This window comes from Camelus dromedarius, chromosome 4, assembly GCF_036321535.1.
Source record: "Camelus dromedarius isolate mCamDro1 chromosome 4, mCamDro1.pat, whole genome shotgun sequence".
Taxonomy (NCBI): Eukaryota; Metazoa; Chordata; class Mammalia; order Artiodactyla; family Camelidae; genus Camelus; species Camelus dromedarius.
The window spans coordinates 40,258,143-40,402,321 of NC_087439.1; the positions used below are offsets into that span (position 1 = coordinate 40,258,143).

A 144,179-nucleotide genomic window follows, 5' to 3' on the forward strand; every position below is an offset into this window, starting at 1 on the left:
CAGTTTTGGAGGCCAGAAGTCCAAAATCAAAACACTTGGCATTTCTTGGCTTGAGACTTTGTAACTCAAGTCTTTGCCTTTGTTTTCACATGGTCTTTTTCTATCTGTGTCTTCTCCTTTTCTGTTTTATAAATTATTGGATTTAGAACTCACCCCAATCTCATCTTGAGATCCTTATCTTAATTACATCTGCAAAGACCCTTATGCCAAATAAATTCACATTCTGAGGTTCAGAGTGAACTTGTTTTTTGTAGGCCACAATTAAACTCACTACAAAAGGTATAATTTTCCTGTTGTGTTTACTACTGTATCCCCAGCACCTGGTCCAGAGCCTAAAGTATAGTAAGTGCCCAGTAAATATTTGTTAAATGAATGCACTGACGGCCTACAACCTGCCAGACATTGGATTTCTAAAAACAATGCTGTGTATGTAGCTGACTATGCACAAATAATAGAGACATGAATGAGTAAGAGGGTCACTTGGGATCATTGTTGATTTGTTTTATCTTTACATGCAATCATCCTGTTACTCCTTCCCTGCTTGGCAATATATCCTTTTGGAAGAAGCACTCTTACCAAAAAAAAAATGGCATTTTTATGCCCAAGACAACTATTCTTTGCTCAAGAGTATATGAATGTATGAAAGAAATAGGTAAATGAAATTATCTGTATAAATTCTAATATCAAGGTTTAGTGACAAAATTTGTCATTAAGATAACCATAAGATATTATACTTAACTTAAACAGCATATTAATTCATGTATCTTATGAGATGTGCTAAAACATAATGATTTGAATTTGTAAAATCAAATATCAGAAATAAAGAGTTTAAACTTATCACCAATAATTTATCCTTTCCCCCATAAATATTTGCTAACAATGCCAAAGATCCTAGTTTGTCTATTTTAAATTCACATCAAAAAAAGCAGTCCTCAGATTGCTTGTGTCCTCTGTGATCTCTAAAATTAGGAAAACTATCCAGATCTTTCACAAACTTCTTTTTCGTTATGTTACATTCATTTACTATTTAAAAAATTTTTTATTGAGTTATCGTCAGTGTACAATGTTCTGTCAATATTCGTTTACTACTTACTTAATTAGACAATAAATTTTGAGTCTGAAAATATGATTTGGACAAAAATACACTCATAGTTTCAGAACAAAATTTCACTAGGAAAAAAAGTAGTAGGAAATACTTTATAGCATTTGAAGCCTGCTGCCTGATGTTCTTTATCTGCTTTTTAATTTATTTTATGCCTTGCACATGCAATTAAATACTACTTTCCTTAATGTTTATATGCATTATAAGTATTATAAAATAGATATGTGAAAAATATATTATATATCTTTTGTTCCTTTTCTTTATATCACCAGCAACCACTCCCACTCACATAATCACATTAGAAGGGAAGAGCCTTGACTATCTCATTTTTAGATGAGAATCTTAGATCAAGAAAAGTTAACTCTTTTGCCAGTGACAGCACATGTTCACACACACACACACACACACACACACACACAGGTCAAGTTACTGATTTAATAATGGAAAAGATGCATCTTTATCTAGAAGTAAAATTATGTAATAAATATCTGTCTAGTTCTATAGTGGAAAACATCACATATGAAATAGCTTCTTCATATACCAACATTATAGTATTCAAAAAGAAAACTGACTGAAAAGGGTATGCCAAAAAAAAAGTGAAAAGAAGATGAACTTTATTATGGACTGACTGATTGGTGAGGAGGGTCACAGGCCTGATGTTTAGCAAAGTCTTTTAGTTCCAAGAATGGCATCCAGATGCTTTCTTAGGTATGGGTGTCATTATTTTTAGCAAAAGAAACCTTTTCACCCTTAGTCACGTCAAAGCACAAAGAATTCCATAAATCAGTGCCAGACTTATTTTTATTCCTAAATACCTAACCACATAGATTTTTATGTCATGTAAATTTTATTGCCTTGTTTTCAATAAGGATTTAGAAGATGAAAATAGACTTTTAAAATAAATGTATTTTTTAACACTCTGCTTTTCTCTACATCCCCAAATTTCTTTTAGTTTGGGCAATGAAATTGGACTAGTCAGTTTAATTTTTATTGCTAGTCAGTTTCACCTCTTAGATTCCAGAGAACAAAACCAAGCTACTTTTCTACTGAAAACACTGTAAGAAATTTAAAAAATCAGACTCTAAGCAAGCACATACAAAGAAACATTTTTTATTTACTATAAGCTTTATAAATTGAAAAAAAGACTACTCTTACCTTAATACTGAAAGCATGCCCCTTTTGTCATTGAGAAATACAGAAATATTTGAAATTCCCCAGTAATCTTGATCTCACAAATGGAAACATTTTGTTGCATTGGTTCATAAGCACACGGAGGTCTGTCTGCTTTTGGTTCTGTGTAATTAGAATATACAGAATTGACCTCAAATGTGCTGTATTGTAGTTACAAAGTCAGAACAAATGTGCAAAAGGTTGGATACAATTTAGACCATAATATTCTAGAATTGAACAGAGGAAGAATGAATAAGCCAAGTTAAATCCCTTGTGTCTATACAACAGATCCACACACCAAACATTTAGGACTTGGCAGTTATTTTACTGTGACCAATATAGAAGGTCTGGCTATGTAAATCAGATTCTAAACTTCACACTAATGCTAATTGTCTACTCTGTTCCCAGATCAAATTAGCTGGATGGCATCCAGATTTGCATTTGACTATGTCCTGTCTATTCACATAAACCCACTGTTCAGATTAAATTGACTGGCAATGAATAAGTTGGTCAACAGAACTGACTGAACTGACCAGACCCTTGAGATACATTAGTAGGAGAATTTAAAGAATGAACACACAAGCATGTTAAGAGAAAAAACTCTGAGCTTTCTAAATAGCTCATGTTTCAATTTATCAATTACTTCCAAGTTCTTCATTATATGTACAAATCATAGCTTTTTGTATAAGGCTTTAGATTTATAGAACGCAGCCTAAAATTCTGTTTAGAAACAGATGAGGGAGTGATAAAGAAAGGAAAAATAGAAAGGGAAATGTTTAGTTTAAAAATATTTCTGACCTATTAAATACTTTAATATCTCATATTGCAGTAAATTCTACCAATGTTTGAGACTGTTCTCCAAGTCAAGTTTCTTAAGCAAAGTCCTCTTTTACTAAAGGTTTGAGAGCTTGGCTCTGGAATTGGGAGGACAGTGAAATAAAAATGTTTTCTGGTGATATTTCAGAAGATGATATGAGAAAAATACAGGAACTGATATTAAGACTGAAAATTATTACCTCCTCCAACCAAGCACCACATGGTAGAATATTTATTTTTCTAGGATAGCCATGTTCCTTAGAAAACTCTCATTTCGTTATCCAAAGTAAGAGTCTGTTTTATATATCAGTGTTTCATTCTTGTCCTTACATGTCAAGTGTATATGGCTTCTATTGCTGAGTGTGCCACCATCGCAGTACTTTCTGACTGCCTGTCATAACTGTGAGAATGTCAACTGTGAGGAAGCCACATTGTGGCTACTGATCTCTTGCCTAATACAGATGAGCTATACACTGGCTGGAGGGCATCTTAAGAAAATTTTCAATATTAGGTGTTTGTAAACTGAGTGATATAAAGAAAAAGCAAATGAAGTGGATTTTTAATTTTGACTTTCACACTTCAAACTTAAATATACTAGGCCAGTCATCTTTAGATAACTATATGGAAGTAGACATAGAAAGGATTTCAAAAGGGAAAATAGTTGAAAAGTAAATCAATGTGAAATTGCAAACACAGGGGAAGAGTGTATTGCAGAAAAATCAGAGCGGCCATAGGAAGCCATGTAGACACCACACAAAGAGGAATTATGAAAGATATAGTGTCAGAAGCCAGACTAAGACTAAAGTACAAATTTAAACACCATTAACTCAACTGGAACCCTATCCTCTTTCTGACTTTTCCTTCTCACTTACTGTCTGTTTTGAAGAATTTCTTCTGGGAGCTGAGCTGAGCCTCTATTATTATCCATAATAAATATGGTTATGGCACTAGTTCCAGGGTCTAGTGATAATATCTAAGGGGTACAAAATAGGAAAATGTCACAAATTCTTGAAGCTGTCATTCTAGCTAGGATGGTTTTCCTCAAGTCCTGCCTAAGATGTATCAAAAAATAATTTCATTGGTAGAAAGCATAAAACTGCATCTGTGTTGGTTATGTTATTGGAGAATAGATTCTTGCCTCGTGCAGGAAAGAATTCAAGAGCAAGGCATAGTAAAGTGAAAGCAAATCTATTTAGAGAGATACACACTTCAGAGAGTGGGATCTATCTTACTCAGAAGGGAAAACTGCTTAGGAGATACACACTCCTTAGGCAGAATGTGGGCCATCTCAGAAAAGTGAGAGGGAGATAAGACAAGAGGTGCGGAGTTGTTAGGTTTTATGGGCCAGGTAATTTCACATGCTGATGAGTAGGAGGATTATTCCAACTAGTTTGGGGAAAGGGCAGGGATTTCCAGGAATCAAGCCCCCACCCACTTTTTGGCCTTTTGTGGTCAGCCTAGGAACTGTCATGGTGCCTGTGGGTGTACCATGAAGCTCAAGGTCTACTGGAAGTCAGTCTTCCATCATCTTGGTTCTAACCAGTTTGTCCTGTCCTCAGTTGCTGTGTCATTGCTTCAGTGGTTGTGCCCTGCCCCCTTTCCTCCTGTTTCAGTTAGACCAGTTGATCTGTACAAGATATTACGGGTTCAGAGTCATTTAAACAATATAAACATTAAGGTAGAATCACTTCAGCTGGAGGAGGAAAAGCCAGAAAAATGAATATTAAAAAATTTAGCACTTGATTGGGGGCAATCTAATTGTTCTGTATTCTTTTTGCTCTGTTATTAAGATGGTTTTGAAACTAAAATCTGCTGGTTTGATATGATTATGAAATCAATTAATATTCATTGTATAACCTAACAATGAAAATAGAGAAAACTGTCAAAGAAAAAAACTAAAAAATTAATATCTAAATCTAAAACTTTAATATCTAGAGAAAAACACTGTTGGCAGATTTTTGTTTAGCCTTCTCTCAAATGTAATGTATTTACATAGGTTAAAAATTATTCAGCAAGTTATATATCATGATTTTTCACTTAATATTCAATGAACATTTTCCCATATCTTTAAATATACTTGTAAAATATGATTTTTAAATTACCATATATATTTACTTCTGTGAACATAAGTTATTTAGCCAGACTATTATTGATGGAAGTTTTAGTTGTTCCATTATTTCTTTTTTGCAATTATAGATAACACTCTTCTTTAAAAGTATTTCTGTTCATGTCAGAGAGTTCAAAGTGTATATAATTTTTAATACCTTTAGAAAGTTACTAAAAATCTTCCAGAACCTTGTACCAGTTTATGTCTATTCTAGATTGGTATATGAGTATTTATTTCTTTACCCTCATTGGAAACAATGAATAACAGCATAAGAAAAAAAAAAGTTTTATTCATTTGGTAGGGAAATATGGCACTGTATATGTATTTTTAATTTGCATTTCTCTAACTAGCAGAGTAGTTTGAATATTTTAAAAATGTAGTTATTGATCATTTTCATTTTCATTTTGCCAGTTAATATTTCTGCAGAGAATTTAGCTAAGCTACTTCATGGTGTTGCTGCCCCACCATCCATTTTGTTTGTCCAAGTGGCCTGCAGGGTACTAAAACTGACACTAGTTCCTCATGCAAGCATGTGCCCTGGATAGCTGCCTGCAGATTCACAAGTAAGTTCCTGATATGACTTTCCCAACAGTCTTTGTGAGCAACAGTCTCCCCTGCCTCCCAGGGCCTTCCCCTTGTGTACCCCTTAGATAATACCCCTGTGGGGCTTATCAAAACTCAGTCTTTTTGTTTGAATTGACCAATCTGTCCTTAGCCCAAGAACCATAGAGCACTCCACCTGTAGACCCTAATCAAGGCATATATTCCAAATTCTCTCTCTCTCTCTGGTTGGGCCACTCAAGGTGTTTCCTCCAAGAACTGTGAGTAATAAACTATTTTTTAAACTCAGTTTCTCTTGTGGTCTGTTGTTAAATTACAACTCACCATCTGGCAACCTGTGCTCTACTTAACAAGTATTAATTTAACAAGTAATAATAATTTCTTTGCCCATTTTTCTAATGGGATTTCTGCTTTTTTCTTTGGTTATCTGTCTGAAATGTTTGTCATATGATTGAAAATATATTTTCCTTTTTTTTTTTTTTTGTTTCTTTTACTTCTGTTTATGCCACTTTTTGATGTTTGCAAGTTTGTGTGTCTATGTGTTAATGTAGTCAAAGCTATCGATTTTTTGCTTTATTTCTTCCTCTTTTATACTTAGCTCTTTTTAAATCAATTCATCAAAAGATAAATAACCATTTATATTTTACTTTCAAACCCAGTGGTTTATTTTTTGTTGTTGTTTAAGCCTACTATCCATCATGAATATATTTTGATGTGTGGTGGAAAGTACAGATCTAACTTTAATCCCAACATTTTTTTCCCAAATAATTAACCTGTTCTCCCAGTATAATTTACTGAATAATCAGCTTTTTCCCTTGAGATCTTCAATGTCACTTCTTATTGTGTATTATAATACTAATTACATATATATTTTAAAAAATTATCTCAGATATATCTTCTTATTCTACTACTATATTGCCTTGATTATTATTGTGCCATATGTTTGCATATCTAAGAATGAAAGTTCTTTCCTTTTATTATTTTTGTAAAATTTCAAAGTTAGTTTTATCTGTTTGAATTTCCAATTATACTTTAGAATCACTCTGTCAGGTTAAAAAGTATTGAGTTTTATTGAATATCTAAATCAATATATCCACATTGGGCCCATTGTAATAACAAGGGGTCCTTGTAAGGGAAAGAGGGAGGTGGGAGAGTTAGAGACAGAGAAAGAGATGATGGAAACAGAGGATAGAGAGAAGAGAGATCTGATGATGCTACACTGCTGGCTTTGAAGATAGAGGAAGGGGCCACAAGCCAAGGCAAGAAAGTGGCCTCTAGAAACTGAAAAAAGCAAGGAAATGGATTCTCCCCTAGAGCCTTCAGAAGGAAAGCAGCCCTTGGTTTGAACCTAGACCCACCTTGGACTTCTGACATTCAATTTGAGAGAATCCATTTATGTTGCTTTCAGCCATAAAATTTGTTGTAATCACTTACAGCAGCAGTAAAAAAAAAACCAATACAGAGATAACTGACATCATTATAATACTAAACTTTTCTTTCAGGAACATAATATACCACTGCTTTGATTCATATCTCCTTCCACATCTCTCATCAAGTGTTTGTTTTTCACATGAATATTCTATACTTTGTGTGAAGTTTATCCTAATAATTTAGATTCTGTGAATGTTATTATTAATGGAATGTCTTGTCTTATCATTATATTTTACTTAATTTATGGTAAATAAGAAAACCATCACTAGTTTTGTTAGTCTAATTTATTTTCCCCTATTCTGATTTCTGCCTTTTAAAAAAAATTCTGTTTTTATTTGTATTAATTCCTGTTTTCTTTAAGTTTGTTTCAGGTTTATGTTGTGTTTATTATTTAGTAGAATACCCAATTAATTTTCTTTTTTTCTCACTTAACATTGAAAATAGTTGGTGTTAAGATTTGCTTCTGATTACTTTTGTGTTGTCTTGTGTTTTGATTTATAGTATTCTTTTAAGTATTTTCTAGTAAGAGTTTTAATTGACACTGACTGAAGATTTATTTACATGAGATTTTTTTCTTAATGTTATTTAAAATTTATTTTGCTTTTATTTTTTGTTGTGTGTAAAAAGGGACATGATTTTATATTTTTGAAAATGATAGAGGATTTTATTTTTACCTATGAACTAACATTTCATCCATTTTTATACTATTCTGTGAACCCTTGGGTAGAAGGTAATATTTTTAATTTGATCAATGTCAATTAAATATACCATATTAAGAATATAGTACAGTATCTCTGGTTTCTCTTTGTCTGTTATATATTTGCCTTCTTATTTTACTTTCAAACTTTGTAAGTCATTTTGTATATTATAAACAGATTATAGCTAGATTTGTTTTTAACCCAACTGACTCATTTTTAAAGACAATGAGATCCAAATTAAAGCAGTAGCAGATGAATTTGACTAGGTGCATTTGAGAGAGGGTTTAGGAGGTAGAATTAACATGACCTGATGCCTTTGGTTGCAGCAGGTAGAGGGCCAGCTTGTGCAGAAGAATGGGAACATCACTATTTGGAGCAGGTAAACAGAGATGGTGTAGGGATTTTTAGTGGATCTGTTTGAGGTGCCTGTATAATATGCAGGTTGAGCATATCAAATAGGTATTGGATGAAAAGATTTGGAGTATAGGCATGTGATAAAAGCTAGAGTTTTTCTGACAGAAAAGCAGGGTTTTTTCTTTTAATTGAGAGTGGAATAAACATGCTTGCCATTGGAGGTGTACAAGAGATAGATTGAAGATAAAAGTCAGAGAGGGATACATTATTGGAGGATAATCCTGGATTATGAGAGGGTTAGTGAGTCTAAAGCAGAGGTAGAGCATTTGTCTTACAAAGGAGAAAGTATTTGGGGGCAGTGAAGGGAAAGATTAGCAGGAAAGTAAATAAGTTGTCTGGCTGGGAGAGCAGAAGAGGAAAAAGAGAGGTTGTTTATTCCTATTTGTCCAAGTCCTTTAAATTATGGTGGGAATCTTGCTGCTCACATACTGTCAAAGAAAGACTCATACACTACCTGATAAGTGAGGAATTTGAGGTATGCACTGGTGGTTTTCTCTCTTCAGCCTGGTGTTTCCTGCTATCAGAGGTGAGATTTCTGTGCCTAATTTCCTGGTTTTGAGTGTGATGTGGGGAGGTCTCTGTGGCACTTCTGTTTTATGAAAGCAGAGGAAGTGAAGTCAGCTGGTGGGGAAATTTGTTAAAGTAGTGATAATTTGAAATTTAAAAAAAGAGAGAGAGAGAGAGAAGGAGAGCCAGTTTGGAGAGAGGACAGGATTTTGTAAGCATTCTTGAGAGTCCAGCTGAGGCCAAGATGACTTGGAGAGCAAAAATTGTAATATTATCTCCAGAAGTACTCAGAGACCTGGGAACAAGCACATGCATCGGACCAGTGACTCAGATCACTGTAGATCAAAGGACAAGGGGATCAGAGACTTAAGGGTGTTGGAAGAGTTATGTATTTTATGTACTCTGTAAAGGAATAGACATACAGAAATGTGCTCAAGTACTAATGGTATGGCTCAATGAATTCTCATAAGATGAGCATAACTATGTATCCATCACCTGGTTCATAAAATAGAAAATCACCTACATAACAGGAGTTCCTCCTCTCACATACACCCAGAGGACTGTCTTCTCCAGAAACAGTTGCTGTTCTGATATCTACCACCATAAAAGATTAGTGTGTATCTGACATCATTTTTATATTAGGTTGTGGAATTCATTTTTGTTGTTGTATGTGGCAATAGTCCACACCTGCTTATTGCTGTATATTATATTAATATACCTAACACCTTGCCTATACTTTTTGGCATTTACAGATAGTGCCCCTATGAACATCATTGTGTTGCATATGCATACATTTAGGTGGAGTATACATATATCTAGGACTAGAATTGCTGAGTCATAGAATAAACATATGTTCATTGTTAATGGATACTGCCAGTTTTCTAAAGACCACAAGAGTAGCAGTGTATGAGAGCTCCCATGGCTTTACATCCTCAACAAGAAGAATTTTAGATATTCTGGTATGTGTGTAGTGGTATTTCATTGTGATTGTGTTTCTCATATTGACCGTATTGTTCAATTGTGTTGTACCTGTTCAACTTTTGCTCTTTTCCATGGCTTTTCCATCTTTTATTTTTTAACTGATTTTAAGGTGTTCCATATATAGTTTGGACATTAGTCTTTTGTAAGTTATGTTTTTCTGTTGATAGCTTTTCTCAGTCCATGGCTTGCTTTTCCCATGTTCTTAATGATCTTTTAATGAACATAAATTTTTAATGTCATCCAATTTATATTTTTCTTTCTTGTTAGGGCTTTTGGTTCTTGTTAAGAAATTCTTGCTTATTCCAAGGCTATGAAGATATTTCCTCTGCTTGTTCTAGAGGTTTCATCCTTTTATCTTCCCCATTTAGATCTATAATTCATCTTGACTCTATTTTGAATTATAGTGTGAGGTAGGGATTAATATGCATATTTTTCCTTTGACCCAGTACCATTTATTGAAAAGACTACCCTTTCCCTATTGTACTGCAGTGTAATCCTTATTATGATTGAAGTGACTGTATAAGTGTGGGTCTGTTTCTAATTCTATATTATGTTTCTCTGCTATATTACCTATCTGAACATCATTATGATTATTTTAATTTTAGTAAGTCTTGAAAGTCCTCCAGTTTTGCTTTTCTTTTGAAAATCATCTTGTCTTTTCTTGGCCCTGTGCATTTCTGTATACTGTTAGAAACAGTTTGTCAAAATGCCAACCCAAGAAAAAAATAACAACTAGAATTTTTACTGGGCTTTTGTTGAATATATCAATCAATCTGGGGAGAGTACACATATTTATAGTATGGAGCTTTCTAATTCATGATTATGGAATAGCTTCCATTATTTATCATTTCAATAATGTATTATAGGTATTATATAGTGATATTGAACATTTTAAAGAGTTTTTTTGGTATTTAGTATTTGAGATATTATTTTGAACTTTATCCTTTAAAAAACTATCATGCTCTAATTGTTTGTTGTGGTATACAGAAACACAATTATTTTTTAATATTGACCTTGTATACAGAGACCTTGCTAAATTTCTTACTAATTCTGATGGTTTCTTCCTGGATTCATTTGGATTTTATAGGGTATAAAATCATGTTATCTAAAAATAATGGAAAATTTGTCTTTTCTTTTCCAAAGTTAGTGAATTTTATTTATATGTAATTTTTAATTTTAATGGTTAGCACCACCAGTAGAATATTGTATAGAAGGGATGATAGTGGTATTGTTGTCTTAATTTAAATCTCAGGGTGAAAACTTTCTATATTTTGTTATTTAATATAAGTTTGTTGAAAGGTACTTTATCAGAACAAGGAAGTTACCTTTTTTGATTAGTTTGCTAAGGATTAAAATAGTGTGACTTTTATGCAAAGTGTATTCTACTTCTCTTGAGAAGATTGTATGATTTTTCATCTTTATTCTGCTATTGTAGTGAATTACAGATTGAATTTAAATATTATACTAACCTTACATTTCTAGAATCATGACACTTTGTTGTATTATCCCTTCAATATATTGCAGCATTAAGTTGCTGATATTTTAAGATTTTTCATCTATGTTCATCAGAGACATTTTTCTATAGTTTTCTTTCCTTGTCTTTGTCAAGTATTTATATAAGATTTTATTCAACTCATAAAAAGTTGGAACTTTTGCCCCTTTTATATGAATTCTGGAAGAGTTTGGGTGAGACTGGTATTTTTAAATTTTGGTCCTAGAGATAGATTTCTTTTTTTAGGGAGATTTAAAATTATAGACTCTATTTCTTACTGTGTTGGTTATGTTAGATTATTTTTCCCCTAAGATTTACTATCCTTTTTGTTAATGGTATAAAGTCCATAAAACATAATTTTTATCTTTTTAGTATTTACAGGATTTATAGTGATACATTTTCATTCCTACCATTAGCAATAATTCTGGAACAGTCCAGTTAGAGACTGCCTAATTTTTATTAGTTTTTTTAAAAAACTAAAGAACACTCTTGTATTTTTGAGTGTTTATTTTTTTATTCCATTAATTTGCTGGTTAAAAAAAAGACCAAAACTCTAAACTTCCAAAGATGGGTAGTTTGATTCTGTCTCAGTCTTTTGTTTTATATGCATTTAAGACTGTATATTTTTCTTTAAGCATTGTTTTTGTTACATTCCACAATTTTTGATAGATACTATTTTCATTATCATTTGGGTCTAAATATTTTCCAGTTACCCTTGTATTTTTAATTGGGGGTTGGGGGAGGGGATAGCTCAGTGGTAGAGTGCATGCTTAGCATGCATGAGGTCCTGGGTTCAATCCCCAGTCCCTCCATTAAAAAAAAAAAAATGAACCTAATTACCTCCCCCCACAAAAAACAAACAAAAATTAAATGTTTTTTTGGGCCCATGATTTATTTCCAGATGATGTATATGTATGTTTCTTGTATTTCTTCTTTGTCTTGATGCCTAACTTAATTCTGCTGTTGGCATCTTATGAATGCATACAGTTTTTAAAAACATTTGAAGCGTGCTTTGTGAACTAATATCTCAACAAATATGGCCATTTGGTAAAAATGTGTATTATCTATTGTTGTCTGCAGTGGTCTATATATGAAACTAATGACAACTTTTTATACTGTTTTGTTGAGATCATTCATCTTTTCTGATTTTTGTTCTGCTGTACCTAGTTGTTAAAAACAGAGAGAGTCCCTCCACTGTAATTATAGATTTGTCTGTTTTTCTTTTTAGTTACATATTTTGAACCCACAACACTGTTGCAGTCAAACTTAGAATTTTTGTATCTTCTGATGGATTGTTATTTGATTTTACTCCTGTATAGCAATGTGTCTTGCCAGTTTTGTTGCTATTAGTATAATGACATCAGCTTTATTTTGGGTAGTATTTGCATGGTGTTTCTTTTCTATCCTTTTTCTTTCAAAATTTCTCTGTCATGTATTATTTAAGATTTTTTTGGTAAGAGGCATATATATATTTTAGTTTTTTAAAAACAAGTCTGACAATCTTAGTCACTTAATTTGAGGTATTTTAATGTTTTACATTCAATATAAGTACTAATATATTTTTGAGATAATGATGGATTTGATCTGCTAATTTTTTAGTACGTTTGTGTCTATGTTCATGAATGATATTAGTTTACAGTTTTCTTTTATAATAATGCCTTTCTCAGGATTATGTTGGCCTCATAAAGTGCATGGGAAGTACTTCTTTCTCTTCTATATACTAGAAGATTTTGTATAGACAACGTTATTTGTTTCTAAAATGTTTGGTAGAATTTTCTAGTGATGTTATTAAGGCTTAGAATTTCCTTTCTTGGAAGGATTTAACTACCATAAATTTTATTAATTAACGTATGCATTTTCAGATTATCTGTTTCTTTTTGTGTAAACTTTGGTAGTTTGTTATCTTTTGAGAAATTGATTCATTTCCTCTACCTGTTTGAATTTATAGGCATACATTTTTTATAATATTCTTTTATTATCCTGCTAATATCTGAAGGGTCTTTGAAGATGCTTTCTCTTTCATTGCTGATATTAGTACATGTGTCTACTTTTTTGGACATTTTTGCTAGAGGTTTACCAATTAAAAAAGTTGTTTTCTTTTGATTTTCTTGATTTTGCTGTGTTATCTTTTTGTTGTCATTTTACTTGATTTCTGCTTATATATTTATTCTTTTTCTCTGCTTGCCTTGGGTTTAATTTGTTTCTCTTTGTCTAGTTTCTTAAGGTGAAAGCTTAGAAAATTGATTTGAGATGTTTCTTTTTTCCTAATGTATGCATTTATTGATATAAAATTTCTTCTAAGCTCCATTTTAGCTGCACCCCACAATTTTGATATATTGTGTTTCATTCATTTAATTCAAATTATTTTTTAATTTTCTCTTTGAGTTCCTCTTTGACCTATGGGTTATTTAGAAATGTGTTGTTTTCAAAATATTTAGGTATTTTTCCAGATATCTTTTGATTATTAATTTCTAGTTTAATTCCCTTAGAGTGAAAAAGAATTTGTATGGTTTAATTACTTAAAAATTGTTAGGATGTTTTATGGCCCAGAAAATAGTCCAGCTTGTAAATGTTCCAGTTGTGCTTGAAAAGATTGTATACTTTGATATTTTCAGGTGGAGTATCCTATAAATATCAATTGATCAAGTTAGTTGATGGTATGGTTTAGGTCTTGTGAATCCTTATTGATTTTATGTGTACTGGTTTAAGTGACTACTTAAAGAGAAATGTTGAAGCCTCCAATTATAAACATACATTGTTTATTTCTGCTTATTTCTTCTCATTTTTGTTCCATATATTTTGGAGTTGCTTAGAAAGGTGCATGCACAATTAGTATTAATAAGATTCTTGGTGAATTGAACATTTTATCATTATGTGCTTTTCTTCTTACCTTTAATAATATCCCTTGATCAAAAAACTGTGACTTTGTTACTATTGAACAGTGGTAAAAGTTCTAAATCTCTATTCTGCCTCCTCTGACACCACCTAAGCCAGGGTGTCAACAAACACTAACAAGGAGATGACACAGATGTTAGATCTTAAAGCAGTCATGATAAAATTTTTTCAGTGTGTAATTATGAATGCACTAGAAATAACTAAAAAATATAATGTCTTAGCAGATAAGTAGAAGAGTGTAAAGAAGACCCAAACAGAAATTTTTTGAGCTAAAAATATACAAGTTTTAAAATTTAAAAAAACTTAATGGGTAGGCTCTACATTAGAATGGAGAGAGGAAGAGAAAGAATCAGTCAACTTGAAGATAGAAAAATCAAAATTATCTGAACAACAAAGAGAAAATAGACTGAAAAATTAAACAGGGTCTTGGTAACCTGTGGGACTATAATTAATTATCTATTTTTGTCATCAGAGTCTCAGGAGGAGAAGAGAAAGAAGGTGGCACTGTAAAAAGTACTCAAGGAAATAATGTCAGAAAATCCCCCCAAATTTGGCCAAAAAAACCCAAACCCAAACCCAAACCCAAAACCAAAACAACCATCAACCAACAGATTCAAGCTGCTAAATGAAACCCAGATAGGATGAACCCAAAGTAATCCACATTAAAATAGGTCATAGCCAAATTTCTGAAAACTAAAACCCAGAGGAAAATATTTAAAGCAGCCAGAGAGTAATAATACATTACCTATAAGGGAAGAATAATTTGTATAACAGTAGATTTCTCATCAGAAACCATGGCAGCCATAAGGAATTGGCATAGCATTTTTCAGGCAGTAAAATGAAAGAACTGTCAAACTAGAATTCTGCATCCGTCAAAACTATCCTTCAGTAATAAAAGGGAAATCACAACATTCTCAGGTGAAAGAAAACTAAAAGATTTGTCACTAGCAGACCTACCCCCCCCCCCAAAAAAGTAGTTAAAGAAAGTTATCTAAAAAGAAGGGAATTGATGAAAGAAGGAATCTTACAATAACAGTAAGGAAGAAAGAACAAGATAAAAACAAAAATATGGATAAATACAATAGACTTCCCTTTTCTTCCTGAGTCTTCTAAGTGTGTTTGATGATTGTTGAAAAAAATTAATACTGTCTAGTGTGTTTTTCAATGTATGTAGAGAAAATATTTAAGATAATTATAAATGAAGATAGGTAAAGAGATATATAAAGGGAGATAGGTTTCTAAACTTTAACTGTAAATTGTGGATACAAGAACACTTTGATATGTAATGCATGTATAATGTAATACCTAAAGGGGTAAAAAGATATACAAAGAGATATACTGAAAAACATTCTAGATAAATCAAAATGGGATTCTAAAAATGTTCAAGTATAGAAAGGCAGGAATAATAAAACAGGTGAAAAGGAGAGAGAACAAGCAGAAGACAAAAACTAAGTGGCACAATTAAACCTCTACATAGCAGTGATTCATTAATAGTAAATAAAAGAGTGGATAAAACATGACACAACTGTATGCTATCTATAATAAACTCACTTCATATGTATGTGTGTATATTTATTTACATATATGTATAGTAAAAGGATGAGCAAAAATGTGCAAACTTTAAAAGAAAGCAGTAAGGGCTATGTTAATAAATGATAAAGTAGACTTCAGAATGAAGAAAATTATCAGGGTTAGAGAGGAACACTGAATAGTGTTAAAAATGTTGATCTGGTGAGAAACATAATAATCCTAAATGTGTAAATCCGAATTTCTAGCACTTAATAATCGCAGCTTCACAAAGCAGGAAACAAACTGATAGAACATAAAGGAGAAATATATAAATCCATAATTATGTCTGAAAACTTTAATGCCCCTCTTTCAACAATTGATATTGATATCAAAAATGTTTCAGAAGAATCTAATAAATTCTTTTGACCTCTTTTCCTTTCACATAAAATTCAAGGGATAGATGAAAATTTAAAATTATAGCATAGGGTACTAATCAGATGAATGCAGGTTGTGGTTATTGATACATTTATTAATTAGGTTATTAAATATCCTTGATTGAGTATCCTCAAAAAGATTTTTAGAAGTGAGTGAACATTTTTTGACAAAAAAAAAAAAAAAAAAGCCTAAAGGGACATAACAACCAAATGCCTAATACAAAGCATGAACACTGATTAGTTTCTCTAGTTCAACAAAACCAACTATATTGTTTGGGAAAATTGCATAAATTTTAAAATAGGCTTGATTTTAGATTATAGAATCATTTTTAATTTTCATAGATATGAAAATGATGCTGTGACTATGTAGAATATATTTGTTTTTAGGAGATGTATGCTGATACACTTAGGGATAAAGTATCATTACATCTACAAAATTTTGAAAAAGTTTAGCAAAAAGTAAATGATAAAGAAAATGTCAGTTGTTGAATTTGGTGGTGAATATATGGGTTGTTACTGAATTATTTATTTCTTTTTTTATATGTTAAAATATCTTTCAGGTTTTTCTTATAATATTTAAATGTTGGGTTATGCTATAGTAGTATCAATTTTCTCTAAATAAGAGGTTCCATGTTCACTGGAAGAGTTTTGGAGGAGTTTGTTTAAATGTCTTAAATTAAGTACTATGAATCATTCATTGCACTATTTGCCAGTTCCTTCACCAAAGTTTCTATTTTAAGGATCCACTGCATTTCTCTGCTCAAAGTGTATTTCTTATTTGTGGAGTGACATGGGGAAAATAAACTTTCTATATGTTCATCACTGCTCTATTATTCTCTACAAATATTTAGGAAATCAGAATGCTACTAGTCTGTTGATATAACCAAAGCTTCCAGTTATTATTCATGCCTCACAAAATATTTTTGTGAAATATTCTTAGTGAAACTCTTCATGCTGCTCAGTCATATTACCTCTGGCCCCTTCTGCCTCCTTTGCCAAATTCTTCTGTATCCCAGTTCCAAGTAATCATAATGATAGCTCTGCACTCAGTCTCTTACCTTCTGAATAATAGCAGCACCCAGCACTTACACTGTATTTGGTTTTCCATTTTCAAAGTGCTTTGCAATCAGTGACTTGCTGAGCTCCCTTACCCGTGAAATTTTTTTCTTGATGACAGAAGGAACAAAATCTTGGCATCTGGCTATACCCACTATTGCCACCATGGAGCAGGCAGAAAATCAGTGCTGTGGACGGAGGGAGAGGTTAGGAGTGAGGAGATCTGTGTCCTGTTTTTGACTCTGCACTTGACTTATGCACATGCTGGCTTAAGGCAGTAATTGCTCACTGTAAATTTTACCACCTGTAGGAGAAGGAGGATAGAATCCACACTGCAAAGATGAGAAGCTCATCTGTCACAAATAGGTGCCTTGAATTTGTAGTGGGACTCTGGTACTTGATAATATTGTTAACAGAGGGATATATGGAGACTATTCTTTCTTAATGTGATATTTCCTATTAAAAGATTAATTTTCTGAAATTATATGTTGAGTAAAAACAGCCTCAGTACATTAATTTCCTATATTCTTCCCCTCCTTAAAAGTCAGTAAGTCCAAAAAAAAAAAATATATATATATATATATATATAAAACACAAGGTTAAACCCAGGTAGTGACATTCAGTAAACTATGTACTCTTTTTATGTCACAGTCACTGAGATGACTTTTAATAATTATTAAAGAATAAGTAATAAGAATTTCTAGTGACATACATCATAAGACATAGTGATCAAACTGACGGTCTCCCTTCATCTGATTTTGCATATTTTTTCTGTTTTTGTGCAAATGACAGGTTAAATTATAAGATGTCTATTAATACAGAAGAAATGAAGATAATGCAGGAAGACAATTGATAATGGCAGTAATAGTGACAATAATTCAGAAAAAGACAAATATGTTTATCTGGATACCCGTTTTGATGTGCAGATTAATACCTATTTCCTTTTTATGACAGATGTTATTAGAGATAGAACATTTAGAGTTTCTCTTTCATGCAGGAAAATATCTCATGCAGATATTTTGGCTGGACGTGTTCTGTTATAGAAAGGTAGATGACAAATATTAAGCATGATGATGTTTACTTGATTTCTCATAAAAATGAAAGTGATACTTTTCTAAAGTAGGTGAAAAAAGTAAAAATCTGGATTTAAGGAATTCTAAAGAGAGAATGTGCGATGAATTTTGGAACAGGGGAAGAAATCATTCAATGATTTCATGTTGATCAGAAAACACAATTATAAAAGAAAACACAATTATATAAACCCATAGAAAGTAGCTTCTGCTGCTTTTCTTTCCCCATTCTTCAGGGAGAAGCTATTTCTGTCAGAACAAGGGGCACTGAATATACATGTCCCACTCACATTGAAGTCCCATCTGGGAGAGTCATTTAAGGGGGACTTCCAAGGTCAATTAGTAAAATTATTAGTTTCCCAGAGTGGAATCTTCCATATCCCTGTCTTGCCATATATATTTCTGCTCTGAGGTGGTAGCCATTGGGAAATGGAATATTCCAATAAAACCTGAAAAATTAGGAAAGAGAACCAAATGTTTTCATTTATCTAAGTATTTGATACATTTATAACCATGGCCCATCAACTAGTGGCTAATTTTTCAGTTTCTCATTTCCAACAGCAAGAAGATTGAATGGGTGTTTAGGCCAGATAAGGAAAAGATGAGATTAGCTCCTTCATGTATTTACTTTCATGATTTTGTGATTATTCATAAGACACTGATTTCACGGTGAAATCAGTGGAGAGAATTATTATCATTATTTTTTACCCACTTTATTCTCTTAAACATTTGAGCCCAATAAAGAGTGCTAACCATCTTTCTCCTTGATTGCAAAAATGACAGGTTTGTTTCTCATATCCCTTATAACATTGGTAAAAATTAGCAAATTGTACCTAACGTTACAATTTGGGGAAATGAAGTAGACCACTGACTTACTGGTACTCATGATTCAGTGGGGGAAGTAGAATTTGGGTCGAGGCCTCTGACTTTGCCTACCACTCTGCTAATTTTCTTGGGAAAGTATATACCCCAGAAAAAGACTATATAGTTGTACGCATTTGCTAATTAGTGTTTTCATCAGAATGCTTTGATTTTATTGGATGTGATAGAGAAAACTCTACTAGTGATGAAAACAAATGCAATGCAATGTAAGAAAACTTTGGTACAATAATGCTTTCCTCTCCAGTTTTCTTGATTTTTCTCATGAATGTTTAGATGTTTCTTTAAGCAGAAAATTCAAGTGTCAAGACAAAATAAATCTATATATCTTTATTAAGTATAAATGGTTGGTATGGAAGCTCTCTCACAAAATAATTTCACAAGTGTCAGTTTTATACTGCTGGAACTTGTTTTGGAAGCAAAAAATGTTCTTTCTTCAAAACACATTAGGTACATTCAAACTCCTCAGGTCCTTTCTGTATACTTTGGCATCTCCTAGATCTGGCAAGGGTTCCAGATGGGCTTCAACTGGACTTCTGCGGACCATGGGCAAGAATCAGTGCACCATCTTAGCCATCACACTGAACTTGAACAGTTCAAGTTCATAAACAAAGTGCATCAAGGGCCTGGCTTGAGAAATTGTCAAACATTTTAAGCATAAGGAGTTCACTCTTGCCCTGAAATTAGTTGTTTATTCTTCTGAACACTAAAGAAGCAACATTTAATGTATAGTAAAAACCCAGCATTCTTCCCAGAGTTGGGGAAGGGTATATATAAACTCAGGGCCTATTGTAGCCAGGATCTGGGAGAGGCAGAATATGCTAATGGCTGAGGAAATAAAACCTGATGATTCATAATTACATATCATTTCCAGACTGTCTTTATTCAAGCTGGTTAAAACACTGTTAATGGATGCAGATCCATTAAATGGGCCATACAAGGAACCAGGGTTAGTTAAAACTATGTTTTAACACAACAGGTCTGTACTCGTTATTGCATCCATGATAAAGTTAGAAAAAAAGTATCAATCTCATTTCCTCCAGCAGATGTTTATGTGTTCCCAAAAAGTACAAGCTTTTCAATCAAGAACTGGAATATCTTGGTTTGATGAAGTTTTTCTAAATAACACTTCCCAATAGATAGTTGATAAATGGGAACTCATAAGAAAATTTACTGTAAAGTAAAATGAATAATATATACCATTTAGTCCTACTGAATTTATTATAGAGTTTTTATACATGGGTCTCGCTAAGTACATGTCTGTATCAGAATGGTAGCATTGTAGGTGATTCTTTTCTTTTTTTTTTTTTTCCCCCTACACTCTATAGTTTAGATTATTGGGTCAAAGAGGCCTGAATTGAATCCCAGCTCTGCCTTCTACTAACTGTATGATTTGCATAAAAGTCAACCTTTGTTAGAATTAGTTTCCTCATTTTTAAAATGTTAAATAATTATAATAGCTACCTCACAAAGTGGTTGTGAAAATTAATACAATGATGTAAAGCACCCAGGGTATACAAGTCATTTAATGTATATTACTTATCATTACTATAGCTTTTATCTGTCTTTTTTATAACTGTGTGCTCATTTTGTAAAATAGAAACCTCCATAAGATTTATTCACTTAAAAAAACTCTTATGAACATTTATTTTTACTTTTTCCTGTTTTCTTAATTGAAAACACCAATCTTAGTCATTTTTGTAATGTGTGATCAATTACTCATTACTCACTGATGAATACTCAATTCTTTATGTCTTTATTTTGATGCTCTTCTAGTTAGAATTTATATTTTTCTTATTCTGTACATATCTACTAATATTTAAAGATTTTAACCTATATTAAATTGAAATATATTCTTTTAAGTTTATGTATAGATGTAAATATGTGTATATATGTATATGTAAATATCTCAAATCTTTACTAATTAAGACTATGAAAAAAGCCTTAATATAGTTAAAGAAAATGAAGAATTATCCTATAATTCAAATACGATTTAGGAATTATTTCCATTTAATCAGCTCCCCAGGTGTACACACAAAACTTTCCCACAAAACAATCTCCTGCCATATTTGTTTAAATGAGATCACCATTTGGCTGAAGCTTACTGCACAGGAAAAGCCCATTTCATAGTCTATTCACACTTGACTTTATGGCACTTCACCAAGGAAGGGCAAAACAGTTTAGACATTCACAATAGGAACCAACTTGAACCTTATTTAACTCCCAAACCTTCTAAATTTCTTTAAGGCTCAGATAATTCCCACAAAGTCTTGCCTCACTTCCTTCCTACGCTCACCATCTGCCCTCTGGGAAATCAAACCACCTACTTACTTGAAGAAACAAACACTACTTATTTGTTTCTATATAACTTTGAGTTTCGTACATTTTAGGGAAACTTAAAGAGAGGGATAAGATTTTGTTTTAAAAATAGTGACTACCAACAATACCTAAATGAGATAAATTAGTATATATATTTAATATTCATTTTCTTTTCATGTTCTAAACTTTGAATGCCAATAGACAAAAAAAAAAAGCATGAAGCATAATGACCCAGTTATAAGGTTGATTTTCATGCATGATTGGAAAATTGTATTTTATTTATTACTAGGAAAAGAGTATATATTTACTCGTATAATTAACAAAAACCGTATTAACTAAAGTCATTAACAAAAGCTAAATGGCAACATAAGTTTTGTCTAAAGTACTCAGTCACAAAGAGAATGCTAAATAGATACTTTCTAAATAATAATGCTTAAATTATACCTTGTACATATTTGTAGGTACTTTTGTTTTATGCCCATATCTGCACCATTCTATGCTTATTGCTAAATAAAGCAAATTCGTACAGAAGTAGGGTATATTTAAATGTAAATGCTAAAGAGTTTTGAAGACAATATGGAAATGGTGAAATAAGTGATCATATAATATCCAGAATACTTAGGCTAAAAATGGAAGGATCAGTAGTAAGTACTCCACCCTGATCTAAACCCCCATGCTTGCTCTCTAATCAGAAATGAAACTGATTAACTCTACAGATTACTACAATTTACTGAATTATAGGCTTAACGTGGGTGAATTTTACGGTATGTAAATTATGCCTCAATAAGGCTCTTTTTGAAAAAAAAAAAAAAAAAGAAATGAAGCTGATTAATAACAGGACAAACCCCAATAGGGTAACTATTTGTAAAGGGAATTCACAGCTGTATAAATGCAGGGCTTAACCTGAAGCACCACAACATCAACCACTGACAGGGTGATGTTGTCTGCACAAGGATTGGTCTAGCCACAAAAAATATATTCTTGCTTTGGAAATCTTTTTGTCTCATGTGGTGTATTCCCAAAAGTTTTTGTCTATTTGGACCAATGGGTAAAGTCAGTGTCTTAGAGGCCAGACATAATCACAGGGAAAAAAGAAGTCTACAAGTATAAAATTGATAGAATTAATAAAGGAAAATGATGTAAACAGAAAATCTTGTTTTTCTTCATTAATATCTATAACCTAAAAAATAAATTTGTTTGTTAAATCAAGATCAAAACAAACCACATTTGATATATATATCTCAAGTTTGTTTTAATCTAGAATAGTTCCTTTCCTCTGTTTTTTTCTTTCCATGTTTATATCTTATTGTATTTACGTTCTGTATTTGGCTGACTGTGTCCCTGTGATGCAATTTAACATGCTTTTTTATCTTTTGACTTACTCTAAACTGGTAGTTATATCTATAGGATCAGTCTGACTCAGGTTGAAGTTCCTTTACCATCAGCTTTAACTTGATGAAATTCTTTTGACAGAAATACAGGCCAATGATAAGCAGACTTCAGCTAATGGTTTCATTTGTTGCTGATGGGAGGACTGGGAATTAACTTCAGACCATCTCCACTCAAATCAATGACAGTATCCAAAACACTAAGACTGAATAGTAGCAGTGATGCCTGTGTGTATCTTCACACATTTCAATGTCTGAGAGTGGGTTGACATTTCCTCTTGAGTATTGTATGGGCAGTGGAGCATGGGATTTTTGACCCTGGGATTAATATGGAGAAAATGGGGAGGAAAAGAAGAAGAATGAGTTAAGTATAAGCTTTTGGGTATTATTTGGGCCAGATATTGAGTCTAGTTCACTTTTGAATAGTTTGGACTTTTAAAAAGAGATAGTAGGAAGCTCTTTGCTCTCACTAGTGTCTTACTAGTTTCCCAAACTAGCTCAGTACTTAGCTTTGCTGATGCTGTTGTCAGAGGAAGAGAATCAGCTAATCATCTTTTTATTCTCTTTGCCTTTTAAGCTTCCTCCTGACCCCTTTTACCAACCCTGGACCATAAATGGATCAACTCAATTTAAGGTGAAGACAAAGAACTACTAAACCAGAGCCAGGCAGACTGAGACAGTGGACACTCCAAATGGCTTATGGGTAAGCTCATACCATATTCTTCTCTTCCGCCATCTGTTTCTCTCTACGTTTATGAATAGTAATGATATATTATGGCAAAAGAAGTTCTGGAAAAAGTATAAACAAATCATCATGTGTTTTACAATGTCTACCTAATCTATATTGGGTAATTTTCTCAAATATCAGTAAGCTTAGCAAATCTTTGTATTGTTCTACTTTTAAATGCATCTTTAATTGAACTTTCTTTGCTTTATATGTTCCTGAATTGAAGAAAATCTGTGTTTTTAAAAAGAGTTTGAGTATCTCATTTAAATTTGACATTGTTTTTTGGAGACAGTTCTTTGTTCTTTAAAACAAGGCTATTTGGATAAAATTGCTGGTAAAACCTTAACCATAAATGGAGTAATATTTTATATAAATAGCCATTTCAGTTAGGCTCTAACTTCCTTGTTTGGTTCTGGTGAAGAAGAAATTATATTTTAAAATTACCTTTAAACCTAAAATCTTTCACACTGACTTGGAGACTGTAAATTGCACTAATAACATTCTGTTGACCACTTTATTAAAGAAAACCCTCACATTGCCAAATCATGTATTGTGTGTTTGAAAGTGTTAAGTGGAGTTGGTGACTTGGGCCAATTCCATGGGTTACTTAAGTTGAGTGTTGAGTATATTGAAATTTGTATAACTGCTAAGTGTTATGTTGCTAGAGCTGTGATGTGGTCTGACCACCAAGTATAAATACCACCTTACAATCCGGGGTGCAAATATTGTGGAAAAGGAAGCTTATTTATAGTGGATTTTTACCCATTCCTTTTTTAATTGTTTGTAATGTGGACTTGGTTCTTAAAACTTTTACCTTATACTTATATAGTATCTCCATTTAGTGTACTAATTGTCATTATCATAAATTATCATTATTGTGTTTATTATTTCCACTCTGCGTATTTTTACGAAGTAATGATGACACAGTTGCACTTTCTGTATTTACTCCCAGGTACTTCAAAATGCATATTTGTCATTTACCACTCATTTTGGGGACTCTGTCTTTTATCAGTTGACTTAGACTGTATCTTACTTAGCATTTTCTCAGGATTGGATTGTGGTAAGGTCTTGTGACACAAACACTTCCGAGTGTGTGCTGTCTAATATTGTTGCTTTATTTTTCATGTACCTGCTCACTAGTTAGAACATTATTTGGTTGTTCTATTTTAATTAGTAGTCTGACATTAAAATAACTTTTATTTGAAGTAATATTAATTTTATAGGTTTTAATAAGTTTATATATTCTATTTGTAACTTACACAGAGAAACTTTGCAGTCAGATTTACTTGTCTTGATTTCTTAAAATTGTAATATATAAGGAAATATTTTAATAACACATATATTATTGAAATACATGATATATATAAAACTTTTACCAACCAGTATACTTATCATAATTAAAATTAAGATATTCTTGTCATCAAATTTAAGGTTACAAATGGGTCAAAGAAACATGATAAGTTTAATAAGACATATAAATGGATATATTCTGGAATTAGATGAGAAAGCAGATATTTTAACATCAATTATTCAGCACAGCAGCCCAAGTATGTTTTGTGGGTAAAATAGCATAAAAGTAAAGCGACACGACTGAAAAACAATTTTGCTGAATGATTTTGAAAGAAAATATTTACAGATATTGCGTGTTAATTTTAAGCCATCAAACCATTTTTGTTTTGAATAACATCTTAGGCGGATCACCAGTACTTAAAAGAAATAAAATTTTAAATGGCTTGTTTTGAAATGGGGTGGATAGTTCAGAGGTACAGAAGCTTAAAAGCCACTCTGCTTTCTGGGCTCCAAGGAGTAGACTTGAAAAAACACCTAATAGAGGAGTGGCCAAATGGTGGAGTAGGAAGACCCTGAGGTCACCTCTTCCGACGGGCACACCAAAATTACAACTATTTACAGAGCCACTGTTGATGAGAATGACCTGAAGACTAGCAGAAAAGATCTTCTATAACTAAAGATATAAAGAAGGAACCACAACAAGATGGGTAGGAGGAATGGAGACGTGGTATAGTCAAGACCCATATCCCTAGGTTGGAGATACACAAATGGGAGGATAATTATAATTGCAGAAGTCCTCTCCAAGGAGCAAGGGTTCCAAGCCCCGCATTGGGCTCTCTAACCCAGGGGTCCTGTGCTGGGAAGACAAGCTCCCAGAACATTTGGCTTTGAAGGTCAGTGGGGCTTACTTTTGGGAGAGCCAGAGGCCTGAGGAAGATAAAAGCTCCACTCTCAAAGGATGCACTCAAACTCTCACATGCTCTGGGAACCAAGGCAGAAGCAGTAATTTAAAATGAGTGTGGGTCAGACCCACTTGTTGATCTTGGAGAGCTTCCCAGAGAGGCAGGAGACAATTAGAACTCACCCTGGGGACACAGACACTGGTAGCAGCCATTTGGGGGAGTTTATCCTACCACAAGGACACTGGTACTGGCAAGTACGATTTTGGATCCTCTCTCTAGCTTATTAGTGATGAAACGGCCCCGTCCATCAACCAGTTGGTACCAGTCCTGGGATACCCCAGGCCAAGCAGCTAGCTGAGCAGATATGTAGCCTCACCTACAAGCAGGTCAGCTCCTGTAGAACCCTCTGAGTCTCCAACCATCTGAGGGCCTGGCCTCACCTACCAGAGGGCCCAGGATGTGGCATCACCCATCAATGGGCAATCATTAGCACTGGGAGTCCCTGAGCCCCACAGCCATTGACCCCTGGGCCTGGCTCTGCCTAACAATGGGGCAGCACTAGCCCTGGGATCCCTGGGCCTCAGCCCTACCCATTAGTGGACCAACACCAGCTCTGTGACCCCAGGGGCCCTGTAGCCAGAGACCCAGGACCCAGTTCTGCCCACCAGTGGACTGGCACCTGGCCTTACCCACTAGCGGGCAGGCATCAGCCCTGGGACCCTGTGGGCCCAAGCCCACCCACCAGGAGGTGGACACCAGCCCTGGAGCCACTTTAGCCCTGAAGCCAGCAATGTCAACATGCAGCCCAACCACCAGCAGTCCGCACCACTCTGGGAGGCCCTGGGCTCCAGCACCATCCATTCAGCAGGCTGACACCTTGGACCCCTCATCCAGTGGGCCTGGAATCTGGCCACACCAACAAGCATGCCAACACCAGGTCTGGACACCCCTGATCCCACAGCCAGCCATGTCAGGAACTGGCCCCACTCACCAACAGGCCAACGCCAAGCTCAGAAATCCTGGCCCTGCAGCCAACCATCCCAGGACCCAGCCCCACTCACCAGTGGGCCAGCTCCAGAACCCACTGGGGCTCCACAGCCAGCTACCTAGTGACTCAGCCCTGCCCACAAGCAGGCTGGCATCAGGACTGGGGCTCCCCTGGCTGGGCAGCTTGCTGTGCTAGGACCCAGTCCTACCAGCATGTAGCCAGCAGCCTGTGCACAAGGCTGGGCCTGGCAACCAACTAGACTGGGGGTAGCCACACCTACCAGTGTGCCCACAGTAGTCAATCACCCACAGCAAAAAGGCCCACACAACCCAAATGCGCACACCCTTAGAGCATATAGATCTGTTGACCAGAGGAGAGTGCAGTGCTTAGCCCCATAAGAAATCTTCAACATAAGTCCACTTCACCAAGATCAGGAAAGATATTCAACCTACCAAATACATAGAAATAAAAACAACAAATTAGGCAAAATGAGGCAACAGAGAAATAGATTCCAAACAAAGGAACAAGATAAAATCCCAGAAGAAAACCTGTGTGAAATGGAGATCAGCAGTCTGCCTGATAAGGAGTTCAAGGCAATGGTCATAAAGATGCTCAATGAACTCAGGAGAAGAATGGATGAACACAGTGAAAAATTTAACAAAGAAAAAATATAAAGAAGAACCAAACAGAGTTGAAGAGTACAATAACTGAAATAAAAAATATACTTAAGGAAAAAATTTAAATCCCATAAAATCACATAAGAAAGAATACAATACCTAGAAATAAATCTAAATAAGGAAGTGAAAGACCTATACTCAAAAAATCATAAGACATTGATGAAAGAAGTTGAAGACAACACAAACAGATGGAAGATATACCATGTTCATGGATTGGAAAAATTGTTAAGATGACCATACTGCACAAAACAATCCACAGATTCAGTGCAATCCCTATTAAACCACCAATGGCATTTTTTACAGAACTATAACACGTAATTCTAAAATTTGTGTGGAAACACAAAAGACCCTGAGTAGCCAAAACAATCTTAAGAAAGAAGAACAAAGCTGGAGGTATCATATGCCCTGATTTCAAACTATACTACAAAGCTACAATAATCAAAACAGGATGGTACTGGCACAGAAACAGACACACAGATCAATGGAACAGAATAGAGAGCCTAGAAGTAAACCCATACATCTATGGTCAATTAATCTACAACAAAGGAGGCAAGAATATACAATGGAGAGAAAGCAGTCTCTTCAACAAATGGTGTTGGGAAAACTAGACAACTACATGTAAAACAATGAAAGTAGAACACTACCTCACATCATATACAATATAAAGTTTCATACAGAAATAAAATTTTATATTTTTAATGTTAAAATCCTAAAGAATTAGAATTCTATAAGACATACTTTTATGCTAAAATAGCAAATCTTTGATGTAATTGAACAATTAGATTCAACAGTTGCTTCTACAATGTCCCAAAAGGTGATTCAAATTATGATTTTATAATTTGTAATGGGAAACTGAGTATCACTCTGTAAAAGCTTCTTCATATTTGAGCAATTCTAATGTTAGAAAGATTTTTATGATGAGGATTAATTATTTCAATGAGATATGAGAAAGAGCCAACTGTAGTATATTTCCATATAAAAATTATTTTTTTCACTCATCAAATGCTCCCCTGTGCTGCTTTGAATCTTAATTTCATGAATATTCACAGGGAGCCTTTTATGAGATATATGCAACCATTGTAATTGTGGAAAGGACTCTCCAACAACTACAAACTTGAAGACAATTAAAGACAGTTATCTGAACCAGCGTCATATATTATTTACCCTTGCCTGGGAAATATGTTTTGCATTTGAGGTTTCAGATCTGAAATTGGTTTGGAGATTGTTTGGTTTGGAATGACTTTCTGGTGATTGTACTGAACTTGGAACCATGTGACAGCATGCAGGTGGTATGAGGTCTACATGAATATCTGTTGTAAATTACCTGTGCTTTTTGTGCATTTAAGACCTATGATATAATATTGAAAAATTTACCTGAGGTTGGCTGCTTATTTTTAGACACATGAAGTCTGTGTACTTCTATTTCAGTAATAATTTCTAAAACCACTTTGAAATGCATTTATTTCATTTGTTTGCCATTAATTATAGCATTGAACTAAAATTAACATGTCTATTAAGTGCTAGGCACTGTTCTTGGAACTGGGGATGTGGGAGTGAGTAAAACTAAAATCCTTCACTGTCCCCTCATCCCTTGCCCCATTTTTTCAGAGCTTACCTTCCTGCTGGGGACAGATAATAAATAACATAACATAATTTAATATAAGGCTCTTGTCAGTGAAGATATCTCAGGGAGGGTGACATTCAAACTGAGACTTGAATGACATAAAAGAATTGTTACAGGTAAGAGGGAGTGGTGAGTGCCAGGATTCAAAGTTCTTCTGTGTTGTTGGAATAGTTTATAAGAATGCATTTGTAATTACTTGCATAGCAATAGCAGAAAAATCTGTGCATCTTATTGAAAACCTATACATTATAATGTCTAGACATCATTATGGAAGAATAGTGAAACTAGAAGTAATTAAAATGAAACAAAATATGTTTTTCCTTTCTTCAATTAGTAATAGAGTTTAATTTCATTAATTTTAATCACTAGCTAAATAGAGCTTAAGATTAACAGTATGTTACATGCAATATCTGGATTTTAAAAACAAATATCTAGTGTATTAATATATATTGCCTACTAATACAAAAGCAAATAAAAGTAAAAACATCCCTTAGAGCATATTACCAGATGCATATCTTAAGCAATATGACCCAAATGTAGGATAATGACATTAAGAAATACGATAAATTAGTAAGGTCAAGTCAATACCTATCAAATCAGCATCTGACTATAGCCATATAAATATGTGTGTAAAAATTACTTAAGTTTATAGCACTTTAAGAACATATGATAAGCATATACATAGAATATCAACTATTGCACAGGAAGTTTTCCTTATATTTTCAAAGGACTATTTTTAAGAAAGATTCAACCTACATTTCCTTGAAATAATAGATCTTTTAGGTCATTGAGTTCACTTAGGACAGATTTTTGATTTACAATTCAGTTGCTGCCAAAATTTTCAGGCTAACACCTGTTGCATGAAGTGAAGCAAGATTACGTGTGAATGGGTATGTTGTGTGTATAATATTATCCTATTTGTGGCATGGTTAAGTGTAACTTATGAGCTATTGGCTGTGGAACCCAAACAATATTCAGGGAGAAAATCCTATAATGTACTAATATGGACAATATAAATTTTTTAAAAGGCTATGTGTCTACCTTTGTATAAAGTTATAAATAAATGAAAAGAATAAAGTGAATCACTAAAGCATTTTTTCTTGATAAATTAATACCTTTGCTGTGTACAATTCATCTGATTAAAATATGTAGAAAAATATTGATCCTCCTGGTACAACTCTGCTTGCTTTTAGAAATATAAGTACCCAAATATCCCTCTCTGCCCCCCTGCATCTGTCTTCGATATACACAGCTCCCTTTGAAATCAGTGGGATATAAGGGAGTGCAGTGGGGGATGAAAATCTGTGAATTCAGCGGCCATTTCTCAGGTGGAAGATTGGGGGAGCTGCCATCTTAATGATGCTTCTCAGTGGGAGACCCAGTTTGATGAGGCTGAATAGGCCTGAAAGAATTGACTCTGTGATGTAAAGAAACGGGGAATCAGAGAGCCTTGCTGCTTCCAGAAGGAATCTTGAAATACTGAGTGGTATAGACCCCCTTTCAAATCAAATTAATTGAATCTGTGTAATTTCCTTTTCGCCTCTTAAGAACTCCCACGTTTTTTGTAAACCATCACCCAGTATCTGTCATTTCTTAATGTTGGAACTCATTCCTTTAATTACTTGATCTTTTGAGACTGTCAGTAACTACCAATCTCTTAATTATTCTGTTTTATTATATTTAAAAATCCAATGTCTAGGTGCCTACATACGTCTCCTACTGAATTCAATGGTCCTTTAAGCTGTGTCTGGTGATTTTTTTCATCTTAGTAATTAGGTATCATAATCAGGGTAGCACTTATGTGGGGGGTTTTCTTTAAGCTTGACTGAGGGTTTTCTTTTAAGAAAACCAAGGAATAAATACAAACTTTTAAATTATAAGAGATGTAAATTTATCAGAATGGTTTTCTTATTTTTTTCTGGATATTGCTTGAAATCCTACATGGTCTGAACATTACCTGTTACCCCACAGTGTCAAAAGAACTACATTCTCTATTCTTAACATCTTCTTAACCATTGGTACCTTATATTGTTGTGATACCTGTGTTATATACATAATATCTGTTACTTGAGAGCACACACTAAGAAATAGCAGTTAACAAAAAAGCCCCCTATTAACACCAGATCCATTGCATAAATGTTAGACCTATACATTTTGGGCAAAGAAATCGAAGCAACCTCTTTACGTAGGTATGCTGGAGCAAGGAGTAGGTGCTCAACACTGTGAAGTGAATTAAGAAATGAATTGGTCATCTGGTGGAATCCTATTGGTATTGTGTGAGACAGTACCAAAAAGTAGGGCAGGAAGACTTTGGGACGCGTTTAATACTCTTGCCTAAAACCAGCTTTCTCCTTCTTGATGGGACCTTACTCAAATACCAGCAGCCAATTGTAATGCTTATCATAATCATAACATTAAAGATTTTCAAAGCAGACATTTCCCTCAGCTGTCCTTAGGAGCCTATTTTAAGTGATTAAAATTCAATGCTGTCAAGAAGTTCTTACATTATGTCAACTTAAATTTGTCTTGCAAGTTAAACCATTTCCTGCTGTAGCCCTGAGGAACAGCTGGTCCCCATCTTCTTTACGATCATCCTCCTTAGGTTTGAATATAACAATAAAACCAATGCTCTTTTTTTCTTTTTTAGGTGAGGTCATCACAACTTATTCATGTATTTTTTCATAGATTCTTATTTTTTCTAATGATACAATTTATTTTCACGGCCACCAAGCTTTGTGATATCCCTGGGAGATTAGTAATGGCAGCCACTGTTACTTTCCATTACAGACAGTAACTTGCCAAAATGATTTCAAATTATGGCTGCCTATCTTTTAATACACTGCCAATGACATAATGTTCCCTAAACAACACAAATATAATTGACATCTGTAATTAACACTAGGTCACACTTTTCTCTCCCACATTAAAAATGTCATCTTTGAAACATTATTTCACTGGTTATGTTTGTGCCAATACAGATATATCCCAGATATATTAGCAGTGAACCATGCAGCAGGGAAAGCTTAAATCTCCAAATGCCCTTCACACACCGACTATTTTTAAAATCCTTTGAAACATGATGTGAATCACTGCCTATAATATAAAGGTTTATTTTATTTATTTTTTTTTACAGGACATAGTAGGTCTGTGTCTTCACCATGCAAATCATGTGAATGAAAGGTGAATGGTTGGGCCAGTTATCAGCATATGTTAAAACCGATGCCCCTGTCCTCAATTTTTCTATGATTCGTTGATGGTTTGTAGTTAGAATCTTTGTAGAGTTAGGTGGCTTATTGAATGAGTCTGGTGCATTTGACCAGTGTAATTAAGTAATTGAGATAATATAGGGCCTCAGGCTTCAATTTTTTTTTCAATTATACATTTCTTCAATTAGACATTTAGCTTTCAAAACCTGTAAACTTTCTTGATAATTATCCAAAATATTCTCTCAGCTTTGCCTAGGGAGCTTGAGTAAATTTATCATATTTATTAGAGTCAAGATTCCCTCAAACCAGAAGGAAGCAAATATATTTATCATGTTGCTGGGGATCCTCTGTTTAGGCCAGATAAAGTCAGTTCTCAATCTGTTTACCAGGGTTCATTTGCTAAATTTATCATTATATCCCAAATTAGTGCTACACCAATATTATTGCTGAATAAGCAGGCAGTTTACCAAAGTTTAGTTTTAGTAGACTAAAATCCTGTATTTGTTTTAACAAAAAGTGTGTAGTTGTATTTATGCAGAAGAGAAGCCTGGATGAACACCCACAATATAATTAAAATGATTATCATCTCTGAGTGTTGGGATCATGAGTTATTTTTATTTCCTTCTTTTTGTTTGCATACTTTTCTAATTTTTCTACAGTGAATATTTATTACTTATGTAGTTTAAAAAAACCCTAATTTAAAACATTTTAAAGACTAAATCAGCTAAAAATATATATATTTAAACCTAGAACAATGATTCAAATGGTGGGTTAAAAATTCTAGGGTATTTGATTTAGAGACTATACATATGAAATAGGCAAGGACCTTGTTCCAAGCATTGCTCTTCAAAGTCTAGCACGATGTGAGTACTCAAATACATTATTCTAAAACAAGTATTACATATGTTAGCTAGAGAAATTGAGTGAAGTTGTGAATCATTCTTTCCACCCCACCCACGCCCCAAGCAAAATACATCCTACTTTACATCATTGTAGTTGGATAATGGACACTAAGAATTGCCAACTAAGGGAAAAGAGCAAAAGGGAGATTTCAAGCCCCATGAGAATATTCTGGGGCATTAGTTTCTCCAAATAAACACTGAGTTATGTCAGGAATGTTATGCAGCCATAATGCTGTCCATCCTGTATTCCTGGCTTTGCAGCTGGAAGCGCCAGTTCAATGTTCTGAAGTATCACAGTTGTGAGAAATTTCCTTCTCAAAACAACTTAATTGGAGTTACTTCTAGATTTTCTTTGGGTAAAGAAATATGAAGGAACTACATTAATACAGAGCATTGCAAGCACTAAGAATACACTTAAGTTCATGATGTACTACATAGACTGTTCCACTGAAAGTAAAGAATCTAATCACAATTTTGGTTTTTTGGTTTTTTTGTCATTCCTTGTTAAGCTGAAACTTTGATCACTTTGCTCTGTGGTTTTTATCTAGTAAAGAGAGATTTGGGAAGAGTGTTAAGAAATGTTTTTAACACAGACAAGAGTAAGATGATCAGAATGCTAAATATGATTCTTATTTATTCTTTCATTCCTATGAGGATAGTTTAATGTAGTGGCCAAGAGCATACACTGTGAAGACAAACCACTTGGCTTCATATTCCAGCTCTAACATTGGCCAGATGTGTGAGCATGAAGTTATTTCACCTCTCCAGTCCTCAATTTATTCATCCATGAAAATGAATCATAGTAGCCAGTAATAACTATACATGTACATGTAATCATTAAATAAGATAATATATGTGAAGATCTTAGCACAATGACTAACCTGTAGAAGGTGCTCTAAATGTTAGTTATAATTAATCCAGTAGGTATTTATGAAGCATCTACTATGTGCTGGGAAGTATATTAAAACACAGAAAAACAATTATGAGCATTAAAGGATGGTGTCTATACTCACAGAGCTTTTAATCTCATAAGGGACAGGAAGAAACAAGCAATTACAAACCACTGAGAGCAAGGTGCCTCAGGGTGCTGTGAAGGTACATAGGAAGGACACATACACCAGTCTGAGAAAGCTTTATGCAGGTAGTGGTGTCTACATTGAGACCAGATTAGAATGAATAGGGGTTAACTAGGTGAAGAAAAGAAAGAGACATAGTCTAGGTAGAGGAACTAGCAAGCAAAAGTTCTCTTTTCAGTCAGGATCTCTTGTGTGGGTAACCCAACTCAGAGTGACTAACAATAAAAGGAGTTTATTAGCGCATGTAACTAAAAAGTCCAGCGGGTAGTGAGGGTTTCAGGTGAACTTTATCAGGGTTCTGATTTGATTTCCTTCTAATTTACTGGCTCTGCTTCCCTCAGCTTTGATTTTGTCATGATTCTCGATTTCCTCATGATAGTAAAATGACTATGTCACTCTAGGCCTCACATCAAAATAGAAAAGAAAGCTTTTTTCCCTTCTGATTATCAAACAAAAAACTGGGGATTCATGACGGTTGATCAGCTTAGGTCATGTGCTTATCCCTGAACCAATAACTGGGACATGGGGGATGGGGTCACATTGAATGGTTTGGCCATTCAGAATTAGTTCCTCAGGAGCTAAGATCAATAGCACCCGGAAATCGAGCTGCTACTCAGTAGAGGGAATGAAGAATAGATACTGGGGAGGAAAGCAATAGTGCCCACTAGAGGCTAAGGGATGAGAAAGAGAATGTCATGTTCAAGGAGTGGAAATAAGTTCAGTAAGTAAGTACAGCGCAGCATCCGAGGAGGCTGGAAACGGAATGGCAAGTTTGGAATTAGAGAACTAAGCAAGTACCAGATCACACAGGACTTTTAAAAGTGTCTTAAGGAATTTAGACTTTTTCCTGAGATAGTGAGAAAATAAATTTTTTAGCAGGAAAGTAAACAGTCATGCTTGCAAAATCTAGTATGGAGAATGAATGAAAGAAAATTGGGACTGGAAATTGGGGACAATAAATACAGGAGACTATTAATTCAGCTATCAAATTATGATGACTGAATGGGTGATGGGGACTTACAAAAGTGAGTGCAAAGACTTATTTCAGGAGTAGAATTAGGAAGAGTTCGTAATTAATTGGTTTGGTGGGATTGAGGGAGAGTTAAGGATAATGCCCATTTTGTTGGCTCAGGCAATTGGACATTCACTTAGACTGGAATATCAGAAGGAATAAAAGGTTTGGAAGTTAATGCAGTCCCTATGGAAGATCTAAATAGAAATATCAATACAGATGTAGAACACAAGAATGCTAAGAGGTCTTGAGATACTGTGAACACCATGGGGATGATGAGATAATCCAGGGAGCACATAGGGAAAGAAGACAAAAAGCCCAAGATGGAAACTGAGGTATATGAGGCTGAGAAAGAGAGTCCTCGTAGGTGACTGAGAAAAGATGGCTGAAGAGAGGAAAGAAAAAACCCAGTGAATCAACAAAAGAGTATTTCAAAATGGGGACTGGTTAATTGTCTCATGCAAGAGAGATGAGAGTGGCTGCAGAGTAGTGGTGGAAGTGGAAGCCAGATTGCAGTGGATTGAAGTAAGTGGAGATGTGGATACAGAGAGCTCTTAATTTGGCCAGTAGAGAGTAACTGACAAGCAGTTGAGGGATCTGTTATTATTAATATCCTTTAAAATAAAAGGATCTTGAACATTTAAAGTGTCATTAGGAGGACTCGTATATGAGGATTTCTGTAACTTTTTTTAGCACTTACAGTATCAGGCATTATACTCGGTATTTTATATACATTAACATTTTCTAATCCTCATAACAACCCTATGGGGCAAGTGCTATTATTATTCACATTTTACAGATGAAGAAAGTAAGGCACAGAGGTTAAGTATCTTGTCCAAGATCACCAGCTAGTAAGCTGTGGAGCTAGAATGAATTTGACAATAGCCTGGCCCTGAAATCTGTACTCTTGATTAAGAGCACAGGGCAGCGTTGCCATCCTGGGCCAGGTTGCCCTTACTTCACTCTAATGGGTCAAATAAACAGTAGCAGTAAAATATATAGCAGAGAAAGGACATGCATTCCTGATGAAACAAAAGGGGATGAGGTTCATCTGCAAGTGACAGAAAACCCAGGATAATTTTTGGCCCAAGATAAAAGTTTATTTTTCTGTCATTCAAAAATCTAGGTAAGTAGTATGGCACTGATATGATATTTTGTGAGGAACCTGATTTCTTTCCATATTGTTTAATCATTGTGCAGGGCTAACACCCTCAGAGTGGAACTCGATCCCTGTGCTAGCTGGTGTGTAGTCACCAGCCACATGTACTACTGAGCACCTGAAATGTGGCTAGTCCAAACTGAGGTGTGCTGCAACTAAAAAATACATACTAGACAAAATGTAAAATACCTTATTAATAATTTTTGTAGTAAATTACATATTGAAGTTATGATAATTTAGACATTGGATGAAATGAGATATTTTATTAAGAATAATTTTACTTGTTTATTTTTTTAACATGGCTAGTAAAAAATTTAAAATTACCTTTATAGCTTGCATTTATGGCTTGCATTATATTTCTGTTGGGCATTGCTGCTCTAGACTTTACATCTATGTTCCATACAGCAGTATAAAAGGGAAGGGAGAAGTTTACATCCACTTCTTTTGAGTGTGCTCCCCAGAAGTTACATATATTTTTGCTTGCATTCCATGGCCACATTTAATTGAAGTTATAGATGAAAATTGTAACCTTGATTCTAGATTGTCACAAGCCCAGATACAATTTTTCAATCATGTTGCCTTACAAGAAAGGTGAAATGGGTATTGGGGGACAGCTAGCAGACTCTAACACAACTCCAAAGCACAGATAGCAGAGTTAATATTTGTCTTAGGTGACAGGAGACACATTGCCTCCAGTTAAGCAGAATAATAAGATGGATAGTATTCCAACTATTTTTGCAAGTTTGTTGTTAAGAAGTTGGGAGAGTTTTTATCTGGTGGAAGAGTTTTTAACTTATTTTTCTGCTCAGAGGAAATGATGTCATTTGTTGCAAATGTGAATCAGATTGCATCATATTTAAAAGAGTCATGGAGCTAGAAAATGATGTTTTGAGAGTCAGGTTGAGATTGGATGCTATGAATTTATATTGAAACCAATCTGCATGGTTGTGCAGTTTTCACTAGCAGTGTCCAACAGCCCTGGTGTACATAAGAGAAAAGGTAGATATTAATGTTATTCAAAACTGAAGTTTTATTGGGAAAATGCCATGGAAGACAAATGGGATGAGGAAGTTGAAGATGTTAATGTGAGAGCAGTTGGAAGGGAAGGACAATGGAGTCTAAGCTGGAGAGGAAAATATGTAATTATGGCTGCTGGTAGATCGGGATGAAGGACAGGGATGGAGAGAATGGAAGAATAGGTGCAGTCACTGAGTGAGAGGATGGAAAGAGGAGGACATTGTGGATGATGTTTAATTTCAGTTTTCCAGAGATAGAGTAGGTCTTGGTGATGGCAATTGCAGTGGACCATGAGAATGACTCACTGAATTAGAGTAGAAGAGAAGATCATTTGAGATGAAGAAGCCAAGAAACTGAGGAAGGAGTTAGGGATTTAGTGGGGGAATGTGGTTCTTCACATCTCAACCTATTCTAGTTTAAATAACTGTAAAATGAGAGGTTCTTCTCAGATCATTGTTGGGAGGTGGTTCTCCGTGAGTCTATCTTGTTTCTGCAGATTTTGCCAAGACACCAACAATTTTTGCTGTGGATTATCATTTCAAGGATGTTTGTAGAGCAGAGTCTTGCAAGACAGAGATAGTGTCTCCATCTGGAGTAAAGAGCAGGTATGCTTACTCTTCATTATAAAAGGTTAGGATACCCAAGTTCAGGGTGCCTCTTCTGTAACACAACACACACCAAATGCAGGTGTTATTTGGTCCTCTTCACATTGCTCTTGGGAATTAGTGTTTGGGGAACAGCACAAATGCTAATAATTTTGCTAGTATTATTGCTGTGAGCTATAAATTCCTTTGTCTCTGACCCAGGAGTTTTGTGTCTTTTACCAGCATTCATGAAACTGTGGCAGGTTAATTTCTTAGCTTGTGTATGTGGCTTAAAAAATCTCAGACCTTCTTGATTCCTGTCAATTGTTTCTAAATTTTACTGGGCTATAACACATTCCATGAGCCTTCATTTTCTATTAGGGTGTTTTTAAATTTTATTTTTGTTGCTTCATTTCCTTTATTATCCTGCTATCCCGAAAACTAGGGCCACATTTTCTTATTTCTATTTGTTTTTTTCCCTCAGTTTGATAATATCCTCTTTGATACTTGTAGATCCTTTGTTTTGTGAATTATTTAAAAAATAGAATATTCCATTGTTTATTGTCCCCCCCCCCCATGATTGATCGATTGTTCTGGGTTATTTTTTCCCAGGTATATTTGATATGAAAACACTTGCTAAATATTTAAGTACGTTGGCAGTTTCAAAGCTTCACCACAATCAGGTGCAAGCTTTTGCATCCTATATACTAACTATAGCAGGTAGATAAAATCAATTGGATGTGTAAATTCTTTAAATAACAGCAAATGGAGCAAATTGAATTTCAAAGTGGGGAAAAAAAGGTGAACCTGAGAAGCAGTGGTAAGAAGGTCATCAGCAGAATTAGCAAAAAAGTCTGGCAAAGTTACAGTTAGGCAGCCAGTAATACTCTATTGATCAGACTTTCTCAATCAATGAGGCTGTGCCTAGATTATTGATGCAAAGGTATTAAGCAAAATTTTATTTCATCTAACTTGTTGGCTCAGATGTCAACTGAAAGTCATTTCCCCAGTCAATCAAATATACAATAAATCTGAGCAGATTTAGCTCTTAAACATTCTTGTGTCCACTCTGCTTTCCAATCATACAATTACCTTTGAGAGGGTTACAATTAAATTAATATATAAAGTAACACATGGGGGCAAGCATTGCATTTCTAAAAAGAAAACAGAAAAGCATATTTGTAGGGTAAAAAGATAGATGTGGAATATTATTTTTCTCCATTGAAAACAGTATAACTGAAACTATTTGAAATGACGTGTTCAATTCCTGTTTAGCTCACACTGTTGGTATCTCAATTCCCAGCATCCATCTGTGCATTTTATAACACCTACTGTGATATCTGATACATTGAAAAGTTGGAGATAAAGACAAATTGTTGACAAGAATAGCAGACTGAAAATGTGCTGATAAGACAAATTTTCTTTTTCTTCTTTTTCTTTCTTTTTTGGGTGGGCTGGGTGGGGCAGACATTTGGTAGAGTACTAATTAATACGTTCTGGAAAAAAAAAATACTGTCTTCCTGAGGGTGCCTGTTTGATTGGAGACAAAGCCTTCTCTTCTTTTATTTCACTCATGTCTGAGTTTACACCTCTTCACTACTTCCTTCATCATCTGGCTTCAGATAATACTGACGTCCTTATAATATTAGCTGCTTTATAATGTTAACCTTTCTACCATGCAACTCTAATTTTGTAATTTTGCATAATATTTTAGCCCCAACTCCCATGATTCTCTGGAATGGTTCTTCTTTGTCTCTTCCTTCCATCCAACATGTATCCCTTTCCTCAGAGCTAAGGAGGCATATCCATGCCCCCTGCCTGCTCCCATTCCATAGCTCAGGCCTCCACATGAATTCATCCTATGAAGACCTCTTTAAAAAAAAAAAAAAAAAACTGAAGTCCAAGAATACATGCCCCAAGCTGAAGTTGGTTTTATGTGTGTAAAATTCCAGGCTTTATCATAACTATATAAATATTATGCTAACCTCAGTATTTAATTGTCATTGAAACTGTGATTGTGGAAAGCCATCATTCCACATACAGTTTGAGGCTCAACCTGAGTTTTACTGTTTTATTTTCTAATTGTTTAATAGAGCTACCATGTATCCTCTCTTCTCAAATACATTGTAAACTTCTTCTTAAAGACAAGAAGTCAATTGTCCATTTTTATATTATCTGTAGCACTCCAAACAGGGATGGAGACAGTAATGACAGTAGTGATGCTTCTAAAAAACACTTGCTATGGCTTTGTTATCATGTAGATGAAAAACAAAGACTAAAGTTTATTTTGAAAGTAGTTAATAGCTGGTAGTTTTGGTGTCCATGTATTTGGTGTCCATATTGCCCAAACACCTAGAATGCTTCTGCATTTTGCCTAATTGACTTTGATCGCTTCTTAAACAAGTCAAGGCACCACTTAAAATGACAAAAATCCACTTTTACTGCTATTCTTCTTCTTTCCCTTTTCAAGACAAATAAACATCTAATAAAGAAAGCATTTAACTGAAGCTAAAAAACAATTCCTCTCAAAGCTTCATTAAAATAAAAACATGCTTGCATGATCAACAGGGTTGCCTTTTTCTTTCTCATTTTAAATGAGAACTGGTCAAGAATCAGAAAAGAGAAAGTAGGTGCCCTAACCAGCTACTATCAAGTGCTTTCTTCCACCAAAGATGAACTGTTTCTAAATTTGTAAAATGAACTTTCTTTGTGTAAATTCTTAATGACCCTTTCAGGAAGAAAATTTATTTTCATAAATTAAAAATAGGATGTTATACTATAAGCTGGTGCTGGTTTTATATCTTTAAAATGCCATCCCTCAACATCTAAACCTCAGGCTGTCTTCAGTCATACACTGGAATGGAAAACTGTTGCCCTTGAGTGCTGATAAGTTCCTGTTATATAATGCTTTATTTAATACTGTTCACGTTACCAAAAACAGGTGGCTTAAAACAACAGAAATTTATTCTCTCATAGTTTAGAGGCTTGAAGTCTGAAAACACAGTGCCAGCAGGGCTGTGTCCTTCAGATTCCGAGTAGAATCCTTCTTTGCCTCTTCCTGGCTTCTGGTAGTGGCTACCGATCCTTAGCATTCCTTGCCTCTCAGCTACATTGCTCCAGTCTTCACCTCTGTTGTCACAAGGCCCTCTCCCTGTTTGTCTCTGTCTTTACATGGCATTTTCCTCTTCTTATAAAGACATCTATTGTATTGTTTTAAGACATACCCTAATGACCACACTTTAAATTGATTACATCTACGAAGACCCTGTTTCCAAATAGGGTCACATTCACAGATATCTGGGATTAGGACTTTTGGGAGGACACAGTTCAACCCATAACAGGTATGTAGGTGATAAAGATTTGAATTCTAAGAACTAAGTATGCAAATGTATCATTTTAAAAATGTCTTTAAGTAAAAAAAAAAAAAATTATTGCTTAGCAATCATACAGTTTTAGCCAGAAATATAATGGGCTTTTCCATTTGTATTGCTACCACCAATACAAACTTCCTATTTTTTATCTTTTGTTTTTCATTTATTAGACTAAATTAGATTTCACGGCTCCAGGTTTCCTATTTTGAAAGTCATTTGCTTTTGAATCATCCCTTTAATAGGTCTCTTCTATACAACATACTTTTCTATACCATTCATTTAGATGTCCTATATTTTTATAGCATTCATATTTAATAGCTGCTCAGTAACTATGTCTTATAGATAACTGTAGTGCCTTATATATTAAGAATTTCAAAATATTAAAATTTTGACCTCCTGCTGATGAAACACTTAAATGATTCATTAATCTTTCACATTTCAGCCAACGCTGAAGGAATACAGTCTTTGCCTACTTACACTGACAAAGTTTTAGCAAAGGGGTAATTCCATTTGGCCTCTTCCAGTCTTGTTTTCATACTAGTTTTACTTTGTTTTTAGAAATTGACCTCCATTTTAGTGATTGAGGACAGAGTGAAAATAATCCCAGAAGATAGTTTATGATAAATAGAAATACAACTCATTAATATATATGAGAATTTATAGCTTCTCTTTCCCTGAAACTTGACTTTATGGGATAAATACTCTGTAGCAATTATAGTACCTCCAATGTAAAAAGGATTAAAATGCTTATCATACAAGTTATGTCTACATGAGCCAACAGGTTGAGTTTTTTTCCTGTTGTAATTTTCTGAGGTTATTTTTAAACTGAGTTGACTGTATATTTTAGCTCTTCGTGGTCCTGGTGAGACTGATCAATTTGAGTTTTAGTAGCAACTAAATATACATATGCTATTATTACAATGAAATGTTTCAATTTAAAAGTCTTCATAAAACTACACTGCAAATTTTGGAGTAATGTTTTTAAATTTCCACCCACTTTCTAACTTCAAATTTAATTGAAACACCATATATATATTAGCATATGTTTATGTGCAGTCTTTTTATTATACTTAATGTAAAAAGTAGATATCACCTTGAGCATACAAAGTGTGGTAAGAAAAATCCAGTTGTATCTGTTTGTGATTAACCATAACACTTCCATATGTGGCATCTCTCTTTGGATTTAAGCTGTCTACAGTAACTTGATCAGGGGTATAATTACACCCTGCTTGAATCAAGAAAGTCAAATAATGTCAAAAACAATCATTTTACTTGTAGATGTTTTGAAAATTAACAGCTGAAAAAATGCAGATAGCGTGATGTTAACATCTCACTGAATCAAGCTAATCTAGCAGAACCTGGAAAATTGAAGTGTTGCTAATTGTATGATAAAATAATGTAATAGGGAAATACAGGGAAGTTTATGCTTATATTTATATATGTATATATGCATATGTGTGTATGTATTTGTTGGCTTTTAGTGTCTAAACCATCAAGTTCCTAAATTCTGTTAAAATATTGACTGCCATTGGCACTACATCCTCTGATATACTTGATCTTTATCCACTTTTAGTTCATAACCCTCAGAATTGATAAAATAATGGCATTAATCCATGTAATACCAAACTGAAATCATAATTTCTATAAGAGATCTTAATAATCATGTTATCCAGCCATCAGATTTCAAAACTAATAATCCAAGAAATAGAGAACTCAGATAATTTACCAAAGTCATGCCACTAGTTTTTGGCAGAACCAAGAACAGAATATCTAACTCTAGGACAGAGCTCATTTTTTATGTACTTCTACAGCTTTTGAAGTCAGTCATCTCAGAAAGAGAACCAGGACGCTGGAAGGCACAGTGGTAGATTGGTCTATACCGCAGGATTAAGCTGGAGGAGAAGCCAAGTCAGGACCAAGATTGAGTTATGTAGAGCTACTACCAGAAGCCCCAGGTTAATGCAGCCAGAATGGAGTTAAGTCAAAGTCAACTGGGCTGATGTGAAACAAAGGAGTGAGGTAAGAATGGGTCATAGCATTAATAGGGCAGGTTGAAAAATAATCAAGATTATGATGCTTCTGCCTAGACTGACTGCCTTCTAATGTGAGTGCTTTACATTTCTTGAATATGTACATTGGTTAGTTTCAAGCTTCTGTCTGACATCCCTGCTATGATTTCTTCAACCAGATCTGCTACTAGTTTATAGCAGTAGCTATACTACTATAGCCTTATGGGGCGTATGTAACTGATGACCTCTGTGAAATTCCTTCAACTAAGAAGTAGGGAAACTTACAGTACAAGTACAAAATTTTTTGCACACATTGCATATCACATTTTAAGCTTACGCTGTTTCACATTTTTCCAAATTAGGTTCTATTCAACCTCTATGAAATAAATAGAGAATGATACATTTTTAATCTGTACATTTAAATAATTCTTCAACCACACATGTAGAACATTGAAATTTTATTTTCTGTCAAAACAAAGGATAAAAAGTATATCTTGCTTGGGTTATTTCCATGTAACAATCAATAACAAAAAACATTTAAATTTTAACAATTTTAATTAAACTCATTAGTTTTGTATTCTTACACATATTGAATATTGATAAAAATGTAATAATTTTGATTTTACTTATTAGCCACAAAATTACAGGCCATTTTGGCTGTATCTAGCCTCTATCTCTTTCTCTCATGGATGTTCAGGATTAGCTAAAGTTTCAGAAATAAAGTATACAGTTTTGGATACTTGACAAAAAATATCCTCCCAGCAATTCTTACCAGGTTAAATTCAGGACAGTTTATAACTGAGTGCTGTCTGAGCAGGTTGTTCATGGGCCAACCTAGGTTGTAAGTTGATTCCTCGGCTATAGAGGTCTTGCCCCATTATTTGACATTCTTGATTCAAGCAGTGTGTAATTATAGGCCTAATCAAGTTTCAATAGTCTGCCTTAATAAGAATCAGAAGCTTGAATTTCATTGTCAACCATCATTTAGTTTCATAAGGAATTGAGTGCTGAGAATGATGTGGCCTTTTTGTCCAACTCCTGTTAGGGGCGGGTCTACTGATTCTGTATCAGCTGAGGTCTCCATTGCACCCCCCACCTTTTTCTTTCTTTTTTTTTTTTTTACAGTAGTCATTTGTAAAATATAGAGGAACAAACTTTGTCTTGTTAAAAGACTGCAGAGATGAAATGATTTTGTTTGGGGGAACTATAAACATTTCCTCTTAGATACCTCCCCAGCCAAACTGGAATGCCTACATTTGCTGTTATGATCTAAATACAACTAGGGTAGAGTGATACAAGAGTTCTCTGAGTTGTTTACATACGTCTCAGTATGAATCGGTTTATCCTCCTATTTCCTGAGATAAGTTTTGATAGAGGATTTGGGAAAGAAGAAGTAGGAAGGGGAGGCCAAGGACGAGATGATTTTGCCGTCAGCCAAGTTGGGTTGCAGTCATTTTTTCAAGAAAAATTCTATGATGGGCTCTGAGTACCTAAATATGTGAGCTTTTCTGATTGGACATACTGTAAGGAAAACAATTTATCTGAGCATTTACCTCTAGGTATAAAAATATAAGCATGTCCCAAGGAAGGAAGATCTGCTGGCAGAAATCACCATTTATTGCAAATATTTACTGACCCTCTCCTGTGCACACAGCACAGTACTCGGTGTTCCAGACTTGAAGGGACTTAAGATTTGTTACTCTTTCTAAAATTGTCTGTTGTGATAACACTGCTTTTTGAAAGGTGATCATTTTTGTTTCACCTTTTCTCTTTTGACATTCTAAATGATTTCCTAGATTAGAAAACCCTACTATTCTAATTTAGATTTTTTCTTCCAAATTTAAAGTTTTTCTATAAAAATTTTTTGAAAATATTATCATTTGCAGAACAAAATATAAGAATAAAGTTTTGGGTGTACTGCTGTTTATGGTGTCAGAATCATGTTTTGCACAGTATAAACTTGTAGCAAGTGTAATGTTATAAATGAGAGATTTAGCAACTGCTCTAAACCTCTGTTCTTATTTGATAGAATTGAATAGAGCTTAAAAGGACAGAATTAGGAGCCAGACTATATGAGTTCAAATCCCAGTTCTGTCATTTATTAGTAATATGACCTTGGACAAGTTATTTAATCTTTTAGTCCCTCAGTTTTTTCATCTGTAAAATGAGAATGGTAATAACAATACATCAGTCATAGGGCTGCTTTGAGGATTAAATAAGTTAACCTTTTTAAGACACTTAGAACAGTGCCTAGCACATTGAAAACACTTACATAAATGTTTGTTAAGTAAACCTGAAGATATTGGGTTGTTCAAATTATAGTCATTATCTCTTCATACTTTTTCTATTTATAGTATGCCAACCCTGTAATGCTTAGCCTTCAAAATAATACTGAATATAACAAATGTTTGGAAACTAATGTTTAACTTGAATAATTTGAGAATTTAAAAAAAATGAGCAGTCTGCCATATTGCTATCATTAAAAAATTAGACCCCCAATTTGAGATTTGCTGTTCAGAAGTTCTTATGCCACCATGCTTAGAAATGGATGAATGTGATTCCTTCGGAGGACATATTCCACTGTCATTTTTAATATGACACCCAACTGGCACACCAGGCAGACTGTATATGAGATGCTGACCAGTTCACCTGTTTGTCTGGAGGCTTAATGATATTTTAAAAAGTGATGTATGGAATATGTGACAATTGAATTGATATTGCTGCTATTATAATTAGTGTGGTATAGCTTTTCAACAGTTTTAATGCAGTAGTGTCATAAAAGAATAAAGTCTGAAGATATTCTCCTTGCTCAATAACTTGAAAATGTTCATAGGTTCTTATTCAAATAGCTTTTTAGCTGTGTCAAAGAACTTTGTTACTCAACAGAATGATTCAGTACCTCCCCATTCTGAATGGCAACTACAGGACAAACATAAAGGCACATATTCAATGCTTTCTGAATTGAATAGGAATTGTGGATACATCTTAATTTTATTACATTTACTAACATTTAAATTTCCGCCTTATCACATCACACCCAACATTAAAGATATCTCTCACATCGTATTTCCTTCAAATTGTTTCATATGGCCACAATGAATCTCAAAAGTGTAGCTAAAACAAGTGCCCAATTAATTTTTTAGAGAATTTTGTGTAATCCAAAGGCAAAAGCACAAACTTTAGATGGGATACTTAAGATCCCAGTTTCACCATAATTGGTTGCATGTTCAATGGAGAATGACTTGACTAACTGCTTAGCTTCCATCTGTAAAATGAACGTGGTACAATCTAGTATCTTCAGGCTGCATAGTAATCAAATAGAAACAACTATGATCAATCCTATATCACATTATATGTCTTAAGGATGACCTTGGTTCTTTGAGAAGTTCTAGATCTCACATTTACATGGGGAATGGACAGGATTATTTAGATAGCATTCATAAACCTAATGACTTCCACACAAAAACTAAGGAACATCATTGATAGGGAAGAGGAATTAAAAGGGTTGAATTTATACTGTAAACCATTGTCAGACTGAACTGTCCATTAATGATAATTCCCCAAAGGGAAAAATGTTGCAATCACACGAGAAGCAGAAGAAAGGGAGATAAGGCATATAGCAGGATGTTCCTTTGGGATCAGGTTGATTCCAGTAATGTTTATCAATGCTCTGAATGATGGAAGAGAAAGCATCCTTATTAGATTTTCCAATAACCTAGTTAGGGAGGAAAAAAGAGGAAATTAATTCAAGGGGACTTTGACAAATAAGAAATGGCCTGTCAACACAAGTTCAGAAAAGGGCAAGTACAAAACAAGTATTAGGCTCAGACTATCACTAATCTGATAAAAGATGGGAATGGCCAGAATGAGTGGCCAAGAGTAGACCTGGGGCTCTTAGCAAGGTGAATAAGAGTCAGTAATGTAGTACCGCCACTGTGAAATATGTGCTTATTGAATATTAGGGCATATGCAATACTAATGACAGACATTATCTAAAGGAGGACAAATAGACCGAATCAGGAAAAATTAAAGAAGATCATATAATGGAGAGAGAGATTTTTTTGCCATCTAATATCTGTTCCCTACCGGCTTGTTCTATTTTTGTATAATCTATACCATAGAAATCAACAAATCATGCTATTAATGCCAAAGACTTTCTATACAGACTTATCTACAGGTAGAACTGATTTGAAAACACTGGTACTACCCCTGACACCACCATCACTGTAAGTGGTTATTAACCAGTATTCAAAATGGCTGGCCTTTTAACTGAAGATGACCCATGGGTTTTGTCCTCTTTCTAAATGGATGCATTCAATTGCCATAGTTGGTCAGCTCTTTACTGCAGTCTTATATTCAGACTCTGACCATACCCCAAAGAAAATCCCACTGAACAACTGCCTTCTTTGATGTATTCTTCAAACACTAAATGTGCTTTTTTAATATAGCCTAAATTTCTATCTCAGTGCATTATTGACTTAATAGCTATGAATTTAACTAAAACTCTTTGCAACTGTCTGTATTTTTAGCCATAATAGGTTTCGTATACTTAGCACTTGATGTTCTAAGGTATTACTTTTCTTTTATTTGTCCTGAACTTACTGTTAAAAAATCTAAGTTCCGGGTCTGAGATTCCACTAATTGATAAATAATCTATTCTCTTTTTTCAAATATGTATAACAAACATTTTAGCATTTATTTTTCTGGATGCCAGAAGCCTTTTTTTTCAGTTGACTCTGTCACACCCCAACTTACCTCATTTCGTTAAGCTTCTTGGAATGTGGTGACTGTTGAGTGAAATAGCTTGTTTCCTCTTGGGTTTGCTTCTATTCAGAAATTATATCAAATATGACAGGTGAAGCAATGTGATGGCACAGTGCATTTAATTCATTATAGACACGGAAACATCCCAGTTAGTAATGGGTATATCATAGGCTTGCAGTACCTGAGAAGTAAAAGATTACACAGACTCAGTGCAGTCTCTTTTTTCTATAATCCAGTACCTTTACTGTGTGATTTCATCCTTTGCTCATTTCATAAATCTATCATTTTAATTTCTTCCAAGATTTCCTTCAAGGAAGATCTCGTTTTCATTTGAACATATCTTACACCACTTTTGACTACTATTTTCCTCATTTGCATGAGTTTTTTCCTCATTATTATATCATTAATATATGAACAGAGGTACATAGCTAGTGTACCAGGAGTGGGGCCCTCACAGCTGACCTCTCAGTTGCAAAGTACTCTACTAACCCATTTTAATAAACTCCAACCATTCTTATTTGCTTTCACTTTTGCCGTTCCAGGAATGTACACATTATTTGGTCCCCTTCTGACCATGTCTGTTCTCCACATTGTCTTAAAAATCTTTAAGCAATTCCTAGGTTCACTGACCTAATGAATCCCATTTCTAGTAACTAATTGTTGTTTTTTTTTTTTTTTGGTGGGGGGAGGTAATTACTAGTAACTAATTCTAATATACCTATCTTCTTGAATAAAATGTATTAGGTAATGTTCAGCCCCTTCCCACATTTCTTTTTAAATTTCTTAACTTTAAAAAGAAGCATATATTTTAGCACATTTTCCTTTTTCAATGAATATTGCATACAATATTCTTGGGATGGATATACCATTGTTATCTTCATGCTGTAATATTTTTAGGGCACAAATCTTTTTTTTTTTTTTGTATCTATCTAGTTCTATTAAGATCAGCTTAACATTTTGTTTTTAATTTCCATTATTTTTTTCATAAAGTCTAACACTTTTCCATAGTAGAAAAATCTGGGTTATTTTTAGCAAAAAGCTTACAATGACTTCAAAACTCTTTTCCTGGGGCTAGCTGAGAGGTCAAAACCAATTTTCCTGGAAGTATTTTTGAATTAATGTTTTCCTAGGCACACTGGTCCACATTCCAAGTCATCTGCTTGTTTTGTTTCAGCTTCCTGATCTGTTTATCCATCTATTCAGACATCTTTTTGTCCTTCGTTTGACTACTTCAGGTACTCAGTAATAAAATATGGCATTCTTGTCTTCACAGAGTTTACAATCCAAGGAAAAGAGTTCATTCAAATTATGAAGCTCTTCTAATTTTTCTTCACTGGCTTGGTATTTTACTACTCAGAAAAGCTTAGAGTTAAATGCAGACTTAGAGATACAATCATGTACTATGTCACTTAGATCGTGTATTTTAAAAGTCACATAGATCCAGTCTTAGCACATAATCTTAGTTGAAAGTACTTTATCTATAAAAATTGTCATTTATCCATACATAATCTTTGTGCCTAATTTCTAAACTAGTAATTTATCCATGATAAAAATGTTCTTTCAATTCTATAGTGATTCCATTTTCTAGAATAAGAGCGTTGAGCAAGACATTTCCTTGCTTCCTTCCTTTCTCCGTTCTTCCCTCCTTCCTTCCCTCCCATTACCCTCCACTCTCTCCCCCCCGTAAACTTTTATTTATAAAGCCCACAGGTTTCAAGCACATACTTGTCACTGAATTTTAAATATGTATTTTTTAAGTGGAGAAACTTTTGAAATATCTAAATTAGTCAAGTCAATTATTTCTCATTTATAAATAATTATCTATCCATTCGCACCCCCCTCCCCCAAAAAAAACCCCAAAAACCCTCTCACAGATTTTACAGGGGTGGTTTTTCTTCACAGAAACATGTAGTTTTCCCCAAGGGATCAGTTGTCTTTAACTGATACCTGATCTTCCTTTTGTTGTAGATTACAGAACTCATTGGCATGCAACTTCCATGGGACACTGAATTCTTGCAGAAGGAGTCATACTGATTATTATTGAGTCCTCTAGCCCCTTGGCTCTGTACTTCAGGCTATATATTTGGACAAAAATGCAGAATTTTTCTCTGAGTTCTTTTGTAGCTGGTACATGGAAAATCTTTGTCCCTCTGTAATTTATATGCATTATTTGGCAGTTGGATCTAGAGCAAGATTCAGCAACCTCACGAAAGTGGCATCCCCAATTTTTTTTCTCTCTCTCTTACACACACACACACACACACACACACACACACACCCCTACAAGAACAGTGGCGAGTGTTTGTTGTGGTTTTTGGATGTTTGGGGGGAAGATGTTCCTGAATCTCAGAGTTCTGGCATATCACAAATAATACAGTCACAGATAAGTATAGATATGTGTAGGATCTGCCTTTTCTTACTCCCCAGTGCCAAGCTCCTTACTAAATTTAAGTAATATTAGTGAGGTTGTCACTTGAGCCCATATCAATAAGTTACCACTTCTTATTTAATAAGGATTGGTAGAAGTAGATTGGGAGAGAGGAGAATAAGAGGAAGAGAGGGAAAAGTTCTTAAAATGATAGATGGTAGGTGTCTTTCAAAATTTCACCACTCCAACACCAAATTTGAGAAATAATTATCCAAAATATATCAACATGAAGAAATAGTGCATCTATCTATCTATAGATGCTACTTGTCTATCTCAAAGAGCAATTTCATGGTGAGAAATTTCTTTGTCTTGGCTATGAAATGCTCCCCTAGACACATTTTAACCATTCAACAGCCAAGGATAAATGACTAAAGCAGTCCATATTTCTACATAAGATGGATTGCTGAGAAGTCTAGGGCTCCTTGGTAAGAAAGCTGAGGGTTCCAGAAACCAAGAAGGCACAGGTAGAACGGTGAGTAACTATTCTTCTCAGTCAAGAAAGCCTGATCCTAGCAGTCATGTCTGTGCAACAAAGACAACCCAGAGAATCCTTGGAGATACTAAATATAGTCCATGGAGTAGCCCATAGGAGAACCAGTACAGCCTGGGTTAAGGACCATCCCAACAGGTCCAAGGGATAATGGCACTACTTACAAAGTACAAAAACTATATATATATTTAAAATTCCATCTTATCTTTACTCCCACTAATATGACAGTCTCCAGGAGGTGGTGGAGTCCTCATCACGATGACTCTTAATTTTTGCAGTGGCTTCTGTCTTCTTAGGTTGTGGTATCCCTTTGAAGGCTTTCATATTTTTTACACATTGTTGATTTATGGACTCTCCTCAGGCCCATGCTCCCAACCCTCTTCCTCATCTTGCCTAAACTCTTTTTTTTTGTCAGATTCTTTTATGTTATATTGTTTATTTATTGTTCTCTTGTGGGCATTCCTCTTAGGACTGCCCCTCTTGATGATGCTCAGATATGTAGATTTTCATACTTGTTCTCATCATACAAAATTTTTCAATAATCTCATCTTGGGAGTCTGTGAAAGTTATTAAAATATTTTACTGTTATTCTCTTTTAATTGATTTTGTTTGTGATATTTCTTAAATACTCTAGTTTAAAAGTTTAAGGTATCAAATCTATCACTATCATCCTGGTTCTTTATGTATTACACTTAAGACAAAATCTGGAGAAATTGGGCACTTCATGCATTGCTGATGGAAATGTAAAATGTTTCAGCCACTTTGAAAAACAGTCTGACAGTTGTTCAAGTGATTAAACATAGAGTTACCATATGCCTCAACAATTCTACTCCTAGGGAAATGCAAACATGTCCACACAAAAACTTGTACATCAAAGTTTGTGGCAGAATTATTCATAGTAGCCAAAAAGTAGAAACAACACAAATGTCCATCATTGATGAAAGGATAAACAAAATGTCATATATCCATACAATGGAATATTATTTGGCAGTAAAATTATTTGACAAAAAATATTATTTGGCAATAATACGTGCTACAGCATGGATGAATCCAGAAAATATTATGTTAAGTGAAAGAAGCCAGAAAGACAAAAATAACATTGTATGATTCCATTTATATAAAATGTCCATAATAGACAAATCTAAATGGAGAGAAAGAAGATATAGTAATTTATAGGAGCTGGAGAGGAAGGGGAATAGAAATTGTTTGTCATTGAGTATTGGGGCTTCTTATGAGTGACAAATTTCCAGAATTTGATAGTAGTGATGATGGCGTAACATGTGAATATATGAAAAATCACTGACCTGCACACTTTATAAATGTCAGTTTTATGGTATGTGAATAATATCTCAATAAAGTTACAAACAATATTACAAACAATATTACAAATAATATTACAAACAACAGCAACACTGGTAGATTTAACTACTGGCACCTGAGCACAAATCAAGGCTGTCAACTCTGCACTTGTCTTCTGTGCCCCCTACTCACAGTAAGAAAACAAGTCAGTTTCACTTGCAGATGTCTTTGGTGAAGCATGAAAAATTATTACTTTTATTGACTATCAACCCTGTGTACACATATTTTTAATATTCTGTTTAATAAAATGGGAAGTATGCATAAATTGTTTCTCCTGAATAATGAGTGTGATAATTGTCTAAGAAATGTACTCTTGAAATTGAGCTACAAGCTGAACTAGCCCCTTTTTCATGGAATGTAATTTTTACTTCAAATATTGATAGACTATGGTTATCCAGATTTGGGTATTTAGTGAATATTTTCTCAAAAATTAATGAAGTGAGCCTCTCATATCAAGGAAAACAACTGACAGTATTTGTTGTCAGTGGTGAAGTTAGAGATTTCAAGTGAAAATTAGAATTTTGGGATACTTGTATCCTTCACTATAAGCTTGACTGCTTATCAAGACTTTCTTGATGAGATTGATTGGTGATAATTAATGCAGTTTTCTGATTCTACAACATGAAATGTATCATTGTAAAATTCACGTTAGTCATTGAACCAATATTTTTCAAATGACTAATGCAGGATTTTATAAAATCTTGCATCCCTAAAAGATCCATTCAAAGTACAAGAAAGATCAATGTATTTTAACATAGCAGAGCGTAAGTTATGTTTTTAGGTTCCACACTGCAACTAACCTTTAAGAAACTGCCTTTTGTTAATTCTGGTGAAGTATCAAAAAGAACATTCCGAATGATCTGGAAAGGCTATTAAAAATGCTCCTTCATTTTCCAATGATATATTTATGTGTGGCCAGATTTTACTCATATACTTCAACCAAAATGACATATTTTCAATAGATTAGATGAAGATACAGATTTGAGATTCCAACTGTTTTCTATTAAGTCAGACATTAAAGAGATTTGCAAAAATGTAAATATTGTCACTCTTCTCACTGTTTTTTTGTTTTGGAAATGAATGTGCTTCACAAAAATATGTTGCTTATGTTAACATGTATTGGATTCATTATGTCTTTTTCCAGTAAATAAATAATGGAGTTTAAAATTATGTTTTAATTTCTAATATAGTAAATCTCAATAAATATAATCCACAATAAAAAAAACTTTTTGGGGTCCTCAATAATTCTTAAGAGTCTAAAGGGATTCTAATTCCAAAACTTTGAGGACCATGCCTTAAATAATATAGAGGAGGTACCTAGAGTTAAAAAATGAAGAACACTTTAATATAATTGGTTACTTTAAACATCAAAAAAGGGCTATGTATTAGAGTTAAAAGAAACTGTATACAACAAACACTTCCCAGTGTTTATAGTATACCAGGCACTATTCTAATACTAACTCATTGAATCCTCTGCATAATTTTGTTAAGTAAATACTATTATTCTCCTCTTTTTTATGAGAGGCATGGGATGTTAAGTAGCTCAAAGCCACACAGCTGAGAAGTATCAGAGGCATATTTGAACCTAAGCAGTTCAGCTTCAGAATTTGTGCTGTCTTACTTGTAAGTGACAAGATGTTGCTCCAGAGTGCTGACCACACTGCCAGGTGCTATATAGGGCACAGCTGTTGATTTCTACGGGCCTCCTATGTATTCAAAACCATTCTAGGCATCTGTCACACTCTATCTTATTAATCTGCAAATACTTTGCAAAACTGATATTCTGCTTTTCACTTTGCAAACGAGAAAACTGAGACTTAAGAGATATTCAGTAGTAGCTATTTAAGTACCAGATGACCTAGTTGAGGGTTCGGCTCTCTGTTTAATTTCTAAAACATATATTCTTAGCATTGTCCTTTACAACTCTAAAGATAGCTATTCCCAGTATCCTACAAGAAAACAGCTTTAAAACAAACCAGATCTCAAGACACCGGTTATTTTAAATATCTCTGAATTACCAGGAAATCACTATTATTATACATAAATGAATAATTATGTGTGGGCCATGTGTAGTAAAATGAGGTCTATCTCTGTCTACCTGTCTACCTATTTCTGCGTATGTAAAAAGAAGCTTAAAAGATGTATATGTATTTTGGCAAACTTAGATTTAGGCCTTTTATAGACTGTACAGATAGATAATTAAAACTGGAAATACTAAAATGTGAATTCCCATAATATTAGTAATAAATAATATTTATTTAGTGTTAAGTTCCAAATATTAAACACTTTTTATGTATTATCTGATTTAATTCTTCCAACAACTCTATGAATAATGTGTTACTATCCTATTTTATAGATTAAGAAATAGAGGCTTAGAGAGCATCAGAAACTTACCTGAAACATGTAGCTAGAAAGTGGCAGAATTATGTATGAAACACCAGTTTGACTGAGAGCAAAATTTTCATTATTCTTTTGCAGAAAATGTGGAAAAATGGGAATCATTTTTCTTTTTCCAGTTTTAAAATTGTCTAATTCTATTTTCTGATTTCTTTAAATGCTTACTATAATTTATCAATAATATTAATATCAACTCATTCTGTGCTACTAAAATGTAGGTGAAGACAAAACCCTGAAGCTATTAGAAAGAGTTCTAAACTTATAATAAACTCTCTTTTAGAGTTACAATTTTTGGATTTTTAGTTAACTTTTTTCTCTTCTCAAAATGAGCTAATGGTAATATTAAGTTTTATAATTAATTGTTAACTTTAATTTTCTTATTAACACAGTCTTGTTTCTATAAACTAAACACTTAATGGGAAATAGTTTTTCTGTTCTTTTTTCTCTTGTTTTTCTGATTGTGCTGCATATTTGGCCTCCATTTTAGTGTTATTTTCTATTCCATAAGAATAACATTTTAAAAAATCTCAATTACCCTGGCATAGACAAAAAATAAAATAAATGCTAATTTCTATGTACTGGTTCATTTTGGTTGTACCCTCCCTAAAGATTGTGCATCAAATCATTCTAAAGTAGTCTTCATTTATTTACTAGTTTTGAATCATCACTTAAACTATTCAATTTTATTTTGTATGCAGATCTATGTGACTGTTTAAACTGAATTTTTGACCAGGCTTCATTGCCATTTCAGTATCATTTGCACATTAGACGACATTGGGCATATGGAGGCCAACCTTCATTACCAATAAATCAGAATTTCTCATTAAGAGCTAATGAGCTCTTATATTGTCCCTCTGATTATTACCCCAGTTCCATTTGAAAAAGAAAACATTTCATCTTTTTTATTCTCTTTCTCAATCCTACCTTTCAGGGCATGAGTGTTTTTAAGGAGCAGTAGTAAGATAAGCCTACCAGAGCTTCAACCTTGCTTCCTTTTGATCTCTGGTGAGAAGAAGAGGCAGTATTATATTGTCATATTGTTATATAAGAGTGTTGCCTCTTAACTGATTTTGTGATAACAGTGAATCCCTGCTCTGCCATTTATTTATTTCCCAGGTAATATTGCATATTTTATTAAGCCTACCCATGCCTTAGTTTCCTCATCTCTAAATGATAATAATACCTGCACTGTTGATTTATAATCAGGATTAAATTAGATAATAAAAGCAAAACATTCAGCCCCACATATAGCAAGTACTTAGTACATGGTGGTTATGACTGGGGCAATGAATTGCCTTCCTTGGGGTATTTGTGCCCTCATCTCTTGTAGATTTCTTCCCCACTTGCTGGATTATCTAAAGCAAGAGCTTTCTTCATGAATGGGGAAAAGAAATAAGATTTTTCTCCCAAATATGTAAAGACTTATCTCTGCCTTTGTTTTTGGGAGAAGTAGTGAGGGACAGCAATAAAATTTGAAATTTAAAGGAAGAGTAACATAATAATATTTCATGAAAGTAATAACAAATCAAAATAGCCAGACACGTAATATACTCTTTCTAACTATGGAATTAGGTTGTGGGGAAAGAAGCAACCTCATTAATTAATCAATAGATGCATTAAACAACTATATAAATCAGTGAAATAGCAATCTATAGTAATACCCTCAGAAAGATAAGAGAAAATATTGAACTTATTATGAAATAACATGTTATTTTTTACAAAAAGAATATTCAAAAAATCAACAAAAGCATTTGAAAATTATTGATAGGGAAGACATTTTAGAGACAATAAAACAGTGTTAACATACAAAAACAATAAAAAAGACAATTAATGGTCTGAAGGTAAAGCTGGTGAAGGAAAACAGTAAAAACAAGATAAGATAATTAAAGACTAATTTTTTAAATTCCAGCCTCTACCAAATGTAGAGTTCCAGAAAGAACAGACAGAGTAAATGAAAAAGAAATGTTATTTTCAAAGAAATGCTAAGAGAAAATTTCCCAGAAATGAAGAACTCGAGTTTTCTAAACATCCCTAACAATTAGGAACTTACCTAAATGGAAATTGCTGAAGCCTAAGTCAGTTATCCCTAGTCTCTTTTCTAGTTTACAAAATTTTGTTGTTAATATCACATCTTTGGTCATTTCTTCTGCTCTTGTAATAGCCTTTCATGGGTGGGAGGGAGATAATATTTGTGTCTGTTCCTTCTTATTTAACTGGAATTTTCTTATCATTAAAAATAAACTCCATGGCCTAATAGTAGAGTGCTGGATCCATAGTAAGAATTCATCATGTGCTTGCTGAATCAATTTTTGGAATAAGCCCCAACATCAGAATCAGACCAAACCACATGTAGTGTCCACTTCTTCAAAGTTACCCATTGCTCAAATTGTGAATTTGGACATATTACTTATCTCTGAGCCTTAATCTCCTCATCTGTAAATTGATGTTAATAATAAATTACTGAGACATTATTTGAATATAAATGAAACAGTATTCATAAATTACCTATCGTAGTGCCTGGAACCTGGTAGATAGCTAATAAATGTTAACTGCCTCCTCCCCTTTTTTTGGATCAGTAACACAGCATTACCATGCATTTGAATAAGACCTTGCTTGAGTTTCCACACAGTATTTAATTCAAAGTCTGTTTCTAGTTTAGCTATTTGTAAGTGCAACCTTTTTGTGGAACTCTAAAGATTTTTGTCAATATGTAAAATGTGACTTTTATTGAGAAAAATATCCATTAAATTTGTATGCCACACAAAACTGTTTAGTAATAAATTTCACCTATTAAAATTGTTTAAAATATGTAGATGTACTGTCAGTTTTGTGCTAGTTACACTGTGAAATTTTAGTGATTTTATTTCTGTTTTAAAAGATAATAAGTTATTATGAACCACTTTCTAAAGTACAGTCATTTGCTTTTGTTGGTACTCAGGGACATTCATTCAGTACACTAAAATACAAAATGGTACCAGTTAATTTTTTTCTTAATTTCTAGAGTGTGAAAATTTTTGTAATAGCACAGTATATGAAATATAGAAGCGAGATTTTATAATATATTTTGATCCTTCTAATTTGTACATAGTTCACTACCAGCATATAAGGACAGGATTAGACTTGGATCTTTTATTTATTGAAATTCAAGTTAAGGTTTAGGGTTGGGATCCAGCTGAGAGGAGTCCCAGTAGTAGATGAATGGAGGTCTCTACATTGTGCTGAGAAAAAGGAGGCACTTTTCACTTTGTTTCACATGAGTTAAATTCCTAATTTATAAAATAACACAGGAACAACCAGCAAATAACTCATTAGAACTGCTCACTTCTTTTCAATAATAACCCAGCCTACTCTACTTGTTTATATCCTTGAGAATAAGTATTTAAAACTAAGAAACACACACGCACACACACACAAACACAAATCCTTTCCTGTGAATTCTTTCTCAGTCAGAAAATAATTGAATTGCCCACAGCTTCCAATAAGTTGTTTCAGTAAATATTAAATCTAAGAGGAGTTACACAACTATTTTTTAAAATAACCATTTAGACATTTAATCATTATTAAAATAAAAACACAAAAGTTACTAATTATATCCTGGTTATTTGACTATGCATATTTCATTGTGTTCTGTATCTTGGACTGTTTCCTTTATCACAGGGAGAACTGAGACTGCAAGTCCATTCTAATATTCAGATGAACTATATAATAAGTAACAAACAGCCTGCAACTGGAAACAGGAGATTGTAGCTCTGGTAAATAGCTTTGAATAACTGTATTTAACCAATTAATTTAGCTACAATGAGTTTTTAAAAGGTTTCTCTCATAGATAAAAAATAAAATAACCATTTGTCCCTACGTTACAAAAATTTATGCTTAATAATTAATATAATCAGTTGGAATTATTCCTTTTACAAATAGATAGGGTATTCACTGAATAGAAAGGACAAGGATCATTATCTGGGCCCAGTTTTGCTAAAAAAGAAATCATTATTATTTGTATGGAAGACCTTCACTTTTACATTCTGCATGGATAGACTATGGGAAATTTCCAGAAGATAGAAATGGTCAAGTTAGGACTAACTGCAGAATTATCCTAAGGAATAAGATTAAAATGCTACTCATCCAAAATTGTCTTTCCTATTGCAACATCTAAAATGTTCACATTATAGAGTCAATCTCTTGACTAAGCAATATACTTGTTTCTCCTTATCTTTCTAAATAAAAGGATCCCTAAATATTTATAAACATACTGATGAGTATTTGTTTATCAAATCATTGGTCTCAAAAAGCAATGGTGGCAATAGTACAGTACTCAGACTATGAGGTATGAATATACAGTCATAAGGAGATATAAAATGGGAAAGGAGAGACAACAGAATAAGCATGAAGGGACACAAAAGATGAGATTGAGATGTCGTCTGTTTTATAATTTTTGCTTAGACTCGTGCCAGGAAATAACACCCTTGTGTTACTGGAAAAATGAGATTCTTGATGTGTTTCTAGTGGGCTCTGCCTTCTTCCAGTTCTGACTTCTAGGAAAAAACACATTTGTCTTGAAATGATGAATAAAGCAAGTGACCAAATTGTTAAGGAACTCAGTCATGGGAATTAGCGGACTTTCCCAATGAGCAGACCACATCAAGGGAGCAAGTCACCATTATGCAGGTTCCATAGGTCTGTTTTATATATCTTATTACAAATCTGGCTTGATGTAACAATTACAATAGTTGTGGCCACATATGCATTGTTTGTACATTATCTCATTTAATACAGCAACAAGAATTAACATGCTAGTCTCATTTAATACTCAAAGCAGCTCTCTGGGCAGGGACTATCCTTTCCCCTGATTTTAAGAAGCAAGAGAACTAAGCCTATACAAGTGATAATATTTCCCCAAGGGTACACAGCTAATAAATATACAAGTCACTATTGAAGCCCTGATGTTTCTGTTTCAAGATCCTGCACTCTCAAAAGCCTTACTCTAAGTGTACTTTTATCTTTTAAAAGAAAACTATGACAGTGCAAAATACTAATGCTGTTATCATTATTTTGAGAAGAATATTTTGATAATGAAGGCTATGACATGTTAGTATAGATTTCCAAAAGAGTATGTCGAATCTTTTCTTAAAATGCTAGAAAATTGGCTGGGTGATCAATATTAATTATAGTAGCTAACATTAATGAATATCAATTACGTTGTAGACACTCTGCAAAGCATTTTACATACAACTATATGAGGTAGATGATTTTATTTCCATTTTATCAATTAAGAAACAGACTCAGAGAAGTCAAATTCTCATTCAATAAAAGATAGATCCAGAATTTAAACCTGAATTATTTTGAAATGAAAGTAACTCCTTTCCCGTTATGCCACAGTACCACCAAAAGGCATACACTATTCAAAATCACCTGTGCAGGACATTTTTAAAGAAAACTTGAATTAATCAGAGCTTCAAATTATTCTTGGATAGGAAGACTCAATATTGTAAGAATGCCAATTCTCCCTAAATTAAGCTCTAAATTTAATGAAATTGCAATCAATATTCCAACTGGAGGGCAGAAATAGGTCAAAGAGGTGATAGCTATAGGGAAGCAGTTTTCAGCTCACTATAAGAAAGCATCTTCTATGAGTTAGAATTATCCAGAAGTGGAACAGAATGTGAAATAGTCAACTTTCTGTCACCATAAGAATTCCAATGGAGAATAAATTGACCACCTGTTGAGGGATGCTCAAACAGCATTAGAAAACAACCGTTTTCTGAGTCTGTATTCTCTACTTTCACCTTTTATCTCATTCAGTTTTCATACTCTTCTAATTTTATAGGCATGCCATATGCTTGATAGTGGGTAAGAACATAAGATTATGTCATCACATGGACCTGAGCTTGAATCTCAAGTCTGCCCCTTACCAGCTGCACAACTATGGGAAATGTCTCTAACTCCATAGATGTCCATTTCTGAGTTTGCAAAATGGGGATAGTAAGAGCCACCTCACTGTATTCTTGTAGGATTAAATACAGGAATATTGGAAGAGCATTAACATGCTGCTGACCACATGTTAAATTTTAGCACGTGGGGGTTATTATTATTATTATTGATAGGGAGAAACTGAATCTTGGATAAATTAAGTGGTGAGCAAACATTCAGTTGAACTAGGTAATCTTTAATACTCTGAATTTAAGATCCTATGAATTTGTGGGATTACAATTAACTTGTCCCATTCTTTCAGTTTTACAAAATCATGATATAAAGAAATTAGAAAAATACTATGTAAAGCCCATCTACTACCTAATTATGCATTATCAACTAATTTAATGGTGCATGTTTAAATGAATTAATTTAACATTTTAAAATCTATTTAAAGAAAGGAAACAAAAATTAGGAACTTAAAACCAGGGAACTTATCAGATGATTCACCTGTTTAAGATCTCAGCTTCCTAACAGAATGGAAAAACATATTTTTTTTTTAAATTGGAGGGAATAATTCTTAAACATCAATGTTTCTGATGAGCATTAAGGGGGTTGTTTCTTCTTTGACTCTTGGTAGAATGAATAGAAATCTCAGAAATTTCTATAAATGCTTTCCAGGAGACAAATCACTCTCTCTCTTTACTGGTAATGCTTCAGAACTAGGGCTGCCAGAAGAAAGTAGATAAATGAAGTCTGAAGGGATTGGTTTTAACCACATTATTAAACAAGTAATATTCAATATCTTATAACCAAGTTAAGATGCACTAGTGGTAGACGTTTCTAGGACCCTAATGTTTAATGAGCATTATTAAACTTTCATTTTCTATATGTTTTCTTCATTGAATCTTCATATATGTATGCTTTATTTAACATGGATTGAAACTGATATACAGTCTGATAGACTTGTAGACTTGAGTGAGAGAGGGTGATATGACCTGTCTTCATTCAATAAGAAGGAAATAAGGGAAGGATATTAGCAGCTAAATTACCCGAAGTTACAGCTGGAGGACCAGACTGTGACAATTTTCCTGGCGTGGACAATTTTCTGGGGAAAGCTAAACAAAGAACAGGCACGATGAGGACAGAGGGCAAATGTAATTGCAAGTTAAATTTTGACAAGTATGAGGAACAAACAGTGGTCAGTAGACTGTAACTAGGAATAGATAGCCGAATGAAAGATTTTCTAAATTACAGGAAATATAGCACTAATTTGCCAACAGCTAATTATTTTTTAAAAAGTTTTATTTAGGTATAATTTGTATACAATAAACTATACATACTGAAAGTGTAAAATTTTATAAGTTTTGACATGTGTAAATATACCCATGAAACCATCTCTACAATGAAGATAGGGAACGAATCTACCACCCTCAAAGATTTCCTTCTCACCCTTTGCCATCCTATCCTTCTCCTTCCCACCTCTGTTGCCCCTAAAACTGTCTAACAAACCACTGATATGATTTGTTATTATAGATTACAACTGGCCCTTGAACAACACAGGTTTGAACTGTGGAGGTCCACTTACATGAGGATTTTTTTTCAGAAAATGCATACTGTGGTACTACACAATCCACGGTTGGCTGAATCTGAGGATGGGGAACCTCAGATACAGAGGGCAGACTGTAAAGTTATCCTTGACTACACACCTAAACTCCAAGTTGTTCAAGGGTCAGTTATGGTTTGTATTTTTTAAAGTTTTACATAAACAGAATCATGCAGTGTGGATTCTTAATGGTCTGGCTTCTTTCACTCAGCATAATTATTTTAATGGGCAAACATGTTGCATGTATCACTAGTTCTTTCTTGTTTATTGCTGAACAGTTTCCATTATTTGAGTATACCACAATTTTATCTATCTGTTGATGGATGTTTTGTTTTTTTCCAGTCTGGGTCATTGAAATAAAAGCTGCGGTGAATATTTCAGTGCATGTCATTGTATGGACACATGCTTTCCTGTCTCTTGGGTCAATAACTAGAAGTGGTATGTCCAAATCTTATAGAGCAATAGGTATATATTTCTCTTATTTAAGAAACTGCTTACTTGTTTTTCAGAGTGTTGGTACCAGAAGTGTGAGTGCTTGTTGTTCCATATCCTGGACAACCCTTGACATGATCATGCTTTAAAATTTTAGACATTCTAATAGGTGTACAGTGGCATATCATTATAATTTTAATTTGTATTTCTTCAGTGATTTGTGATGTTGAGCAACTTTACATGTGTTTATTTACCATCAATATGTCTTCCTTGGTGAAATACATTTTCAAATTTTTTGCATGTTTTTAAAGTTAGATAGTTTGTCTTCATATTATTGAATTTTGAAATCTCTTTATATGTCTAGATACAAGTCCTTTATTACGTATGTGATTTGCAAATCTTTCCTCCCAGTCTGTGGTCTCTCTTAATGTTATCTCCAAAAAGCAGATTTAAAAAATTTTAATGTATTTAAAATATCAATGAATAAATTTTAAAATTAAAAAATTAAATTTTAGTAAAGTCTGATTTATCAATATTTTTGTTTTAGACTGTGCTTTTGGTATCATACCTAAGGAATTTTTGTTTAACTCTAAGGCCTCAAGATTTTTCCTGTCTGGTCTTTTTTGTCATTTTAGATTTTACATTTAGGTATAAGATCCATTTAGAGTGAATTTTTGTATATTTTGTAGGGCATGGATTGAAATTTTTTTTTTAGACATATGAATGTAAAATTTTTATAGCACAATTTTTGGACAACACATAGTCTTTTCCCACTGAATTGCTTTTGAAACATCAAAATTCAGTTGCCCATATATGTACTGATTTATTTCTGGACACTTTACTCTGTTCCATGATCAGTATCTCTCTGTCTGTGCTAATACACGTTATCATTTTGGTTAATGTAGCTTCATACATAGTCTTGAAATTAGAGAGTATAATACCAAAATTTTGTTCTTTCTAAAGTTGTTTTGGATGTAGTAGGTCCTCTGGATTTCCATTTGAATTCTAGAATCAGTTTATTAACTTCTACAGAAAACCCCCCTGAGATTTTGAATAAGATTACATTTAATCTATAGATCAATTTGAGGATAATTAATATATAAAGACTGTTACGTCTGTTAACTCAGAAACCCAGTATATCTCTTCATCCACTTAGATCTTCTTTAATTTATTCTTAGCTCTTTAATCCAGTTTTCAGAGTACAGTGTTTATTTAACACCTTTGGTCAGATTTATCACTAACTGTTTTATATTTTTGATGCTTTGGTTAATGGCATTGCTTTTTAAAATTTCAATTTCCAGTGGTTCCTTTCTAGTTTGTAGAAATGTAGTTTTGTTTTTTGATCTTATGTCTTAAGATCTCACTAAACTCAGTAGTTCTATTCATTTGTTTGTTTTTAGTTTCAGTGAATTATCTGCATAGATGATTATATTGCAAAAGTAAAGACAACTTAATTTCTTTCTTCCCAATCTGGATGCCTATACTTTATTTTTCTTGCCTGGTTTCAGTGACTAGAAACTCAAGTAAAATGTTGGAGGACATTCTTGCCTGTTCTGATCTCAAGAAAAAAGCATTTAATCTTTCTCTATTAAATATAATGTTACCTGTAGATTTTTCATAGGTAGCTTTTAACAAATAGAGAAAGTTCCCTTCTATACCTAGATTGGTGAGACATTTTATCAGAAGTGAATGTTGAATTTTGTCGGATGATTTTTCTATATATTTCTATTGATACAGAGTATATAGATCATAGAAATATGATTTCTTATTTTTTAGTTTGTTAATATTAATTACATTGATTGATTTTTTAATGTGCATTCTTGGGATAAACCCTAAATGGTCATGACGTATTACCATTTTTATACATTGTTGGATTCCATTTGCTAATTTTTAAAACTGCTCATTTTGTTTATGTTTATACATTACATAAATCATAATTTATGTTCACAAGGGATACTGATCTAGAATTTTCTTTCCTTGTAATGTGTTTGTCTAGTTTTTGTATCAGGGTAGTGTTGCCTCATAGAACGAGTTGTGAATTAAAAAAAATTTTTTTTTTTAATTTTCTGGAAGAGTTTGTGTAAAACTGGTATTATTTATTCCTTAACCTTTTAGTAGAATTCATTAACCATCTGGGTCTGGAGTTTGCTTTATAGGAAAGTTTTAACTACAATTCAGTTTCTTTAATTAATATAGGATAATTTATGCTTTTTATTTCTTCTTGAGTGAGTTTTGGAATTTATTTCTTTCAAACAATTCGTCCATTTTATCTAAATTGTTGGATAGACTATTTTATAAATGTCATTTAGGTCGTGTAGTTACAGTGTCGCTGAAGTTTTCTATGTCTTGTTTCCACTTTACTTTTACTCTATTAATTATTGAGGATGAAATGTTAACCCTCCAACTACAATTATGAATTTTTCTATTTCTCCTTGAAATTCTATTGGTATTGTTTTTGCTTTATATAGTTTAAAGGTCTGTTACTGGGTAAATAAATATTTAGAATTCCTGTGTATGCTTGATTCTTTTATCATTTTGAATTAAATTCTTTATCCCTAGTGATACTCTTGTTCTGAAATTTACTTTGTCTGACGTTAACAAAGTCATTCCAGCTTTCTATTAACTAGTGTTAGTATGGTATATATTTTTCCATCATCTTACACTTAATGTGTTGGCCTTTATGCTTAATATAGGATTCTTTAAGCAATATGTACTTCTGAATTTTTAAACCAGTTTTCTCTGAATTGGGAAATATTCTAATCGGCTGGGGGGAGCAGGTGCTAGTCCTAAACCTATAGGTACAGTTTATCTAAAAATTTAAGGTTTTTTTTAAAGCCTTAGGGAGTTTCCTTCATATGTGTGCACTGATCAGTATTCTGCTGGAAACTCAAAGGGAGACAGTGTACAGGTCTCTATGAATTCTCTCTCTTTGCAGCTCTCTCCTCTCCATTATTCTATCCTATAAACTCCAGCTGCCTTAGTCTCTCTTGTCTCTCAGCTCCACTCAACTTAGGAAGTTACTAGCCTCCACTTGAATTCTCCCTTCCTGTGCCATGGCCTGGAAATTCTCTCAAGGCAGCAAACTAGGGTAGTTTTACGACTTATCTTGCTTGTTTCCTATCTCTCACTGATCATCATCCTTGGTGAAAATTATTGTTTCATGTATTTTGACCCATTTTTTTTCCAGATGAAAGGGTGTATCTAGTTTCTGTTACCGTGTTTGTCAGAAATGCTATTTTTTAAAAAAGATTTTAAAATGATATTTTCCAGGAAAAAGACTAAGAGAGTGCCCAGTGTCCCCTGAGCATTATATCTTACATTAACTAAACTTGATATTTAATCATTCAACTTAGATGCATCAACAAACAGAGATAGGTGTAGTTAAATCGGATCTTTTGTTTATGATCTATTACTATGAATTTCTTAAATTATGTTAAGTTGAATGCAAATGTGACATAGACAAGGTGACAAGGAAGTAACTTGTATTAATTTTTAAAATGGAAGAACTGAATGGTTTGACTGAGCCACCGGTTATTTCCTTAACCGCTCATTGGTCATTTCAGTATAGTTTATGTGACCAAAAATGTAGAGCCTAGTGAAATCTGAAGAATTATCCAAAGTAGTATGGTAGTGGAACCCCAAACAGTTTTGAGCCCAAATTATTCTTTCATTTCATTTTCTGAGGAAAACATAAGGTATCATTTTTTTGTTTAGTCTTTAACTTAATAGCTAAAAATTTAGAGTATATTTTCATTGATGTCTTTATCTGCTCCTTCCTTGTCAAATCAGAGGTCATAATTACCCGTATAAAATGCCCCAGCACCCTGATAGCCAGCAACTATTCCAAGGATCTTCCTTTCTGGATTCTAGCCTTCCTCATCTTTATTCCCAGGATCTCCATGGAATGAATGCCTCTCACTCTCTGCCACTGAGGGATTATATATTCCTTGATAATCTGCTTTAAGTTTTCATTAGACCTATTCTCCAAGGTGCTGCCCCCCAGAATATGCCCCAGGGACCCTGTGACTCTCTATCTTTCCTGCCCACAGACCTGAGTCAGTGTTTCTGGGCCAACATCAAGTCCTGTAAGGATAAGGATGAATGGAACCCTGACTAAAATTAAAATATTAAACACTATCTATCTGTCACCAAGAAGTTTTATATCTTTTGTTACAAAAAGAGAAACAGAGTAGATTAAATTAATAATCACAAGCATGCTAGCATATATAGTTTCTCAAATATAATCGATTTACAGGTTTTTTTCTTAAGCAAAATAAACTACTGTCAGGGAGTCTGTTCTCATTGCAAAGTAAAACATTTCACAGTGCCTCTCTACCAGAAAACCTCTCCCAACTGCACTTGTTACTGATTCCATTTGACAAGTGGCTGCTTCTCAATAATTACTGTACAAACCATTACTTCCAAAATAAATTAAACTCTCATCACTTTATCCTGCTCTTCTACATTCATTAATAAGTATCTTGTAAAATAGGTGGCTGAACCTGCATTAGTAGGTGCAGAAGCTTATATTAAAAGATTGTGCTTTTGTATATCTTTTGTCTCTGAGAGCTGTGTTTAGTTCATCTGCAGTGGAAGTCCAGGGACTTTTATCAGGTTGAGGTGGGGTGGAGCCAAACCCTAAATTCAAAGGAGATTTCTGATTCATTTTTATTTAATAGCCTTTGAATTTAGTTGATAAAATATATATTCTCCTTATAAGGCCAATTTCAGCAGTTAAAGAATCAGTTTATGATACATACAGTGCTTTTTAGTCTCTTGATTTTCACTAAATAGAACATGTGCCCATATTTGAGAGGCGGCCTGTTCTTACGTGGAGCTTACATGGGGCTGAAATGTGGCAAAACTGAACAGGATTTTGTTTGTTTTTAAACCTGATCGTAAATCATGTTTGTGATTATTGGCATCTGTCTAATTATCTGTGAACCAACCTGAACATATCTTCAATTTCCTTTTGCTTTAAAAGGTTTTCTGATGGTTTCAAACTGAGATCAACGTTGCCCGGCAAGTATTTATTAATAATACCGGTTTCTCTGGTAATAAACTTCATTTGTCTTCCAGCTTTTTACTGATGATAAAATGTGCATTTTTTTGCTGATAATAAAAATATACATTTCTGACCACCAAACAAAATTTTCAAACCTATGTTTACATTCACAAGTAACTAGAGCGTATGTGTATGAGTGTTCTAACATTGATCTATTTATTGATTCTTGGTATGATTGATCGATTGGGACTTTCATTCAACAAACATTTACTGAATACTAGAGGAATGCTTGGTTTTGGTCTAGGTGTTCTATTAAAGATTTTATTCTGATTTCAAGGTATATATGAAGTTCAAAGTGCAGTGTCTTCAGAGCATTATTGTTGAAAATATTCCCTCTGTTTCTTCTTTCTCATTGCAATTAATTCTCAATAAGTATAATGGCAGCTCCCAATATTGACTATACATTTTATAACTAATACTAGATGTGTTTACCAAAAGTTACCTGAAGATACTGTCTTTGTTTTTAGCAATGTCCCAAATTTTCTCACCTTATTCTGTAAATAACCTTGCCTCCAGAGATTTTAGAATTACTGCCATAAGACCCCAAAGCAAACAATTATTCTCCAAGACAGTTCTGATATAAGATATAATGTCTCAAAAGATTCTCTGACAAATAGCCAAACCAATCTGACAGTGTAAAATGAAGCACTTGTAGAAAAGCCTAGATTTTTCTTTCCTTTTAAAAAGCAAAACTCCTTCTCTGCAAAAAATATTACAAGGTTAATATGTATATGTATACGTTTTTTTGATAAAACACCTGACAAAAATTATTTGTGAGCCCCCAGACAGCACTGAGTTACTTCATTTTCCTCACTTTAAACATAAAGAAAATGTTTAGAAATGTTTATATACTTATCTATGGTTACCCTATAATTATAGTATTAATTCAAGATTAATAGTTCAATTATTTTACAAGACAGATATTTCTGGACTGTTCTAATGTTTAGAAGATTTATCCTGATTTCAAACGAAAATTCTTCCTTTTGTAATGTCTTCCCATAGGTCCAAGTCCTAAGCAATGTAGAAGATTTGCCACATAATTTTCATTAAGATAGGTAAGAATAGACATTCTGTCTACATGAATTTTTTTCTTCACACTGAACAATTTCAATGCCTTCAATAGGGTCAGTGACCATTTTCCAGGCCCTCCCTCTTCCATCGTGATGGGCTCTGATGGGTGTCTTGGACTTGTCAGATCTTTCTAAAAATGAAGTACTCAGTTCTTTTGTGATAGTGTAGCTATTGCTGAATAGAGAATTACATCTTATAATTAATACAAAATATTTCCTCAACTATAATGTAGAAGTTTGCTGTTGGCTCATAGAAAATTTATAGTAAATGAAATGACCACTTATAAATAAACTCAGTTTTCTTAGCTTAATAAACTTAGTTTTCTTCTAAAATGAGGATGCTGAACAAGATAGTTTATAAGATCCTTTCCAGTTCTGAAATTCTGGGAATAAATTTGGTAGTAATCACCTTTGTTGTCTGCAGACTTCCTTAGCAGGACTTCTGTGTCTTTATCCAAATGACAATAAAAGTGTAGAACAAAATAAGCCCAAATGTGGCGAAGTGCTAAGTATTTTATAGTGAAGCCAATACATTAATAAATAATATGAGGCACAGTTGTTCAACCAATCATTGAAACACCTGTCATCTAATCCTCATGTCTCCTGAGTGCAAAGCATATTCATTTAAAGTCATAACAATGATGGTATAAGGCAAATAATATTTTCATCACTTTAAAAATTAGGAAACTGAAACTTAGTTTCTTTCTCAAATGTCACAACCTATTAAGTGTGTAAACAGAGTTATAATCTGGATCTGTTTGTTATTACCATGTAGAATTAAGATGTGTTTTGTCTATGGCTTCCATATAAAGTAACTTAAAATGAAACTCAAAATAATAAACTAAATCTTCTTTGATATGTCTTGCTCTTAAGAATTCATTCTAGCTCCTTTCTAATCCTACTAATTCAGTCTGCTCCTTCTGATTCTCTACGACACGTTATTTAAAGCACTTCTGTGGCTTTCAGCTTATTGTGCTTTACACTATAGGTATGTGTACACTTGTCTAAACATCCCTACAATAATGTACCTCCCTCAAGGGCAGAGGCTATATTTTAATCATCATGATGTCAAAAAAGATCTAACTCAGCTCTTACACAGAACAGACATTTCATAAATATTTCTTGAAATGCATTGAATTGAACTGAATAAAAATGAATTGAGTACCACATTTTGTAGCATTTAAGCCTTAAGTCTGAGTGATGAACTCACTTGTTAGAGATGTTCTTGGGAGATTAAGCAGAAATTTATCTTTTGAGCGTGCACAAAATAACAATTTTACAGTAATTATAGGACATTATTTGGAAATCACTGCAGTATATAATTCGTCTAATATACTTGCAAAAACATATGTTTATTTAACATAAATAGCTTAAGTTCTGTTTTTTGTTAATCTGTCTTTTAAGTTTCTGAGAATATTGATAAACAATGTATTAAGTCAATTTCTGAATTCTTGGAAAGATCTTTTTCCTAATCTTACTATATCTTGTAAATCGAGGACTGTTTGTCACTTTAGGATTCATTTTGGCTTAATTTAACTAACCCAGCTTAAACATTTTTATTGAACATCTCATATGCACCATGTACTGTACCAGTATATGATACCAGGGGCTGAGAATTTACTGAGAAAAAGAATAAGGTTTTCCTCCAGTCAAGCTGCTCCTACTTAAATAGATGTTATGGACTGAATGATTGTGTCCCCCTAAAATTCTTATGTTGAATTCCTAATCCCCATTGTAATGGTTTTAAGGATGTGGGACCTAGGGAGGTAAATAGATCATGAGGGTGGAACCCTCATGAATGGAATTTATGCCTCAAGAAGAGATATGGAAGCTTGCTGTTACTTTCTCTGCTCTATGCCTTGTGAGTTTAAAATAAGAAGTTGATGATCTGCAACTAGGAAAGGGCTTTCACTAGGCATCAAATTGGCAAGCACCTTGATCTTAGACTTTTCAGCTTCCAGAACTATGAGGAATCAATTCCTGTTGTTGATAGCCACCTAGGTTTATGGTATTTTGTCATAACGGCCCAAGCTAAGATAGTGTGGGAACCAGGAGCAATACCAATGGGGTAAGTGTTTATTTGCACAAAAGAAGAGCACCTTTACCACCTGGAGGTTTCAAGAAAAATCTTTCTGAAGGATGATTTCTGAGCTATCCTAAGACTTGATAGGAGTTACTCAGACCAAGGTCATGTTGGAAAAGGGAGACTTTGAGAGCAGAGGGAGCAGGAGAAGCAAACGCTTGGTAGATGAGCAGAATGATAGCTATTCAAAGCTGACAAATCATGAAATTCTTGGCAGGAAGTGCTTGGAAAAGAGACTAGAGAGGTAGGAAGTACCCAGATTCAAGGGGGGCCCCACAGGTCAGGTGGGGGTACTCTGGCAGTGTCATTGAAGTGTGTCAAGCAAAAGAATACTATGTTTAAGTTTTCAGTTTACCTGGGTTGCTCTCATTTTTAGTAAAGAGAAGGTAGGTGTCTGAATTTGGGCAACCAAAGCAATGATAGTGAGGAAGGCACAGACTGAGATAAAACAAATAGGCCTTGGTAGATAACTGGCAAAGAAGCACAGGTGTATATTGAAGAATTAAGCTTTGAGTGCGCAATAATTAGTTCACTTTTAGATCTGTTGAAGGACTGTGTCTTGGCTAGGAACACTGGCTGAGAATCTCAGAGGGTACCTGAAACCAGGAGCATTGATAGCTCACCTAGGGAGAGTGTCCAGAGTAAGATTAAAAGTGACCAAGAATAGAATGGATTTATTATCAACTGAAGAACAGTGTCCAAGATAGAAGTCCTCTAAAAAGACAGAGAAGGAAACGTCAGACCAGTAAAAGAAGATTGATCAGAACGTGGTGTTATGAAAAACAAAGTGAAAAAGTGTTTCTAGAATGATTGAATGATCAGGAATGTTAGATGTTTATTGTTGTTATTATGAAAGAATAACAATCAGAAGAGAAGACTGAGGAGGAGGAGGAGAAGGAGGGGAGGAGTTAAAGAGAAAGAGTGGGGAGAGTACAGCTCAGTGGTAGAGTGTGTGCTTAGCATGCACAAGGTCCTGGGTTCAATCCCCAGGACCGCCATTAAAAATAAATAAATAAGCCTAATTAGCCACCCCCCAACAAACAAACAAAACAAAAAAAGAGAAAGAATAAGTTGTGTTAATAAGTTTGTTTCCGTGCCAGGCAATTCTTTTAAGTGCTTTACGTGCATCAGCCCATCTAGTCTTCCCAACAACTTTATGAAGCAAATATTTTTATAGTAAAATTTCATACCACAGATTCATATATTATGTGATTGACAGTTGGTTCTCAGACCCAGGAATTCCCAGTTAACTGTTTTGGCTCAGTAGTCATTTCATAAACTTTGTAATAATATAGCCCTGAGATTTCCATGGTTGTTTTTTGGATCCCACTTATAATAGGGTAATGACAAGGTTTGCTGTATTATCTCCATTTTACAGATGAGAAGGCTATGGTTTAGAGAGATTAAATGATTTCACTTGTCACAGTCATGAGAACACCTACAAGGCATTATTTACATCAGATATCACCGTGCTGGGTAATTTGATGTGTCAACTTGACTGGGCCCCAGGGTGCCCAGATACTAGGTTGAACATTATTCTTCAGTATATGTGAAGGTGTTTCTAGCTGAGATCAACATATGAGTCAGCACCTGAGTTAAGCAGATTGTCTTCCCCAAGATGTAGGTGTTATCCATTCTGCTGAAGGTTTGACTGGAACAAAAGGACTGATGAAGGGAGAATCTACTATCTGCCTGGCTATCTTCAAGCTGGGACATTGGCCCTCTCTTGCCTTCAGACTTAGACTCAGACTATACTTAAACTGTCAGTCTCCTGCTTCACAGGCCTTTGAATTTGGGCTCAAACTATGTCATCAGTTCTGGGTCTCTAGCCTGCCAACTGTAGATTGTGGGATTTCTCAGCCTCTCTAATCGTGTATGCCAACTCCTTGTAATAAATCTCTCCACACACACACTCACAAACATACACACAAGTATATATACATATATATGGATGCATACATATATATGTGTACGTGTATACAGACATACATACATAGTTCCCATTGAATCTGTTTCCCTGAAGAACCCTGATTAATATACCCACCCACCTTCACTTACCAGCCAACTCTAAATTAGCCTACTAAAAGGCACAGTGCTTGCTATTTAAATGTAGCTTCAAAAGCCCTTCTGCACAAAATTTCTGGAGTTGTCATGGGTCACAAGGACTGTGTTAATTAGCGTATAACAGTATCATGAACTTGAGAATACTTTATATTCCTTAAATACAGAATTAATTATTCTTTAAATATCCCACTTAGTCTGATTCTGCTTCTAGTGCTGTGTATTCCCTAAATACAAAATAGGAATGTTTCTCATTTTGATTCCTCTTAGATTTTGTACTGACAAATAGAGGAACTTCACAGCATCAGCATTAGAATCTCCCAGAAACTCTGTATCAGCTCATCTTTCCTCAGAGGCAAAAAGAAAAAGTGACCTATTTGTTAAGTCTGTTTTTCATTTTCATATGTGTAGCACTAATTAACGTCAAAAAGCTCCACCTCCCTCCTTATAACCTCGGTAATAGCTGGATATTAAAATAACATAGTCCAACTATAGTCAATGAGCAGCTTCAGGATAGAAATTACATTGTTGATGCCCAAGATATTTCAACAGAGAAGATATACTGAAGTTTCTGTGAGTCATTTATGATTTCAAGTTAATAGTATAATGCTGAGTTTTTGTAAGTTAATTTACAAGCAAGCACATTGAAAGAAGATATTCATAAACCAAACTGCCCTTCATGAGATCAGATGTCATGTCTTATATTCTGTATTTCCTTTCTTGTGCCAAAAGACCTTGGCTGGACAAACTCTAAATAGAAGGGTGTTTTAGGGAGGGAGTGCTTGGCCTTTTTTCATATGATGTATATTTTTTTCACTAGGAAGTGATGAGGTAGATAAACTCACGATGGGGTTTCTACGGTATAGTCCTTCAAGAACCTGACTAATTCATTACAAATTAAGCCAAAGGAAGGAGTGTAAACAAGCAATAGTTTACAAAATGCATGTATTTGAAATTTCAACCTGGAGAAATTATGCATGCAATATACTTGGTAGTATTTCTGTTAGAAAATGGAGGAAGCATGCTTCTCAGTGTCCAAAGATGGGAAAACAGTTATAATTAGGTGTCATCACTATCAATTTAATTAGGTTTTCAAAGAGGGGGTCGGTCTACCTCACCTCTTGGAAACAGACATCAGGTCATGGCATAGAACTTGGTCATCCCTGAACCTTTGATTGTGTATCTTCCAACCAAGAAGGCAGATTTCAGCTGCCTGGGCTTTAGAAGCAACAGAAATTCCATCAGTGAGACAGAGCAGTCTGACTTTTATTTAAAATTACTTTCAGAAAAAATAAAAATAAAAAGATCTTTGTTGAAAAACCTCCTGAATGATTTCTAACACTTGGACTTTTGAATTTTTCATTTCAGAGGTAAAAAGTGAGTTTGTAAATCCAGGTCCAGAAAGTGGAAAGTATTATCTATTAATTGATGAGGGTCCCTAAAATACATGATGCTCAAACTAAGCTCTGCACAAAATGACTTCCCTAGATTTGATGAACAGAATTTCCTCTTGTGATGGAAAAAAACTAAAACTTAAAAAAAAAATGAAAGTTGATGAGTGAGCCTTAACCTTTATTGATGTGTAGTTTAGGTAAGATACCCATGTAATCTAAATATAAATAAAGAAATAGTTTATTTCAGACCAGTACTTAACAGGAATACAAATTAGAGCATTTGGGATTTTTCCTTAACATGTCAAGATTTCATTTGGCATTTAAGACAATAATTAGATGGCCTTCAATAGTATTATGAAATTTCATTTACATTTGGAGAGATTACACTTTATCTTCAAACATCAGTTTCTTATCTGTTGTTTTAGTATTGAGAACCTGCTGTTTTTCATACATTCAGACTGAAGCGTGTCATTGTCTTCATTTGATTCACTTCAGTTCAGCAAGTGTGCCTGAGTGTCAGCTGTGCTCTGGGATCTGTGCTAGAAACAAGGCTGTTGAGTCTAGTCTTTCCTCAGTTCTGCACAGTAGTGATAAACCTGTGTTCATCCATAATGGAAGTGCAACTTAAAAAAAAAAACAACTCTGGGAGCATAGGGGAAGGAACAAATGTCTCGATTTCTGTTTAAGCTGGGCTTAAAATAGTGAATAAGATTTTACCAATGCATTTCTCCATTCCTCTCACCATACGTTCCTCCTGTCCATTCTCCTTGCAATCAGATTTTATTTTCTGAGTGAATATAAGATTATTCCCTTCCCTGCTTACATTTTCGTATGGCTTCCTATTGCACTTCCACTGTCCTCTCCAAGGCATTCAGGGCCCTCCACTATCTGGCTGTGGCCTTTCCAGCCTCCTCTTACCTGGTTTTCTGCTCTACCCAATTCAAGCTGGTCTTCGTTTTCTTCACAGTCGAAGCCCAAAGAGGCCCTGGCATCTGCTGTTACCACTGCATGGAATTCCCTCCACCATATCTTTAATAGATTGTTCCTTCTCCTCATTCAGCTAGCAGCATAAATGCCACCTTCTCAGACAGGCCTTTCTGGACCTTGCTATTTAAGCCTTCTCTAAAATGCCACCTAGCTTTGTTTTCTTCCTAGCATTATCTGAAAATATTGTACTTAACCTTTTTATGGTCGGTCCTGCCACAACTACCTCTATGCCCAGGGAATGTAGTCTTCGAGACAGAAGGAGCCTCATTTGTCATGTTTGCAATGTATTCCCACTTCTAGAACAGGGCCTGGCACACCCCGGAAGCTCAGTAATCTTCGTTGAACGAATGAATCATGATCATTACCTTTCAGATTCTTTTTCCATTTTAAATAGTAGTGAAGAATCTAGTTGAGTTTTCTCTCTGTACAATTAAGAATATCGATTTATATTTCAGTTCAATTTTACCAACATAATGATCAGTTCTTAAAAGAAGGCCGAATCTAACATAATAAAAAAAGATAGGAAGTGCTCATGGTGTCTATTCCTCAGAGTCCTTGGCCAGTGCTGTTGGCCTCTCATGATGCTAAATTCACAAATGTAAGAAAAATTAAAAACAAATTACCTCCTCCTCTTTTTATGTTTTCCACAGTACCATTGTCTTTGAGTGTTCCCCAAAGGGGGTACACAGGGTCAGTTTGCATATAACTAGCAGGGTTTTAACACTATTTCAGTTTTGTTGCAATCTTCCTTTTATGGGAAGGCTAACATTCCAGTATTATTAAAAATGCAAACCAATAAGACATGAAATGGCTTGCTTATTGCTAACATTTATGCAAAACCACTTAAAATGTTAAAAAATATTAATCCCCTACCCTATGTAGCAATTAATGCTGCACAGATGATGACAATTGTTTTTTCGGCTGGAAAATCACCAGCAGTCCACATTCTCATCTTCTGCTTAATTAACACAACTATATATATCCTTCAAAGTCAGGAAACTGGTGTAATTGCTTTTGTAAATTCAACTAATTTCCAATGAAGAACAGATTGCTAAATTAAATGCAAATAATTTGAAGTTTTTAAAATATCAAGAATATAAGTATTTTTGCCCCTGTATAGTATGAGGTGACCCAAAGGTCAGGGAAAGAAAAGAAAAAGAAAGAATTCTTGGACTTGTCTTTGATTATCTGTTGAGATACTACGTACATTTTAAAGACCATTTGTCAGGCAGACATCATGTTATATAAAATAATTATGCTTTATAATCAGCCACAACATTGTTGACAACACAGATGTGTGCTGAATTGGTTTAGAATCAAAGGGTGTGTGTGTGTGTGTGTGTGTGTGTGTGTAAAATAGCCCTAAAGTTTCTGAAAAGCAGAAGAAAATAAGGATTGCAGAAACAAGGTAGAAAATGATTTTTTAAATTTTGTACTTATTTATTTTTATCTAGAGAAGATAAAAGAAAGGACAGCAGGGAAGTGGAAAAGGAGAGAGGCCAAAAAGCAGAGGTCAAAGATGAGGAGATACACACACATACAGTAGATCTGTATTTGTCAATTTTCCTACTTACTAAAATTTATTTGTAACCCCCAAATCAATATTTTAGGCACTTTCCTGATCATTCTCAAATATACACATATGAAGAGCAGTGAGGAATTTGAGTTGCTGGACAATCACTTTCCGAGAAGAGGCTAAGTAAGGTGATGTTCTGCCTCCTTGTTTCAGCTGTCACACTATAAACATGTCCTGTTTGGGGTATATTCAGTGCTGTATTTTTGAATATTTGTGCTTTTTGTTGGTGCCTAACTATTTATAATGGTCCACAGGCATAGTGCTGGAGTGCTGTGTAGTGTTCCTTAGAGCAAGAAGGCTGTGATGTGCCTCACAGAGAAAACGTGTATGAGATAAGCTTCATTTAACCATGAGTTATAAGCTGTTGGCTATGAGTTTAATGTTAATGGATCAAAAATCTATGTTAAATAAGGTATTTTTAAAGAGTAACACACATGAAACAAGGTTGTATATTAATCTGTTGACAAAAATGTTGCACAGAGGCTCACAGGAACGTAGCCCTGTATTTTCCTTAGGAGCAATGATTCAGTATTAACTAATTCAGTTTTGTAGTGGCTTTATAAACATAACTACTGTGAGTAATAAGAATCAACTGTGAGTGTGTGTGTGTATACAGATGTCTTTGCACCCAGTTGATTCTTATTCTCAGTAATTATATATGTATAGATAAAAGAGACGCAGCGTCAGAGAGAAAGAGAAAAAGAGAAGGAAAAAGTTATCTCATGTCTTGATCAAGTCTGGATTGCTTATCTGAAGGCTGAATTAAAGTGAATAAATAAGAAGTAATATGATTAGATGAAGAGGTAAATGTTTAATTCAGAGTGGAAAAAGACTCTGAATTAATCACAGATTGTACAAAAAGAGGGAACTTCAACAGTATGTCTGTTTAACTCTTATTATGCAGAAAGGGGATATGGGAATGTACGTAGTGGCCAAAAGTAAGAATCTGGAGCACAATTCAAATCTCAGCTCTCACTCTCTTCTGGGCCTAATTTTGTTATCTGTAGGATGGGAATGATATACTTCATTGACTTGTAGTAAAAATTAAATAAGAAATCAAACATTGTAGAAGAGTGTGTCATATATTAAAGCAATTAATTAATAATGTAATTATGAGTAAGGGGGCCCCCAGGCTTACATTTACTTAGAATTTTACTGGTGAAAACTGGTTCCCATGTCCTCTTTGCCCCAGCTCAGTGTTTTTTCATTGCACCATTCTGGGGCTATTGAAACACTATTTGGGCTGACTTACCTCTTAATGCTATCATGATGGTTGGCATGGAGAGGTTTGTATTCCCAAGGTATGCTTTCATAGCATAGAATAGAGTTGATGGAAAAGCACTGTAACCAGGTAGTTAAGAGAAAGGGATGACTGCCTCAGTTTTCTCCTAAAGAACATCATTTCCAAAGAAGAGAAGTAAGAAATCATGCTAAGTCTTACCCACCTCCTACCCAGTCACCTGGGTTTATAAAATGGAATGGACTTTGATTCCCACTACAAGAATAAAGCAAACTAGTACAAAAAAGGAAGAGAAATTGCCTTTTTTCTTTTTTTTAGTGGAAAAAATAGAAGGAAATAGCTGCACCCTCAAGCCTCAGTTTCTTCATACATAACTGGGAATAGTAATACCTGCTCTATCAAATAATGTTAAAATCCCTAGAATTTATTTAGAATAGAATATCCCACCGAAGCTAGAGATAGAGGTTTATCAGAAGTAAAATTAGTTAAGAGTTAAGACAACTTATTTGATCTCACTTTTCACTACTAAGGAAGCCTTGGAATGAAATAAAATTACAGTGCATCACTTTTCATATCGTATCTACACGTACCTGCATAGAAATTCTGTTCAAGATGTTACTAATAATAATAAGTGAATGTATTACTTCACATGTCAGAGGGAACAATTCAGGATACAACTACTATTTTAATATATTTAGCCAGTCCTTTTTATCAACATGAGTGACTGGTAGACAGCTGGTGAATGAAATCTACAGATTTTATAACTTTACAGTTCGGATTAGACCAGATAACATTGAAGAGTACTTCAAAGAAGGTTGCTTTTATTTTTTTCCCTCTCTCTCTCAAAGGGATTCTGGCAAAAGTTCATATTTTCATCTAGAGAAACTTGCCATTTAGAATATATATATTTCTTTTTAAACCCATTCAGTTAGCTGCCCACATTTCTATTAACAGAAATTGTTCTACACAATTCTTTCTAGAAGCCAATAACATGCCTATAATATACCTCTCCATAATAGATTCATAGAAGAAATGTGACCTATTTTACATTCTAAATCAAATAATGCTACATTTTAGCCATTTCTATTGCCTTTGACATAAATATCTTTCCATGAAAAGATTATATTTATTCCTTAGGAGTGGACTAACAAATAGTATTTTAGTCAAATAGTACTTGTTAGTGTTAATTTTAGAAGTTTTCCATCAAATAAAATAGCATTGCTATTTTTTAATTTCATACTGATACAGACTGGGCGTCTCATGAAAGGAGACAGGACTATACCTTGGTAAGTTGTCCCAGGTGTGCACTAATTATTATATATTTGAAGGTTCCATTGTAGCTAATGAACTCTGAGCCATGAAAATTCTCCTTATTGAATTTTAAAAATATTACAGATAGGTAAGGAGATGCTAAATAAATCATCTGATTTACTAAATCTAAATGTTTATTTTTATCTGTTTCTAGAGTAAGATGAAGGCATTTCTCACCATCAGAGTGTAGGGTTAATGCATGAGAAGACCACTAAACTCCCATCATTTAAACATGATAACTGCCTCATGTGTCTACATAATGTTTCAAAGCTATTTTTAAGCCGTTTAAGCTTTTCAATTTACACTAAACATCCACCAAGAGATTTTCTGTTAAATTTAGTGCAGTATTTTAAATGATCGCCACAACTCAATTTTAAATAAATTCTAGAGTAAAAGTAATTTCTAAAGACATAACTTACATAATTTTCCTCAATGCATCACTGGTTCTGAATAGTGGCTTTCAAGTTTAAATCATTAAAAGTCTTTTAGAATCCCCGGGCAGCAACGCTTTGTATAAATCTAGTGTAAATTTTAAGGAGTTAATTGATGTTAAAATGACAAAATACGTTTGGCATACTTACATGTTGCTGGTTGCCCCAGATAATTTCAGATAGCAAGTATTTCACAAAATGTTGTATAAACAACAAGTAAAGCACTGGAAAATTTTCCAGTAAGAATTAAAATCATGCTTGTCTCCTGATAAAATTTTTGATCTGCTAAGAATACTACTGGCTAGGATTTTATTATGTGAACTAGGGCATCCTTGGGACTTGGGAATTTCACCTGGAAAGAGCAGATGACAACTGGGAATGATTGGCTGACTCAATGAAGACAGAAAGCTGAGGTAGAACACAAAGGACCTATTGATGGCTTTTGTCTGTGGCAGACAGAAGCCTAAGGGAAGGGTGACTGCTCTCTCCTAGTGTCATGGATGTCACATGGTAGAAAGTTTTATGTTTGTTTCTGACATTAGGCAAACAAAACCCTTTTGAATGCTGAATTAGGCTCTTGTTTTGAGCCTGCAAGCTGCTACTCATTCCTATTGATGAGTACTGATCTGATTGCAGCCCTTTTATTTTTATGGTGTTAACTGTGTGGGGAATGTGGATAGAAGGCCTGAGACAGGACCACAGACCTTATCCGCCCAGAGTTCACATAGCTTTTGGAGTTTTCTTTTTTGCAGGGGGATGGGGAAAGAAGGGGATGTCTCAGGAGGCTTACCAATCTCTGCTTAAATGAACAATATGAGTTAGGCTTTCTGAAATCAGTTTAGCAAAAGACCCTTTTTTCTTTTCCCTCTGGAGGAGCATACAACACTATCACCACGATTCAGCTTTGCTTGTCTGGGTCTGTGCAAATTGTGAGGGAAAGACTGCTTTGAGGGAGCCCTTCCTGTTCCCTTTGGTCCCTGTGATCTGTACTCACTTGAGGTTCTGAGGTTCAAAATTCGATGAGTTGGCAGGAAAAGATAAATTCGTTTTTTAAAGGCATGGTGAGGATTGTATTCTTGGTGAGGGAGTTATAGATTGGAAAACCTGAAGCCATTTTTAAAACCCTTGATTATGGCAGACTTTTAAATATATACATTCACTTTGAATTAAAAGAATCCAGAGAAATGAGAATAATTTCTGCTCTCTGTGGCCAGACTTTGAAGTGGAGAAATGTGGAACTAAAAGCAAATAGCATAACCTGTTTTAATCAAAAGGAGTCTAGCAAGAAACAATCAATTAAAGAACAGTCTGATTCTGTGCGACATCAATGTATGAAAATCTGTTAGACGCCAGATTGTGTCTCAAGACACATATGATGAACTGAACAAAATGACCTGCTAATAGCTTTTACGGGTAATAAATGCATCATGTTATTGGTAATTCTGCAGATGGTAAATCAAGCTAATATCGAAGCTGAAACAAGCTACTTGTTAAATATAGTTCAAAATGATCTTCTCTGTTATTCGAAAACTGTATTGCACAGAAAAGAAAGATGATTACTCCTTATATTTCTAAGCATCTTAAATGGATAAACATTTCTATTCTGCCATAGAGGCATTTAAAATTTTAAATCCTTTGGAGAGAGCATGCCTGAAATAAATTTAAGCTGAGAAGCGCTATGTTTATTTAGATTATGAGCAGGAACAAAAATGTAAAACCTGTGCTGAAATTGAAGTGTGACTTTATTGCATACAATGCACATTAGATGATATTTCCAATCAGCATTTGGAACACTGACCTGGCAAATCTGAACATTTGAGCCTAATACATATTAACAAATGATGGAGGGATGGACATGCCATTCATATTATAGACGCTCTTGAATAGTTTCATTTGCCCAAAGAACTTTAGCTTCAATTTTTGTTGTTGTTGTTGTTGTTGTTGTTGTTGTTGTTGTTGTTGTTGTTGTTGTTACTAGATCTAAAGTAGATAGCAGTAGGATTCTGGGAAGGATGAGGAGGTTAGGAAAAGAGGAGCCAGGACAATGGTCTAAGGAATCAATCCTGCAAGAAAGAAAAAAAAAAATAGGAAGAAAAAAAAAGACTGTGACTGCCCATGATATACAAAGGGAAACACAGTCAAATGAAAGGAAAAGTTAACTTTGTAGATAGGCAGTTTAGATCTTTGAATCCCCAAATGGGCCCTTTTTTTGAGATGGTTATTTTTAAGCTTAAATAATTTTGTTTGCCCATCTATATGTCATGTAAGTCTTTGTATTAACTGGGGATAAGTTCAGTTCTAAGTGTGTATTTATTTTTAAAGAGAGGTAATTTCAGATGTACATATAGAAAGCCTCTAATAAGTTTTATTTTTAAATAAATCAATTTAATATGTATTTATATTTTTTCAGATATATTTGTTTTCATATATATACATACACATTCACATATATGCATATACAGACATATGTTTACATATTAAAATGTAATAAACTGAAAAGTATATTTCAATTTTAGAAAACCACAATAACTTCTTTCTTAAGCAAAAAATTATATATTTTATTTTTCTTTAAGGAGATTAAATGTGTCCAGTGAAATCATATTTCTAGTATTAAGTAGAATCAAAGATCTAGAGTCTTTTCAAATCACATGAATTTTAGTTTTAGATTTACCTATTACCTAAAGCATCTTGAGAAAAATCAATTATTGCCTTAAATTTCCAGCTTTTTAACAGTAACAAAATGTAGCTATTTATCAATTCTCTATGATATGACTTTGAGGACAGTGACAGTGACAGCAATCCTATCTTCTAGCAATAAAAAAGGGTAAAATATCACCTTGCTGGAGGAACAGATGTTTGCAATCCATTAACATCCATTAATTCACTGCAGAATCAGAAATTTGTAATAAGACTAATCCTAGGCCAAATTGTGAATCTGGGGATTATTACAATTAAAAGTCCTCCAAATTCCCCTAAGTAGTCCTTTTCACAGAGATTGCTAATGTCTTTCCTTGTTCCCTACCTCTGTCTTCCCCATTTATTCAGTTTACTCAAGCACTATAATAAAGGCATGAATGAGGTATCTCTGAATTTTCTAGGATGTTTTCAGCTTAAAGTAACAGAAAATACACCTGAAGGTGGCCTAACCAACAAGGACATTTGTTATTTTACATAACAAAATGTCCAGAGCTAGGTCGGCTCCAAGGTTCATTGGTCATCTCAACCCTAGCAACCTAGGATCTGTCTGTCTGGTGCTGTTCACCAAAATAATTTTAATGTTAAAATCATGTTATGAAATATATTTATTTACACATATTTATCTTATTATACAATAAAGTAATAATATTTCAATCAAATATGCAAGGATCTAATTCTTTCTCACTTTTCTTTGGTCTAAATGCTTCTCGCTGCCTAGAAATATTCCTAGATAGAAGATGGGAAGCAGCAGATTTAATATATGTTAATTGGTGATTCTGTGATGCTAAATAGTGATTCTACCTATTCTTGTGGTGTTGAGACAGGGTAGAAGTGATGAGGGAGTAGGTGAATGGTGAGATGGGAGGCAGCACCAAAATCTGGAGGAACTCTGACATTTCTCCATACAAAATATGTCCAGTAGATGGTGTTTTAAGGGGATAGTTCTGCAGACAACTCAACAAGAAAGAGAAAATCAGGAAGTGATGAGAATGTGAGTATGGTATGGATTTCTTATTTCTTAGTAAGATAAGGCATAAGTAAGTATTTGGAAATCTTGGTTAGAAAAATGCATTGAAAATGTCATGCAGTGTATGTTGGACTCCTCACATGAGCAACCTACTTTCCTGGATCTTGGGGCATAATTACATCCCACAGAGTATAAAATTCATGTAGAATCAGAAAGACCCCAAATAGTCAAAGCAAATTTGAGAAAGAAGAACAAGGCTATAGGCATCATTATTCCTGATTTCAAGCCATATTACAAAGCTTTGATAATCAAAACTGTATGGTATTGGCATAAAAACAGACACATAGACCAACAGAACAGAATAGAGAGCCCAGGAATAAACTCACAAATGTATGGTCAACTAATTTTCCACAAAGTCACCAAGAATATACCATGAAGTATCTCTTCAATAAATGGTGTTGGGAAAACTGGATATTCATGTGCAGAAGAATGAAACTGGACCCCTGTCTTACACCATACACAAGAATTAAGTCAAAATGGATTAAAAATTTGGACATGAGACTAGAAACCATAAAACTCCTGAGAGAAAACATAGGGGAAAAGCTCCTTGAGATTAGTCTTGACAGTGACTTTTTGGATCTGACAACAAAAGCAAAGGCAATATAAGCAAAAATAAACAAATGGTACTATATCAAAGCTTCTGTACAGCAAACGAAATCATTAACAAAATGAAAAGGCAAACTATGGAAAGGGAAAAATATTTGCAAACCACATATCCGATAAGGGGTTAATATTCCAAGTTATACAAGGAACTCATACAACTTAATAGCAACAACAAAAAAACCTCAATTTGAAAATGGGCAAAGGATTTAAATTAGGCAGTTTTCCAAAGAAGACATACAAGTGGCTGACAGAGATTTTGGCAACTTTGAAGCTAGGGAGATCCTGGCCCAGCTGCTTATATCAGATTTCATTGTCCCCCTAGCCTTTTGTCCTCTCTCCCAAGTCCCTTAATAAAATGGTTTGATCCAACAACAAACAAATGAAGGGAAAAAAACAACAAATGGGCAACTAGTACATGAGAAGGGGCTCAACATCATTAATCATCAGGGAAATGCAAATGTAAAAACTACAGTCCTAACCTCACACTTGTTAGGATGTCTGTTACCAAAATGACAAGAGATAACAAATACCAGCAAGGATATGGAGAAAAGGGAACCCTTGTGCACTGTTAATGGGAATGCAAATTAGTACAGCCATAATGGAAAAACAGAATGGAGGTTCCTCAAGAAATTAAAAATAGAACTATCATATCATCCAGCTGTCTCACTTCTGGATATACATCCATAGGAAATAAAATAATTACCTTGAAGTGCCATCTTTCTCCCATGTTCATTGCAGCATTATTGACTATAGGCAAGGTATTGAAACAACCTAAGTGCCCATTGACAGATGAATAGATAAAGAAAATGAGATATTGTATATACACACACATATATATATAATAGAATGTTACTCAGCCTTAAAAGAAGAAGGAAATCCTGCCATTTGTGACAACCTGAATGAACCTGGAGGGTATTATACTAAGTGAAATAAGCCAGACAGAGAAAGACAAATATTTCATGCTACCACTTACATGGGGAATCTAAAAAAAAAGGAATGAACAAGAAAGAGAGAGAAAGGGAGGGAGGGAGAGAAAAAGAAAAAAGAGAAACTAAAAAGACAAGAAGAAAGAGACCAACTCATAGAAACAGAGAGCAGAATAATGGTTGCCAGGGGCTGGGAGGAGTGGGAAAAATGCAGAGTAGTTGATAAAAGCTACAAACTCTCAGTTATAAGATGAATAAGGTCTGAGAGCCTATTGTATAGCATGTGATTATCACTGATAACACTGTATTGTATAATTGAAATTCCCTGAAAGAAGAATTTAAGTTTCCTTACCAAAAAAAGGATAAATATGTGAGTTGATGGATGTGTTAATTATGGTTATATGAGATTTCTTTCATAATGTACACATATATCAGATTATCACAATGCACACTTTGAATATATTGCAATTTCGTTTGTCCATTTTACCTCAGTAAAGCTGGAAAAATTGGTCCAGAGTAGATCAAACCTAGAATGTCCACTGAGCTCTCTTGACAAGCTCTGTCAAGACATACAGATATCCAACTAGTTATTCTTCTGATTGATAAGATAATAGAAATGTTTATTTTTATTTGTGTTCCTGGCAACCAACTCTTTACTTTGATATGTCAATTTATTTATATAGCTCTATCCACCTGTGAATATTCATTCCTCCAGCCAGCCACAAAAGAAAAATTATGCATGAATGCACATTCTGTGTTGAAAAATTATCTGTTAAAAACACTTCTTTCAGACACATCAAGAAAAGAAAAAATGAATGGCAAAATATTAATAAACCTGTAAGATGAATTCCTTGATAAACCATTGGAGCATGTATAAAGGTGACAGAGAACAGTAAATATGATGAGATGAACAAAGAAAGGAAAGTTTAGCATAGAGAATTTTGTTAGCAAGCTCTTCTTTTAAAACTTCTGTAAAAGCTTAATGGTCTTGGCCTGCATCAGTACCTTGGCTCTTCTTTCCTATCCCTTCCTCAGATCTATGAGCAATCTCTGCTCTTTCTTCTATTTACATTTCTAGTACTGTGGCATGGAAAGGGATCTTCTCCAAGGGCCAAAGGACTGCTGTGGTTCACAGTAGCCCTTGGTTCTGTTTCCAGCTCTTCTATTCATATTGGAGATATTATTCAATGCTGATTCAGATTTCTCTTAATAATGCAATGAAGTTAAAAAGTTTCAAATATCACAGTGCTATTGCTGTCTTTGGTAACAATGCTAATAATTGTACAAATAATGCTACTGTATTTGGTGGCATCTACTTATAGTACAGTTTGTTAAAAGTCAGAGTTCAGCATGGGATATGTCCAAGGCTTTAGTTTTTCTAGTAGGATTTCATTAATGACAAACACAAGGACCTCATTATACACTGGTATCATTTCTAAGACAAATTCATATCATGGAGTCCGAGGGCTACTATATGGGAGGCTCCATATTATTAGTAAATCATTTATCACTGGGGTAAAAGTAATTATGAGGCATCTTACTAATCCTTCCAACATTTATGAGATATTGGTTATGAGTTATTAGCAATGAATGATGAATAAATGAGCTTTTGACAAAAACATGAAAAACTTCCCAACTTTTGTCTCTTTCTTCTAACATCTTGAGGTTTTGCTGTCACTGACTGATGTGGAGGTAACCTATTTACACTGAATCAAACTTGTTGACATTTAAGTGTTAAAAAAAAAAAAAACACTATCTAAGCAGTAGAAAGAATATAGGAATGACATTCACAGATATTTCCAGCTGTCAACAAGTCAGGTTTCTTACTAACTGTGAGCCCTTGAAGTATTATGTTCTTTGGATAGAGTGAGAAATACTGTTACTTCAGGTTTTTTTTTTTTTTTTTTGGTATCTATATACTTGTCTGAACTAATTAGCAAAATATCGTAATCTTTCTACTTCTCCCATCTCTGATGTGCATGATTCTCCTTTTAAACAATAGCACAAAAGAATTTCTCATGCATTTGGAATAAAAATGGAATGGATTGATTATTCACACAAAACCAAGGACACCACCATCCCATAAGAAAGAGTTTAATTAAAGATCTATTTTTAGTAGGTGGGTAAGTAGTAGCACAGACTATAAAATATTCTCAAATATAACTATGAGAGAAAAAAAGATAATAGACCAGGAACATCCCATTCCCTTTATCTTCTGGAAAATGTAACTTCTCATGTGGACATTGAATGAAGAAACTCTCACTGATTCCTCAGTAGAACATCCACTGCCGTGAATGACCACCCTGTTACTGAGATGAATGCGACCCTCTCTATCTCCTTGTTTCTCCTTTTCTAAGACGACTGAAAGGCAGAAAAGACAAGGCGTGCAGAGGAGTTAATACCACGTCCCTCCTTCTGCTTATTAACCTTCCTGAGAAAGGGGTCCCTACTCATTTAATTAACATTAAAGGAAGGGATGCAAATACTTGCTAAAAAGAAAATTTTGTACAGTATAGCAATTAAGCATATTGAGCTAACCAGCCCAATCTCTGGTCTTAGCTACACCACTTACTAATTGTATACCCTTGGCAAATTATTTGATTTTCTTGTTGCCTCTGTTTGCTCATCTGTAAAATGAGGGTTATAAAAGCACCTACTCTGTGATTGTTGTGGGGATTAAATGAATTAATATGTAAAACACTAGAACAATATATGACACATACTGATCATGATTTTCCTTAGTACACATGCCCTTCCTTGTCCTTGTCTCACCCTTCTAATGGCTTCAGATAATTTTGGAAGGTGTCAACTTCTACATTTTTGAAGTAGTCAATGAATTGTGTGAGTAAGGTCATCCTTGAAACTTGAGAGAGATAGGGTTAGAACCAGTGATACGATAAATTGTTTTATGGAAGATTTAGCACTTTGAGGATGTATGTGACTGGAGGATTTCTGAGGATTTCTGAGTAGTGCGTGACACTCCAGTTCTCTCTTTTACTACCTACACCTATGTGCATGCTAATATGTGCATGGTACAATAAACTTCTCCAAAACTTAGCAACTCAACACAACAAACATTTTTTTAATCTTTCAGTTTCTGTGGGAATAGCTTAGCTGGGTGCTTCTGGCTCAAGCTCTCTAATGAACCCATAGTCTGTTAGCTGGGCCTGTGGTCTCATCTGAAGGCATGACCACGGAGGGATCTACTTCTTAGCTCACTTATATGGCTAGCTACAACTTCTTAAGGCCGTCCTGTGGAAAGGCCCATGTGGTAAGTATGGCTTTCTGATGACTACATTCACTTTATAGGTCATCTTGTCATCTCAGGAATGTTGTTTCTCCCTTTGTTAGATCAGACCTTTTGTTTTATTTCCACAAAGTCATGTCCACAGGGTATTCATGTACCATTGAACTTTATTGACATCTTGGAGAGATGGAGATGTGTTTACAACACAGAAAGTAGAAACATTCCAGTTGAATATTAGGCTATTTTGTTCTTCAGGCCCATTTTATGACTAAAGTTTGTCCTGTGATAATTCACACTGATTGGCACTCATGAAAATTGGCTGACTGGTCTGTCTCCATTCTTCCTCTCATCTTTCCTCCTCATCTGCTTCCCTCGAGCACCAGATTTATCTCACCATGCACAGTAACTAAACCATCTCCAGTGGCTATTTCCAGTCTGACCATTGTATAACCCAGTCCATTAATATGCTCTGTAAGATCAGATCTTCTATTTAATAAATCTCTACCCACTGGAAAACCATTATTGTTTTAAATAGCAATTATTCTCCTTTCCATTATGTTCAAATTTACTTAAGATTTTTAAATTCTTGTTAGTTTTTACCTTTGGGATTTCTGTGGTTCTAGTGTTGAGAAAGTTGGGTGTGGGCTGATTCAGATTTTAATTGTTATAGAGTTTTAATTAATCTGCCTATCCCCTGCCTATTTATAACATTGTGGAGCTGCAAAGATAAGGTTTCTTATGTTTTTATTTTTTTTTAATGTTGTCAGTTTCATGTCTCCAAAACACTTGGAATGTGAACAATTGAGTTTATTTCAGAGACATGATTTCAAAGACAAGTAGGATGAACAAGGATTAGAGAGGATGTCTTGGTATTTTTTCATATTCTCTGGGCTCATTTAATTATATTTCTGTAGGTACTCTCAGCATTTATTGTACTATTTATTTTAACCTTTGTCCTTTGCAGCTAAAGTTGTGATCTTTATGAAATTCTCTTTTAAGACATTTATTGTTTTATCAAGTTTAAAATATGTATTGTCTCTTTCAATACTGAATTGCAAACTGAAAATTTTAGTAAGAATGTTTAACTCATTTGCTCAAGATTTACAGACCTCCACCCTAAATTAAGTAAATATTTTGAAGGCAATATTTGTGTTGAGAATTTTAAATTGCTGTATTCATAGAAAAAGTTAAATAAAATATTTGAAAACAGCCCTATGCATAGGACAGAAGGGATAAACAAAACAAGTGTATTATTTACTAGTAGAAAAATTAGTATTTACATGTGAGATAGGAACAAAACAATCTACAAAAATTAAGCATAATATCATGAAGAATAATGCTATAAACTTTCAGGTTCTTAATCATGTTTTCATAACAAAACAAAGTTAGAAATCCTAGATATTTCAAATAACGTTAATCATTACACTGCTTTTTAGAGTACTTTTCCAAGCATGGGGATTAATATAAACTTTTATTTTCATCTTTTCTAATTATTACATAATTATTTGAATTCTTTTAAAATTTATAAAGTGAAATAGATTTTACAATTCTAACTTAAAAAAAATAACAGTGACCTAAATTCAACTTCCCTTGTTGCTATTGTACTTAACTCAAATACTGAAAATATTTTTAAATTCAAAAGAAAAAAGTAATAGTAAAGGGCAGGGTAATGTATTAAATTACCAGAGAGGAAAAAAATTAGGGGCCAGAATTCATGTTTACACTAACAACTTGAAATTCAGGACAAAACTGAGGGCCTGACCTCTATGCCGGATGGTGTCTTCTTCAGGAAATGTTAGCAACATTCCATTTTCAAGGTAACTTTTTCTTTTGACAGTCACTGAGCTGTACATTTAAATGGTAACCGTTTAGATGCCATCAAGGAAATGTTGAGAAAGTCTAAGTTAATAAGAGAAGAAAAGCTTGTTATTTCTACCTTTTGCTACCTTTCATTCAATTTCAGCCCAAAACATGGAGTAGGACAATGTTGTCCTACTGGTTTGGCCTAGGTCTAGTGCCCAGACCTACAGTCAGGGGACTGAATTCTGTTTCAGAAAGAAGTGGCCACCTCAAGACTTTGCTGAGATTATACCTGTGGTGAATAGGGAAGCTGACTATAAATCTAGCTCTGCCAGGCCCAGACTATTCTGTTACCTATCCTGTTTCCTAATAATAACTGTGTGTTGCTGGCTCATTTTACAGATGAGAAAATCAACATGATGAAGTCAAAACAGCTCCAAATTAACATGACAAGATAGGGGGAAAGAAAACATGATGCTAGTTCTCTCCATTCTGTGACCCTGTGTTTTGTCCATCCTACTATTCAGCCCCTTTGCAGTAGGCGACAGAGGGTTTTCACTATGCTTATTTCTTAGGAGAGTTAGTTCAAAGCCTCCTCAGGGAGAGAAGTGGGAAAGTACAAGGTACAGTAGTAAAGTCAACTGTGAATCTAGTTTCTGTATTAGTTTGATAGGGTTGCCATAACAGTACCACAAAGTGACACTTAAACGGTTCTTAAACAACAGAAATTTATTGTCTTGTAGTTCTCAAGACTGGAAGTCTGGCCTTAAGGAGATAGCAGGGTTGGTTTCTTCTGAAGGCTGTGAGGGAGAGTCTGTATTCTATGCCTCTCCCCTAGCTTCTGGTGCTTTGATGGCCGTCTTTGGCATTCCTTGGCTTCTAGATGTATCGCCCTGATCTCTGCCTTCATGTTCACAAGGTGTTGTCTCTGTGTGGGTGTTTCCTTGTGTGTGTGAATGTGTCCCCAGTTCCCTCTTTTATAAGCACACTAGCCATATTGGAGGTGGGGGGCTCCACCCTATTCCAGTATGGCCTCAGATTAATCAATTACAGAAGCAACAGCCTATTTCTAAAAAGTTACATTATGAGGTACTGAGGGGTTAGGACTTCAGCATATGACTTTGGAGGGGAAGGACACAGTTCAACCTATAACAGTTTCTCTGATGAGAAAGAAAGTAAAGGAAACATACATAGGTTTTCTACCAAGGAAGACTTTCATTAGCACTTTTATTTTAGCTAAAGAGGGAAATAGTTAAAAAACTAGTTTCAACGGGCAGTCTGGAGGAAAGTTAGAAAAATGTGGTGGGGTGATAGGAGAAAGGGGTAGTCAGTAAGTGAGTGTGATAGGATTGGAGTGCAGAAAAGAGGATGGGAGGTAGCAAAAGCATATTGATGTGGCCATGGCAGCCTTTTGAAAAGCTTTGGATCAACTTTTTGGTGATTGGTTCAGATTCAAAACACCACTGAGATTATAGAAAGTAGGTGGTATGGTCAAAGCAACAGGTGCAAGAAGTCAAATTTGGCTTCATTATTGAAGATTAATCATTGGAGGAGGTGGTAAAAAACACTAGGAAAAAGAAAAAGCCAGAGATCAAAGATTAGAATGCAGAGTCATTCTTGAATTCATCAGAAGGGTTAGCATCGTTATGAATAACATCTTTGGAGCTACTTTTGTTCAACAAACCACTTCTGAATATTTAAAATGCAATTAGTGATTTAGTTTTCCGATATACATTTCCTGGAAGCCAATTGGATCTAATCAGCTTTGCCTAAAAACATTTTCTTTAGAATTTATAACTAATGATGATCCATATAATATAAACCAAAGCCTCATTATTCATGGGGTTCTTAAATGAGCTAATATATGCAACACACTTAGAATACTGCCTGGCACATAGCAGTGATACGTAAGTGTTTATTAGTATTTAGATGACTTCTAATCCCTCAAGGACAAGGAAAACAGAACAAGGTGTAAATGGACTAGAGTAGGTTTGCTTGAGCTCCTGCCTCATTAATGAATGTATTTTCAAATGCTCCAATAGCCACCTCTAATTGTCACTGAGATAGTGTAGTGTTGAAAAAAAAACTCCAGATTTATGTAGCCTTCTAGAATTCTTTATTAATGAATTATTGAAAGTTATAAAAAACAAAAAATCTAGTAGTATAAAACATTAGTTTGAAATAAATGTTTTAGGAAATGAAAAGATAAAATATTGATAACTTTAATTGATACTGACTTTGAATTGATAATTTTTCATCTTGGTCAATTACCATCAGAAAACATATTAAGTAATTTTCTAATATCTAAGCTTAAACCAATGTATTATTATAATATAGTGTGTATTCCATACAGGTATATGTAAGTTCTTAGGGCTCTACTGAAATCCATAAGGAGGTTATAAATGAAATATTAGCCATATTTCTTGTTATTGCTGTTGATCACTTTTAGTGTTCTTTTACAGAGGTTTTACTGGAAGTTTTATACCAAGCCTCAAGTACCCATTTGTATAATTTTAGTATAATTCTGTTTTTGTGTTCTTTGTCCATCTTAGGTGCTCAATGAATATTGTTAATATTGCTATGTTTGTTTTCTATGTGGTCATAGTTCTCTATATTTTAACCATGTAATATGTATATTTTAAAGCCATCTTTAAAAGGCCGTGTACCAAGGCATCCAACATTTATAAAGTCATACCCACAGCAATTATTACTAAATCTATGTTACATTTCTCTGCTTTCCTTATGCTTGATTTTATCTGGTGGCCTCTATAAGTGTCCAAAATTAATATTGAGATCCTGCAGAAAGTTTCCACCTGGCTGTTCATTAAAATCACCTAGGATGCTTAAATTTTTTTGCAATGACTAGGGTCCACCTCAGACCAAATTAAATGAGAAGCTCTGAAAAATAGCCCTATGCATTGGCATGTTTAGCAGTTTCTTCAGTGATTCTAATATGTAACTAGGTTGAAAACCACATGAACAATATCCTGCTTTTAAAAGTAAACATGTGTAATATAAAAGACTTGAGCCTTCACATACAAGGTGATTTACTCGTGTGAGGGATGAATTTTGGCAAAAATTTTTACTTCCCATACTTTAGGCATATATGGAAACAAGGCAGTGTTCCATGGTACAATGGGGAATATAGGAAGTCATAAAACTACTGAACTTACAATCAAGTCAAATAAAAATATATCAGCTGACACAAAAGTATAAATTCTTAGGGTGATTTGCTCCTTTACTCCTACTGTTTGCTCTCTCTCACTTTCTTTCTCTCCCCACCCTCCCTCTCTATTTGACTCTGACTTTTGCTATCACAGTAAGAAAAACTGAATCTGACTTTTTGTTTTTTTTAACTAGTACTAACCAGTGTTAACATGGTTATTATGAACAGATGATAAGAAGTGTTACTTCCCTGCCACTGGAAGAAATTCAAGTGGGAACACATTAATATAATGTACAATAATGAATCACTTGTGTTTGTTCATTGAAAACTTGCATACTTTTATGCATACTTTTTGAATATATTTCTTAAAAGTTAAGTGTAAAGTACGTTTTGGTTTCTGTTTATTTATTTAGGGCTATATTTTCTTTACTTTAAATGCAAATAACTAACAGGTAAGTTCAGAAGCCTAACACAGTGGACTTTTCTTTCATTTTAACTGGCAGCTTTTAAAAAAATACCTTTTTGACTGAATAATATGTTTTTAAAAGCTTTTGGTTCAAGGCTTTAAAAAGTCATTGCCTAGGCAAAAATCAGTTTAAGTAAAAGTTGTTTTGAAAATCCTTTTAATTATCTATAAAATAGTGTGCAAATGGCTTCATGTATATATAAAATAGTTGTGGTTTGGGGATAATTTCTATAGAATATGTATATTTTAGCATTACCTAAATGCTCGTAAGACTGAGAGAATGGCAGGGACTGTATGAACTTGTAGAATGAAAAAGCAGATGGAGTTCCCTGCACATTTAAAAATTGTTTTCCTCCTTCCTTTCCTAGCATTTCTTTCTAAATTAATGTGAACTACATCAGTTTATGAGAAAACTCCATAATATTCTAATTTCCTTAATTGCATTGTGTAAACACAGAAGACTAAAGAGGACAGAAAACTAGCCACTATATACTCTTATTGCAAAAAATATATAGAAGTATGATTTCATTTTTCTTGCTTTCATAAGTTAGTACCTAAAAGTATCAACAAAACCTGTCACTAAAGTATACACCTAGAATGTTATATGGCCAAAAAGAAGATTTGTATTTACTTCAAATTCTGGATGATATTTTTAGTCAATGTATTTTTTTTTCTAGCATCTTGAAAACAAAGCTTTTCTTGGCTGCCAAAGTCCAGCTGCCTCTTAGTTCATTAATAGAAACTGTTCCTAATAGCATAAAGCTAACAGGACAATGAAGTGGAAATGCAAAAAGCCCCTTTAATTCCAGCTTAAAACCGCACCGTGCTCCCTGACTAGATAGGAAGAACTCCATTAAATATCTCTTTTAACTGCCAAGGAGTGTGTAAATTTAATCTTCCTTAGGTTTAAAGCAGCTTTACTCCAAAAAATGGGGCCTTCTACATTGATGCCTAAGAAAAGAAAACCCCAAAATTCCTCTTGTAACTCTCTCAGGATGCTTGAAATTTAATAGTAGGCAAATCATTTACTTAAAAAAACATACAAATAGGTTTAAAATGTTGCTATTTCAGAACACTAACTTTTTGCTGTAAATTAATAGATCAGATCGGATTTTGAGGGGAGGCAGCCATGCTCCCTACTTAATTTAGTAAATTGGATAAAAAAAATCTAGGGTAAAGAACTTTTAAAAGAACTGGAGGCTCTGGTACTTAAAAATTTTTTTTTAATTGAACTATAGTCAGTTTACAATGTTATGTTAATTTCTAGCGTACAACATAATACTTCAGTTATACATATATATATTCCTTTTCATATTAGTTTTCATTATAAGTTATTACAAGATTTTGGGTATACTACCCTGTGCTATCTAATTCTTTCTGAGGCTTTTTTCTTTCACGTTCTGAAAACTTGTTATTCCTGAGACCTACCCTGGTATTTCTTCCAGTTCTTTCATCAAAAGTCCCAAACACCTTCAAACATCTGGGCAAAGGTAATATTGGCTCTCTTCTTCTCTACTCTGGGACTAATATTCTTCTTCTCCCCCTCACCTAGGCCAGACTTGCAGGGGCAAGTTCAAACTTCGTTGTTCAATAAATTTTGCATTTCTGTGATTGATCTTTTCTTTCTCTATCATCCTTCTTTTTACTGCATTCAGTTTAGATTCCAAAGATAATCCTTGGGAAGAAAGGGGATTGGAGCTGGTGATAATGGGTAGAAGGAGAGATGTCCGGTGGAAAGAGTCTGAGCTTTGGAATCAAATTGTCCTGAGTTTGAATCCCTGCTCCTGAAACAGTTTAACTAGGAGACTTTGGGCAAATTACTTACCCTCTGAGTGTCCCGATTCTCTAGACAGTCAAAGGAAACTAATGATGATCTCCTTGCTTCTCCCAGAGGAGGTAAGAAGGGAGCAGTGAGAGTCAAATCCTAGGCATCTGTCTTTTTCATTTCATCTTTAATGAAACTGAGGTCCTTTCCTCTTAGTATCTCCTGTCACTTTACCTCAAAATTTACTTAAGACCCATCAGGTCTTAGCCCAGGATCCTTTCCAAGATTTTGGTTTTTACAATTTATTTTTCCTCTTGGAGGGTATACCCTAAGAATGAACTAGAAATACTGTTCTCATTAGAGGGGATTTGTGCTATAGGAAATTCCACAAAAGTGCATACATAAATTTGCTAGTTTTAACTCATGAGTAGAGAACTTAACAAGCTTTTCAAGAAGTATTGTAAAAAACTGATTGAGTATGGTCTCTGAAGATTATTTGATTAGTGAAGGTGATCTAGTTCCTTAATTACCATCTTCAATTTCTGTAACTGTGAAATGGGGATTACAGTGGTACCTAAAACAAAACTGTTGCAAGACTTAAACACTTATATGTAAAGTACTATAACAGTTCTTGGTGGACTAGCTTTTACTGTTTTTACTTTGTATAATTTGTAATAGGGTAAATTAATTTTAGTCAAGAAACAGATTTGATTGGCAGGTGAGAAATTCTATCATAAATGTACTCTGTTTAGTCAAAAATTTATTTTATCCATAGATGTGTGTCTAGGTGGACTTCTTGTTGCTTATTCACTCTACTCAGCTGTAACACTTAAATTGGAAAGAGGAACAACAGTTAACCTTTTTTTTTCAGTATTAGCAACAAACAATTGAGAAATGAATTTGAAAAATAAGATTCCATTTACATAGTGCCAAACTACATATAATACATTGGAGTAAATCTAATAAAAATGTGCAAGACCACTATAAGGAAAACTTTAAATTACTGCAGAGGGAGATTAATTAAGACCAAGTAAATGGAGATATAAACCATGTTAATGAATTAGAAGATGGAATATTATGAATGTGATAATTGAGTCAACAAATCCCCATCAAAAAAGTAAAAATTGACAAATGATTTTAAAAGTTACATGGAAATACAAATGATCCGAAATAGCCAATAATGTTTAAAAGAAGAACAAGAATGGAGGACTAAGATCACTTGATTTCAAGACTTTGAAAGCTACAATAATCAAGGTAGTTTCTTATTTGCTAACAGATGAACATGTAGATCAGTGGAACTCAGTAAGTAGTCTAAAAATAAACCTGCACATGTCTGGTCAATTGATTGTCAATGAAGTTGCCCAGGCAATTCCATAGGGAAAGAAAAGTTTTCTTTACAAATGGCTTTGGTAAACTGGATATTCATTAGAAAACAATCAACCCTTACCTTACACCATACACAAAATAATTAATTTTTTATAGGTTATAGACCCGAAAATAAAACCAACAAATCATGGAATCTTCTAGAAGAAAATGTAAGAAAAGGACTTTGTGATCTTGGGATTAGGCAAGGATTTCTTGTTTAGGGCACAAAAAAAGGAAATAAATAAATTAGATTTTATTAATGTTAATTTTTTTTTATTTCTCCACAAAGAAAACAGAAAAGGACACCAAAACTGGGAGAAAATATTTGCAACAAAAATATCAGAGAAAGGATTTGTATCCAGGATGTACAAAATACTCTTACAACTCAATAATAAGACAAATAGCCCAATAAAAATCAATGGGTAAGAAATTTGATCATAAATTTCACCAAAGAAGGTATAATTTAGTACAGAGATGCTTGTCAGGTAATGCAACTTAAAGCTGCAATCAAGTTACTATTTCAAGAATCTTGATAAATAAAGACATCACAGCAAATATGGTGAAAATGTGGCATAACTGAAATTTTGATGCATGGCTAGTGGAAATAGAAGATGGTAAAACCATATTGGAGTATAGATTGGCAGTTTTTAAAAAATATTTCTTAAAATACTACCATATAATCCAGTCATTTCACTCCTACATATTTATGTAGAGGATTTAAAACATACACTGTGCAAAAACTTGTACACAAATGTTCATACAGCTTTATATACAATAGCCAAAAACTGGAAACAACCCAAAAGTACAGAATAAGTGAATGGATCAACAGATAGTGGTATAACAGTACAAATGGATATTCTTCACTAATAAAAAGGAACAAATTACAGATGCATGCAACGCCATGGATGAACCTGAAAAACCATTATGCTGAGTGAAAGAAGTTAGACATAAAATGTGCATGCAAACTAATCTAGAGTGATAGCACATTAGTGGTTGTTTGGGAACAGAGGTATAGAGAAGGATGGATTGTAAAGCAGAAGGAAACCTTGTGATGTTATTGAAACACTCAGTGTCTTGATTGCAGTGGTAGTTTCATGGGTCAGACTTATCTAATTGAACACTTTTATTATGTGCTCTTTATTGTATATAAATTATAACTCAACAAAGTTTCTAAAAATTAAAAAGGAATTCTAAGAAGTTTAACCTTTATATATTTCAATTTTTATGACTTATTGAAACTAATGTTGTAATAGACTTGGTTAAAAATGGGACTTCCAAGGCAAAATATGAAGTGGAGTTTAGTATTTCCTATCCCTGAACATTGTGTGTTTGTGTATGGGAAGGGGGGCAAGGAGCAGGGGGTTGGGCATACGGGGGAGAGGAAGGGGGGAGAATTTTAAATATCCTGAAGGATATAAACTGAGCTTCTAGTTGTAAAATATTTTCTATTTAAGCCAAGAAAGTTCAAGAACACTGAGATAAATCCCTGCACACGAAAGGGTGGAAGAGAGTGTGGGAGAGAAAAAAGGTCCCACAGGCTCTCTTTTAAGAGAGGACAGTCTTAGAAAAAAGGATTTTTTTTAAAATTTCTAAAATTTAGCTTTTCAAGAAAGCCCTAATGTTTCCCATAAAGATTCCTTTGGCAAATATTAAAATATGTAGAAACAAAGAGACTTTTATGGACAGAGGATAAGCTTGGAAAAGCACTCTCATCAAATCTAAAAATGATAAAATCTGACCCCACCATTTCCCCATCAGGAGAGTTCTTACTCAATACCTGACTCAGTCTCTCCCACCCCAGCTCTCCAGCTGGAGAAAATAATTTCTTCCTAGGTGCAGAATTATTGCAATAGTTCATCATCAACATCAACCTTCAGGTTTCTTTACACAGACTTTCTAGTACTGGGCCAATAGTTTAGTTTACTTCACCCCACAGATTTTCTTTTTTATTTTTTTAAATTGAAGTATAGTTGATTTATAGTATTATGTTAATTTCAGGTATACAGCATAGTAATTCAGTATTTCTGCAGATTATACTCCATTATAGGTTAGTACAAGATAATGGGTATAATTTCCTATGCTATACAGTATATCCTTGTTACTTATCTATTTTTTATGTAATAGTTAAAACTCACAAGTTCTTGTTCACTGGTGTGTGTACTATTATGATCCATATTGAGTGGCTTGGAACATCTTTCCACATCCTCACTACCTATGTTATTTCTACCTGACAAGATAAAGTCAACTTCTTTTTGAAGCCTCATGTCTACCCACTTTCTTGACCCCCTTCTCCCATAGAGCATTCTGCAGTAGCTTTTGCCCATGCCCTAGTCTGTACAAATTTATTGCATACTGCTTTGAATGATCAATTGTTTTAGCTTCCTGGTTGAGAACAGGAAGCATGTCAAATGATTATGTGGATCATTCTCAGCATCTGGTCTAATATCCAACACATATATATACTCAATAAATATTCATTGATTAATATATTATAGGTTGCAGCAGAGGAAGCATGGGAGATGTATATGAATGAATTTTCAGAAATTGTAATAACAATCCTATATATTTGTAGAGAGTGGCAGTTGAGTGCATGAGTTTTGGGGTCACACAGGCATGGGTTTAGTTCAGATCACAACTCTACAGCTTACTGGGCCAAGTCACTTAAACTCTCAGTCTCAATTTCTTCATTTGTAAAACAGGAATAAATATTGTCTTTATAAGATTATTGTAAGAATCAAATGAAATGTTTATTAAAATCATTTAGCATAGAACCTGTCTAAAATTTTCAATAATTGTAACTTTGTATAGCCTTTAACGTTTCAACATGGCTTTAGAATACATTCCTTAATAAAACCAATAGGCCTCAATAATATACAGTGAATCAGTAATCTCCATTTATTAATGTAGAAATTGAGATTAGCAGGCATTGTAATTTGTCTAATGGTACATAATTTGTAAGTGGAAAAGACTGAAACTCAAATTTTCTGACTCTACTTGTCCTGAATTATTTATTAATGAAGAGGCATTGTGGTAGGAAGCAAGAGTTGATAATAAGTAATAACAAATTTCTGATTATCATTACATTTAAATTAATGAAGATGAAACAATAAATCCTTGCATTTGGCTATAACCTGGAACATGTACATTCTAATTCATTAAACTAGTTTTAGCCATAATGTAGATGTACCAAACTAAAAAAAATTAAGTTGCCAGTCAGAAATTTTTTAAAAATTATGTGACCAGTCAGAAGCAAGTGAAAGGCAAAGAAAGAAACAGTGTGGTTGACTACTCAACATCCATTTCATCCATTCTCTCTGAGATTTTAATACCATGTCATCTGTATTTGTCTGTGATTGATTCAGAAATGAGCATGTGATCCAATGATATAATGCAAACAGACGGTGGCTAGAGGGGCTTCTGGGAAATTTCCCTTTGCTCCTGGAGATGCAAAAAAGGAAATAATCTCTTCTTTTTCTGGTTGTTGTCCTGTCTAGCTGTGCCTCTTAGAATTGCTGTAACCATCTTACCACTAATAAAAGGAAGGTGATACCTTCAAAAATGAAAAAGCAGAGAGATGATAATGTCTTTGGGCATATAACTTCACTTTCTTGGAACCCCCTGGTTGTCTAATAAAGTGAAAATATTAATGTCCATACTGTTTAAGCCAATTTTAATTGGGGTTTCTGCTGCCTGTAGTTGAGAGAATCTTAATAGTATAGTGAATCTCATTAAACTTTGGGAGATGAGAATAGGAGAAGGGAGTGTTGTTTCTTTTTGGAGACTGAAAAAATATTACAAAGATAGGACCTAATAACAGCTTTTAATCCAAAAATCCAGTTATCCTTGCAGACTGTATTTTGTAGCATCTCTAAATGTGACAAGGATTTCAAACTTGCTTGTCAATGTCCTTTAAATGTGCATGACATTTTCAAGAAGAGGAAATAAAGTAATTGCCTGAGCCAATGGGCTTTTTGGAACCATCTTGAACTGATAGACCCCCTTTCACTAGGTGAAAATAAAGTATACGGGTGGAGGCAGGGAGGGGGTTTCAAAATGCTTTGAGAAAACGTCAAATGTAATCTGTCTCCTTTGATGTGATAAACCATGGGAATTCCTAGGTAGGCACTTGATTAGACGAAAATAAGACCAGAAACTTCATCAAAGCCAAATTCCCAGAGGAATTTGTGTCCTGTCAGTTGGGAAGATTGGCCACAGGGGGATTTTTTAGCGAATGGTTTGATTTTGCCTAAATCACATAATCTTTTTGTCTCAATTCTCTCTGGCCACCAAGCAAAAGTGCTAATTCCTGTCCTGGATATCTCAGAGTGATATTGTGGCAATAATAGTGACATTATATATTTTCCCAGCACTGGAAAATGACTTGCCCACAGTAAGCACCTGATAAATATTTTTAAAGTAGTGCAAAGTAGTCTGAATTTAGAGTATAGACAAAAAGTCTAAACAAAATAACTAGATCATTGATCAGCAAATCTACATGGAAAAGGTGTTTTACTTTGCCTGATGTCAATTATAGTTTCAAATACTTGGTAGACAATTCATTGGTCTGATTTCTGAAAACTACAAGAAAGTGATTGTCATAAATTCTTGATATTTTAAGGCTTACAATATAGTATATATAATTGGAAATATTTCTTACAATACAATATTCCATTTTTGTTACAATGTTCATATATAAAGTTATATTACTTTTTAAAGAAATATATAGACTTGGTTTACTCCATTGCTAGCAGGTAGAGTCCTTCAGATTAGAGGCTTTCATGAAGATGATCACTTTGTTTTATGCTGAGGCTGTAAAAGCTTATTAGACACCCAAAGTGAATGGGCAGCTTCACACTGTCTAGTATGGGATAACTTTTTTCAGGGGGGTATTTTGAGGGTGTGGAAAAGCAGAATAAACTTATTTTAAATTCAAAAAATGGCTAGGTTATTTCTTTGGGAGCATCCTCAACTCTTTCTATCAGTAATTATTTTCTTTGGGGCTTGTCATTTCCTCCATGAAGAAATCTTGCAAGCTCCCACCCATGATTCATGAGCTTGAATGTCAATGTTCTTGGAGTCAAATAACAGAAGAGAATGTGAAATTCCCCTGTTCGGGGAATAAATTTTACGTGATACTCCTGTAACATTCTCTGACCCCCAGAGTCTCTTGGACACTCTTTCTAGAGAGTAGACCAATTGTCTTTTTCTGGGGAGTGGAAGAGAACCAGGTATCCAATAAGTATTTACATAACTTTTTAAACAATTTTCTCATCTCAGTCCCCAAAGCATCCTATTTCCGGAAGTTCTGCCATTCAAGAGTTCCTTAATATTTCTGGGGTTCTCTGATAGAGATTAGCATGCTTTAGAGATTAACATGCTTTTGAGATGCTTCAATCAATACAACAGATTTATTCAACAAATATGTATTTATTTTGTGCCAGGCGGGTATTAGGCACTTGGGATATAACAGTAAATGAAACAAAATTCCCTCTTCTCAAAGAGTTTACAGAATGTAAGAAACAGTCAATAAACAAGACATACACTAACTAAATAAATTATTTAATATTTTAGGGACTGGTAAGTGCCATGAAAAAGAAATTAGAATAGGGTGAAGTGAATGGGGGTGCCAGGAGATAAAGGGCAGGTAGCAATTTGAGAAAGGGTGGCCATACTTAGTGAGAGTGTGAATTCTATTAATACTTGATGGAAGCAAAAAAGTTGTCCAAGGCAATATCTGGGGCAGCGGTGTTGCAGGCAGATAGTGCCTAAGTTCTGAAGTGAGAACCTACCTGTATGTTTAATGAACAGCAAGAAGACCCGTGTGGCTTGTGTGGAATGAAGAAAAGAATACTGTAGGAGTGAGGAGGAAGGCAGAGAGGTGACAGGGTTGGGAGCTGGTCTTATGTAGGGCCTTGTGTGCTGTTGTGCAAATACGGGCTTTTACTCTAAAGGAAATAGCATGCCAGTACAGGGTGTTCACCACAGACATGCATGATCTGATTCAAATTTTAGGAATAACTGGTGCTGTGTTGAAAATAGATTGAATGAGGAGCCAGGGTAGAAGCAGAATACTTAGTTAAAAATTACTTTATTAGTCCAGACAAGAAGTAATGGTAGGTCTCTTAGTTTCCTCGGGCTGCCTTAACAAATTACCACAACCTGAGTGGCTTAAACAACAATTTATTCTCTCACAGTCTGGAGGCCAGAAGTCCAAAATCAAAGTGTCATGTCAGCATGGGCACACTCCCTCTGAAGGCTCTAGGGAAAAATTCTTTCTTACCTCTTCCAGCTTCTGGTGTTTGCCAGCAATCCTTGGCATTCCTTTTTTTGTGGCAGCATAACTCCAATTGCTGCCTTTGTTTTTACTTACTTGTCTTCCCTCGGTGTGTATATCTCCAAATCTTTTTTTTCCTTAAAAAGACACCGGTTATTGGATTTAGGGACATCCTCATTCAGTATGACCTCTTTTTAATTTGGTACATCTACAAAGACCCTGTTTCCAAATAAGGGCACATTTATAGGTATCAGAGGTTAGAGCTTCAATGTATCTTTTGAGGAGCACAGTTTAACCCACAACAGTTGGTAGTACTAGCAAGATGGTGGGAAGTGATGAGATTCTGTGTGTATTTTGAAGACAGAGCCAGCAGAATTATCTGAGGACATGGATGTTAGATGTTAAAGAGAAAGTCTCCAAAGTTGACTGACACCGGAAGTTTTCGTCTTCCCTGGTTTGCTAATTCAGTTACCATTCATGAATCTGTTTGTTAGCTTTCTAAATTTTGTTGTTGTTTGATCCTTTTTAGTATTTTCTCTTGGGGTGAGGGTTGTAACTTTAAAAAAAAAATCACTAGTTAGGCACCAGTTAGTGGAGTTGGGAAAGGAGTTGTAGGAAACACGTATGTGTTTAGTCTGCAACGTTTATCCAGAAGTTCTCTCCAGGGGTAAATCTAAATTTTGTGGGGGCTGAAGCTTAGACATTTTTCAGGACACAGAAAATAAATAAATACTGGAAAATAAATAAATACAAAATTAGATAGATACCATAGCAATGTTGCCCTTAAACCTGGACAAGAGGGACCCTTCTCCTGGACACACAGATACACACACACAAACATATGTGTAGTTTCTTAAAGAACCCCAATTCCTTTCTCACTTGGGATCTGACATTCAGCACTAACACAGAACAACCCATAAACTCAAACACATGTGCCCTCATGACTAACACCTTTCAAGTCCCAGCAAAGTCTTTTCCATATCTCATGTTCTATGTCCTCAAAAAAAAAGTTACCATGTCTAAACACTGTGAAGATTTTGGATTTTGCTGATGTGAATATCTGAGGTAGACATTGCTTTGGAGTTCAAAGAAGATTTGAGCAGCAAAAGTACTTGGGTGAGAGAAATACCAAGTATCTTGTCAATTCCTTTCTTTGAGTAAACATGACTGCAAGAGAGTTGACCTGTTAAAGCATCATTTTCCAGTAGTGCCAAGGATTCATTCATTCATTCATTCAATCACTTATACTCCTATTTGTGTTCTAATGTATGATTGCAAAAGTACTCATAAAATCAGCATACTGTTCTCAACATTTGCACTAATGGCACCTGAGAAACATTTTCCAATATTAAACAATTCATTTGATTCTTAAATTTGTGAGCGTGTGTGTGTGTGTATAGTTCTAGTTATAAATGCTTGAAGTTAATATAGATTCTTTACATCGCTGTATGAATCTAGATATTGCCTTAAAAGATGATGAGATTGCAATATAACTAGCAGCTATTTATATGATAAAATTAAATTTTTGTAATATTTTCTGCAATAATATATCATATATAACTCCTTATAATGTTGAACATAATATTCAAAACTGAAGATTCATTTCTGAATCTAAGTATTGCTTTAAGAAGTTTACTGACAATTCCGGTTGCCACTGCCCCACCAAAGCAAAGTTTCATCAAACTGAATTTAAAAAAAAGTACTCAAAAAAGTTGATAATATGGCATCATTATCAATAAAATAAAAATTATCTAAAAGTCTTGATTATTTGCTTTTGATAAAAGTAAAAGAAATAAGGCAATAAATATCTTTGATCCATGAATTGTATACATTTTGTGTTATTATTACTCCCAAATTATCATTCCCTAAATAAAATACCCAGCTATGTACAATAATTAATTTCAATCATCTTTGAAATTTGGTCAACTTTCAGTCACCTAAAAACAATAATTTTTAAGCATTTTTTCCTAATATTATAGAGGTAGAATTGTCAAGATTGAAGAACATATTTTATTTCTAGTTGTTAGCATATTTAAAACTTAGAAAACTAGAATGTGGTGTAGGTGCACTTTTGTTGTATTCGTCCCTCAGTCCCAAGAATGTGTGGAGTGATGGACCTGTTCAAATGTAAAATTTTACTTAAAATGAGAAAAAAAATCAGGACAATTTACAAATTTAAAAAAAAAATGGTGAAATACACCATATCCACAATTCCAGAAAAATAGTCACAATTTTCTTTTTTATACTAATTTATTGACTGATACACCATATTTTTTCCTTTAGCCTTTGAATAAAATCTGTCTTTTCATATGATAAAGCCTTTTATATTTTAATAGTGACTATTAATATAATTCAGTGTTGCTTATAGCGTGACAATTCAAAAATTTTCCATAATAGTAATAGTTTAGAAATTTTTTTCATCTTCAAAAATCATAATTGGTAATGCCTTGGAAACATTAAGATTATTATCAAATTTGGGAAAACCTCTATCAAGTTTCTTTCATATGTGAATTGTTACAAATAATCCTCTGTTGTCACTGTGTCACTGCTATAGTTTGTGCCTTATAAACATGGGAGTTCTGATAAATTCTACTTTATGAGATTGCCATCAAAAGAAATTGGAGGAGCTGTATAGATGTTGTGTTTAGAGCTGAATATGGTACATCATTAAGTCTGGTCCTGACAGGAGATAACTTTTATATTTACTGGGTGTTGATGAAATTCTAATTCTTTGCTGACAAACTTACAAGTCTTATGACTATAACAGTTTTCCACAAGGACATATCTTGTCATGATACAACCTCTGGCATTGCATTCGCTGTCACAATGCTAGATGTGCTGGCACAGTGAAATGGCTACCAACAACTTAGCTCCACTACAAACATGCCTGAGAATTTTATAAATATATTCCTGGAGGCTCAAAAGAAGTGTATCTCCAAGTCAGCCTCTCTCATCCCAGGTCCCTCAAACCAATGCCACCAAACACAGGGGAAGTGTGAGAGTGGAAAGAAACATGACGTTTTAAACAATTGTCGTTATATGCCTTAGTTCTGCAAGTTTAAAACAATATGCGACGTTATAAACACACCCCTAGGCTCCTCTCTCTGAGTCTTGGAAGACACCCATGCGAAGGAAGGGGTCTGCTGCTGAAGCCTCATTAGTTTCAGGGTGATTCCTCTTTGCTTCCTGTATAAATTTGGCTTACAGTTCCCGTTGATTACATCTTGGAAGGAGGGGCGGTGGTTCAACTTCAGATGGTTCCAGTCGCTTTATATAGGGTAGGGAATACAGTGTAGGCCGTAGAGAGTTCAGCTTTGTTTGTAAAATTCAGTCATAGGGCTTCTATAGTTAAAAATAAAATCAGTTCGTAGATAACTAACTTTTGTTTTTCAGAAGCTTAAAAAAAGCCAGTTTAGAATTGAGCCGGCACATGCGGCAGCACACGGCGAAGAAGAATAAGCTGAAATGAAAGCACAATCTGGAAGAATAACTTCAAAACAATGCAGCAGGATGGGAGCCCTGCTGCTACCGTTTATGATTCTCCCCAAGCCCAGGGCTCCCATCCGTCCGCTGCTAGGGCAGTGGCACACTCCTAGGCAGCGCGTGGGTCAGGGGGCGCGGGCTCTGGATTCTCACACAGTAACGGGAAGAAAATCAATTTCAATCCTCCAAGGATGATACACTGAAACTGAAGGTCACCAAACACTATCAGTTTCCTGAGACCCTTGAGGCTTGAGAGGAGATATCCAAAAATTACCACACCTCAAATTTTGGCCCTTTAGTTGAAAGCATATACTGTATTTTATATTTCTGCCCATTTTTTACCTTGTACATAGGTGGGAGGAAGGGGGAGAGGCATGTACAAATATGAATAACTCTATGAAGAGTCTGGTTCAAAAACATCTGCTTGGACAGTACATCCCTGGAGTTGTAATCACACAAATAAAAAGACTGACTGATACACTCTTCCACAAAAGGAAAAGTGACTTGATTTCTTTTCTTTTCTTTTTTTTTTTTTTTTTGGAATTGGAGGAATTCATTTATTTTACCACTGTTTGCAGGCACTTTGTTTTTAATAATGCCTCAGAAAATTAAGTATTTTAGTAGTATTTAAAATAGTCAGTGAGGAATAGTAAAGTAAGAAGTATAAAACTTATACATGTATGTCTCAGAGCAACCCCTTCTTCTCTGTTATGTGGCATGGCTTAATTCAGTTAATTCTCGTGAATCTCAATATTCTCATCTATAAAAGGGTGTAATAATGTCCTACCAGTATTAAAGGATTTTCATGAAGATCAAATGAAACTGTATATAGAAATGTTTTTTAGAAGGAAATGTTACAAGCATATTACTATATTTATTTTTTGAGCATTTGAAACTTAATGTCTTCAAGGAACAGGCTTTTTGATTGAGGTGGGGGTGATGTACAAAGACCCTGGGAGAATTCTGACTAAGAGAGTGGGACAGCCAAAGAGAGTGGGTTTGGAAGATGGTTAGAAGAGACTTTACCTACTTTAAAGAACAATTTTCCAACTTCTAAGTAGAGAACATGCAGGGATATTATGTACTGAAACAATACAATGGGCACAGTATAACCTTGTTCAGAGATTCCCTTGCAAGTTAGACACATTGACTCCTTCAGGTTGCTATCCCTTCAAAGTTGTATAACACAAACTATCAAATCCTCCTCCAAAAGTATTTATTAAGTACTCATTTGTCCACAGTGCTAGTGAGTGAAATCTAATGGACTAGGAAACCTGCTGCAGTTTTCTGTATAGGCTTAGCTCTTTGTGTGCTACAGGAAATGGAAGGGGCTTATTAATGTGGTTTGTAGACGCAATAAAGTTGTGCTCAAATTCTGCCTTGTTGCCTCACCCTAAACTCAGCACTTTGACAATTCAGTTTAAAAAACAAACAAACAAACAACAGCAACAAACAACAAAAACCCAGTTTGACTATAATGGAGAGTGTTCACAAGGTTTCCAGTGAAACCAAATTTAGACTCCAAACTTTAAAAATATTCTGTTCTTCTTAAAATGGCCAATACATTCTCATATTGAAGAGCTAGATGTTGATCATGCTGATTTTGAGACTCCGATTATGACAGACTTCAACTGACTGAAAGCAAACGTTATTTAAATCCTGAACAGGAGCATATTTTGTTATTATTTATGTTCCAAAACATACCAGCTTCAAGTCTTTCACCACTCTTGCTTTTCTAAGACCACGTTATTTGGTGACATCACATTGTAAAGTAGGTATTTCTTTCCTTCACCACCAAGTTCATGCTTAGGAATCTCAGGTTCACAAAAGAAATAGAACATAAGAGCTTGGCTCCTCTCCAGTATGCTGTCCTGCATAAAGTCACATGGACCTGGCAGGTTCCCTGCAGTGCTGGATAGTGGCCAATGAGGGCAGCAAAGAGCAGCATCCCAGGGGACCTCAAGGATTTCTGGCTGAGACAATTATCACCCAAGATGGGCAAAACAACGGCAGAAAACTGAGAGAGTTACATGGGTCAAGCAGAGAGGAGAGCACTGAGAGATACAGAATAGAGAATGAATTTGAATAAGAGCCTGTAGTCACATTAAAGAAATGCCAGATAGAGTTTAGAAGTTAATGTGAACAATAATGGACAAGAACTCAACTAGGAATCAAAATCTAAGGCTGCTTGTGGAGTTGTGGAGTGAGGAGCAACACAGGGCATAATGTAACCAGTAGACAATTCTGTCTGCTGGATTTCCAGCTTTTTCAAAACTCGTGGCAGTTTTTGTATTTGGGGATTATTTAAATGCCTATTTTTTAAGATTTACTGTTTTATACTTGTCCACAGCATTAATAAAATCCTATTTAATATAGTCAGCAAATAATAATCATGAAATAATAAGTGTAGTTGATATATAGAGTATTTATTGTATGCCAGGCAATATTCTAAGTATTTTCAACACATCATGTTATAGAACAAAGGCAGGTGTGTGTTTAGAGTTATTCTTTGTTGTAGTTATTATTACTTAGGTTAAGTTTTGAAAGTTCAGCAGTGAATAATGTTGGCTGCCTATCAACGTTCATTCTCCCTTTCTCCTTCTTAACGGAACTCAGTTTTTTCCTATTTTTATTTTTATTTTTTTAATTTATTTTTAGTTATCCATCCTTCTCCCTACAGCCTGTGGATCAGTTTAGCCCAACCCTAGAAGCGAATGCTGATTTATTTTGTGTAGAGTAATTCTGTGCCCTTGCTCAGAGTTCTGATTTGTTCAGGTTTGACTTGACATACAGTTCCAGCCAATGAGAATGGAAAGAAGTTTTCTGGGGAATTATTTAAAAAGTTCCACCCAGCTCTTCCATGAGGACTCTGAGGAGTAACCACTTTACAGATGACAGCTTGGTTGTAAGAGTTGGGATTCTATCTCAGAGCTATCTGACTGCTACAAAAAAGCTCAGGTTCTTTCCATTATAACACTCAATTTCATTCTTAGTTAAATAATATTCTCCCTTTGCAGAAGATATATACATCTTAATGCCCAGAACCTGTGAATATGTTACCTAATATGGCAGAAGTTGTACATCACCTTATTTGCATATGTATCTAAGTTAAAGATCTCAAGATGGGGCAATTATCCTGGATTATCTAGGTGGGGCCAACAAGGGTCCTTGTAAGAGGAAGGCAGCAAGATCAGAGTAAGAAAGGAGATGTGATGACATAAGTGTATCAAAGTGATGCAGCCTTGAGCCAAGGAATGCAATCATTTTCTAGATGTCGTAGAAGTTTCCACCAGGAACAGATCCTCACTAGGTGCCTCCAGAAATAACTGAGCTCTGCTGACACCTTGATTTTAGCCATGTTTATGAGCCATCTTGGATTTCTGACCTCCAGAATGGCAGGATAATAAATTTGTGTTGTTTGAAGCCATTAAGTTTTGTGGTAATTTGTTACAACAGCAATAGGAAATTAATACATCACAAAAGCATAGTTTAATATTTGTAAGTATCAGAAATATGATTCAATTTTCAAAGAAATGAAATAAATGTAAATTTTGAAATTTAACTAACTTACAACTCTGTGCTGCCACAGTACAAACACTATAAAATTTCTCATCAAGCGAGAACAGAAACTACTTCTGTAGTATTTAGGTAATTTGACGTCTATGTTAGTGATGAAAACTGTATGTTATTTGGATATTTTTGTTAAGTGTTTATGACTATCTGCTTGTCTTCATTTTCACTTAAATAGTATATGATGTCCTGACTGATTGTCCACTGCAGATTTCAGAATAGATGTGCCACCATCATGAAAAATGTTTATGTTGGAAGAACATGTTGGTTTACTTCTTAGGCAAGTTCAGTCTACCTTGTTTTAAAGTATAAACAGAAGTAAGAGAGCTTCCTGAGGAATTCAAGCAGTTCACAAAACAGTACAGAAGTTATCTGCCACAAATGATATTTTTTTCTATGGAAATTATATTGCTGTTTCAAAAGACAGCCATCCTGTTATCTTGTCTAAGCTTGTGCAATGGATTTTGGAATTGTTTTCATGGAGATGGTTACTAAGAGTTGCATCTAGTGACCTTGAATTGATTTAGATATTGAAAAGACCTTAAGTTTACTATGCATAATCTGCCAAAGGTACCCACTTTTCCATGGAAATGGGAATAATCAAAAAACCTGCATATATCTTGGATATTGATTTTTGCAGGACCACGAAATGAAGTGAAATATCTGCATTGCTATGGAAAGTCTTCTTTAAAACATTCTACTCCATCTGTAGCCACAAGTACAGCCCAGAGGTGGCACTTAATTCCAACTCAAGAATCATGGTATAATATTGTTTCTGATGCACGGTTCACTGTTAATCTTCCATTTAAGCTTATGCTATTTGTTGATAACTTCATGGAAGTTGTTATCAGGTCTTACACAGAAAGATAATGGCCAGTAGAAATCACCAGAGTTTCTACCTCCTGTCTGTCACTTGGTCATCTATCACAGAAATTGGCCTTGATTAAATAGAACTGGGAAGATTTCTCAAGCCTCTCTATAATGGTAGTAGTTACCAATATGGAGCTTCTGGGGACACAAATCCTGCCTCCCTTCCTATCTACCATATATACATTTAGTCAATACAGCTTATTTTCTCTAAATCTCAGTTCTCATTTTGTAAAATGATCCCAATAGCAGTACCTAACTCAGAGGACTGATGTCAGTGTGAAATAATTCACTTATAGAATCTGGCATTAATTAAATATTCAATAAATATTCCTAGTTATTATTTCCTTTTCCCAGTTTTAGTTGAGAATTTACATGTCAAACAAAAAAGTATTCTGGCTACCACATGGTCTATGTTTACTATTTTATTATTTATACAGCAAGCCTTAGTCCTTGTTAGACACTATGGAACTAGATTAAGGTGAGTGCCTATTAATCTAATTGAGATCGTGAGGCCCTTTCCATCATGTAATGCTGTCTTCCTCTTTTGAACTCATTTGAACCCCAAGGTGAAACAGACGCAGTAATTCTTTTGGGGCCACCAAAATGATGAAGTGGGGATACCTGTTAATTCTATATCTACTTGAAAAGCACATAATTCATGAGAACTCTAACAATGAGGTACCTACCCTGCTGTGCTTAAGAGTTTATATCAGCAAAGTGTGGGAAGGAATATGATACAAGCTGAGGGAGTGCTAATATTCATATTTTGGCTTCCTTAGTGTCTCATAAAGAAACATTTATTTGTAAGCTGTAAGAAGTAAGATATAATTAGTTAGGGAATTGTTACTTGTAACTAAGTTTTGTCCTAGAGACAATTAAGCTTCTGCTTGTTCATAATCATCCAAAGCACAATAGGTTTATAGAGAAACGCTCTGATACAATTTATGCCTTTAAGGAGGATAAAAGGAAAAAGAGACAATTTGAACATAAATATACATGTAAAAGGGGAGATGGATGATAAAATGCCAATAGAGTGTTATGCCTTCCAGGAGAATAATCTGATATTTTATAGTACATATTAATGTAGGAAAGCCTCAGAGGACCACTGAAGGTAGCCCCCTAGAAGCACGGTTTGAGCATCTTGGAATCACTGAGAAGTTATCTCTCAGGATTGCAAATCAACTTTGAATATCTGAAGATAGCATCTCTCTGAAGAGTGCAATTGTCAGGACTCCTGGAAGCAATGAGAGTTCCTTTCTCTTGTTAGGATGGATCCTCCAGTGTCACGCAAGGAGAATCTAGTCAGAACTATTTTGTGTGATTCTCAAGGGAGAATTAGCCTGCATTCACAGAAGGGTTCTGGATCCAGGCTTGAGACCCCAGGGGTGGCTATGCCTGGGAACAGAAGTACCTGTAAGAAAGATCATGATAGAGCAAATATAGAGAATAGTGCCTGCCAACTTCTAGGTCAGAACCTACCAAGCTCCCAGAAATTCTCTCTGAGGTCCCCATAGGAGATCTTCATCACTATCTAAGTTAAAAGCTTCATCCTACTTCTGAGCTGTCAGTATGTCTTGTCCAGGCTCCATCTCATCCAGTTACTAGCACTCTCCTTGAGGTTTCTGGAAGAAACAGTGCATCCTTGGAACACATCTGTGAACAGAAGGCAGTATACTCTAACAGTTTTGGACGGTCACAGTACCAAGAGATCTTTGGGGAAAATGGAGAGGGAAATAGTTCCAGACTTTGTGCTGTTCGTGGCTACAGGCTTGAAGGCTTAAGTCAGTTTGTTTGGTCACCAACATTGGCATGTCTGTTATTCAAAATTGTGGAGTGTTTAGCAGTAGAAAAACGACTCAGTGGCTTGTGATCTAAGAGAGGAGAGAGACAAATCTGCATAAAGAAATATTACAAATGACAAAAGTAATATAATTATAAGTGGATGTTAAAAGAGGATGCTTTGTGTCTGAGCTGAGATATCAAAGGCCAACTATACAGTAAGTGCTAAGAAACCCCATGTCCTTAGGTGGAATTACCATGAAGCTAGTGAAGCTTAAGCCTCAGGTAATCAGGAGTATGAGCCCCTTCCAAGGCTCTGTATTTAAACATGGACTAAAACTTTTGCTTTTTTTTCAAGAGGGCTCCTAGAATTGTTTAAACTTAAGCACTGCAAATTTTGGGTCTTCTACTGGGGACCAGCAGTTTTCACACAGGATTAAGTGTACTTCTGGGTATTGACACTTTCCAAGAGGTATGCAGCATAGATGGTTTTAAGAGTATCAGTCTCCATGTCCTCAGTTTTTATGTGTATTATTTTAGTGAGCTGATTTACCTAAAAATATACCCATGATCCAACTGTCATGCTAATTTTTCTTTTCCTTTTTCCCCTTCTCAATCCTCTTTCTCCTAGTTTACAAAAGAAACTCATAACTTGTATTTGTTCTGAATCTAGCATGGTAACTTTTTCCCTCTGGGTTTAAAAATATTCAGGTGCCAAACAAAGATATTTCATAAAATAGTGCCTTTGGGAAAGATCCTCTAATCCAGGCTTTCTTTTTAAAATCATTACCTGACAGTTTCTATTAGGAGTGACACGTGACATTAGAAGCAGAATATTTTGACCATGTTGGAAGGCTCCAAAGTTAGATAATTATTTTCACTTAGATTTCTTGCCCCTTCCATCCACTGAATATCAATAAAGAATGAGAAGACTAGGAAGAGTCCAATAAGGACAAATCAAAGAACGGTAGAAGTGCCTTATTCCATCCATATGACAAACTCCTTGACCTGTCTGTCTGTCTCTCTCTCTTTCTCTCTCTCTCTAGTCTCCTATTACTGTTGTTAACAATTTTCCATAAACTTGGTGGTTTAAAATAATAGAAATTGATTCTCTCACAGTTCTGAAGGTGGAAGTCCAAAATTAAGGTGTTAGCAGAGCTGTGCTCCCTTTAGAGACCCTGGGTGAGAATCAGTTCTTTGCCTCTTTCAGCTTCTGGTTGCTGTTCATATTCCTGGACTTCTAGCTGCCTCACTCCAGTCTCTGCCACCATGGTCACATGTCCTCCTTTTCTTCTCTGTGTGTATTTCCTTTGTGTCTCTCATAAGGATGCTTGTCAGTGGATTTAGGGTCTGCATGGATAATCTAGAGTAATTTTCTCATCTCAAAATCCTTAACTGAATTACTTCTTCAAAAACTATTTTCCAAAGAAAGTTACATTTAAAGGTGCCAGAGTTTTGACGTGGATGTCATTGGCAGGGGCAGGGAGTGGCTATCATTGAAATCACTATACTATTTAGCTACCTAATAACTGTCTATCCATTTATGTCTATATCTATCATCTACTTTAGAATTAGAATTCAAAAGAGAGATGATTTTAATGGGGACACAAATTAGCACATTTATTTGAAATGAAAAATGAAGTCAGATTTTTTTTTTAATAGAAATTCAGTCTGGTTGCTTTGAAAATAAGGACTTGCTTTGCCATTAGGTTTATAATGATTATTTCCCAAAGGGACAGTAAGCCAAATCGACAGGCCCATGGTTTTGATAAAAATATGTGAAAACATAAAATCCCTTTTCCCACCAAAAATAATTATTTTGGGAAAATGTGTTGAAATAAACTGAATTTTTTTTCTATTTGAGTATGTAAAATTAAATCAAGTTCCTCTAAGTGGAAGAATAATAGAACGGCTCTCATTTCATCTTGGTTTACTTACCAGAAATAAGGAAACGGATAACTCCAATGATATTGTAATCCATCCTTTTAAGAAACAGATTTCCTGTTCTTTTGGAATAATATTGAAGCAGAGACTAATCAAGTTGTGATTAAAAATAGATTTCTTATGGTCACCATGAGACTTTTGGCTTTTAATTTAGGAGTTGTAAGAATTGAAAAAGTTACTATGATAAAAGTCCTTATGGACAGGTTTTATTATTTTTATATCTATGAAACATAGAAATAGATTTGATGCTAAATTCTGTGTTATTCTAGCAAAAAAAATTAACCCACAAATTCATGAGTGAACTAAAAATAAAAAGCCAAATCTTTTCATTAAAATATTTCTTTCCGATAAAATTGTAATTTTATCACTGAAAATCATTTGAATCAATTATTCTTATCCAAGTTATTCTAATCAGTTACATAGTAATAATAATGGTTATGAGGGCTCAATACAGAATAATTTTTTAGATAACTTAGAAACTTGTGTTCCCAAAAGTTTTTAAATTATTTTTTGATATATGTAAGTATATATATGTATGTGTATATATATATACATACATATATATACTTTTTAGTCCCAGAGAAGAATAACAGGGTGATTGCAAAAATAATTTCAAGCATCAAAATCAAATACATTAGGCAAAACTTCTGTGGAAGGAATTGAGATAAGACTTTCAATTCAGAGAGTATAAAGGGTGATGTAAAATTTCCAACTGCTAGAGAAGAATTTGTTTATGTATTTTAAAAAGATAGTGGTGAGTCTCAAATTGCTGTGATAGATTTCATTGGATACATTAAAAGAAGAGTGAAACAGGTTTTGTTTTAATGCCAGTAATTACATTCTTTGCGGCTATTTAAATATAGAATAAAACATTTAAGTATCAACCTAAAAATATGCATGAAGGTACCTAATTAAAAAATTTAGGGTTACAGGAAAGAAAACAAAAGGCATTGTTTTAGACCATCTAAACGCATTTTGCCATGCAAAGAGATTGTTAAAACCATTCCTCCCAGTGTTAGGCTTCATCTGTCTCCAGCCAGGAAAGAGCAGACTCTCTAGGGCTGAGAAGAAAAGTTTATCTGTATACAGCTGTCTGTATGCTGTGCTCCCATCCCTATTCCCTGGGGTGACGGGTGGGAAGGACTTTTTCCTGACCTCAAACAAAGTCAGAGTGGCTTCAAAGAGACAATTTAGTGATTAAATATGGGGACCCAGAACCTCATGTCTGAGTGGGTTAGAGCAATATCTAAAAGTGTGAGGCTGTGACTGGAGCTGCTCTACCTGGCAGCAGAACCTGGTGGGAAGGCTGAGTTAGGAGTAAGCCACACTTCTAAGAACAATGGGCCACGTTTTCTGGGCACTTGATGTGAACTTTCGTTTTAACTACTCCCACCACAATGATAGACCCAAAGGGCCAGGGATTTCTGCCTTTTTCTGTTTCTTTTGTTTTTGTATGTGTAACACTTGGAGAATGCCTTTGCACATAGTAGTCACTTAATAAGTAGAATGAAAGAATTAATGGAATCCTAACCCTTTCCAAGCATCAGTCTATCTGTTCAGCCCACTCTTTGGGAACCAGGTCAACCCCAAATCACCCCAGCCTGCTTCTGTTGGATGTCCTCAGGTATCCAGGGTTGAAGTTTCCTCCTCCACCCAAGAATCTTGGAGCCCTTATCCTCAGCTGTGGTCTTTTGGCCACCAGTATCTCTGGCCCAGGAGCTGCCAAAATCCTGTGCTGGCTCTCTCCATTGGAATTCTGGCCCCACTTGAGCCCAGCCTCCCACTCTACAGTTGCTGCTCGGTTCTGAAACGGAAGAGGTACTTCCTTTCTGAAATTAGGAAGGGGGGCAACACCTCCCTAAACCATCATATTTTTTATAAGAAGAGTATCTAGATAAAGTAATGATTATGATGATTTTTGCTACTTTTTAAAGGGAAGGATTGAACACATTTGTTTAAGGATAATAAGAAAAAAATCATATGTTGTTGGTGGATGTGTGTGGTTGGAAAAATCTGTAGAGAAGACCTGGCTTCAGAAAAGAAAATTAGGGGAGCCTAAGCAGATCAGATATGTTAATAGTCTAATTGAAAAAAAGTGGAACATGTGTAGAAAAGTTTCTATAAACACTTCAGTATTACGTGTTTCCTGCCTCTTCTTTCTCTACCGTCTATCCATCTGTGTGATCATGCAGTGCATATGGATTGAGGTCCTATGGAGTGGGAGGGGTAGAGCACCGCTGTTGAGAGTGAGGTTAAAGACCCCTGCTTCTGCTGCTGATTGGCTACATTACTTTGGGCAAGTTGCTTCACTTCCCTGGGCCTCAGTTTTTCCATCCATATAATCAGGATGCTAATAATATTTGCATGATGGGGTTATTGTGAGGATTAAATGATATAATACTCATAATGCACTTAGAGTCATGCTGATTCATACTGATGGCCTAATTACTATGTTAATTGGGCACACAGCTTTAATATTATACTATTAACAGCTGTATATCAACTCAAAGGCTAATATGTAGAGATTTAGAAATTTTGCATCATCTTCACAGCATGGTGATTTCCCTTAAAAAACAGTATTAATTGAAAAAAATTTACCTAGTCTTGTAGACCTGTGAATTCAAAATGTTTAGCTTTCTAAATATTATTTATATTTAGAATGTTTAAGGTTGAAATGTATGTATTATACATTTTATGCAAAACAAGAAGTGGTTAAATATATAAATTTGGTCCAAAAGGGCAATGTTTTAGTACATTCTAGTTGGGTGGAAAAGAGAGAGAGTAACGTGAATTTATGGTAAATATTATTAGTGCGTATATTTGAGGCTTTTTAATTTAATTGAAGTAATTATATATTTTTGATTTTAATGAAGAATAGCCCATTTTTTCCCAAAGCAGTACAGCTTATTATGTTTACTTTATTGTCTTAAAGATAACATTTTAGTACTTTTGTAATTCATATAAAGCAAAAAGAACGATGCATTGTGAATTTGAGACTTTTCCTGGAATAATTATAGCCCTTCTGGTGACTGTTTAGCAGTGGTAGGAATGCTCCTATTAGGAGAAGTCTTAAGGACCTAGAATAGTACATTCTGGGACTTGATTGGTTTGGGGTAAAAAAGGAAGGTGGGGAGAAAGGTAGATGATTAAAAATCTGCCCCAGAAGTGAGGCATCCATATTACCAGTTCAGAACCAGACATCTGACTGCCTGCCCAAACTTTCAGTTGGATTTCTGTGTTCAAACCAGTGGCTCCTCCTGCCTCTCAGCAAACACAGTTTCTGTACCCTCACTATACCCTTCTGGCTGTTTGCTGCTCTCTGTCTTTCCAAAGCCATCTCTCAAGGAGGCAGCCAGCGCTGATGAATCTGTCTCATTGTTTTGTGGAACATACGTAAGTTATGTACTTTGTGTGTTAAGACTCAGAAGCCTAACAGGTGCCTTATGGTACCAAGAAAAGTGGCCTGAAAAGAAACATAAAGCTAGCATTGCTATGACACAGGGAAATTGAATTGTTTGGCTGAATTTCATATTTCACCTGCATTTCAAAGCATTGATTTCCCAAACCCCTAATCTTTGATTTGTTGGGAAGTTATCTAGAAGTTTCCATTTTATAATAGAGAAAAGTTTTTCTTCCCTGTCTTTTGTGACAACGTTTACGAAGCCCTTCATCAGTCTTTCCTGAGTTTTCTGGTAGCAATTTTCATTGTCTAAAAAGCAGGCAGCCTTCTGAAGCTGTTTCTTGTAGTGGATTCTGTGCTTCCCTGTGTAGTCCCTTAAAATCTCTGGCTGAAGAGGATCCCAGCTTTGCATCCAAAGGCAGATCAGCTCAGCTCAGCCCAATATAATGACACCCATCACAAAAAGGGCCAATCAAACCACTGAGCTAGACTCCTCAATGCCTTAAAAAAAAATGAAGCATTCAGTTAACCTCTCCCTCTCCCTTCCTTCTAGACCAGAGACTTCACACACACACACACACACACACACACACACACACACACACCCCTCCCCCAAACATATTTTTTGCTTTCATTACTACAGTTTAAAAGAATTGCTGTGTCAGTGTTTTGATGCATCCAGGGACTGAATGTAAACAACATGGTACAACTCTAGAAACTGCCATCATAAAATATTTTAAGAGGCAGAATAGAGTAAAATAAAATAAAAATGTCTTTTTATGTGATATCTCAGAGTAATTCAGGATTTATGGTACCTTAACCTTTAGAATCCAAAATATTAAGCTATGTTTCTTAGAGATAATAACTCGGTTGTCCCTCACTTATGTGTCTTAGATAAAAGCCTACTGCCACAGAATCCATGAATGCTCAAATACCCTTGCGGGCCTTTAGTAGTAAATCTTATGGAATAGCTTATGGCCAATGTAATGGCCCACAGTAGCCTACGAATATCATGAATTCTAATAATACTTACATCAGTAGAAACATGAAGTAATGTCTCCATTGTAATTAAATGATGTATTTAGAGCAGTGGACTAAATGGTCCCCTAGTGTGTTGGTGATATATTCTAATAGTCTTCTCTTTACAGCCCCACACGGTAATATTCATGCTTTATTCTGGAGGGCTTTGCTCCTGACTGAACATTTGAATTGCAACATTAAGTGGTAAAGTGGATTACAGCGAGACCCCATGAATATGGATCCTGATCAGGAAACTAAGTGCTTAAAAAAATAAAATGTTACTATTTAAATAGAGTGATTACAAAAACATTTTTATATGGAGGAATGTCAGGCATCTTTGCCAGCACCCCCTCCCTTCTTATTCTATATCCCAGAAGCAGAACGCATTTGCCACAATTAAAAATTTAGTAGGATGAAACATCAGAACTTAAATCACTGTAATTTCCACTGCACTTATTGAATTTAATTTGGGCTGTTTGAGGTACAAATTAGTTTTGATAATAATTACATTATTCCATTTTTCAAACATGTTCATTCTGAAGATTGGAGCCAAATAGAGTGTATAGGAAGAGGATATCTTACACGAGTGCTGAGAAGAAATTATCTTGCGGGTGATTAGTTAAAAGTGTCACATTTTGAATTTTCATTCTTTACTCTTCCCTTGAATCAGTCACTAAAGCAGTAGCTTGAGGCACTGAGAGCCTAGGGCGAAGCTGAGGGCGTTTCAGTCTATCAGGTCTAGCAGTTAAGAATAAGTCAAAGAATGGTCTGTCGTTGTATTTGGTAATCGAATTAGACAGTGTGCCAGTATTTTACATAAAATGAAATGGAAAGAAAGCAGTTATATACTTATTTGATGAAATTATTATTTGTAAGATATTAATATTCAATAATTCATTGAATATTATATTTCTTAGGGTTTTAAAACACATTTTCTACCAACAAGATTCTCCACCCCTGTTGATAATTCTTACTGTGTATTTGTTCAATAAGTGTGGATTTCTAATGATGAAGCACTAAGTATATGTACAGCTGCCTTTTCTACTTGACTAAGTTAATATTGACACAGGGGTTTGCATGCTGTATGTGCATGTGCATGTGCATGTGTGTGGTGTGTATTTCAGTGTACATTTATCTACTTAGGGCATTATAGATTTTAATTCACTGAGTACTTGTGAAAGCTCCATGCATGTCACTGTAATTACGTATGCGATGGCATTTGTTGCTCAGTTGTTTTATATTTAAAAGTGATTTGGCTTGCCTTATTTTCTAAATGTGCCTTCACTGTGTGTTGAAAATTGGCATTTGTTCCATGAATCCAGGAACTTAAACAGAATGCCACTGTTTTCACCACAGAATTTTGCTCTAGTGGGAATAATTGGTCGTTTGGGCTAAGTTTACGTTAACTCCCCCTGTATTTTGTATTGCTTGAAAAATATAACACTTTTGTTATGCTCTGAAAGTTTTACAAAAAGTCAAAGAGCTGTCCGTTTAGGTAATGGTAAAAAGAAACTTACTGCTCTAGAGGAAAAGAAAAGCAAATGCATAGGAACATGGAGACGCTGGTCGAATACAACACTTTAGCTAAATGAAGAGCTCTTTATTTGACCAGTTTAGACATGGGCTTTGGTTGGCAAGCTAATTCTTTGAGCACCACCCTTGAAAATCATGCTAATGAGCCTCTTCACTTCATCAAGTAGGATTGTGGACCTTTTTGTCTGCATCATTAAGGCCCCAAATTGCCCCATTAGCAAGGCCTCAAATTGCCCCTCAGGGTCAATATTTAATGCAGGTGAACTTAGGTTAACTACCCTCAGAACCCTCTGGACAACAAACAATGTGGAGTACCTGTTACAGGGAAATTCATTCTCTCCCCAAGTTGCCTTTGTGAATCACCATTTTCCATATTCTACTTATATTTTAAATTCATTTTGAAAAAAAATAAGACACATCACGTTTATTTTATGCTGCTGATTCCAAAAGAGTGAGTTTTGAAGTGGAAGACAGAAATTCTTCCATCGGGCACTCCCGCCAGTGTCTCATAAGCTTTGATTTTTCCATCCGTAAAGTGGGGATGATTATACTTTCCCCCAGGTACCTTTTCTGAGGATGATGCTGCCTTTAAACAAAGATGCAAGAACCCATAGGAAATAACAAGAGTACTATCAACACTTAGCAAGTTCTTACAGAATTGTTCTGCAAGATTTTAGCAATTCAATGGCTATCCTTATTAATTATTGAGCTAAAAATACATGAAAAGTTAGAACTATAAGTAGTAATCAGGATGTGTGCAAAATTAAAATTCAGAGGAGGATTCTGTGCTATTAACACTGAGATAATTTGTAGGACCAGAATGTTGCCCACATTTAAAAATATAAATATAAAAATTTTCTTTCTCATAAAAATTTGAAGTAGGAGGGGAAGGCACAATGATTCTTCCTGTGTCTCCATTGTCCATTTGGCTTACTGCAAACTGGTTAATACTCAATTGCTGCTGGCTGTCTCTGGAGACTCTCAGTGTTTGGGGGGAATAGCAATTATCTCTCTGAGCATGCTCAGCAGATTCTACTGGTATGTCCGGACATGAAACCTTTTGTATGTAGCAACTGAAAGATGAGAGCCATGGTTACAGTTTCCAGCAAGTATGTGAAACAGAAGCTTTGAGATTATATTCCACATCTAAGTAGAGATAACGTTTATGTCTCCTGTGTTAAGGTTAATTTCCATGCATTTAGGGCTCCTGAAATCCTCATCACCTCTGTGGCTGGTACCTGCAAAGTCAGTTTTGCTACTGAATGGAGCCCCAATTAAGAAGTGCTTGCTGGTGTCCTTCCAGCAATATCTTGTAAGTTTGAACAATTTTAGTGAAATAAATGTAACAAGAAAAAATGAATTCTCTTTAGCCTCTATTCAGCCAAAATTAGCCTCCGTGGATTCTGGCTCACAAAAGCACCACGGGCCTCTGGCTGTGCTCTGTAGCTGTGAAATAGAATCAAGATTCCATTAGGCATCCCAAGCTGCCTCCTTCTCCAGGGCAGACAATAAAAATGACAACAGGGGATTGTCCCTCAGCAAGTCTAACAAGGGGGTGGGTTCTTTTCTAAATGACTAGATGTCTGTTTAGCTGAGGGAAAAATTTAAAGGGGCCATGGGCCAAATTTCCTTTCATTCTTTGGTTTACATGTTTGTATCTTGGGTCATCTTCAAACAAACCTTGAATTCTACCTCTGCTGGTATTTACAGGCCATAGTTTTTAACCCCCTTTTTAAAAATGTGTGTGCTGAGACAAAAAATAAGTGACCTTACATAGTCCAGATAGTAGCATTATTCTGTAAGAAAGATCAGAAGTTTCAGCAATTGCATATGGTTTATTGGTTTGCCACATTTTTTTTTCTCTTAAGTAAAGGATAGAGATGCTCTTCTAACCTACACAAATTCTAAATTGGCGGCAGATTTTCTACTTTCAGAATCTACTTATGAACAAGAATCCCTAATGGATAAGTTTATCTGGACAGCCTTGTCCTCACGTGAACTTGAAAGAAATGGGGCTTTATATCCTTGGCTTTAAAATACCATTTTTTTCATTGTATGCTCCCAGGGTCCTCATGGTGTCAGATCTTCAGATTGCCTGCATTGGAGGGGCTCCCCAGTATGCTATGACCTTGCAGAAATTCCTTTTGCTATCAACCCCCAATCAATTTCTCTGTTTCTTTCCTATATCAAAAGTGCAAGTCTGAGAACATTTTCTTCCCCTATCCAAGGATAAATCTGATATAACTTATTCAGACTTCACATAAATTTGATTGAACATTCTTTCTCTTTCTAATTGGTCCAGTAAATAGAGTTTTGTATTTCCCTTGACAGGTGCCATAGAATGGAATTTAATATAGCTTGTCAATGAGTATCAGAAAGTTAAAGAGTTCATCAACCATTCATAGTAATTGTACTGTGTTCATATAGAATTATAATATATTTCATGGCCACTTCTCCTTTGCTTCAATCAAAATTACTGGCAGGAAGTAATATTATATAATCCATGGTGTCAGTTACTGATGGTAGTGGCGAGTAAATCATAATGTTTTCATTATTGAATTGCTAATACTTAGAGGTTGTAATATTCCATATATAAAGTCTTTAATAAGCACTTATTTATGTGCTCACTTACTGGATGTTGCTGAACCAAGGCATTTCTTCAACACTAAGTGGAAATTCTATTCAATAATTCTTTCTGTAAAGTTGTTCATTGATACAGAGTTCTATAAAGCTGCTTAAAAGAACGTGTTTCATATTTGTTATGGCATTTTAGCAAAAAATTAAAATAAAATAAATGGCAATGCAAATATTAAAATATGAATTACCACTTGCAAAATATCATAACTGATTCTAAGATAAAAACCAACCAGATTTTATCTTGGATTTGGACATCATAGCTGATATCTGAATCTAATGAATTCATGGTCAGAATATCTGAGTCCTAAAATTGGCTTTGCCATTTATAAAATTATTGTATGACCTCAGGAAATATTCTGAAAATCTTTGAGACTTAATATCCTTATCTGTAAAATGAACATATTTTACTGCCAAATATTTTATCAATTACTTTGTGAATTAACATATTTTGTTAAACATTATAATAAAAAAAAAGCAGACTAATCAAATCACCAACTTAACATCTGAGCTTTCTGAGATAAGATAAAGAGTGGATTAATTGTAAGTTTTCAAAAAACTGTTAAGTACAGCTCCTAAGCATGTACATTTGTTACCTTTCCTTTGAATATTTGGCCTGATAAGGGTCCTTTTTTTTTTTTTTTTCAGAGTGACTCTATCTTTTTGACACAAAATGAGTTTAGACATATCTAGAGTGCATAAGATCAACAGATTTTTTTTTTTTTTTTTGGTGAGGCCTTACAAGGTTATCCTGAAGTTAAAGTTAAGATAAATTTTTGTTTATTTAGTTACTAGTTTGTGTTTTTATTGTGTGGCTCCTACAAAAGTCAGGACTCCTTTACATTTGACTACAAAAAAATTCTGATTGTAAAAATCTGCCAAGAAATCTTCAAATGTTTTTGTAAATATGACTGTGTTCTGTATTTATTGTGCAAGATTTTATGAAACAAGAGACATTAAGGTTTAGGTGCATAATACTAAGCCTTATATTTTAAATACAGTGATGTTTCAGCTTGGCTACTGCTGCTGCTTACCTCAACTGTGATTGGGCTAAGTCTTCACCTTACTCCTTGATAAGTTCATTTGCAATGACTGAGAACTATCTATCACAAACCTTAGTGATCTTGTTTTTTTCTAAATTTCTCAGATTACCTTAAGTGTTTTTTTCACTGGTTTCAAAGTTTCAATGCAAACATTCATTTTTAGACACCATTGGCCAGCTAAGCACAAAGTCTGAAAATAGGTATTTGAAGTTGGGATTTCCCAGGGTAAAAATGTAGAGGAGTGCTTCACACAAGATGGAGCAGTAGGGTCAAGTTTACTATCTGAAACCACAAATTAGATCAGGAGCGTTCATTTGCAAAACAAAACAAAAAATTTGAAATAAAGAAAAATGTGTACTTTTAGTAATTAATGTGGTCCTGGTTTCTGTTTTTAAGCAAAGTGCAGGCTCAGGGAAACAGGATAACACAGATAGAGCCAAATAAATAAGATCTGTAATTAGAATTAGCTACCTGTTGGTTCTGTAACTGGATCCACAATATTTGGTTCTGGTCAGGGGACCAAGTGGAGACAGATATAAAAAGTTGAACAGCTAGGTTGTGCAGAGTGGGAGAGGAGAACAAAGGAGAATAAAGAAAAAAACAAGGTTAAAAATCACACTCAAAATAAACTCACAGACAAAAATTCCAAACCCATTAATAGAATGAGGACAGGCGGAGAGAAAGAGGGAGACTGATGGAGAGAGACAGAGAGAGAACCATGGGAGACTAAAATAAAAATTAAGTGCACACACAAAAATTACTCAAACTGAGTCCAACTATTAAAATTTCAAAAAATGATTAAATCAAATAGTAAGAAAGGTACACAACAAATTTAACAATAAGGACATAAATTAACTCCAGATTAAATTAATTATAAGGGCAGGATGATGAGACAGACATTTTAGGATCAGCAGGCATTTGGTTTTGTTCAAAACATCCATAAGACATTTGGTCCACATGGAGAAGTTTTTGATATTTGGTCCTATCCAAAATCAGTTGAAATAGACCAAATATGCTCATGGATATTTTGGATAGGACCAAATTTCAAGACCTTCTGGTGTGGACCAAACGTCTTAAAGATGTTTTGGACAGACCAAATGTCCTGCAAGGGATTTTAAAATAAGCAGGTTTAGGATAGACAGAGTTATAGACAGGGTTAGTAATAGTTCCAGCCTCACATAGTTGGGAGGTTTGAGTGAAATTATGTTTCTGACAAGTAGTAAGTGTTCAATTAATATTAGATGCTCTTATTACAAATGTAAAACACTTGGTTCACAGTATTCAGCCAATACTTCCCCATTCCTTTCTATGGGAATTTTAGTATTCATTTGAATCCTGCTGCTAATCTTTATGTTCCCCTGTTAGACTGAAATGTATTGTAATTTCAATACAGTAGGGAGTACTTTCATGACTTGGAGCCATCTTCCTTCCTATTACGTAGGATCAAGAGAAAGTGGGCAATATCTAGAGCTCAGTAAGGAAAAAAAAAAAAAACAGCAACACAGCTGTAACATGCTTGGGTTCCTTCTGCTATAGAGTACCTGGTGAAGAGTATAAAACATCTTATCAGTGTTCAGATTAACTTAGAAACCTTCACAGAGGAGGTGGTTTGGCAGTAGTTCTTTGAAGGATGTAGTGAAAAAAAGGAAAAAGCATTCTAACTGAGTTAGAGAGACATGTGAGAATAAGGACCAGTAAAAGAAATAAGTGGGACAGTGAGAAATTTCTTAGTTTAAATAAAGGGTCTAAAACCAGAAGACTGAAAGGCTGCAGAGGATCATAAGGCCTCCTAATGGTCAAGTTTGATGGGAACTTTTAGACTATATAGCCCAGTGCTTTTCAAACCTTGTTTGACTACAGAACTAGCCATTCAAATAAAATTTTAAAAGTAACTATGTATGTAAATGCTTAATTTTCTGATTAATGAAAACTCTGCCCAGTTGACAGTTCTCCCTCATGCCTTGGCAGTATTCCACAAAGCACCTTCAGGAAATCCCTAGGGTTTAGTACAATCTAATACAATTGTATTAAAACTTTAGTTTAATTGTTCCAAGGCTACTATTGGTTCACATGGCACTTTTTTTTTTTTAAACAAATTAGAAGAAAGCGTTCTCATTAGGTGGATGTGGTCCTGTAGATGCATAGCTTGGCAAGAGGGCAACACCTTCAAGTATCAGCAAAAGATGCTCATATTTCTGGATGGCACCTCTACCTTTTATGTCCAAACTCTATCCACATTTCACATACAGCAACCCTTTGGCCATTATTCTGGCTCTAGGGTACAGTCATCCACAGCGTAGTCTGCTTTTTGGAGAGCTGACATGGGGAAAAGGACAGGTACGGTTGTAAGTCAGTCTGGACAGAGAATTCTGAGGTCCTGAGTATGGTTTTGCCGGGGAGAGAGCAAGCCTGGGTGGCCACATATTTTTGGCTCTTTAGACTCTCCTGCATGTGGAGAATCAGAGTGAAGGTCTTAAAAGCATTAGGCTGAAGGCAGAAGCCCCTGTGCCTCCATCTAAGGATGGCACTTGCATTGAATATTACCACCTGTGGATTGACCAGGCATGAGAAGTGAGCAGATAATGGAACCTGAAGACAAAGAGGGTGCTGTCGACATGAGTACCTTATACAGCTGAACCTCTGCCCTAGCTGGGGAGCAAGGCTGTGGCAGAGAGCAGCAGGTGATTAACACCCTGAAATTAGCCTTTTCTCCCTCTGTCATCTCTTACGGGTGTTTTCCTTTGGCCATGCTCAGCCTGAAGCTGGAGGACAAGGGAGAGGTTTGATTTAGTCAACACACGTCAGCCTCTGGGACAAAGAGCAGATAGAGAAGGGTGGATAGGGAATCTGGAGGGAAACAGAAGGCATCCAACAGGGCTTCCCAATAGAGAAATAATCCAATTTACAAAAGGTTTCTTCACCAGTGTGTAGGATGACTGAAGATTGGAGAGGCTGTGGCAAAATAATTTTTTAAAAATTAAGTAGCATAACTAGTTTATCTTCCCATATATTTACCTATGAGTCTTCATAATAATATATTCATGTGATGAAAATGATAAATACTGTAATTCTACAGACTTTTTTTTTTTAAATGAGGAAACCAGCGGTCAAAGATTTAAGTGACTTATGTTTAAAACCATGCTGGTCTTTCTGATTGCTTGCCTGTTTCTCTGAGCAATGCTGTAGTCAACTATGTCTTGGGCATCGGTTACCGGGCTCGTCAGAAAATCTAAGATGGAATGGCTGAAAAGGAGAGTTGCAAGATGTAGTTAGTGATTGTGAACTTTCTTTTGTCTTCAGCAAACCTGAGGGCTGAGAGAGGAGTGGGTTGGTGAATAGCATTATCAAAATATTCTCTAACCACTTAAGTAGTAGAGTTTATTCAAATCCTAATTTTAAATATTCTACTATGCTACTCTGAAATCACAAATTAAAATTTTGAAAATTACATGTCCCATGAGGTTCTTAAAGTACTTTCTTTTTTAAAGATTTAACCAAATGACTTTCCTTATTGTAATATTTTATTAAAAATTTAGTCCTACTGAAAAGTCAAAGAACTGTATAATATGTAAGGACTGGCCAGCTTCAGGTCATAAATATATGGAAAGTAGTTACTAAACAGTATCACTGGTATGGAAGACAATAATAAGTATTCTGAGCGTGGGGACAATTTTTAAGTGTTCTGTAAGTCACATAGATTTAGAAGTGTTACATGGTAGCTCAACAAAGGCTCTGAAAAGTCCTGCAGTGATGATACAATTTGCTTAATCTGTAGACGATTGACCACTATCAAAACAGAGAAGGTAGTTAGAACTCAGCTCTCTTTCAAGCCTTTGTTTGATATATATTCATCTCCTTACTTTTTGGATGGTTTAAATTGGAGAAACAATGATTTACTTTGAACTGTTTTTTTAGAGGTCATAATGGCCTTCTAGCCCTGCTGATATGAAATGTTACGTTTGAGGAGTATGATGCTGAAAGTCTTTAGTGAGTTAATTTCTCAGAAGGAGTAATGGAAAGTTTTGTCTTCTAAAGTGTCAAAGGACCATAAACCCTCAATATCACACTTTGATTTCATTGTTAGAGAATTTGTTCAAATTCAGCAATTATATGAAAATTTTTTCCTACATCTGAAGTAAGGTCTAAGGCTGTGTAGTCCTCTGTAAGGATATTGTAAGTGTTCCAATAATAACTTAGCATTTCCTCCACTTACATTGTTTTGCTAAAAATACTCATTCAAATTATTAGAGAAGTTAATGGAATTTCTAAAACATTCTTTACTAATGAAAATAATTTGTTCTTATACCAAATATGAAGGCTTAATACTATCTTCCCAGAATTCTTTTCCTTTCCACACTTCTTCCGGTCTTAGACCCTGTCCCCCCAAAATACTTGTACATACATTTGACCCAAGATTGGCTCAAGGAGTGCCTTAAGTCAAGCCATTCAAGAGCCTTGTCCAGTATGAAAAATATAACTGGAGCTTGAAAAGGGAACATTTTATTTTTCCTCTGATGGTAGAGCTATTGGTATGTGGGTCTTGAGCTGATGCTGGCTATGGTCCTACCCCAAGATAGGAGACCTACAGCCGCATAAGAGAATAAAGATAATGTAAAAGGAGAAAAGAGAGGAAGAGAGAGCCAATGCATTTTTTGTTTGTTTCTTAAGCTCACTGGAGTTGAGATTCTAACACTTGCAACTGAAAATGATCTGATGAGCACACTAAGGAATGGCAGTTATTTGATTCTTTGATACTTATGCCAGGTATCAAATTTTTTTTGTCTAGCAACTCTCTCTTTGGAGGTGATTCACTCTGGTGATGCTGACTGCAGCTAAAAAATAAATCCTTTATTTGAATATGCAAAAATAAAATGAAAAAGAGACCACTTGTAATTTCTTATAAATTAAAATTTGTCATCTGTTTTTTTATTATATAAAGCAAGAAAATTGTCTAAGAAGATATGTGTCTTCCAAATTCAGGGACTCAGTTCATGAATATAAAGGTTTTTGAAGAAAATATAAAGTTAGAACTGCATAGCCTTTGGCCTCTGTATCTATACAATATATAACAATTCCTAGAAAATGATATTTGTAACAAAATTGGTATCTTGACCTTTGAGAAGTTAGTCACTACTACTACTACTTTTAATTTTTTTTAGTATATTCTCCCTTAAATGTATGTTTCATATATATTTAATTTATACTTATATATAAAACATATATATATATATATATTTTTTTTTTTACAAAAGCAGTTTTGTTTTTTTTTTCTTGCCCAGCTGTATGTCTCTAGCCAGCCAGAGAATAGGATGCACTGAAGACTCATGATTACTGTTCTGGATTTCAGTCTGTCGGGGAAAGATTTTGTGTATAGAACATGTAGAGTGATTATAGGGTTTATAAAAATATGAGCCCATGGAGAACTCCACTGACTGCTGCTGACAAAGATATTTTGAAGTTCAGCTACTCTGAAACATCCTGGTCTTGTATACAAACCAATATTAGAGTTCTCCACATTCTCTACTTTATTTCTTAATAAATAACAACTATGTAGCAGTTACGGTTTAAAAGGGCTTTTCCTGTGCATGACCTTATTTAATCTTTATAATAACATTTTGAGAAAATTCTTATTATTCTCATCTTAATAGATGACAGAACTAAGATTCATAGATTTTTATAACTTTCTGAAGGTCATTCAGCTAGCAAGTGGCATAACTTCAATTGAAACATATACCTTTTGCCTCAAAATCCTTAGCTTTTTCCAATATTGCCTTTCCAAACAGAACAACCAGCTGTGCACTTTCCATGTGGAGGATTTAATTTTATCTGTCACATTAAAATATTATAATAATTCCTGTATTATGAAAATAAATTAAATAAAATAATTAAATCAGATTATTAAATAAATAAAAGAATTATAAATAAAGAAATTAATAAAATAAGTTAAATTTTAAATAAATTTTTAAAAACTCTGAGTTTTGCATTTTTCCACTTATTGTTCATTTCCCTCCCCCAAACTGGGCAAAACCAAGCTGAGGCAGAAGAGAGTCAGGGAAATCCACTTAACACTGTGTTTGCACTGCCCTTGGCATATAGAGTCAGGCAAACGAGAGGCAACCACAAATCCCCCATTTGACCACTTGTCCAAAGGTAAGGTGAAGAGGTTTAGTGGGAAAAGTTTGACATTTTATCCCCAAACAAATATTAGAGATTATCTGTGGAATTAAATTATCCATATGTACACAGTCTAGGGAATTAACTCTATCTGAAATGGTGGATTATGGCAGAAATTGAAACTAAGCCCTTAAGGCACTCCTTTTACTTTGTTATCCATATTTTTTACAATGAGCTTTTAGATTATTTTGGCTCTTTGGACGGCTGTTTTTCAGTATGTTCCTATTCGGTATGTATTTGAGCACTGCTCTAGCTGGTTTGAACAATTTTTTAAAAAGTATTCCCTTGATAGCCCTAGAAGCAGACAAGTATTACTTGAAGGGGAAAAAGAGATTTCTATTAGGTTTGAGAGTCACAAGTGAACAGAAGAAATCTGAGAAGTATAAAATACTCCATGGACTACAAATCCAAAATCAAAACAAGACTAACAAGGTTTTGACAAAATAAGAACCCCACTGTTTTTTCCCTGAGTCTCTTTGTATGCAATATTTTTAGTGAGTTATTCTTTTCTGATACACACACACATTTTACATTACAAATATATTTAATTTTTACTTTACAGTTTTCTACATGACCCCAGATCTGAACAAGAATCAGGAGAATCAAACCAAGTAAAAATAATTATGACATTATTCCCACACATTTTGAAAGGCTAGGAAATTATTTTAATAATGGAGGGAATATATAAAAGCAGTAAAACCTTCTTAGCTTATTAAGTCACTTTCTTTGGCTTATTATTTGCTATAATTATTTGTTGCCATGTTGCTAACAAATTCAATAAACTCAGCTTCTCCGTGTGACTTTGAGTTTGGCAATATAGTCTCAAAAAAAGAGGTGGTGTGTGAGGGACCCACTAGGAGAATGACTTTCTTCCCCTTGTTCTTGAAATTTTTGCCTGAGAGAAATGGCACACGTGAGTGGAAGCACGTTCAAGCAATTACCTAGAAAATTTTACACATTTTAAATGTCACAGAAACTAAAAATAAATTGTCTTCACTTTTATTTAAGCTACATCTTAGATAGTTATCCACTGTGAAGGATTTTTAACAGTCGTACTAGGCATTGTTTTGTAGTTTGAGTTAATTACATGATCTGTGGAGGTGATATTTCCCATACCTGTTTTTATTTCCACTGAAACGGTGTAACTGAGCAGGACCCTCTGGGGCCTTCCCAGGACAGACCACCCCCCAAACCTGTGTCCTCAATCTGCCTCTTGTTTGTAGAAAAACTTTAGCCTCCCAAGCCTCCCCCGAGTTCCAAAGAATAAATTTAATCAGAGAAGTAAGAAAATGTAGAAACAAAGGAAAACTACAAGCAAGGCAAAATAATAATAGTTTAGCCTTTAAACAAAGTCAGAGACCTTTAGTTCCTCCTCAAGGACTACAGATAATATTCTGGGCCATATCCTTTGAGCTGTGCTGCAGATACTGAACCCCGCTCTCCCAGGTGGAAGAAGTTAACTGTATGCTGCCCACAAGCATGTAGACCCCAGACTGGTTGGAACCAGAAGGTTGATGGTGTTGACTCCCGATTACCTCACCACCATCCAATCAGAAGAATGTCCATGTGCTGATCGTATACCTCGCAACCCTCTTCCACACCCTGTCTTTAAAAACTTTTCCCTGAAAGCCATTGGAGATTTCAGGCTTTTGAGCAGGAGCTGCCTGGACCCCTTGCTTGGCGCCCTGCAATAAATGCTGTCCATAGATTAGCTTTATTGCCTGTGGGCAAGTGGTCCCAAGTTTGGTTCGGTAAGGAAGGGACCTTAACATCAGGTAGCATTTCCTGGCTTCCTGGAGTGAGCAGGGTAGAATGGCATGGGTTTGTTTTATTATGTGCATCTCTTCCAGCACTTTCAGCCTATTGAAGTGACCAGGAACTGAGACATACAGCTCTGTATACTCCCTCAGAAAGTGGCATCTAAAATTCATATGTGAGTCAATGATTAAGAGTAATGGCAGCACAGTGTGACCAACCACTAAATAAAGGAATAACTTGCATGAGCTTTATCTCGTAATACCCAGTTTTGGTGTTTTTAGTTACTGCTGGGTGGGAATCTAAGACTTACGGAAGGCCACTTCACAAACTAACTCACTCATTCATTTATTCCTTCATTCAGCAGATGTTTTTGGGGGCCTCTGCTGGTGAAATAAATTTTAAGACAGTCATATAACTTTAGTTTGCATTAGAATAACCTGGAAGACTTGTAAAAATGCAGATTGTTGGGGACCACACTTGAAATTTTTTATTCGGAATGTCTGGGGTACAGCCCAAGAATTTGCCTTCTTAACAAATTCCCAGGTGCTGCCGATGCCGCTGTCTAGAGATAACACCTTGAAACCACAGCTCTAGGCTACTGCCCACGTGGAGCTTAAATCACTGCTTTAACTGGAAATAGGTTATGATTAGAAAAAAGACAAGTCTCAATGTGTCACATGCTATTTTAATCAATGGCATGAATTCATTCTTGAGGGAACAGCAAGGATGGTGAAAACCAGTGTTAGGAATATTTTATATACTTTCCAAGAAAGAGGTATTTGAATTTATTTAAAAGTCATTTCAGGGGTTAAATATTTTCGAGGATTGCCCAGTGCTGATTGATTACTCAGTGAAAACAGAAATAAGGATGGTTAGATCTTGGAAATCCATTGCAGAATCTTACTTCTCATCATTTTATTTTCTGTGCAAGAAGTTGTATCCAAAAAAAAAAAAAAAAACTGAAAAAGGGATGGGCTCAGGAATGATTTCAATGGGATGATCCTCCCAGAGGAGATTTTATTTTGTGGGAGTAAAGAACGCTGAGAATCAGAACCAAATTACTCAGGCATTAAGACGTCGCTGAGAGTTCTAAAGAGTGCTCTGAGAGCTACACCCCAGCAGGGCAGGACTGCTTCTGAAGACTGAGCTCACCCCCATAGTATAGCCGATGTAGTGGGGAGATTCCCTGGCCTAGTTAAATACTGCAATATGCTCATAAAAAAGGATGTGCTGGCAAAGATCTCGGTCTCACATTTCAGCAAGAAGTTTTAATATGTATTATACTGGATTGTTTCTAATGTGGTTGTAGTGGTTTTGTGAATTTAATGTTTATTTTTATATGTTATGTCTCTGTGGTATGTGCGTACTCAAGAAAATATGTGAGAACTATAATCATTAGTAGGGTTTTAAAACAGTAAAACAGACCACATTGTTCCATATATGCTATTTGGAATATTCTAAGAGGAGAACAATAGCTTCCAAATTAGTTAGCAGGTTTTTCCCCTTGCATATGAACAATATAACTAAATATTAATTTTTATTGCTATTTCCCACATAAAATATTTATACTATGTAGATTTTTCATGTTCAAATATTTCTTTTTAAATTAATTTAATAAAATATTTGTTTTTTTTTTTTTTTCCTGTAAACCTCCTGATTGTGTCTTGTAAAATGATGCAATGGGTAGGGGTCATTTCACCAGAAGTGAAGAATATAAAAATAGTCATTGAGAAAAAAAATGAAGCATTGTGTGCATAATTTTTTAATTCCACCCTCACCAGAAATTGGTAAACAGAAGAAGCTAAGGAAACAATGAACACAGCTTAATATTGCAGTTAGGAAAGTAAAGATGTGAAATAACTTTCCAGTTTATTTATTTTGTTTTCAGCAGGCATTATTCATAGAAACTATCATTTGAGGCCCTAGGACATAAAAATTATGCCACTATCTATTCTTGGTAATAGAAAATTGTGGTTGCACAAGAAAAAGGGCAGCTCTTCAACCCTTTGATGACAAACCTTGTTTAATTTAGAGGGAGTTTGGATTCCTGGTTTTTCAGAATGTCACCTTAATAATTGTTTCATTTAATATATAATATGAATTCTCAATAGGACGCTGGGTAGCAAATTCCTTGAGAATAGGGATTATATATCAATCAGTGCTTATCAAGGGGCCTCGCATTTAGCAAGTGTTTAACAAATCTTTGTTAATATTTAAGGTCTATTGGAGGTAGGCAGACCACTGGGTGAAGTCAGCGTTTCATCCCTCAGCTCTGCACTAGCTGGCTGTCTGGTTTCTAGGGCGCGCTTTTGTCATCTGTAAAATGAGGGGATGAGAATAAATGGCCTCTAAAGCCCTTTCTACCTCTAACGTGTTATTCTGCATAATACAATGCTGTACAAGACCACTGCACCACGCCATGCACTGAAATATTGTATGAATTCAGACAGTGTAAATTACAATATGCTCTCTTTGACATGACATCCTCTTCTGGTTCTTCTCATCTGTACTCCCACTACATCCAAGCTTTTCATCGAGGCCTCCAGTCTCAGCTCCAATTCTCCACACTTTTTGTTGTAACCAGCTCAGAAGTCATGGAATCGTTTTTCAACTTCCATCCTTCTGCCAAACTGCTTCTCGATACCGGAGAGCTCATTCCGTACAGCCTTGCACTTTTGGCTCAGGCACTGAGGTGCTAAGAGCCACTGGGGAGGAGTTACACTGACTTGCATAATACTGCTGCAGCAAGGGCATGGCCAGGACCCTCGGACAGGCCCTGATGTCAAAGAGATCTTTTTGCCTGCTGCTCTTCATCTCACACAGAGGCAATGCCAAACCTCTATCACCCTAGGTCATTTTTCTCCCTGTAGCAGGTGATCTAGCCTCCACATTGACAGATAAATCCAACATGGACTTGCTCAATTTCCCGTTTTCCCACCAATAAATCCATCCTTGTTTGTTTTCCTCTATCCCAGAGAAAAAAATCTCACTTCCTGTTCACTGTTTTCGTATTTGAATTATGTGTTTCATATCTATCATGAAACCCAGCTGAGCTCATCTCTAATAACTCCTAAGCTATCCACCCAGCCTCCCTCTCCTCTCACCCACTGTTAGTTTGGACTGTTAAATTTTCCCCGTTGACTATCACTGTGGCTTGATTTACCTCTATGGCTACCTGTGTTCCCGAATGAAAGCAGTTTCCACTACTCCACAGTGAGGGTGTTGGTTCTAAAATCCTGATTCTTCAGCTTAAAATCATTTGCTGGCCCTCACTGTGGACAGAAGTAATTTTTCAGTAGTGCAGGCAGCATCCTCAAGCCGATGACTTCCCTTATGTTCCCAACAGTTTCTTCGAAGTTCATCCACACAAAGTTTTGATATTGCACACTCCATAAGGAGAAATCCATATGCTGCTTTTTAAACTTCAGCGTGCCTCTCCCAAGATCTTCCTGGAACGTTCTTACTTATCCTTCTTCCTAGATTTAGCTTAAGAGCACATCGTGGAACATCCCACCTCCCTGTCTCCACAGAGTCACATGCTTTAGACTGTAGTCATCCTCAGGGCCAGAATCTGGTCTATTTCATCTGTATATCCCAGAATTTGGTGCCTCTGATCCTTGGGATCACTAAATTCTTGTGGATCAAATGAATGAAAAAAGGAATAAATACTATTTAATATAGACAAACTTAAGAATATTTTCAATTCAGCATCAGTAGCTAATTAGCATGACATAGGAGGGAGGATGCTGTATCAGTTATCACAGATTCCAAATCATATTTCTGTCGTCAACTCAGCGTCTGACATCAATTCCCTTATATGTAAAGTGAGGATGATTATGATTCATGCCCTAGCTGGTCAATTTGGAAAATGTAAGTGAAAGCACTTTACAAATGTCAGTTATTATATATGACTGGGAGCTCATTTCATTCTCCTTTGTATTAATCATTTTGTATGCTCACTGCCTGACACATAGTAACAATTAGTTTTTGACACCCAACTTTTTATTCTCTTTATTTCATAGAATCTGATCAATGTTTTCTAAATATTTTTATTTCAAGATTGGGTTTCTGAGGTAGACTTCACATCTATATAACACTTATTCTATCTTTTTCTTTTCCACTTACACATTATATAAGCAAATAGCATCCCCCATTACCCCCTCCCCATACACACTCAGGACAGGAGGCTTGTTTCAGGTAATTTGCAATGCCATACAATTTATTCACATTTTCGGTAACTTATGGTTTATATGCATATGTTTATTAAAACTACAATCCTTTTTAAACAGCCAACTCTTTCTATGGAAAGGAAAAGAGAGTATGCAATCTAAATATATGCATACATTTTGAGAATTTGAGACCCCAAATATAAATGTAAATCCTTTCCTTTTCATTGACATGTGTATTTAAAGTCTCATAAGTGCATAAGAGATATTGTCAATCTTGTGAAATTTATAATCTAGTTAAGAAGGCAGACTTGCAGATATGTAAATACTGTAACCCAAATATCACAGACAGGCCCTTTTGAGAATCATCATACAAAATGCTCAGGTCTTTGTGATTCAACCTCCAATTGCTTGGCTTCAGAATGCCTTTTTAAAAAAAAAAAAAAAACAAGCTTCACTTTCCTAAATAATTTTGAAAATTTTAAAAAATGCTCATGTGTGCCTATGAATGGCTCCTGCTGTCACTCACCTTGGCCACTGATGGGCTTACAAGTATTGCTGAGCTGCCAGCTACTCTGAGGCTGGACTTCAGCTCCCACATTTTCTGTCTCGGCTGCTTCCATCTGTGATGCTCAAGTGTGGGAGACTGGAGAGGCATTTCTCTTACCAGCAATAGACCTTTACACTGAATTATGCTTGGCAATTAAGAGGAAGAAAGAGTCTTAAAGTTGTTCTCCTTCCAAAAGACTACAGTGCTCTCCCTCAGACCGGACCCCAGTAATCATATAGAAATTGTGGTGGACAGTTAGATGCTCGCCCCAGTCCCTCTGTACAGAAGGGCTTCCTGCTCAATGGTGAGCGGTGTGGTCAGCAAACAGCTTCCAGCTCTTAGCTCCTTTAGGCTCTTCAGCTTTAGCCACAAAGAACCTCTTCACCCAAGATCATACCCCTCTCAAGGCAGCCTGTGATGCAAGACAGATCTGATAAGCAGTTTTCACCCCAGAGCTCTGTGCTGGGTTGACCAAGGCTTTGCCTCGCCTGCACCACAATTCAGTTACTCCCAAAACCCAATCCCTGCTTCCTCCCCTCTTCCTTTCTTTACTGGATGTCAATCCCTAATCAACAGCTTGCACACAAAACTTGGTTTCAAAACTGTTTCCAGAGACCCCTACCTTCGATAGAGATTCTGCCCAAAGGCAGCTGCTGCCTGTCCCCTCTGACACCAAGCCCATCACTGATTCCATTGCCAACATCAACTAGAGTGGCTCTTTCCCTATTCCTCCCAGAAATAAGGCTTTTATGCAAGAGAAGAATCCTTTCAATGTACTCAGGCTGTAGAAAACAAAAGCTGGCAAAGGCAGTTTTCTACAGGCCATTCCTGCTTTCTACCTTGCAGCTTCTGTTCAAAAACCCAAGTCTAACAGCTTGGAAAGATTTGGTTTAGCAGGAAGGAAAATGTAGTGAAAACAAAGCATGTACTGGTATCTTAATAAATTATCCCAGGGTTTTTAAGCAGGGAATATCAGTGTCATATCCATGCTTTACAAAGACAGTTATGCTAAGGGAATGGAGAATGAATAGGGTGTGAGTGGATTGACAGCGAATGGAGGCAGAACTTAGTCTAGGTGAGAGATGGGTGAAGCCCAGACTATAGAAGAAGCTATGAAGATAGAGAGCAGGAGGCTGAATATGAGTAATGCTTCCGAGTTAGATGTGCTTGATTTTAGAATGTCAGGTTTCGGAATGAGTCAAAGATGACTAAAGATCCGATCTGGAACTAATGAAAAGATGATGGTGCCGTAAACAGAAATAGGGACACAGAAGATAGGGCCATTTTTAGGGCAAGAGAATGGATCTAGTCGGGGAAGAGCAGAATTTAGTTGGCTAGAAGGAAGCTTGGATGTGTAGCAGCTAAATGGAGATTCAGAATTACCCAGTGAGAAGTACTGCTGAATCATTCAGAATGGCTTTCTTTAAAGAACTTTCTTTATGTGGCAGTGAGGTGACATGGGAAGGGAGGGTATTTGTGGCCAGAAAATTCTCACAGTTGGTGCATAAAATCTGTTACTGTCCTGACTCTAGTCTCTCTATAGCTGTAACTTGGATATAGGTAGGATTCAAGAGGTGCTTTGAGTTGTGTGGAAAGAGGAGCAATTAGTGCATCTGAAAGCAAGACAAGTAGGTATTTGGTAGCAGATTGAGAACTGAAAATTTCTGGCCCTTAAAAGTAAAACAACAAAAACAAAAAGCAAAACAAAACAAAACAAAAAATCACTTATAAAACAAGACACCCCCCGCCTTTGCCGCACAAACATACCAACAAATCTCCAAATAAAGGATAGAGGCTCGCTATTTCCTAACACATTCCCTTTTTTCAGGAGAAAAGAGAACTGATAAATATTCTATTTCATCACCATTTGGGATCAGATTAAGCTAGAGGAATGGGGTTCCACAATTCTTTGGCATCATTACATTAACAAAAGGAGAAAGCTTTTGACCCCAAATGAAAAATTCCTTTCCTGGCATTTAAATATTAGTCATTAAATCTCTGCTTCCTGGAATCTGAAATAAAAACTCTAAATCTCTTGGAAATATCTATGAAATGCACAATTTTCATTCACAATATGTCTTCTTACTGAGAGATTGCAGATGCTAAAATAGTTCTCACTTTTTCCATCTGAAATGCCTGACATAGCACAGCATCAAAAATGTAAAGATTATTTTAAATAAATTATTTCTGAAAAATTTTAGGGCTAATAATAATTTCAGTCTTTAAAAAGCTGCTATTTATTGAGCACTTTTGATGTGTCAGTTGATATACTTTTCTTGCATGACCTTTTTCTCTTTATATATAATCATTGAGGGAGGTGTAATGATTGTCCCTAATTTACAGAAAAGAAAAAAGAAGCCAAAAGATTTTAAGTAAATCTCTTAACGTTACACAGCTTGTAAATGTGGAAGACAAAAAACAAAAATAGGGATGTCTAATTTCAAAATTGTTTATCATGACTATACACTATAGGAACTTCCTTCCATGGCACCAAATCTTGAATTTGGACCATTGTAGATTAAAACATGTATTTTGAAAAGTTCTGAATAAATTGTGAAATAAAAGGATTCATTGCTTGTCATGATTGTTGTTGCTAATCAACATGTTAAAAGAAGGTAATATTTTAAGAAATTTTCACCCTTAATGGCTCCTAACATGCAGAGGATTTTGGTATAATACTACTTTTTTAAAAGTGTAAATTGACTCATTGTGTGGGATATCCAAATTTAGTTCAGTTCAGAAATGTATAAATCACAAAAAGAGGTACAAAATCATGGATACAATGGCTAATTCTGAACAACCTTTTAAAAAGCTTAATGGATTGATTCCCATGATTAAAGCTGTCCTGCTTATTTCGTTTTCACACCATTTTGGATAATTGGAAAGCATTACAAGTAAACTCTTGAAATGTGTGATTCTCTAATTTAACAGCTTCATTTCAGAATACTTTAAAATTATTAATTAAAATTTTGAATACCTTTATTCCAAAGTTGAGGCAACATACCTATTAAACATTTCAACAGTTCCTCTGTGACTCAGCAAATGGTGACACTTTCCTGGCTCCTACTTATGACAGTGTAATGTAATAGTAGAGACAGAATACTTTGAAGTTGGACACTGTATTAGTTACAGTAACATTGGATTATGATTAAAAAAAAAAAAAAAGACTACAAAGCATATGTCTCAAACACAGACCAAGTTTGTTCCAGCTCAGTTGGCAAAGTGAGTGGGTGGCGGGAAGTGCTCTACTCCATGCTGTTATTCAAGGATGCACATTGATGAAGCCTCTGCTGTTTTCACCATGTGGTATCGACATCCAGCTAGTCAAAGTGGGGAGAAAACCTAGGGGACTTTAAATGGGTTGTTGAAGAGTTCAGGAATTGAATTGTGCACACCACTTTCATTCATATCCCATTGGCTAAAATTCAGTTTATGGAGAAGTCTTACTGCAAGGAAAGCTGGAAAAGACAGTCTGTGTGTCCATGAGAAGAGGAAATGATACATAAATGACAATCTATGCCACAGACAAAGGTGCATTTAAGTCCCAAGATTTGCCACTTACTTTTGTGAACCTGGGCACATTACTTAACCTTTTGAAGCCTCAGTTGCCTCTTTTGTAAAATGGTAGTAATACAAATTCATTCTTTGTATAATTGTTATAAGGATTAAAAATAACTTGTCTATAGTGTACTTAGTTTAGTGTTTGCCAGTAGGAGCTAATGGTCTTGTCTTTTTGTGAGAAGAAGGTATTCAGAGCATCATTTTGGGTATTGTAATGGGAGTTATCAGAACTGAGTAGGTATGAATAAGGATCAGAAACTGCTGAACAAAATCTGGTTTATATTATTATTATTGTTAAGCAACAATAATGTAGTTAACATTTATTGAGTACTAATTTGATAAAGATCTTTACATGGATTAATTTACTCAATATAATAGTCTTATGAGACAAGTGCTATTATTATACCTATTTTTAAGTTGAAGCAACAGAGATTGAGAAAAATTAAGTAATTTATACAATCTACAATCAGAAAATTAGAGAAATAGGATTTGATTCCAAATCTATCTTACAGGAGGGTTCAGTTTAAGTGTCTGTACCAGAATCTAGGGTGAAGGAGATTCACCAAGGCTAAAAACAAAAATGAATGGAACTTTTCAAGAAGGATTGCTGACATTTCTCAGCCAAAGCCAAGAACATGAAAAAATCAAATTCTAAAAAAGTTGAGAGGTCTGTCTCACAGGATAGAGCAGGGAGACCATCATTAGCAACATCTTTGCCCACTTAAAATTTTGGTCTGGAGAGAAATGACGTATCTCAGAGTATGAGGGGTGGGTGGGGAAAGAAATATCTAAATATTTGTGGGATCTTGTTTGAGGTTCAGCTTATCACTCCAGGGTGTTAGGATGCCACCTAGAGATTCTGCCAGGTCACAGCTGAGGTCCTCATCGTCCCTTCCACACCGGAAGGGAGCACAATCCACCCTGCTGCTGCAGCCACGGCAGTCATTGAAAGAAGCAGATGTTCGGCAAGCTTGCACACACCTCCAGGTGCAGGTGAAGGCCAGGGTAGGGTCTGACTGATAAAGAGTGATTCCCACCTGTGGTGTGTACTGAGCAGGGAAGTGAGGGATATAATTTGGGGACTGTGGGTTTTCCTAGGTTGGGGACTGGTTACTACTTCCAGAGTTTTGATTGCAGGAAGTACAGCCTCTGCTTGGGCAGGAAGCCAGAGTCAAAACAATGTTCAGAGTGCCTTCTTTGATCCCCTCAAATGAATGTGATCTACCCTGCCTATAAATCCCTAGATACTTTGTACGTAGTGAGTGCTCTCTTCCTCAGTTATATATTATATATTATATACATTATATATATATATATATATAATGGCATTCAGAAATCAAAAAACAAAAACAAAACCCCCACTCATTTGCAATTCTGTATGACTGTGATTCAAATGGAGGAGGAGGATCTGACGTCCAGAGGTATTTTGATACCAGATGGAGCTGAGGTTGGTTGGGGAATGGAAGTAGAATAAAAATGACAAGGGAAAACACTGATAAAAGCAACTTCTGCTGGCTGGTAGGAGGCATATTTTGAATGAAAATATCCAAGTACCTCACTAATCTTGCAGCATATTTCCAAATTGGTAATAATGTCTTCATTTTTTTGAGCCCCCAAACAGAAACAACTGGTATCATTGGCTCCTGCTAATAATAATTCATGGTTTATTTTTACTAAATAAAAGCTTTCTGTTGTATTTTTGAGCCAGAGACTTTCTTAAATTTTTACACACATGACACACACAAAGTGTCTATGGATTTTAAGGATGCCAATGCCATTGGCTTTCTTTCCAATCACAATTTAGAATTAAATAATGCAGTTTAACCACAGCAACATTGAAACAAATGCCACAAGGAGAGGGAACTTGCCATCTGAAGTGGAATAGAAGCTCTGCGGCTAATGGGACCACAGTGTAACTCTCCTGAGCTACAGGAGAGCCAGACACATCCCTGTGGAAAGTAGCAATTACCTCCTGTCTCCCTGATCTGCAGTAATCCTTGCTGCATGCGTCCGTCATTGTGAGTGATGAGGCCCACTGTTTGCTGAGTCTAAAACCAAATGATCTTTCACAAGAAAAATTTAAACTTGAAATAGGATTCTCTGGCTCCTGATTCTGAGTCTATTTTTCTCGTGTACTTTATACATTCCCAAATCAGGCACAGGCTGGCTACAGATGGTGCTGGTGTGTAATGAGAAGGGCTCTGAAGCTGCTCCAGCTCCCAGGGGAGGGTTCGGTAATGGAACTAACTATGTATTGTCCACCTTATATACTAGATTTGATTTTGGACTATTTGCCCAACTGTGTTTGTTTATTTCTCAGCACTGGAGGGTTTCCATTAGCTCCAGGCTGATTGAACATAGACTATGGAGTAAGAAGGAACAGAACATTTTTTCCCCCTGAATGCTGATGTAAATCCCTTTTCTTTTACTGACAATTGAGTAATGTTTGCCATTGGAAACTGTTAGAAATGAGCTGATATTTGCAGTCATTAGTGAAAAAGAATGGTTTTGATCCCAGGGAACAAAGTGAGCATTATTTTTTGGATGACATTGTTTCAGAAGTTTGTGCCTAAAACTTGTGTATTCAAGACCCTGAGAGAGAAACTGCTAACATTTTAAAGCTGAAAATTACCTTGTTTCAGTAAATCGAAAGATTAATATTTAAGACCTCATAAATTTTGCTCACAGAGCATAGCCAAATATTATTATCATAACGAAAACAAAAACCTCAACTCAGCAAATTAGTCACCAAAGACCACATGTAAATTGACATTTTAGTTTCTTAACTAATGGAATCATTTGTCACTTTAGTGAAGCAGTTCATTATAAAAATAAATTAAGAATAAGTAAATTGTAGTCATAGCAATCATGATGAAATTATTAGTAATTACATTTACCGGCAAGAAAGTTTTTTGTATGCTTCTCATCAGCAGATGTTATTCAAAATAACTTTGGAAATAATCATCAATATTATATCAAGGTTTATTTTTTAATTAAAAAGGCATAGTGGAAGTAAGAAAGTTGCTAATAAACATTAGGAAAAATATCGTCTTTCCCTTTCAAATATGCATAAACTCAACTATGCAATTCTAATATCAAAATGAAGGAAATGAGCACTCTCTCTACTATCCTAACTAGTAAAAAGAAAATTAGAAAGCAGAGACCAGCTCATGCAGTTTCTAAATAAATGAAAAGGAAATTACATTTCTCTGGGTAAATATTTACTTCCTAAAGCGTGCCAGCAAAAGCTACAATTTTAGAAATGGGACATGGTAATAACTAACTAACTTGTACTTAGTTAATTTAATTGGAAATGGGCTGTTTTTTCTTTTAAGTCTTGTGTTTTAATTGTAGAATAAAGAATTTCCAATCTGATGTTCTAAT

At 34.9% G+C, this 144,179-nt stretch overlaps 1 non-coding gene across 1 annotated transcript; it reads left to right on the plus strand.

The window, feature by feature from the left end:
* Nucleotides 1–12,018: 12,018 nt before the first annotated feature.
* On the plus strand, nucleotides 12,019–12,091 carry TRNAA-AGC (transfer RNA alanine (anticodon AGC)). Its single transcript has one exon. It is a non-coding gene; the product is annotated as a tRNA-Ala (tRNA).
* Nucleotides 12,092–144,179: the final 132,088 nt, after the last annotated feature.